This window comes from Elgaria multicarinata, chromosome 4 (genome assembly GCF_023053635.1).
Source record: "Elgaria multicarinata webbii isolate HBS135686 ecotype San Diego chromosome 4, rElgMul1.1.pri, whole genome shotgun sequence".
NCBI classification, from domain to species: Eukaryota; Metazoa; Chordata; class Lepidosauria; order Squamata; family Anguidae; genus Elgaria; species Elgaria multicarinata.
In genome coordinates, this window is record NC_086174.1 from 96,170,639 (window position 1) to 96,314,817 (window position 144,179).

Here is a 144,179-nt window from a genome sequence, read left to right on the forward strand (position 1 = left end):
AAAATTACAAATTTAAAACACCAAGTTAAAATTTATTTATAGACTGTTAAAATACTGGGAGAATAAAAAGGTCTTCACCTGGCGTCTAAAAGCATATAATGTAGGTGCCAAGTGAACTTCCTTAGGGAGCTCATTCCACAGCCAGGGTGCCACAGCAGAGAAGGCCCTCCACCTGGTAGCCACCTGCCTCACTTCCTTTGGCAGGGGCTCACGGAGAAGGACCCCTGAGGATGACCTTAGGGTCTGGGCAGGTACATATGGGAGGAGGCTTGATTTCAAAATAAAATAAAATTCCACAGGGAAAAGAAAACGAGAGCTTCAATTAACAAACTGTAACATCCTTAACTCACTAATTTTATTGACATACACACATATATTCCAGAGATCTCCATTTTCCTTCTTCCCCGTGGTTAATGTTATGTTTCTTCCAATTACTAAGATTGAATTTGGAGCTAGGCAGCCTCCTACCGTCCACATCTGCTTTCATTTTCCAAGCAGTTGGTGGAAGTCATGCATCACCAACGTTTTGTTTGTGTTCCTTGCTAGGTTATCTCATCTTGGAAACCATTATATGGACTAATAGGAGCAGAAAGGAGGTGAACACCCTTCAGCTTTCCAGCAGGAATTCTACATTTTTTTTGTCAGTTCTACAAATTGCACCATTACAATGCATATGCTAGCTTGGTAGGCACCAAAAAATGGATAAATAGGGAAAAGTAACTATAAACTTCAGATTGGCCATTTTTTTTCAGATCACCATTGCAAGCAAAGTGGCTGACCATATAGCAATACCTCCTGCTGCTTTCCCTGTTCATGGCCATCTAGTTTTGTGCCTGTAAGTTTCAGATACAGTATATAATAATAATAATAATAATAATAATAATAATAATAATAATGATGTAGGAGCTAGATTATTTCCACCACTTGGAACTAAATGCTTTCCTTTCAATAACATTGGAGAACTTTTTGGAGCACTGGATGATAACCTGCTGCCAAATAATGGAATACCTTTGGAGCACAACTATAAATACAGAGTGAAATGAGTTAAACAGTTATTTCCTTGTCTAAGGAATTCTGGAAATTGGAGTTTAAGGCAAAGAGAGCTTGAGCCCTATTTTTTTTTTTTTTAGAAATCCCCCCCCCCTTACAAAATGGGAAGAAGTCATAGCTGTTAAAATAGCATAAAACCAATATAAATCTGGAGGGTAGACAGGCTTCTTGACTTCTTCTCAATTTGTAATTTACCTGAATAAGAACTCCTCCCTACACCCTTATTTGACTTATGCCACAGTGGCAGATCTCTCATTCTTTTCTTCCTCCTCCCTGGCATATCTCTCTATTCTTCCATTCCCTAGAAATTAGAAGGATGCTCTAGTAGCAAATTGGTGTCGGAAGCCTGAAGCTCGAGGACATGCTTTCTTCCCAGGGTGCTCATAATAAGGATATCAGATACATGGGAATACAACATACCTCAAGGTCTGTAGTGCCATCCAGTGTAGGTTGTACTCAGGGATAGGCAAATCATTCTATTTCCAGTCATAATCTTCTTTAAAAGCCAACAACCCTTATTTAAATATGTGCTTAAATGCATGTGTTAATGTATGTTATTTCCTTCAGAATACACATTTCTAAACATTTTTTCTTTCAAAGTACACATTTTTCAAGGCTATTTTGTTATGTTTAAAATGTTGAGAACTGCATCACAGCATTTGGAAAAGTACAAATTCTGATGAATTACAGTTGTTCCAACCTGCATATAACTTCAAGTCAGGTCAGGTCATGCTCCTCCGGAATCTTTACTGGTAATTGCCAGGCCTGGCGCTACCATAGAGGCAACTCAGGCGGTGGCCTAGAGCGCCAAGCAAACGAGGGCGCCGAACGGCGCACCTGGAAGCTGCTCTCCTAGAGTGGCTTCCAAGCACGCTGTTCCAAAGCCACTGCCCTGGCCGCCCCCCAACCCCAGCGTCCTGGCTTCAAAGCCAGTGCCCGGCTGGAAGCCGCTCCTGGCTTCGAAGCCAGGATGCTGGGGTTGGAGGCGGAGGCTTCAGAACGGTGCGCCAGGAAGCCATTTCGGGGTGAGCTGCTTCGAAGCCTCCATCCCAACCCCTAACCTCAGCATTCTGGCTTCAAAGCCGGGAGCAGACGGGTGCGCATGGGGTGGCGGGGCGTAGGCTTCTGAACACGCCTGCCTAGGGCGCAATATAGTCTGGCGCCGGCCCTGGTAATTGCTAGCCAGATCTGAATTAAGTTTGGGGGGGGGTGACATCATTTTCTGCAACAGTTTGTTCCAAGATATTAGCAAAACAAAAATATTCCATTTGAATTTTTGAACTGGAATATTGGGCCTCCAAAAACCAGTAAAAGATATCCAAAACTAAATTCATCTGCAGCAGGTTTTGAAAATGAATTTTATTTCAGTTTCTGCATTTCTTGTTCCATTTGGAAGAAAACCAACAAAGCTCTTAATAAAAAAAGACGTGTTTTCTATCTAAAACAGTAGTATTTACCATTTTCTAGATGGTAACAATCCATAACAAAAGAAAATATTGTACCACAACTGGATCAAAGATTCTCCAGTTTTGATTTTGGGTCAGAAACCTGCAATTTTGGTGGGTAATATTTTTTCCTAAAAAGTCAGTGTCTTTCCCCCGCAATTCTTTTCCATGTTATTAGTTTCCCAGGCCACCACCACCTCCTCTTCCTCCTGTCCTCAGTTAGAAGGTATCATCCATTGAAAAGACAATACCATAGTAGTACATAGCCAATCTCATTTGGCTATGAGGTTATGGCCTTAGCTAGACCTAAGGTTTATCCTGGGATCGTCCCAGGATCATCCCTGTTCATGTAAATGACACACAGGGGATCCCGGGAGCAGGCAGGGACGACCCTGGGACGATCCCGGGATAGACCTTAGGTCTAGCTAAGGCCTGTATCACTGAGGACAACTGCAAATGAATGGAGTGAAGGAATTAGAAACTTTTTTTAAAAAATGTACCAAATGATCAAAGAAAAATGGTGGCACTTTTAGTACTGCCCAAAGAGTAGCTTTGGCTCAGGTCCAGATTCTAACATAATTTGCTCCATATTCCTTTTGCATTCAGCACTACCACATTGCAGTGAAATGTGGGAAATAAAAGTAAATAAAAATATATTTTGTTTCCTTTTTGTTTTCAAAACAAACTGAGATTTCCACCCCAGTAAATTATAGCTCACAGAGTAGCAATCCACGTTTAATTCTCTAAACAAGCCTAACATTTCTTCTCTTTATGAGTCTCTAGGAATAGTACTATAATGGAATGAATAAGTCCCTTGATATTGTGTTTGCTAGAGCACATTTTCGCTTACTGCTGTAAGTGAAAGGAAAAATATCAGAGGCTATCATATATCTCCTCTGTTCTACTGCACAGCTTACCCATAAACTAACCCAGCTTGATTCCTAGCACACAAGTCATACAGAACACTTCTATAAACTCTGAAACAAATAGACATAACTGGCTGTTTGATGGGGATGGGGAATTGTTTAGATAATGGAATGAAATGATAAAGAAAAAGCTAGAAATATCAGTGTTTTATAACGATGTATTTTCATAGAGATGTAGATAGTATTAAGATGCATTAAGTAATTACAGCAGTTGATGGTTCCATATTTTTTAAATAAAGCTGGCATCACTGCTATTGTTGCCATTTATTTATTATAATCACTGCACTAAGACTTCAAAGCCTGAGTTACAAGCAAGAAAGCTATCGCGTTAAGCTTTATAGACATACTAGCAAGATGGCCCAGCGAGGCCCAGCACACACATACACACAGGGAGAAGGAAAATGAACTTTCCAGCACACACAGAGAAAGAAAGAAAAGAAAGAATAAACCAATGCTATGAAGGTAATATCAGCATCTGCCTAGCTGCAGAATTTGTTAGCTGCTAAGCACTCCTATTCGCTCAGTAGAGAACATGTCAAAGAGTTTGAATCTATCCTCAAGCACCTTTGGGCTTTACATGCAAGATCCAAAGAAGGCTGAGTCAGATTGAGTTGATTCTTACCCAAACTCAAAACAGTGCAGATTCCCCAGGTTTTCACCATGTGTATGTACTCTATGAATTGCCCCCCAGTATTGTCAGAAGATCCTGCAGCGAAGCTAATGGAGTTTGACTGCTCAAACGCTTTGGAAGACAGCTGCAAAAGCTGTGTTGGAAACCAGAATCATCCACATTTACAAAATGGTTCCTGAATAACCTGTGGAGCATTTGGGCTCTTTTGTGTTTTGGAAGTCTACATTTTATGAGGTCATTTACAGACATAATCATGAGCAAATGTGACTTCTTTTATAGCCAAGGCAAATGAAGCATACCTTCAATTAGAAACTTCTGAAAATACACTGTGATAGCCTACTGAGAATGGAATTGCTTTTCTTTACAGCTATACACCCACCCATCTTAGAAGCTCGAGGTTTCAGATAAGTGCTGCAAGTAGCTCTCTTCATGAGCATCTTTGTTTGCCACACATACAGTGAGCTTCAATGATCACCTTTTCAATAACACAGTGAATCCCATGATTCCCAAGATACTTCTGCGCTAATCAGTCCATTCAATCTAGCTGTACACCTGATTCATATAATCTGCATGTATGTGTTTTAAATGTGTATACATTTATTTATTTATTTTTAAAAAACATATATACAAACTTATTTCAGTCCAAGTTGATATGAGACTTGTACTGTACGCTATCCTCTGGAACATCTACTGGGCTTTTCATAACAAAGCCAAAATGTGAAACAGCACATTCTCAAGCTCTTCTTTTTCTGGCTTTGTCAGCTACTTCATTCACAAAATAGTTTTATGTTAGATATCAATAAGCTAGGGGAAATGACCAATAAGCAAATAATAGAGAACATCAAGAAATAGCCTCTCCCAAGTATTGGTAAAAAGATCTGATGTTTTGTAAAATGATTATTTTTATATACTTTTTGTTGTGATTGTTGTGTGCTGATTGTTATTTTATTGTATTTTATTTGTTTCATAATGTTGCATGCTGTTGTGGAATCAAAGTTGGTTAGTGGTACAGAAATTTTATAGAAATTCTAGAAGTCAATAGGTGAACCATTGCTGAAGGAGAGTATCTGGGCATGTCTACACCAGTCTTTATCCCGTGAATTGTCCCTGTGTGTCCACATGATGCACAGTGGATCCTGGGAGCAGGTAGGGATGATCCCTCCATTTCCCCAGGTTATCTGCAGACACTTTTTTCCTGGCTTTTCTTGCGGTCCTGGGACAATCCTAAGGACTGTGGGTGGTGTGGGCACCCATCCTGGTTTCTTCCCTCCCTGCCTGCTAAAGTGATTTCCCAATGTGTAAATATGTGTTCTCATAGTCCTTAAAGTGCTAGAAGTTTAACTGAAAACAACCTGAGAACTACTACAACGGAATTCCTACTATCCATGGCTCAGTTTCAGAAGTCCCTTTTGCCTTTGGCCAGGTAGGGAATAATAAAACTCCTGTTAACAACCAGAGAAAGTCAAACATAATCAATTAAATCACACACACATTAAGGCCTTTGCTAGACAAGGGGTTAGCCCGGTGCGAGGCCCGGGCTCATCCCTGTGCTTCCAGATAATGCACAGGGGATCCTGGGCTCAGGCAGGGGTTAAACCTCCCTGGCCCTGGGGTAACCAGCACCGCTTGTGGCCCGGAATTTCCTGTGGTCTCGGGCTGAGCCCGAGACCATGGGCGTATAGCCCATTCTGTTGCTTTTCCCGGCTACCGCATTTACTCGCTAGTATACGGGAAATGTGGCGGACGGCATGCAATGCTCTGCAGGAGTGCTGCAGCCATCAGGGCAGGGGTGGAGGAATCGGAGCCAGGGGGATGAGGGGAATTGGAGATTGTGGGCAGGGGGAATGGGGATAGCGGGCGGGGGGAAACAGAGATTGCAGGCGGGGGGGAGATGGAGCCAGGAGGAGATGGGTGAAAATGGAGCCATGGGGAGAGAGGGGAAATCAGAGCCAGAGCAGGGGGACATCGGAGCCAGGGGGAACCCTTTTTGAAAGGAACCCTTTTTTTTAAAAAAAAAAAAAAACAACCCTTACCTTTATCATTGGTGCGCTCCTGCGCACATGGCCCTTTAAAACTAAAAAAAAAAAAAAATGGCGGGCGCAAGGGGTCCTTCCTGCAGCCTGTCACGTCTTACGTGTAGACAGGGGCGATGGCCTGCGCTACTTGTAGCACGGTCTCGCCCCTCGTTCTGCATGGATTCCAAGGTAGGTCTAGCAAAGCCCTACGTTAGTAGCCTGAACTGAGCTATCTTTCCACTAGCCTCATTGAAGAGTGAACTTTGGGTAGATATGAAAGTTTAATAACTGAGCCAATATTGGCTGTTTCCCCTTTTCCTCAGCAAGCACTGGAACATTCAGTAGTTGATGGTGCCTCCGAGCAGCTGCTTTTATGTTTATTCCACACATCTCCAGGAGATATGTTTTCATAAAGGTTTATTTCATCGTTTTATTTTAAATGTGTTGGATAGGCAAAAAGAAGCCTCTGCACTCCAGCAGAAAATAAATTAAGCTTTCCAAGAGCACTTTTACCTGGAGATTTGTTTTATTTTATTATAATAGATACCAGTGGAGGAGGCAACTCTACTGAGGCATGTTTTCATCTGAAATCAGGAGCAAATGGTGATAACTTGTAGTTTACCTATGCTAGAAAGATGGGGAAAAAGATAAAGTCCTTAGCTAGACCTAAGGATCATCCCAGGGTCATCCCTGTTCATGTAAATGACACACAGGGGATCCTGGGAGCAGGCAGGAACAACCCTGGGACAATCCTTGGATAAACCTTAGGTTTAGCTAAGGCCTCAGATCGCTGGAATGCAAGCCTTGTTTAAAACCAGATGGTTGCCTACACTCTAACCAAATACAGTCCATTCAAAAGTATTGTCTGATCTACTTGGTGTCTTTCAAGGTACTATGAAGACTTTTGAAAGCTGCATCCTTGTCTCTCCAACATTAATACAGAAATGGTGGCTTTTTCTCATTTTTGCAAACTTTTCTATTGTCATCACTGTATTACAAAAAGGCCTGCACAATGTTGTCATAAAGATTCAGGGGTATTCTTTTGTTTCCACTAAGAACAGAATCGGCCTCTTGTGGGTGAAATTACACTGTTTATTTAGTGTAAAACACAATAGAATCCTAAAGCCACTAACTAGTCAGCCATTTGAACAACAAGAACAAGAACAATGTAAAAATGAACAAAAAGACATAGCTGCTAGAAACAGCTTCAAATTAGGGATGTGCTCCGCTTCTAATCGGACCGGCGAATTAGAAGCAGAGCGGGGGGCTTCACCTGCCCTTAAGGCGGAGGCGAAGAGGATTGGGGGGCCGGCGGAGCGTGGCGAAGAGGATCGAGGTGAAGGCGGATCCTTCGCCTCGATCCGGAGCTCTGCCGGAAAGGTAAGTGGGGTTTACCGGGCCCTGCCGCTGTCGCTGTCGCCCATGTGGCTACAGCGGCAGGGCCCGGTAACCCCCGCCCTCCTCTCCCTTACCTGCCTCCGTCCGTGGTCTGTCGGCGTCTTCAATTGAGGCCGCGGTTGAACCGTGGGCTCAATTGAAGACGCCGACGGACCGCGGACGGAGGCAGGTAAGGCCCCCCTCCCCCTTGGTCCCATGGCGGCAGGGCCCGGTAACCCCCCCGCCCTCCTCTCCCGGCCTTACCTGGCGCCACTCCCCTCCACTGCGGAGCTCCGATTTGGAGCCGGAGCTCCGCGGCGAAGAGGAGTGGAGTATGGGCGGAGCGGCGCAGAGCGTAGCGGGCCGATCCGAAATTTTCGGATCGGCCCGCGGGGCGGAGCGGGGGGTGGTCCGTGCACACCCCTACTTCAAATAATGTCTGTTTTTGGCCCTGGGAAGCTGGAGCTAGTATGAACAGAAACGTAAAGAGCAGGGGCAGTGCGTGCAGCCCTGTTGCTCTACACATTTTGGGAAATGCCTGCATAAGGCTCAAGTTAAGGAAATAATTATTAAAACCAAAAGTAAAAAACATTTGCTATAGATTAACAAAAATTACAAAAAGAAAAGTACATTGCAATAGTCCATATACAACATGTTTTAAAAATAAACCAAACAATATAATATGCATACTGTGTGTGTGTGTATTCAGAGAAAAGTATGTCAAAAACTGTACATGTGAATATGTCGTGGTCACTGTGCAATAGGCTTTCCTCATCAGTACAGAAAACAATACATATACATAACCTCTTCAACTAGCATGTTTTGGGAATAATCTGGTGAACTACGTTTTATTCACATTTTGAACCACAGAACGATTTTCATGGCTTCAAGCATAGCATCAAGTAAGAGCCGGCCCTGTTGGCTGCCATCATTTCCCCTTTCCCTTTTTGCTGCTCTTTTAATGAACCCCCATCCCCCAACTTCTTTCTCCTTCATAGAAGGGAAAGGGATGACTTAGTGAACTTCACAAAGCAACATAGACAATCAATTTCAGCTCCAAGTTGATGTCAATAAGGGCAAATGAAGTTCATTCTGAATGAGAGCAGTGCTTCTTTAATAGGTGAAGCATTGTTTTCTCCTTTTGAGACAAGCACTGAAACATTGCTAAAGGGAGTACAGTCCTTTTTGATGCCAATGAAAATGTTCTCAGCTATCGATCCACTCCCGTTTTAGCTTGGCCCTAGACTATAGTGCTTTAAAAAATGAATTTTAAAACAAGTTTGATTATTACTTCAACTACCTTTTGAGGACAACATGTCTGGTAATATCTGGACGCTTATCATAATATTTGCATACAAAATGACGTTATTGTCAGGCTTAAGTCTAGATACTGAGGTGCAGTGAAGGAATGGATAGACATAGGGCATGTCTACACCTAGGGAAGGACGGGAGAGTATCTCGTGATATGCTGACCGTGAGGTCCTCCTCCTGAATTCACACGTGGCATGCGATGTCTGGGAAGGAAGCAGGATGTTATGGCTGCCTTTTTGGGAGGGGGGAGCAGCAGGGCCAGTCGCACAAGAGCGAGGCCCTGCTCCATTGAAAAATAAGAAAAAACAAAAACCTTTCCCCCGAAATCAAACCCCCTCTCTGCCATCCCAGGGGTTGCAAAATTGCTGCACCCCTCCTCTGATGGGCACAGAGCCGTGCCATGTGGCTCCATGCCCATTTCTGATGCTGCGCTTACTCATGAGTAAGAGGGCACCAGGTGGGCCAGGCACCCACACCTTCCGTGGCCTCAGGACAGTCCCGCGACTGTAGGATCCTTCGGGTAACCTGGCCACAGCCACAAGTCATTCAGGGCATTGACTGTTAATGCCAGCACTTTGAATCAGGCCTGAACATATGACTGCCAGGCAGTGCATATGGAAAAGTATTAGCATAATATGATCACATTGGCCTGTCCCAGTTAACGTTCTTGTTGCTCTGTTTCAGGCAGAATGAAGTTTCCAGACATTGTTCAATAGCAGGCCCATGGAGTAATCCTGATGAGAGGACACCAGAGCATGTATAACTGTAGTTACTAGCTAGGCTATCTCTGATGAAATAAAGGTGTAGTTGGTATGTCAGCCTAAGCTGATAAAGGGTGCTCCATGTCACCGAGTCCATCTGTGCCTCTGTTGTCAATGCTGGATCTATGAGTGTCCCTAAACTATGAATCTGATCCTTTAGGGAGAGTGCAACCCCCTCCACAACAGGCTGAATATTTATTTATTTTATTATTTATTTATTGCATTTCTATACCACCCAGTAGCCGAAGCTCTCTGGGTGGTTCACTTTGCTGGGCAGAAGAACCGCCCATTAAGAATACTTCCATCTTATCTGGATTAAGTATCAGTTTCTTGGCCCTCATCCAGTCCAACAGTATAAATCCCGATGGATCCCCATAGCATAGCTGCCAATGTACAGAGAAATAACGCTATCGCCACCTTCTGGATTTAGCCATCCAAGCAGGAACAGACATACTGCAATAAAGTGCCTCCAACTCCCAACCCAGACAACCTATCCAAAAAGATTCTATGGTTGATGGTATTGAGACGAGGTCCAAGAGAAGCAACAGAGGCACACTCTCCCTGTCCCTCCCTTGGCAAAGGTTATCCCACAGGGTGACCAGTTTACATTCCCAAACTGGGCCTGAAGACTGAAAAGGTGAGAAACTGAAAGAAACCAAAATTGACAGATTTGTCCATTTCTAGTCACAACGCAAGGGAGTAGTCAGGAAAAGCAAGCTGGCAAAGTTCTCACATTCAAGACAAGTTGCTCAGATGATAAATTGCCTTGGCTACAAGATGTTTACAGGTTTAGAGTAGGTACAGTAACTTGTGACATTCCAGATGTTTTTGCTTACTACTCCCATGATCCCTCAGGTTCGCTACATAAGTTAGGGCTGATCAGAATAGGCAAAAACATCTGGATGCTCACAAGTTGCCCAGCCCAGCCAAGAGCATTTCCATTGGTTTGGAGAGTCAGCTTGCAGTATTTAAGCTGAGAGGTCAGTTGACTTTTTCAGGCTGTAATTTTTCAGGCTGTTTCCTAAGTTCTAGTCTGCTTGGCCTCCTAAGGATCCAGAGTAAGAGATAAGGAGCTGGAGCTCATCATCTTGGAAGTATAAACTTTAGATGGCCATTGCTATGGTATTAAATATATGTTTGTGTGAAGGTTCTCAAGTTAGGTTTCATGCTGGATTGCCGTAGGCAGGACTAGTTTATAAATTGGCTGGAAAGCTCTCACAGTTGTGAGAGTTCTCACCAGTGTTTTGAGTCCTTAGGCATGTTTTACTCAAAGGAGCGTGGAGACTCATATAGAGCAATTCCTTCTGTCCATTTCTGAGTCTCAGAAGTCCCTTTTGCTTTTGGCAAACAAGGTTTGAAACCATAACAACGGATGAACAACATTTAGTGTTACAATAAGATTTTGTTGAAATACTTAAAGCTGGTCAAAGTGGTTCGCTAGTCTGGTTAAGAAAATATTCTGCTCAATTCTTCCTATTTAGCATTGAAGGCATAATTGTACAAGATGGAAGTTACTTCAGAGTTATAATATAGGAATGTTTAAGCTCTCATCAAATTTAACTGTAGGCCCTTTCTACACCATGCCGGTGTAGATGGAGGGAGGAGGGAGGATCTCGCGATATTCTGATTGTGAGATCTTCCCCTTAGTCCACATGCGGGTGCAACATCCCAGGAGGAAGGAGGGTGTTGTGCCTGCCATTTTTTAAAAAGGAGATGAGCGCACATGCGCTCCAATTAAAACTAAAACGTAAGATTTTGTGTGTGTGTGTGTGTTTTTAAAAAAGTCCCACCCCCACTCCTCCCACCCCCGATTCCTCCCAGCCTGGTTCCTTCCCTCTACTAATCCCCACTACTTGTGGGGAGGAGGGAAGAAGCCAGTACAGGCGGCCACATGTCCTGCGGTCTCCGGATAATCCCGAGACTGCGAGAAGAAGCAAGTTTTCCCAGGGAGTACTTATCCCTTCCGGGAATCCCTGTGTGTCATTTGGATGCACAGGGACTCAGTCGTGACCAGCCCAGATTTTTGAAAATGGCCCAAGGCTACCTGTAATTTCAATTTGTCTTACTTGGTGATTATTGGGAGGGGAGAAACTTTCCCCTGACTACCACAATCTTCTTTTGTTGTTTCTTTATGCATGATGGTGAGAAGGACAAACATGCAAATAGAGGCTGTATCATGGAGATGGAACTGCTGGCTACATTGTGCTTTCCTTCCATTATGTAGCTCCTTAGACCAGGGTATCTTTGTTGCTGACATCACGGGACATAGCAGGTGCATACCCGGGTGAGAACTGTTGTGCTTGTTGGCTCTAAGCATGTTTAAAGGGCTAGAGGCTAGACCTCTCTTCAGTGTGCTGTCAGGTTTCCTGTATTAATTTAGTGCTCTGTATAAAATTTGCTATGAGTTATGGGGATGACATCAGGATCTATTCATTTTTGCTAGAGTTTAACTAAGCTGAATGTCCTAGATTTTTTTCTTGCTTTGCTCAATCATGCTGAGACACTCTGTTTTATGTCAGGCAGGGCCTGTGGTGTAGATGTGGTAAACAGAATGGGGGCATCCATGAAATTCAAAGGACAGGGCAGAGAGGCTTTCTATGAATGACTCCTACATGGAAAGGATAATACCCACCCAGGCACATAAATACACACAATGGGGATGCGTTAGACATCAGCCATCAACCTTGTCTTGTATTTTGAACCATTCAGTTACTACAGCCTGCAACTGAGCCACAGATCTGGGTTCTATTGTTCTTGAATTGTTTGGCCAAGTAATGCTCATTAATAAGGTCGTCACACCACTGCTTTGTGAGGCTGCTTCCCTACTATCTTGCTTCTACTGTAGTTATAGCTCTTGTGGACAATTGGAGTTGCTAAGTTGTCCACAGCACCCAGGATGAAGAACTTGCAATGCTTTTGTATAAGAACTCCATCAGACCGGTGGGGAGGGGGAGAATCATAGCAATTCTCTGCCCCCACTTTTGTTCCTTGATACTTCCTCTTTTAGAAGAGGAAGTAAACGTGCACGTGGCCCATTCAGTCGGCTGTTCTGATCACGTTGCTTCTCCTGCACACAGCAGGAGATAGCAGCAACTTCCATTTTTGAAAATATATCAGACTTTCTGGGTGGTTTTTTGTGGCATGAGGAAGACCAAAAGTGGAGGGAGATGCATGGGAGACAGACAACGTCGTGAGAGGGACCTGCGAAAATCTGTGAGTGCAGAGCAACTTGTATGCAGTAAAATACTCATCTGATGGAAGTCTAAGTCTGCCTTACCAGGCCTTGGAGTTGCACATGAGTCCCCAGCTGAGATTCAGTCCTTTTCCCCTATCAATGATACTTATACGGACTGTTCTTTCCTCGATGCTAAAAGTAGTAGGGAAATAGCAATCTGCATGAAGATCACTGGGGAGATGGGATGCCTGTCTTAACAGCCCTGCATTGGAGCCACAAGGCCTTGGGCTCCTGCATTTGCGCTCCTTCCTGGCATCTGCATGGGAAGGAGCACGAGTGTGGAGTTCCTGCTGCTGCTGCCACCGCCCCTGTGCCTAGCACTGGGGAGGGGGGAGGAAAGGTGCAGCCAGATGGGGAAGAAGACAGGGACATGCGGGGCCCAAACTGGCTCTCCTCCCTCTGACTGCCCCATTCCTCTCCCACCCACCCCGTTTTTAAAAATATTTTTCAATCTACAAATGTGAAGCTTCACATTTACAGATTGAAAATAAAATAATAGTAAATGTGGTGGGGAGAGGAACGGGGAAGGAAGAGAGGGACGTCCATTTTTCGTTTTTTATCTCCAGTTTGTGTGTGTGTGTGTTTCCTTTACTTTGGAGGAGGCGCTGTGCCTGTACATGGGTGCCTACACCTCCTCACATCCCTGTTTTTTTGTTTTTGTTTTGCTTTACTTTGGAGGAGGCACAGCACCTGTGCATGGGCCACCCGCACCTCCTCACATCTCTGTTTGGATTTCCCCCTTTACTTTGGAGGAGGTGCTGAGCCCATGCACAGGGCACCTGCACCTCCCTGCATTCCCATTTGTTTGTTTGTTTACTTTTTGGGGGCTTCTCCCCATGCTGGAGAAGCACAGAGGTGGGCCAGCAGTCATTCAGCCTACTGGCTCAGCCCCTTACCCGTCTGGGCAGATGGTGACCTATCAGGGTTCACAATCTGCCCAGACATGCCTCCAAAGCAGCTCCAAGAGAGAAAAAAGTCACTGTCAGTGCCCAACTTTTTAAAAGCAGAGCTTTGGGGGTTTGCCCCTGGATGGCCTCAGGATGGAGGCTACGTCATATAGATGACCTGCTGCCACTCTGGATCCACCGTGGGACAAATCCTACATCAAGACAAGCCCAGAGAGACTTAAACCTCTTCCTCCCCACCAGGTATCTCAAGGCAGTTGTTGTTTCCCTGCTGCTATTAACAGCAGGAAAACTAGAGACCTGTTACCCATTCCCAGCTGGTGGCTGAGCAGCTGGGCATTGGAGAAAAGTTGACATGGCACCCTGCAGTTTTGTGGGCCACATCTGCCACCTGGGTTGCCCATATGTGCATATAGCTTCGACTATTGGGCGGTATAGACATGCAATAAATAAATATAGGATTGCAGCCTTGATGTGCTTTAGCATGACAAATTATTTGTGCTTGTGACAAAGGTTTCGGACGTACAGTACCATTTGCTGGATGCATACTTCAATTACAAAAAGATTGCTAGTTACATACTGCATGCTTGTTGTGTGAATTAGTCACCCATGTTCACAAAGCTGATGTTGCTTACTACAGAAATGGCTTTTTCTTTTCTGTTTAGAATCAAAGGTATCGGGTTTACTGTAGCTACCCACATAAATTACAACTGCATCTGGAGAAACACAAAAATAGTAAAATTGTGCTAGTTCTTTTCATTTTACTTCCCTAGTTGCATTTCCATTTACTCTTAATGGCCTCTAAAAAAAAAAAGTCCACATGACATGATTTAAAATGCTGTACTTAGGAGATTTATATTCTAGTAACGTCAAAGGAAAGGAAACCGTAAGCAAGTTTTCCACATATTTGGTTTCCAGGTGTTTATTCTACAGAAACCTAGCAACCCTAGAATATCCTAGGGCTACCACCATTACAAACAACAAAAAGAAAAAAACTCAACAAAACAAAAACCCTGCCTGTCTATATGCTAACTTAGATCGATATGTGAATATCCCAATTTTCTAGCAAGTAAGCCTAATAGCTAACTCCAGCAGTTGAGGACTTGTACTGTAGCAAACTAAGGACTGTGCCTGTGTGCTGATCTCCATGGATAATGTTTGCTATATTAACTAGGGGTGTGCACGGACCCCCCGCTCCGCTTCACTTGCAGATCCGCCATTTTCCGGATCGGGCCGCTCCGCCCCGCCCCCGCTCCGCCCACTTCCGCTCCGCTCCGCCCGGAGCTCCGGATCCGGATCCGGAGCTCCGTTTCCCCCCCCCATAGGCTTGCATTGAAAGCTAAAAAATTATACAACTTTTTTTCTGTTCAAGTTAGAAACCTCATGTTTGGCACCCTGACACCTCATGGGGATATACACACGCATGCCAAGTTTCAAAGCAATCCCATCATCCCCTGATTTTTGGCGAATTTTTGAAAATCGGGCACCCCACACACAACATCCCTGCGAGGTGGGCAGGGGAGGAGGGAGGGAAGGCAGGCAGGCATGCAGCTGGCATTTCTGGGGGCATAAGGAAGTGAGCCAAGGATAAGCCAGTAATGCATATAAAATGGAATAAATCAATCAATAAACAAAGGAGGGGTGGAATTAAAAGCAGCAGTGTTGCTCAATAAACAACAAGAAGAACTTTTTTTAAAAGGCTATATCTGTCTTTTACCAGCAATAGGGGGACGTGCCCGGGGGAGGGGGAAGTAGCTGCCAGTTCAAGACACTGACAGCCACAGCTCCGAGAAGAAGTAAAACGCTCACTTCGACTCAGAACAGGCATTGCTCCACCACTGAAAAGTGACCATTCACTTCAACTCATGATAGGCATTGCTCCACCGTTTTACTCTCTTTGGAAGGCTCTATGGCCTTCCAGTGCAGGAGAGAGTGGGGGCACGTCCACGATGAGATGCCCTAGGGGAGCTCATCCCCTTGCACCACATCGATTCAGTTGTTCACCAAGGTTAGGGTGGGGAGCAGTGCTGTGTTTCTATCTCTTATTCTTGGCTTAGTATATGATTTCAGGTTGTGTTTGTGCATTTGGTGGGGCTACTGTGTTAAAAAACACGGGGAAAAGCCCGTTCAGATGAAGAAAGAGAAGTTTCCCAGAATCCCAAGTTACCTGTTTTGCCTATGCCCTCCTCCAACTTTGGGATCATCATGACCGGGAGCTGACTCTGCCCCTCAGCCCTTTGAAAAAGGTATTTTTCCCGCCGATTTTTTAAAAACTTCTAGCCCGCGACCCGTACGATGCAGAAAGTTGAGAGTGGTCTCAAAATGACCCCCATCCACGACTCTCTGTGCACAAGAATTTTCAGAATGATAGCTTAACCCCCCCCCAGTTATCCCCGATTCTTTCCCTCAATGCAATCCTATGGGCGAAAAGCCGAAAACGCAGTTTGAGCCGCGCGGTTGACCCGATTTTCACAAAAACATTGCACGTGAACCACAGCACGCAGAAAGTTGAGAGTAGTCTCAAAATGACCCCCATCCACGACTCTCTGTGCACAAGAATTTTCAGAACGATAGCTTAAACCCCCCCCAGTTATCCCCGATTCTTTCCCTCAATGCAATCCTATGGGCGGAAAGCCTAAACGCAGTTTGAGCCGCGCGGTTGACCCGATTTTCAAAAAAATATAGCACGCGACACGGACAACGCAGAGAGGTGAGAGTGGTCTCAAAATGACCCCCATCCACGACTCTCTGAGCACAAGAATTTCCAGAGCGATAGCTTCAAAAACAACGTAGTTATGCGCGATTATTTGCCGCAATGCAATCCTATGGCGAAATGTTTTCAAGATGGCGACCGGAGCGCTCCGCCTGAACTCGGAGCTCCGAAAAATGGTCGCTTCTCTTCGCCTTGCTTCTAGGGGGTCCACGGTCCGCTCCTACTCTGCCTCTGGGTAAGGCGGAGCAGGCCAATCCGCTACTGCTTCTACGCTCCTAGTCGGAGCGGAGCACATCCCTAATATTAACATCTTTCAGTTCCCCCCACTTTTGAGAGTGGCTTGGGGTAGCAAGTTTGGGGGTGGGGAGTGTTGAAAGCAGGATTTTCCTGTATATTTCCTGACCCCTTTCCCATTCACATATGCAAGCATGACACTCACTATAGTGACATGATTGGAAGCAATTGGGTTTGTATTATAAATATATGATATTGGAACCTGTCTGCCTTTGATTGTGATATGACTTACTTACTCAAGTCATTGGTATGTCTTCTGATAGCATCCCCTTCAAGGGTGAAGTTTTTATATAATGTACCTTGTCTGTGTTCTTTGCTTTTGGAACTCTTTATTCTTGACATAGTTTCTTGTTTAAGTTAACAGTAGAACTGGATGTTCTAGCATTTTTAGACTTATTATCTATGGTTTTGTGCAATGAAGAAACCTGCAAGACCACTTGGATATAAGAAAAGAGGATCAGGAGATACTACAAACCCACCCAAATCTGCATCAGTATTATCTGGAGAGATTGGATTAATTTTCTTGAATGTAGTCTGACTCTGTTACGGTGGTTCCTGGACCACATTTTGCTACCTTTATTGTCTCCAGCAAAGGCCAAACTAGACATTACTTTAAATACATGTTCACTGAGTCCTCCTTCAACATCCATCCCTGTGTAACTGTTCTTTTACTTGTCCTCCTTCTTATATCTTAATTAGTTTTCCTTTTTCATGTTTAACTGATTTGTGTGTGTGTGTGTGTGTGTGTGTGTGTGAGAGAGAGAGAGAGAGAGAGAGAGAGAGAGTCCAGTTTTACTATAGAGTTCAAATTACATTATATCCCCCCTCTTCTATCCTTCTGATTATCATCCAGTGACTGATAGAACATGCTGTTCTCATTAAGTCTGCTTACAATGGCAGTACCCTTAAAACCAGTGTGGTGTAGTGGCTAAAGTGATGGACTGGGAGTTGGGAGATCCGGGTTGTAGTCCCCACTCGGCCATGGAAACCCACTGGGCTCCTGTCTATATGACAATGGGATTGCTTCTCATTAAATATAAACCCAAATTTTCATTGATTCAAATCTAGCTAAAGAGCATCACACTGCAGCAGCAGCAGCAGTTATAAATGTGCACATGCGCATGATGCTATGATGGTACAATGCTATGAAGGAGAGATGATAAAAGCTATACATTTTATATGCGGAGCTCTGCATATTCATATACAGACAAACCGGGAGCAGGGGGGCAGGGAAGGAACGAGGCAACAGAATCAGAGAATTCAAACTACAACGGCGCACGAACAAATGAGGCAGCCGATAGGTGGGAAATTGGGAAATTGGTCAATCACGTTGTCCTACCCTCAATGCGCTGCCTACATGTCAAAATGCAATTTAACTCCCCCAAAGACACATAACCATAACACGGTGCAAACTCGAACGTGATCTAAAAATCATGGTAAATCGCAAATGCGAATATGCACATTATTGTGTTACGAACCCAGTGCTACGGCAAATGGATGGCTGTGACATGTGTCCTGAAATGTGAATATGCACATTTAGGTCGGGGTAAACAAGCCGTTTAGACAAGCCCTGGGTGACTTTGGACCAGTCACAGATTCTCAGCCGAACCCACCTTACAGGGGTGTTGTTGTGAGGATAAAATGGAGAGGAGGAGGATTATGTACACCACCTTGGGTTCCTTGGAGGAAAAATGGTGGAATATAAATGTAATAAATAAATAAATAATAAAAAAGAACATTTTCTATGTCAGTTGTTTCAGTAACATAAGATTTAGTTAGACTCAAAGGATGAAGGGAAACCATTTGGGGATTGGGAGGCCTGACTAGGACAAGTGTAAATGGACCCGCTGTAACAAACATGCAGAGGTGGGAAGTCCCAGCATGACTCAGCATGTAGCTGGGGCTGCAATATAAGAAATCACACAATTAAGAAAAGATACAAGAGCATGACTTTGAAAACAAATTCAAAGTAACATCTAGTTTTGCTCCAAGTTTCCATCACATTCTGCAACAGGAACGCCCATATGCCTCACATCAGACCAGATCTTAGACAGACTAGGGTATAATCTGAACTCTAATAGAGTTAAAAGTGGATACCCAAACTATAGTATCCATATTCAAAATACTATTCCCAACTTCAGAAAGACTTGAATGTCTTCAGAAACCTTTTTATTTGGGCAGCTCGGGGGATTCCACATGTCGTACTGAGGGCGCTTCCATGCGCCCCCAGTGCGCACCCAAAGCGATCGTGTAGCTTGCCTGGAAGAGACGAGGAAGAGGCGTCCTTGCCGCCGCCACCCACCCACCTCCTCGTTGGCCGAGTCGGAGAGCTCGGCGGAAGAAGGCAGGGAAGCTCTCCACCCCGCCTTCTTCGGCCAAGCTCTCCGACCCGGCCGGCGAGGAGGTAGGTGGGTGGTGGCGGCGGCAGCAAGGACGCCTCTTCCTCGTCTCTTCGAACAGGCAAGCTACACGATCGCTTTGGGGGCGCACTGGGGGCGCATGGAAGCGCCCTCAGTACGACGTGTGGAATCCCCCCATATCAGGATTCAGACTGTCTGGATAGAAAAGGAGCAGCAGTTTTTGTCTTTCACAATTAAAAAGGGGAGGATCAAAACCAGTAGTATTTCCAGCTTTCAAGATCCTTGAAATCCAAATTTTGAACAGAACAAGGCTTTTCAGTGGAAGGATATTTGAACTAAGTCGGTCTTTTCTAACAAGAGATTCTGCACAGCAGAATGAGATCCTAGAACAGATTCCAAACAAACCATTTGTGTTTCAGCTGGGGAGAAAATCTTCTTATATGTTAAACTGAAGAATGCAAAGAGGGAAGGAAAGAGGGGAATAATAGAATTTAAACTTTACAAATTGCCTCTCAGTAATGTATACTTAAGGGTGCAATCCTGTGCATGTATAGATGGGAAAAAGTCCTTCAACTCCCAGCATTCCCCAGCCAGCCTGGGGCTGGGACTTGTTGGGAGTTGTAAGACTTCTTTCTGTCTAAACATGCATAGGATTGCACCCTAGGTATATTATACAGAAATGCTATGCTTCCCCCCACCCACCCGCATAAGGTGCCTTCTCTTATCATCCAACCAAACCACACTGAAAGTGACAATGTTGAAAGTAAGATGAACATGTAAGTAGCAACAACTGCCATTGCCATAGCAGCTTCCCCAACAGTGTCCTTCAGCAACTCTTCTGGGAATGACATGGAAAGCATTATGCAGCAGTGTTACCGGTATATGGGTAACAACATCTAATCCTCTCTTTTCCCCGTTCCCATGGATCATGGTATGTAACAGAGGGAGCCCTTCCCTCAGAGATTTCTATGGTTTTGACACTGTAAGCCAGTGCTTCATGTTGTTTGTTCGGAGGTTGACATCCATCACCGTGAACACCCCTAGATGACATCCATCACCGTGGACACCCCTAGTTGACATCCATCACCGTGGACACCCCTAGTTGACATCCATCACCGTGGACACCCCTAGTTGACATCCATCACCGTGGACACCCCTAGTTGACATCCATCACTGTGAACACCCCTAGTTGACATCCATCACCGTGAACACCCCTAGTTGACATCCATCACCGTGAACACCACCACTTCATGGGTGGGTGAGTGCCTCTGCCCCATCCTAACCCTCTCCAAGCAGAGGATGTGGGGGTTAGGATTGCACTGTTGTATATTAATTAGATACTTCATTATTCTGGGTTGTGTCTTGCATAACAGGCACTCTAATATTTATTTTAATGAAAGATTTCTATAATACAGAGTACTAAAAATAAGAAGAAAAGATTTAAATACCATGAAAGTAATAAGGGCATTTGCATTGAGCAAACCGTTTTCTAAATGAATGGCTATCTAAATGGAAAAGGCCAAACATCAACATTGAGTCCCATCACACCAGTGTTTTATTGCACTGTCATCCTGCCTTGTTTATCATTTTGTCCCACGAACTCATACATCGTCATCCCTGTCCTGCAGTGATCGCTCCTCTTCCTTTCCCATCTTTTTCTAGAGCAGGGGAAGTGTGATTTATTTTTTCCATGCAAAATAAAAGCGCCCTTCCATCCCCATATATTGCTGTCCTCACGCTATGTCGCTTTTATTTTGGATGGTCCTGCTGCCAAAAGAGGAGGGTGGGCAGTTCTCCTCCAGCTTGCTGAGTCTGATGGTCAAATGAACAGACTTGTGCTGAGCCAGTCAAACAGACTTTTGCTGCTCCAACCCCACCTTCATTGCCTGCAGAAACAGTGCCCAGCCGATTAAACATTGCATCGGTAAAATGCTAGACAACAAAACCAGAGCGAAGGGGGAAAGGCAACCACGTCTATCATCCAACAAGAACCAATGAACCGGAGGGGAAAAGAGAAGGGTTGGGGTGGGTGAAATAGCAGGAGAGAAAACAACAACGGCAATCATGAAAGGGAGCAGCACATGCTGTGCTATTGAAACGGAGGTCAAAATCGTGGAAGCATACCAGGAAAAAAAGTAGGTGTGATGGAGCTCATTGTTATCATGTAGGGATTTTTCAGTATAGGGAATCACACACATAGCAAGCATTTGTGCACACAGTTCCTCCTGTAGATACAGCATAACTGCATGGAGGTTTGGTTCTAAGCGTGTCTGGCCTTAGCTGAGTCAGGGTAACAGTACTTCAGTGATATTGTCTATTTCATCCAAAGATAGATTGTGCCTCTCACTAGATTTAAAATGAGCACCACTCATGTTAAAGTTGTAGGCAAGGATACAGAATAATCTAATCCTTAGGTTACGCTTCAAAATTGTTTGCTCTTGGATCATGGCTTTTCTTTGATGCCAGGTAAGAGCACGTATCTGCCTTTTAGTAATAAATTGATTTAAAACTCTAAAAGCTTTTGGGCATCCATCTATCGTAAACATAAATCCATTACGTCAAAACGTGGGCCTTTCATTAAAAGCGACTTTATATTAACAGGACCGTAGGAAAGTGCTGTAAACCAAATGCTGGACATTCTTGTCAGTATAAATGAATAGAAAGGTCTCTTCCCTCCCCCCCCCTTTTTTTTTCATTGCTGAGATTCTGCTATCTTCAGGGGGCTCTCTAGCCATTGTGAAAATTGCTATCATTAATTCTTAACCAGCTTGCTTTCATAAAAATATATAAACTTTTAGGGTTTCCCAAGGCAAACTAACTCCCAGGCAGTATTTAAAATGACACATGATTTGTGATTTTTCTCTCAAACTTTTCCTCCCTGCTTCAGAATTGCTAGCATTTTTTATCATCATTAATTATTGGTGTCGAATAATCTCTTTGATAAAACAAGCTACAGGCTTTACCATCTAAATCCCTGATGTCTAAATTATTAATAGCATGTAGACAATATTCAATGGGCAATCAAGAAGTAAACCTCCAGAGATGTGCAAATTTTGTCATCATCATTTCATTCTGCATCCCCAATTACACAACCACTGCAAAACAAAAATCCATCTTGTCTGTTACAAATGTTATTTCAGTCGTTTCTATTAAAGCACTTAAAATGACACACACTTTGGAGTTGTGTTCATTGGAGCAAAGTAAGAAGATCATAAGTTTAACCTACAGAGAGTTAGCTGAGGTTGTTCATCATTAAACTTGAATGTCAGTTCGGTTGAGTATATAGGAAAACAGGAAATTAACTGAGAAAATTCTCTTCTTGCAGAGACTCGGCCATTCCTGATAAATGTCATGAGGATTTCCTGCATGTTGTCTGGGATATAAATAACAGGTACACAACTCAAAGCAAGTTGGAACAGTTTCGTTTAAAGAGCACAACTGACCGTTATAATGGATAGCGGGAGACGTGACTGCATTGTTGTCGTTTGAGTGGAGTCAAAGCTTTATCGTTTGAGCACTGCTTGAAATATGCTGTTGCGGTAAATTGTCCTCTGGGTCTGGAACATTTGCTTTCATTTATATTAATTGTTTTAAAAATAAAAATGCTAGGGCATTGAAGTTGACATGTTATGGCAAAGACTGAATTGCTTGTTTTTCCTCCTAAACCTTCTCCTCATCTCTCATTCTCTCTTACTGTCAATGATGTTACACTTACTCCAGTCAAGGAAGCTCGTAGTCTTGGTTTTATATTTGATTCCTCGCTCTCCTTTATTCCTCATATTGAGGCAGTAGCTAAATCCTGTCGTTTTTTCCCGTATAATATTGCTAGGATTCGATCATTTTTGTCTGTCTCTTCTGCCAAGACTCTTGTTCATGCATTGGTTATTTCTCGGTTGGACTACTGCAACCTTCTTCTCACTGGCCTTCCTTCTTCTCACATCAGTCCGTTGGTTTCTGTTCACCACTCTGCTGCTAAGATCATCTTCTTGGCTCGCCGCTCTGACCATGTTACTCCACTTCTGAAATCTCTTCATTGGCTTCCAAATCACTTCAGAATCCAATATAAACTTCTCCTGTTGACCTACAAAGCTTTTCACTGTCTAGCTCCTTCCTATCTCTCCTCTCTCATCTCACACTATTGCCCCGCTCGTGCTCTTCGCTCCTCTGATGCCATGTTTCTCGCCTGCCCAAGTGTCTCTACTTCCCTTGCTCGGCTTCATCCATTTTCTTCTGCTGCCCCTTATGCCTGGAACGCTCTTCCAGAACATTTGAGAACTACAAGTTCAACCGCAGCTTTTAAAGCTCAGCTAAAAACTTTTCTTTTTCCTAAAGCTTTTAAAACTTGATTTTGTTCTGACTTTATACTGTTAGTTTTACCCTACCCAGTGCCTGTTTACCCTACCCTGTGCCTGTTTGCATTCTCTTCCCCTCCTTATTGTTTTATTATGATTTTATTAGAATGTAAGCCTATGCGGCAGGGTCTTGCTATTTACTGTTTTACTCTGTACAGCACCATGTACATTGATGGTGCTATATAAATAATTATTATTATTAATAATAATAATAATAATAATAATAATAATGTATTTGAATGTGTTTAAGTGAATTTGTAGATATGCTTCTCTTGCTATTCTTTCTTGGGTTCATTGAATTTATATACTGCTCTTCACAATACCTCACAGAGTGGTTTACAAATAAAGTACAAAACATGTACTAATAAAACAATACTATTCAAATCTTACTCTATACATTGTGCCTTACTAGTTCTAATTAGTCATGCTACGTAATGGTTTTGTCACAGGTGTGTGTGGGGAAATCACATGCCCCCAAGCCTCAAGGTTTTGCTATTCAAGGTCTTTCACCTTTAGCACTTCCTTACACAAATATCTGAGGAGTCAGAATTGTGGGACTGCACAGAAGCAGTTCCTACATTGTCCAGTGAGTCTCAAGTAAGAACATGAGAGAATGTGAAGGTTTGAGGCCTACAGAGGCAAAGTAAAAGGTCAGACCTTAAAGGCCTGGGGGTTTTCTGTTGGGAGGGGGTATCTCTGTGAAGAGTAGTTTCATTATCCCAGTTAATATTCAATTCCCTGGTTAAGTTTCATTTCATCAAGGCTGAAACAGTACTTTCTGTCTTGGGGGAAGAGGGTATAAAAAGAAAGGAGAAAGCCAGCCAGAGAGAGCAGGAAAAGGGCTTTAAGGCTTTAAAGATTAAAACTATCACTTCAAAGGCAGGATCTACACTACTGCTTTAAAATGATTTATAATAGTAGTGATTACTGTTGGGGCCCAGGACACACACCATATTCAGTTTTCAAACAATTTTCAAAGTGTTGTATCCTGCTTGGTGTAGATCTGGCCAAATTTGGCCCATATATGGACTGGAAGCCACTGCAGTTGAAAAAGCACAGACATAATATTAAGATACCAATTAACACATTGAAGGTGTGATCCTTTCCTATCCATATAATTGTTTCTACACATAGAAATGAATGGACAGAGATAATGCTATTGACCATTAAGGTAAACTTTCCAAGAGTTGAGTTTGCTTGATCAAAACACACTGCTGTAAGGAAGCTCATGTGAAGGTATTTAAAATAACCATAGAAAACCAAGACCAAAGCAAGCTCTTTGGAATTCCTCTAATTAAGGTTGCCAGTGACACTGCAGACCATCACAGGAATTTACCCAGTTACAATCTGCGTGAATTTCAGTGGGAAATTACCAAATCCACTATGGCATTGGAAGAATGGGAGCATAGGAAATAGGATGACCACTTATGCATCACAAAAAAGAGGGCAAAAGGGTACAGATTTACATGCATGTGCTGATTTGGAAATAATTACTTTAAATAGAAATACATCTCACCATAGTGGGAAAGACAGTGACTAGATGATGTTGTATGTCTGCTCAATCTGATAATTTGATGGTCAGATTGATGGCCTCATGGTTCTTTTACTTTAAGCCAGATTTGGACTGGGCCGCCATTTGAATAGTGGATGCTTTCCAACAGAGGACTGTCCTCTGACAGCCCTTCAAGCACAGGGGCTATTCTCTTAAAGAAAGACACAATGCCACCATACGTAACATGGCCAAACTGTCCAGTCCTATTTCTAGTGGAACAATTTTAAATCAAATGCAGTTTCCAAATCTTTATTAAAAGCAGAACAATGGATAACACATTGTAACATCTAAATGACAGGTTATCAGAACATGGGTAATTGTGGCCAAGCTATCCCCATCTAGGTAAGGTTGCAGCTGTCATATCAGCTAATGCTGATAAAAGGTGCTTCAAGCCACAGAGGTCACTTAATCCTATAATGATAGTGCTTAATCAGTCAGTACCTCCAGGCTGTGAATCTGCTCCTTTAGGAGGAGTGCAATACTAACTAGAACAAACTAAACACCATTCACCTAGGTAAATGAACAATACTTCTATCTTGTCTGGACTGAGTCTCAGTTTGTTTGACTTATCCTGTCCATTGTTGTGCTCAGAACAGCCACTTCTATCTGATAAAAATCAGAGATAAAGATCAGTGTCATTTGCATAGTGGGTGTCACCTCAGACCAAATATCCAGATTGCAGAAAGAAAAGAAACCTGCAAAGACCCAAAACATGTGTGCCAAGAGGTTGAGCAGTAGTCTCCCAGCACCACCTTCTGGAAATGGCCATCCAAGTAGGAGCAGAATCACTGTCAATCACTGCCTTCCACATCCAACCCCAGGCAGTGCCTCCCACACTCAAGCTCACCCAGAAGGATACCATTGTCAGTGTATCAACATCCACTGAGAGGTTCAGGAAACTCAACAGGTGTTTTGGAATCAACATGTCCTTTGGAAAAGGCCATCTGACAAGAACCAAAGCATTTTCTGCCATAAAAAAAACCAGCCTAAAACCTAACTAAAAAAGATCTAGTTAATAAGTTTCAACCAATGACTGGTTGAAGTGATCCAGTCAACAAAGTGACTGGATCACTTCAAAGCAAAGTGAGAGCCTCCAGCCTCATGAGATATTCAGACATTCTTAGGAAATGAAGATGGTGGGCAGCCATAAAGATTCTCTACATTAGAAAAAAAAACCCACATCCTTACCATCTTGGATTGTTTCGTGTTCAAATGTTCTCCTTCAGACAGTGATAAACAGTGACCATGTGATTTTTAACTGAAAAGGGAATGTCATTGAAGAGAATTGGCTGCGTTGAAACAGTGCCATCTAGTGGTGGAATTAAAAGATAAATAAATACTAGATTATCTCTGTGTTATAAAAACACAGGATTACTGGGGGAAAGGGAGGGAGACGTCCTGTCTATTTACATCATGAAATCGACCTGCAAACTTCTGTGAGTAGCCAGTCATGAGCATGCTATAAATTGCCTGTTTAGAGAAGCTCATGGGCTGATGCTTTCCTCAGCAGCACATCCAGCCACCAAAAAAGAGAAAGTAAAAAAGAAAAAGGGACTTCTGTCTAGTAAACTGGGGTGGGGAAGCAAAGAGAGTAGGGGGGAGGGTTAGGGTGAGCAGTGGGGGGGCTAGGAAAGCCAGTGATAAGCCAGCTTGTGGGGTGGGTTCATGGAATCCAGCAGGAAACCAGTGATGGCTGTGCTTGTAAACCTGATGGGTGCAGCCTGTATGTGTGTGAGGCGGCAGTGCTTAGGAGGGAATTCTGGAGGGATACTGAACAAGAGTGAAAGAGTGAACAAGAGTGGAAGCTTTTCATGTGCTTCCAGGAACATACATGTGTGTATGCACGATAGATACATGGGCTACTTCTGTATGTGTGTATGTGAGTGTGAGTGTGTGTTTGAGAGAGAGAGAGAGAGAGAGAGAGAGAGAGAGAGAGAGAGAGAGAGACTATTGGTGATAGGCCATAGGAGAGAAAAGGAGATAAGGGGGAAAGAATTGACTGATAGAGTGATGGGGAGAGAAAAACTGTTTGCTTTCTTTGAAATCAGTTTCTGTGGGCACTGGAAACTGTGGGTTCAAATGAATTGTTTCTGCCTTGTATTCAGTCTTCTTTGCAGGTTACAACTTGCATGTTCTTTGTGACTAGCCAAAGGACACACAACAGCCATTGTGATAGTGCACATGACAGTTTCTCAAATTGCCAAATGTGCCCACAGGCCCCAAAAGATTGCTTACTCCGGCTGTCATCTAATATGGATAGATTCCTGCCACTAATAATCAATCATGTTATAACGCCCTGAAACATTCTAACCAGAGTTGGAAGTATGAACCAATCTGTTCCACTTCTGAGCATTCATGCAGCCCCTGCCATTGTGCGAATAATCTCTTCAGCAGAACAACTGTCCCATGCAGAGGCTGAAATAGAGCACTAATACAGGAATTCCTTTAGTGGCCACCATACCAGCCCTGGGGGGAGATAATGGTCACCTTTTGCTATTGTTGCGGTTGGGTCTCTATCATTTGGATCCTATAAGAAGCAGTAAGGAATAAACCATAGTCAGCTGGCTGGGGACTGCTATTTAATGTCTTACTGGTGCAAAGAAGAGGTTTATAACCTGTTTTATGTTTCTCCTAATGCTTATTTTGAGGCAATTAGCTGCAGCAGCCCTACTGCTGAGATACAACTATATGACTCGACAGGAACATACTACATTCATAGTTTATTTGAAGAGGGAACTCTCAGAACAGTTCTATCAACAACATCTAAACATAAAGCATGGTTTAGCCTTAGAAAATATATTATCGTCCCCATCCCAGCCCTGCATATACGTGATCAGGTTTAAATTGGTTTATACTAAGAAAGTAAAAGGTGATGGGCAAAGACAGCTTGACAAATGCTGTAATAAAATTTAAGTCGACACTTAGAATAATAGAGAAAGCACACATGCAATACAATTGGAGTTTATAAAAAACGATACCATAATAAGCTATTTCCCAGATCTCCTGCCCACTAAAACCATACTGATATTTTAATGGAGAGATAGATGTGGTATACCACATCAACAAGTATTATAGAACACAAAACCCTGGAGTAGCATCATAGATTAAAATGCAAGGCAGATGATGATGATGATGATGATGATGAGCACAAAGAGATAATAGTTTTTGGGAATTTGGAGCCTTCCCGCCCATTCTAGCCACATGAGTCAAAGTAAAAGGCAAAGCATCTGGCATACCAGATGGTTTATATTTGAGAAATCAACCAAACAAGCAAAAATCACAAAGACTAAAAATTGCAAGACTTTCCACACTGCTGAGCACTCATATTTATCCTACACTTAGTCTCTTGATTACATTTTGGTAATGATTAAGAGAGTGTTCACACTGTGTTCTTCAAAAGGAAAATAACAGAAGACATTCTTATTCCCTTTCATTCATAAATGCAACAGGTTCTTTCACCCTTCCAACAGAATTGGGGCATGAGGCCAAACAACATGCCTCCCCCGCATAAAACGGTGTTACAGAGCAATCCTGTGGCCCCCATACAGCATCTTGAATCCCCGTCGCCAGAGACAGAGATTGAACTGTAGAGGAGACACCAGCATGGAATTCTCACCCCATCCTAAGCCACTCCCAGCCTCAGCAGAAAGCTCTGTGGTGGCAGCTGTACCAAAGGTTGGTGTCATGACCTCAGGGAGGAATGGGGGGAAAGGGTTTCAGTGGGAGGGGTTAGGGTCTAACTAGATAAAAAACAAAAACTGCCACACTCATACCATGGAAGAAATCAATTTTATTTGTAGAACAGAGCCACAGTATGGATCAAAACTCCAGTTAAAAATGAAAATGTGTGTCTTGGATGAAGAAACTTACCGAAGAACGACTGAGTTTATCAGTGCTCGAAGATTGATATTCATCCACAGAATGTAAAACAGTGGTTGCAAGCACCCTCAGAAAGCAGACGTTTCAAGGACTTCAAGAAACAGACAGTTTCTAGTCAGCACAGGGTAATGGTGGCCTGATTTTCTAAAATTATTTAAGATAAGCCCCAGTTGCAAATTCCCATCACATAGTTCTTTTACAAAATGTTACCGGAGAGACGCATCTAGCAATTCAGAGTCATTTTATTGAACTATTTTATTTACTTATTATTAATTTCTTTAGTCAAAATATGTCTTCATTTTCCATGTGGTGATACCCATGTTGACTAGGAACATAAGAACATAAGAAACTGCCTCATACTGCATGAGATCCTCGGACCATCTATCCCATTATTGTCGACACTCTCCAGGGTTCCAGACAGGAGTATTTCCAGCCCTACCTGGAGATGTCAAGGATTGAACCTGGGGCCTACTGCATGCCAAACATATATTCTACCACTGAGCCACAGCCCCTCCCTTAACAAATCAGCCCCTCCATCAACAAATAAATTAAAATAGCAGTATCAATACAATCAAAGGACTTCTTGCCCCACCTCCAAATAATCTTTATTAGATTTTCAAAGTAATCAAAACAACTCATATAAAGTAATATAACCCAATATTAACGTATAACAGTAAACATGCATCAGAATATCTTAGTATAAGTGCAGTTTGTCCTATTCACATCAGCCAAGAGCAATCAGAAATAGCAGATACCAAAAAAAGTAACGAGATAAATGCAAAAACACCTGCCAGAAGAGGGTGCCAGATTGATCCTCTGAGGCAGAGTATTGAACAGCCTGGGCACTGATACAGACAGGCTGTCACACATACATTTCTGTCAACCATTCATAAATTCCACTACATGTGGAATATGCAAGGAAGATTTTTGACTGATCTTAAAGAATGGACACGTACTGGGGGAGATGTTTTGGGCTTTTAAACTGTACCTTGAAGTGAGCCCATAAACAGAACAGTAGCCAGTGAACTTGAACAGTAGAGTCACATAATCTAGTGGATTTAGTGTGGTCAAAACAAGTAGCAGGAGCATTGTGAATATTTTTGAAGGGCAGACCCATGTACAGCAATACGAATGAAGAGGTATTTAAGATATGAGTCATCATGTGGCTTTCTCATCTAGCTCTCTCTAGGAAGGGGTGTCATGGTATATCAGCTTAAGATGAAGAAAGACACTATTCATAGCCACCACCTGCATATCCAGGAGCAGCCCAAACTGATTTCTTAGGGAAATGCAAACCCATCCAAACCAGGTAAAAACCATGACTCCAAGATTGTCTTGTTTACTGACCAGGAGCACTTTTGTTTTGTCTGGATTATGTTTCAATTTATTGGCCAACGTTCAGTCTTCCACTTATCTTGGATCATAGTTCAGAGTGCCTTCCTGAAAGCAGATTGGCGGGGAAATGTTTGGTGTCATTAGCATACTGACAGCACCTAATCTGAACTCTCCAGGTGATCTCTCTTAGCTGTTTTGTGTAGATATTAAATAATATGTGAAATAAAATGGAATCTTGAAGGCCATTGTAAGCTTATTGCTATGGAGACATTGCCCAATGGTGTTCTCAAATCCCATATCAGAAAGGTGGTCCAGAAGGATGTCATGATTGATTGTATAAGAAGCTACTGAGAGGTCCGACATGTGTTTCTTATGCAAGCCACTTGTATAAGAATGTCCAGGAAAGAACTATCCAACAGGGGGAAAATATTCGTGCATTGCAGAAATTCATACACACTTTAATTTAAAACAACAACAACACTCTTTGTAGTAAGTTGGCTGTCTCAGAAAATCAAGGCACTTGAGTTTGTTTCTTGAGATGAGTTTTTTAAAAAACATTTTTAATTGGTCATCTCAGCTTTAGATCATGTTCTGCTTGTTTTCATTGCAGCCTGTCCACAGGTAATTTCAACAATTCAGTGTTGACATCACTCTGGTCTTTGCTTCCACCATCTTCTTGTTAGCTCCCACATTCAATCAGATCAATAGAGACCTGTCTAGCAAGCTGTCAAACCAAACAGTGATGATGAAATAGATTTCATTTACTAGTCTTGTGTCAAAATCTCTTTTGCAAGACCAGCTAAGTAAATTTTTAATGACACACGAAACCCAGACTGCTTTTATATAGACCTCCATCATTCTGCTGCTTAATAATTAGATCATTTAGAAATACATCTTGAAGACTGAAATTTGCTATGACCTTAAATTAAATGAAGTAGACATTTCATGTTCTAGGCAAACCAATGCCCAGCATACTACCCTAGGTTTACATGTAACAACTATGTGTTAAATGACACATACTTAGTCAGGGCTGTGCCGCAGTGCATGAGTGCACAGTCTCCAATCCACTCACCACCTCCATTTTGCATCTTGTTTATCAAACAACCCAGAAACATCCCCTTCCTGGGTTATTTGATGTGTCATCCAAACACAGAACTCTGCATTGTTGCGGGTCAAACAACCCAGAGTTTTAACCCAACTAAAAAACATAGGTTCAAATTCTGGGTTTTTTGTCCCTCATCAATCAAAGCTCCAGGTTTGGATATTGCTCTGAACAACCCGGACACAGGACATTTCTGGGTTGTTTGCTAAACAGGAAGCAAAACAGAAGTGGTGAGTAGTTGTGAAACAATATGGTTCTAAGGCAGCTTGCTCTCTCACTCCTCACTAACCATGTGTTAGCCCATAAATTTTTGTAACTGCTGAACTGGTTCAGTGTGTTCCTACACATCTCTGTTGGAGCAAATGGGACTTTGGGGGAGTATCCTGATTGGTCTACTTTGGTGGATATAGAGTACTACTGTTGAGGTTCTTCCAGTATTGCCAGCGAGATGTATTGGATATCTCTAGTCTATTGTACACATGCAGCAGAAGGGGGTGAGAATGATGTCTTGACACAGCAGAATGGACTGCACCAGTTCCATGATCTGCTTGTGATATCCCAGTCAGAATGCCTTTAGTTCTCTGCCTTGAGGGAACACTGGGCTGCAAGCTTTTTTAGAGACAGTAGTATGTTAAAATTGTGTTTGATTTGAAGAATCTAAATGCCCCTGAGCACTTACTCATGACCAAGATGCAACTTGGCAGGAAGCAGGATAGGAAACATACAAAGGCTGAAAACTGCAAAAACAGAATGCACATGTTGGGGTCTGCTGCAAAGTGAAAAGGGGTTTTAGGCAAAACAAGGCAAGGAAGTTATGTGGGGAAACAGTGAACAGAGATTAATTAGACAATGGCTATATAGTTCTGACAGCCGACAGAAAGCTCTGGCGTGGGCTGGTCCATGAAGTCACGAAGAGTCGAAAACGACAGAACGAATAAACAACAAATATAGTTCTTGAGCTTAGGGCTGCTTAGGCATGGTGCTGCCAAAGGCCCCCACACCCTCCTCCTCCTCCTCCTCCTCCTCCTCCTCCCTGATTCACCACCACCTGATTTGTCTCAGCACTGCCACCATCAGCTCCCTTCAACCAGTGTGACTTCGTCTGCCACTACCAATCCTCTCCTTTTTTGGTAGGTTCTAAGTGGCCAACCTAACTACAGCTCTTCATATTGTCAGTTTTTCTTCTGCAAAATGTGGGGCAGTCCTGGTGAGAGGAGGAGTTGTGGCACCAGATGGGACCACACTGCAGAGGTAACAAGAGAAGGTTGTTACAAGGATAAATCAATGAAAGACAGAGAGCTTCAACACACCAGAGTTTTATCGCACTCTTGTCATGCCTGGTTTGTGGTTTTGCAATGCAGCACTCACATGATGTCATCACTGTCCTGCACTCATCTCACTTCTTCTCTTCCCTTTTCCATCATATTTTGGACCAGGGGAAGTCTGGTTTATTTCCTCCATGTGGGATTAAAGTGGCCTTCCACCCCGATGTTTTGCCGTTCTCTGAGTTTTTCTTTTGTTGGGGGCCTGTGCTTTGAACGAGTGCTTACTGATGAAAGAGGAGCGTGGGGCAGTTCCCTTCCTCAAGCACACCATGTCAAACGAACTGAGCCAGTCGAATGGGCTTTTGCTGTTCCCATCCTCTTTGCCTGAAGAAACGGCACCCAGCCAATTAAACGCTGAATTGGTAAAATGCTAGACAACAAAGACAAAGTGGTGCAGGAGGGGAAGAAGATGGATGCTCCCACATCCATCACCCAACAAGAACCAATGAAGTGGAGGGAGAACGGAAGAAGAAAGAGTGGGGTGGGTGCAATAACAATCATGAAAGGGACCAGCATTTGCTGCGCTAAAGAAACAGAGGTCAAAATTGTGGGTGCGTACCAGGAAAAAAAAGTAGGTGTGATGGAGCTCTAAGAAAAAGAAGTATTGCTGCCTAACATACAGAAAGTTCAACGCATCTTGCAGCCAGATAACTAAGAGTATGTGAAACTATATTCTGGAGATTACAAACTGAAATACAAGAAAAGATGTCTGACTAGAAACACAGTATTTGTGAATTGATCTACCTTTTGCAGTTACTTTCTTTGTCTGTTTATAGACAGGACTATCCCAGGATTTCTAGGGTCAAATAAACTTTTAAAATGGAATCCCAATTTCAGTGAAGGTGTGTGTGTGTGTGTGTGTGTGTGTGTGTGTGTGTGTGAGAGAGAGAGAGAGAGAGAGAGAGAGAGAGAGAGAGAGAGAGAGAGAGAGAGAGAGAGAGATGTGGAATCTTTTACAGATAACAGCAGTAGTTTAATTTTTTTAGATCAAATACGTATCAGTGAGAATGAAATGCTGATACTCTAACATCAATGAGATTATTGCCATTCACTCCAGCAATATGGTAGTTGTGGGGCAAAGGGAAATATTTTATTTTAGAAACCTTTCCTCCTACTTTTGTTAAGCATAGGGACAATAAAATTCTAGACTCCCAGGTGCTAAATGGGGGAGGGGGTCATTGCATTCCATTCCTGCCAACATAGACACATTTATTTGTATGCTTTTAAGATCTTATAACACTACTACATTCAGTTTTGAAGTCTGTAGCATCAAAAATTAAAATTGCATTAATTATCTCTAATTGGATCAAAATTAATCAATCTCCTTGGTGAGAGCATTATGCTGTGCATGCTCACATTCTAAAACTAAACCATCAAAATCAATTTTCAATTGAGAAGATGCAAGACAAAGAAGATGAGTCTTCTCTGTGAGTCTGTTTCTATTCTTAGATGTCATAATTGAAACATTAGTTTCAAATGTGTAAGTGATTTCAAAATAGGAAGGGATATTCAAGGACCAGTTTCTTAGTAATGGGAATTATTCATGCAAAAGCAGTTTCCAAAATGTGATGCCTCTCCCCTGTGAAGCACTTAAAAGAGGAGCACCTATAAGAATTTGGGATTGTGATGCATTGATGCATTTTAGTGGGTTACTAAATATTTATCTTCTCAAAATGTCAGGATCCTAGAATTTCAATAAATACATTTAGCTTAGAACTTCAAAATATCCTGGTAGATTGATTTGAACAACTTTATCCATTTGCTTAACCCCATCATGATGATCAGCAAGATTAAGCCAAAATTAAGTATATTTTAAAATCTAAGTGGGTGAACTAAACATTTGTATAAATATCTCATCTTGAAATCAATGAGACACAAAAATGCTTTACTTTGGCTGGGTAACATCTACTAATAATCATCATGATCAGAGGGACTTTTTATTAATCATTCTGATTCTGATGAGAGTATCTATTTTATATCATTATGTTTGCAAAATTAAGGCATATGTTCATTTCACAATGGAAAATTCAATTATCTCTATTGCCTATGAGAATATTTTAGCTCTTCTGTAATAAAGGAAAACATACACAATTAAAATGCATAAGCACAACATGGGAACAATCTAATAAATCTAATAAACTGGCAGTGATATAATCCCCAGCATGACATGCGGTTGCATAGTATAGTGAAGTATATAGTTTTCAGCTTCTTGAAGGCTCGATGAGTTTATTTTGTACAAAACATCCAATTTAACAACAGTTGTATACTTGTTTGCAGGTGATGTGCACTATTGTCAGTTTAAAGGCAAGTTCACTTAACACATTTTGTGGTACAAAAACACGCTGATGAGACCCCTGAGTACCTTTTTTTTAAAAGAGAAGCGTTGAATCAACTGCTGAGCGATGAGATCAAAAGAGCTTCCATATCTCGAAACATTTCCAGTGCCAGACTCTAGTGGACCTTTGGCATAGTGCTGCCAGTAGGTTGCCAACGCCTCCCACAAAAGCCTCTGCCCAACACAGCCAAACCCCTGCCTGCCTGCCTGCCTGCCTGCCTACAAACCCCATGCTAAAGCCTTCACCCCTGACCACTACCAAAACTCCCTGCCTGCCTGCCTACTGTCAGAGCCCTCCACCCACTGCCAAAGTCCCCACCTACCTATCCACCCACTATGCCAGCCAGCCCTCCTTCTGTTGTTTTTAACCTAGTAAGGGAGTGGGGACAGCAGCTCCTTCTTCTACTGCTGCTCTGCTTCCTCACTTGACTGTCTCTATTAGCAAAAGCATGCATGGAGCCCTGCAAGCCCCATGTGTGATTGTAAAAGGATTGAGTAGCAGCGATTTGGAGCAATCAGATGCTACCTATGGGCTTTCCATGGCCATATACACTCTTCCAGAACATTTGAGAACTACAAGTTCAACCGCAGCTTTTAAAGCTCAGCTAAAAACTTTTCTTTTTCCTAAAGCTTTTAAAACTTGATTTTGTTCTGACTTTATACTGTTAGTTTTACCCTACCCAGTGCCTGTTTACCCTACCCTGTGCCTGTTTGCTTTCTCTTCCCCTCCTAATTGTTTTATCATGGTTTTATTAGAATGTAAGCCTATGCGACAGGGTCTCACTATTTACTGTTTTACTCTGTACAGCACCATGTACACTGATGGTGCTATATAAATAATAATAATAATAATAATAATAATAATAATAATAATAATAATAATAATATACCACCAAAGGCAACATCTGATTGGTTCAGATTGCTCATACTCAAAATGTCAGTTGTTGTTGTAACTGCTGCTGCTGCTGCTGTTATTAAAGGGCCCTGTGGGACCTGCTGGCTCAGCCGGGCTCCTTTTACTACAGGGCTGGCTAGAAGGGCACAGAGGAGGGTGGTGGCTGTTTAGGTAGGTTCAGAGACAAGGATGGGCCTGGCCATCTGAACTCGTGGCCCCTTGGCAGCTGCACAACCATGCCACCCCCTCAGTCTGGGCTTCTCCTGAAATATTTCTTTTTGCATTTTTCATGCAACATTAACATTATTTTCTTAATAATACCCACATATTAAATTAAGATCATGAATTGGCTTTCAATATTATAAAATCAATATATTTACTATCTTAATTTTAATAATGGGTATAATTAAGAAAATGATCACGTGTGCTGATTTTTCCATTTCAGAAATGTTTGTGTCAATCAGCAGAAGTTGCTGCTTCTCCAGTGTAACATCAACACCAATTTCTGATCAGGGCATCTGTGTGTCTGAGTGTGTATATTTAATTATGCTGATATGGCATGGCCTGAGCTCTTTTTGTATCTATCAACAATTTTTGCTTGCTATATACTGAGTAAAGCTCAGAGGAGCTTTGGGGAGGGGATTGTGAATGTAAGTATTTTTGATGTATTTATTGCCTACAAGGTGAAGAGCATTGATTGTTGGGAATAACTGTGGTGAATAGGAAGTACATTTAAGAATATTATTGTCAGATCTGCCCCTCAAAAGGAGCTGCACCTGACTGCAGATGTTGATGCACTATTTAGCCAACTATGCTTAAGAATGTATTTGTGATTCAATATTGATTAAGATAGCAAAAAGACACATACCTGCATTTGCAGATGCGTGTTCTGAACATTTGTGGAAAGATGAATACATCTATATCAATTGTGAACCGCCCAGAGAGCTCTGGCTATTGGGCGGTATAGAAATGTAATAAATAAAAAAATAAAATAAATAAATAGAAGGTTCTCATCAACGTGTTCATTTGTGACTCCATGTGCAATCAGTTGTGAAAAGATGATCTGATCTTAGTACATGGGTTGCATGGTGTTTCACTTCATAGCACATTTAGTGCATTAATGACATAATGACAAAGATTAATGACAAACCATAAATGACATAAATTCATATGGTTGTACAAATTACAGGGAAACACGGGAGTGTTTCCCTATGTTAGAGGCGATCAGTGAAAAGAGCATTCCACCATGTTAAGGCCAAAATTGGGGTGGGTCATTCTGACGTTCATAAAATGGAAAATGTTTCACCAATCTTTCTGAAACAGAGACCTGCCAGAAAGAAATGCTGGTTTTACATACCCTGCGCGTTTCAAGAAGGTTTGTGAAATATTGAGGGCAGGATGGCAGTTCAAAGTACCAAAATGGGGAAAACCTCTGGCTCAAAATGGCTCTTTTCTATTTCCGGGTGGTGATGATTTTTTTGCTCACTAAAAGCTCCGAATTGGGACCCTTTTCCTTCAAACCACTGGTGGGATCTTGTCCCCCTGTCCTTCTAGTTGATGGAATGGCTTTTCTTTTTTCAAAATTCGCTTCCATTGTTTTTTAATGAACATTTCTTTGCCTCATTAAAGCGAATAGAGACTCATAACTCCTAAATGGAACATGCTCAGTAGCATCGCTCTCCCCCTCCCTCCTGTCTCAAATAGATTGGAATGTTGGAAATAAGATGGCTGCCTGGCTGAAATAAGATGGCTGCCTGGCTCATTTAGGAGCCATTTCCTTCTGCAGATAAGCCAAGGCCCTGTGGAGGCCAGGGAGGGAGAGAAAAACTATCTGCCTTGCTTGGAAGGAGGCCCTTCCCTGGCCTCCAAGGAAAAAGAAAACCTGGCTGGCTCAGGTAGGGGTTTGATTGACTTTGTTGTGTGTCTGTGATTGTGAAGAGGGAGGGGTGTGCGTGTGTGTGTTTGAAGTCCTGTTGCACCATTCTTAATTCAAAGTAAAGAATATATGGCAAACTTTCCTTTGGGGTGGCAGTTCCTCACCCAAGCCTCTTAAAGTTTAAACTTTATGGAAAGAAATATTTTGAAACTAGGAATGAAAGGAGGTTAACCCTGGCCTATCTGCCATTAGTTTAAACTTCTTCAGGTACTGTGTGTTTCTTTAAAAGGTGCTGAACTACATTTTATGCTTTCCTTTATAGATTTTGTGTGTGTGTGTGTGTGTGTGTGTGTGTATTTTGAATTTGAACACAGTTAATCTCTGGTGTGAAGGAAGGTTTTGGTGTGAAGGAAGGTGAATAGTTTTGGTTGTACATAGAAAATATTTTCCTTTCTCTGTGTACCTGCTTCTTATAAGCTAAATCTGCTGCTTTATGTTTGTATGAAAGGAAAATGTTTTCTAAAATGTACATCCATGAATCTTATACCCAAAACATTACTTCACACCAGAAAAATGGTTAAGGGACCTAGTTTTTGCTACAACCTGGCACCCTCCAGTTGCTGTAGACTTAGATTCACAGAATCACAGAATTCAATGCCCCTCAGTAGTTGCAGTAGTCCAGGACATATAGTCCTCCTCATCCTCCTCTTCATTTTATCCTCACAATGACCCTGTGAGGTAGTGTAGGCTGAGGGAAAGCCGGGAGGGGGGGGCATAAGGAATTACATTTATATACCGCCCCATAGCCTGGGTGTATTTATTTATTACATTGATATACCGCCCCATAGCCAAAGCTCTGCAATAAATACCTAAATGTGTTAACAATGATCTCCAGTAATTGACATAGCAAGAAAATACGAGCAAGGAAGCAACATTTGGTGATGCCTTTCATCTGGAAGTTATGTGATATGTGGGTTATCAAGCAGTTATATGAAAAATGCTAGATACTCTGATCCTTGGTTTAAGTGGATTCTTTAATGTCAATATAGTAAAAATTATAAATTTTAGTGTAATTTAGTGTCATAATTTAAATTTTTTAAATAATGTAAATTGGGAAATTATTTATAAAAATATTTTTTTCTCCCCTGTGTGAGTTCTTTGATGTCTACTCAAGGTCCCACTACAGCTGAAGCTTTCACCACATCTCATACATTTATATGGCTTCTTTCCTGTGTGGTCATCCATTACACAAAGCCATGAAATTCAATAAACAAAAAACCTATGGTATACAAAACAATGTTAAAGGCTCTACAGTTTTCAACCAAACTCCAAAAAACACGGAAATTGGGAGTTAAGGCTCACGGGCCTATAACGCCACATCCTTCCTAAGGAGGCAGAAAGTGCCAGTAAAATTCTCATTCTCCCAAAGCAGATATAAACCATGAAGACAGGATGGAGAATAGGATATGCAGAGGTGACTGTGGGGTTGTGGAAAACTGATGACGAACAACTTAGGGCAACCTACTAATCTTTTTTTGTTTATTTATTGATTTATTACATTTCTATACCGCCCAATAGCCGGAGCTCTCTGGGAGGTTTAGAGCAGCCCTTACCCAACCTGGTGCCCTCCAAAGGTGTTGGACTACAACTCCCATCATTGCAAGTCAGTATGTCCCATGGACAGGAATGCTGCGACTTGTACTCTCAAACATGTGGTGAGGTGACTGTGGGGTTCTGGAAAACTGTTCAGGGAATGCTGTTCTAGAGCAAGGGCAGGCAAAATGTAGATCTCTAGATGTTTTGGCATTCAACTCATAGAAGTCTCTGTCAGCATGGACAGTGATCAAGAATGCTGCAAATGCTGTGACCGCAGACAATTTTTCTTACGTGTTCAGCAGTGTGAGATCAAAGGCAGAGCTACCACCTAATAGATTCATGTGTAAGGAAGGATTATTTTAAAAACTATTGATGAAAATGATTTTTGTCTTCACCATAACATGGAAGTTGCAGCGCAGCACATCTGGAGAGTACCAGGCTGGAGAAGGATGGTTTATACTTGGATCCTATACATGTCTTCTCAGAAGCCAGTGCCACTGATTTTACTAGGGCTTCCCCCCAAGTGGTATAGGATTGCAAACTAAACTCATCTGAAAGGAGTTCAAGACACCCAAACTAATCATTTTCTGTTCCTCTGTCACTCTGATGGAATCCTGTATTGTGGTGGGATTGTGGGGAGTGAATAGTATATTTTGTATGAACACATTTTAAGAAAAAACATTGGTTCTTTGAAGGGCAGAGTATTTACCAAATGCAGAAAGTGCCAGCCCTTGCTCTGGTTCTACATCTCCAACAAATAGTGCCTCTTCTGTTATCAATTGTGCTGCTCTATGCGAGATGTGTGTGAGAAATTTTTTTTGCGCAGCCCCTGTATTTGGTAAGGATATAGAACAGCGTTCCCTATCCTGCTGTCCCAGCTTTCCTGACCATGGGACATACTGACTTCCAATGATGGGAGTTGTAGTCCAATATCTTTGGAGGGCACCAGGTTGGGGAAGGGCTGCTCTAAACAAAAAAAGAGAAGTAGGTGGCCCTAAGTTGTTCGTCATCAGTTTTCCACAACCCCATAGTCACCTCTGCATATCCTATTCTCCATCCTGTCCTCATGGTTTATATCTGCTTTGGGAGAATGAGAATTTCACTGGCACTTTCTGCCTCCTTAGAGAGGATGTGGCGTTATAGGCCTGTGAGCCTTAACTCCCAATTTCCGTGTTTTTTGGAGTTTGGTTGAAAACTGTAGAGCCTTTAACGTTGTTTCGTAAACCATAGGTTTTTTGTTTATTGAATATAGTCTATAATCTATAAACAAATATAGATTATAGCCTACCAGTGAATTACAATATAATCCTATACCTGTGTACACAAAAACTAATTTTAGGGGGCTTACTAATTTTAAACTTGGGTAAATGAGTTTAAAATTACACTAATGTCTCTAGATACAACTAAATACACAGGAAGAAAAGATTAGCTTTAGTTTCCTAAACAATAAGGAACAGCCTACTTTTGATATTTTTCTTCACTTGTCACATAGCATATAGAACAATTCTCCTGTTGAATAGTAGCATGATTTCCACTGATGCCTCTCTCTAGTGATTGTATTATACCAAAGGAATGTATTTCATTTCATGGTTCTGTTCCCTTAACAGTAATAGTATACTCTCTGCTGTGGCACCCTGGCTGTGGAATGAGCTCCCTAAGGAGGTTTGCCTGTTACCTACACTATACTCTTTTAGATACCAGGTGAAGATGTTTTATTCTCGAAGCATTTTAACAGTTTATAAACTTAATTTTAACTTTGCTGTTTTAAATTTGTATCTTAAATTTGTATTTCTGCACTGCTGCTGTTTTTATCCTGGTTGTGGTTTTATGTTGTATTTTATATCATGCTTTTATACTGTTTGTTTTATACTTTGAATGGTTTTAATTTTTGTGAACTGCCCAGAGAGCTTTGGCTATTGGGCAGTATAAAATGCAATAAATAAATAAATAAATAAATAAATAAATAAATAAATAAATGTTTAGAATTACTTTCATGAATGAGCTGCTACAACATATGTGATGGACTGCCCAGTACGACTTAACCACAGGAGAATGATAGGAAAAGTTACAACCTTGAGATTTTCCCCCTTTCTCAACAATATCTGCATCACAACCTGATACAGAAGTACTGTTATATAAATATCTGCATATTTATATGCAGTTTTGTGTGTGTGTGCCCAAGGTGCAACAATTTGCAAAAGCTGCACCTGCTTTTGCAGATAAGTATGCTGAATATGTGAATTGTGTGTTTCATATTCGTAACAAATTGTGCTGATATACACGCCCACTTTAGTTTAGTTTAACAAAAGCCATACTAGCTATGCCAGCTGACCAATTTTAGAGCCCCATCACATGTTATAGCCCGCTGTCGCTATGCGTTGTATGCAAAGGACTCAGATGGTGCCGTCCATGTCCTACTGTGATTGCGGTTCTTTCCCCCCTTTTAGCAATGTTTTTTGGGGCACAGAAAGTCTGGTTCTTCCAGTATTGTGAAAGCACACTGCTTCATCCATCATTTTCAATCCAATGTTCTGTGGGCGTGTTTTCAAGGGGCAGTATTCCTGACGAAAGTGTGTCCAAGGGACAGTATTGATGATGAAGGAGTGGGGTGTGCCTTTTCTCCAACTGGACTGGGCTGGCTGCATGGTTTCTCTCCCCTCCCCTTTCCTTCTCTCTCCATCTCTCCCTCACTCTGTGTCTCTTTCTCTACCTCTTGCTGCCCAAAAGCCTCCAGCGAGCGAGTGAGAGATTCACATGGACGTGTCAGTTAAGTGCCCTTTACTTCATATATATATATATATATATATATATATATATATAATTTTTATTAATAATTTCACATCTTAAAATACAACCACATAATACAATTAACACATAAAAAACCCCCATAAATTGCTTATAATTCCAGATTATACTGTGAACCGCCCAGAGAGCTCCGGCTATTGGGTGGTATAGAAATGTAATAAATAAATAAATAAATAAAATAAATACTTATCTAATTTTACATAATCACATACATATCATAAATGCACCCCACCACCCTTCGGGATCTATTCCTGCTTCCAAAATCTCATTGTTTCTTCTGGTGGTGGTTTTCCACCCCCCTTAGAGAATACATATTCTAGGAACTGTTTCCAAATTCCCTCAAATTCATTTACATTTGTTATACCTTTTCTTAACCTTATATTACATGTCAATTTATCATTAATAGCTATATCCCATATTTCCTTATACCACTCTTCTATATGATAGTTTCCCTGCACCTTCCAGTTCCTAGATATGATTAACCTTACTGCTGTCAACAAATTTGTTATCAGTTCTTTAGTCTCTTTATTACACTTTAAATTACCATATAGTGATAGTAATGCCACTGTAGGTATCTCTTCAATCTCTATTCCCACAATTTTTTTTATCTCAATAAACACCATTTTCCACAATTTTTGCACAAATTCGCATTCCCACCACATATGCAAATACGTTCCTTTCCCTCCACATCCTCTCCAACAATTTGCTGAATTCGTCTTATTTATTCTGTTTAATCTCACCGCAGTCAGATACCACCTCCATACAATTTTATAATAATTTTCTTTTATTCTCACAGACATATTTCTCAACACTCTTTGTCTCCATATTCCCTCCCAACTCTGCTGCCCTATCTGCATCCTCAGATCAGTTTCCCATACCATCTTCCCCATTTCCCCTATCTCTCCCTTTTCAACCAATATTCTATATATTTCACTTGTTAAGCCTTTTATCCTTTTATTTTCTCCTTTCTCAATTTCTTTCCTTAAACTCAAATCTTCAAATTTCGTCATTTTACTACACTCCCCATTATCTCTTACCCATTTTTTTGTCCATTGCTCTAACTGCCGATAATTTAACCAAGTTAAATTCTCCCCCTTAAACACCTCTTCTAATTTCCTACCAGTGTTAGTTTTTCTCAACCAATCTTTTAACCTCATTATTTTTTTCTCTATTAAAATTTTACTCAATCTCTCTTTTAGATTCCCAGGAAAATTCCTTAACATTATCACAGGTGTTAATGGAGATATACTTGAAAATAACTCCTTTTTATGTAATCGCCAAATTTCCCAATGCTTTTTCAAAAGAGGGTTTTCTATTTCTTCCCCCCTCTTTTTACTATCCTCTCTAAAAAATATATTTTCCAATTGCCAATCTCTATCTTTTCTTACCCCATCCTCCAACCAACCTAATTCCCCTACTCCTATAATACCTTCTACTATGTGTCTTAACCTATTGGCTGTATAATATGCCTTAATATTGGGGATTCCCAGTCCTCCTTTCTTCTGTGCTAAGTACCACCACTTTTTATTTATTCTCACTTTATTTATTTATTTATTTATTTATTTATTACATTTTTATAAATAAATAAATAAATAAATAAATAAAGTGAGAATAAATAAAAAGTGGTGGTACTTAGCACAGAAGAAAGGAGGACTGGGAATCCCCAATATTAAGGCATATTATACAGCCAATAGGTTAAGACACATAGTAGAAGGTATTATACCTTTCCTACCTCCATTACTTCTCCATTACTTTCCTACTCCATTACTCAGAAGTAAAGTGCCCTTTACTTCTGAGTAAACACAGCGTGGGTTGGGCTGCAGCTCGAGCCATGCTTGCTTAGGAGTAGAAGCACCCCTACTGGGGGGGCACTGCCAGACAAGCTCTTCCCACTTTAGGCAGCCCGCCTTGCACATGACCCAGCCAGGGATCCTCCACTACCACCCACTGTGCCTTCTTCCCAATCCTTTTTAATAAAAGGGGGGCTCCAAGTCGCCCTCAATCCAGGGCACTGATGCGGCTTTCTTCCAAGTAAGCACATGCAGGATCACAGCTGGGATCCCCCTCCCATGAAGAAAGCTGTCCCTTCCTTCCCACCTTCCCTCAGCTCAGTGTCCAAAGGGGGAGGGGGGTTCGAGCCCATTGAAATGAACAGGATGCAACTGTGAATAAGCGCACCCACACACCTGCATGACAAGGGGAACACTATGCAACCTCCAATGGCAGCTGATAGGAGTTTTAGTAGATTAATCAATTAAACTATGGATTATTGCATGTGGGTTATAAGCAGTCCCTCTGGAGCAAGAAGAGGTTCCATTGAACTCTGTTATTACTCCTGAGTAGATATTTTCACCTTAAAAGAAATATGGAAAATGCACACTCCTTGCCAGCAGCACACTTACTTTTAAAGATAAAATTGGCACAGTGATAGCTCTTAAGGAGGGCTTTAGCCATGCCAAGGTTGAATCAGATTGGGTCATACCTTGATTTTAAGGGATTTTTAAAATGGAAATTAAACAAATTCTTACATCTGCGTAAGTTTTAAAGATAGAGACCAACATTGGCACAGTGATAGCTCTTAAGGAGAGCTATCTGAATCAAAATGGGTCATCCCTTGATTTTTTAATGATTTTTTAAAATTTCCCCCCTTAAACCCTTTTCCTGGTAGTGTACAAGTTTGAAGGATCAATCTTCCATGGCTTTGATTATGTGAAGCTGTGCATCTTCAAGTTCATAAACTACAGGTCTGCTGGTTCCCTTACTCAAAAGTAAATCCTATTGATTTCAACTGCATTTACATCCCAGTCATACTAAAATCACATATAGGCTTACCTTTGAGTAAGTGAAAAAACAAGCCTAAGGCAGGGGCGGAATCAAGGATAATCTTGCAAAATATTGTTTCTATAGAAAAGGGTTTAATGAAGGTGCCTATGCGTTTCGGACAAAAAACGTCCTTCCTCAGGGTTTATTCAACAAGGTTTTTGCAGTTGTCTGCTCAATGAAATCATAGGCCTATGATTTCATTGAGCAGACAACTGCAAAAACCATATTGAATAAGCCCTGAGGAAGGACGTATTTTGTCCGAAACGCGTAGGCACCTTCATTAAACCCTTTTCTATATAAACAATTTTTTGCAAGATTATCCTTGGTTCCATTCCTGCCTTCGGCTTGTTTTCTCACTCCCTCATGGGGTTTCCCTTCTCTCCCTTACCTTTGAGTAAACCACATTGAACAGAGAGATACTTACTTCTGAGCAAACACATATAGAACTGATGTTTAATAATGTGGTCACTCAGAAGCTTTCTTTTTTAAGTCTTAAAACAGCAAACTGGAAAGAAGTGCTCTGCAACCCCATGCTTACTTCTGAGGTCTTACTTCTGTCCAACTACCACCAACCAATGAACTGTAGGGGGAGGTACAAAGGAGATCTGCATCTCAATGGAAGAACAGTGATAGGCTGGTGCACAGGAGAAGAGAGGTGTAAAGATGAATTAAATGTAAAAGCACAAAGGTATAAGTTGCTCAGGCTTTCGCTTGCTATGGAAACGAGGGTGGATAATTCGAGGGTAAACCAGGGCAAACGTGTAGGCGTAATGGAGCTCTTAGAAATGGTTGATCAACTCCAAACTCTAGAAATGCATGATAAAAAGAGGTGAAACTAGGAACTTGATTTAAACTTGATTTAGCTCATGCTGTGAACTCATTTCTTACTTAGAAGTCACAATAAATCAGCAAAGATCTCAACCATATGTTTAACACTGGATGTAGTGCTTAAATTGACCTTTATACTCTGCTCTTAAGCTATGACTGAGAATTTCTACAGTGTCACCATGACCTTAACTTTTTTTAACCTTTGCTTGGGCCATTCAGTATGGTCCAAATTAATCTGGTCCATTTGATCCAAATGAAAATTTGTTCCAGGTCACTGCTGTATTTTCAAATGGCACTTTAAAAGCAGCATGAATATTCTAATCTTTAAATTGAATATAGAGAAGAATTGAAAATGTAATTGTCTCTTAAATTTTAATCATTGCCTTTTGACTATACCCAGCATGGTAGGAAATGCAGCTAAATATGAAAGTACAATTTGTACTGCCTGTTAAAACTGGCCTTTAGTTTACAATTGATGTAGCTGGTGAGAGACTGTCTCAGTTTATTCACAAGGTGCTTCATTCTTTTACCTGCAATAACAGATGAAGAGACGTTCAGCTCATTATTACTAGGGGTGTGCACGGACCCCCCGCTCCGCTTCACTTGCAGATCCGCCATTTTTCGGAGCGGGTCGCTCCGCCCCGCCCCCGCTCCGCCCACTTCCGCTCCGCTCCGCTCGGAGCTCCGGATCGGATCCGGAGCTCCGTTTTTGCCCCCCCATAGGCTTGCATTGAAAGCTAAAAAAGTAAACAACTTTTTTTCCGTTGAAGTTAGAAACCTCACGTTTGGCACCATGACACCTCATGGGCGTATACACACACACGCCAAGTTTCAAGGCAATCCCATCATCCCCTGATTTTTGGCGAATTTTTGAAAATCGGGCACCCCATTCACACCCCTTGGGATAGCTCCGTCAATTTGCATGTTACAAACCTCAAACTCGGCACCAGGGCAGCTTATCCATGTGTCCACATGCACGCCAAGTTGCAAGCAAATCCCATCATCCCCTGATTTTTGGCGCGGCTCTACCCTCTAACGCACCTCCCATAACCCTAATTCACACCCCTTTAGATAGCTCCGTCAATTTGCACGTTAGAAACCTCAAACTCAGCACCATGATAGCTTATCCACGTGTCCACATGCACGCCAAGTTTCAAGGCAATCCCATCATCCCCTGATTTTTGGGGAATTTATGAAAATCGGGCACCCCATTCACACCCCTTGGGATAGCTCCGTCAATTTGCATGTTAGAAACCTCAAACTCGGCACCAGGAGAGCTTATCCATGTGTCCACATGCACGCCAAGTTGCAAGCAAATCCCATCATCCCCTGATTTTTGGCATGGCTTAACTCACCCCAAATTGTCCCATTCTACAACTACGTCAATTTGCACGTTAGAAACCTCAAACTCAGCACCATGATAGCTTATCCACGTGTCCACATGCACGCCAAGTTTCAAGGCAATCCCATCATCCCCTGATTTTTGGGGAATTTATGAAAATCGGGCACCCCATTCACACCCCTTGGGATAGCTCCGTCAATTTGCATGTTAGAAACCTCAAACTCGGCACCAGGAGAGCTTATCCATGTGTCCACATGCACGCCAAGTTGCAAGCAAATCCCATCATCCCCTGATTTTTGGCGCGGCTTAAACTTTTTAACTCACCCCAAATCAAGTCCCATTCTACAACTACGTCAATTTGCACGTTAGAAACCTATCCTTTGGTCCCATGACAGCTTACCCATGTGTCCCCATGGACACCAAGTTTCAAGGCAATCCCATCATCCCCTGATGTTAGGGGAACTTTTGAAATTTGAACACTCCAGTATGTCAGGGATTTAAAGTTGCAATTGCAGACAGCTCAATGGGGCCAGTTCCAAGGCAATCCCAACATGCCACGAGATAACCCTAAATCTTCTGGCACATTTGAAAAAGGGATTATTGAATTTGATAAAGTCTAAGTGAGCGCAGGAAGGACTTCTCCCCTGAGTCAAAGCAAGACACATACACCATCGCTGCAAGGCGGGAAGGGGAGAATTATTATTATTATTATTATTTATTTATATAGCACCATCAATGGAAAGCAGGCAGGCAGCATGCATTGTAGTGCCGCAAGGATGGCTTGAGCACTAACGCATAGCAAACCAACCCATAAGTGGGCGCAAAGTGAGGCAAAGATGGCTGGTTGTTTCTTTCTAAGCCAGCAGTTACGCCTTGAGGGGCACAGAGGAGGACGATTGGGAGCAAACCAGGCACCAGGCGGGCAGAGAGGCAGGCAGAGTAGGCGAGGAGTCAGTCCTGGCAGATGCCCCACCACAGCAGCACCCCGGGGGAGGCGGGCAGGCAGGCAGGCAGGCTGCGGGCATTTCTGGGGGCACAAGGAAGTGATGGCTGGTTTCTAAGCCAGCATTGCAGTTAGTCACGCATTGCAAACGCAAACCATCCCAGCGAGTCGGTCACCGAGGAGGACAGGCTAGCAGAGGGGCAGGCAGAGTGACATGTCATAGATCTAGTATTGGGGAGGAGTCAGTCCCGGCAGATGCCCCAACACAGTAGCACCCTGGGTGGGCATTGGAAAACGCCATCTTGTGGGTCAATACTTCCCCCACCCCATGTCCTGCAGGGTTGCCTGCCTAACCCTTGTGGGGATGGGAGATGGAGAGCTTAGAGTGGCAGTGCCAGCAGCAGCCTTCGGCTTTCCCCTGGAACCAGTCGCCTTGCCCGCCTCTTTCCCCAGCAAGATCGCCTGGTGCTGCCTATGAAGATGCATCTTCATGCTGCTGGTTCCATAATGCCCTGTCGATGAACCCCTGCTTAGGCTGAGTTTGCAGTGGCGACAGACAGCAAAGCGGGGATCCGCTCCCAACTCAAAGTGGTCCCACACGATGCTTGTCTTTCGTTTCTGTGGTGACACCACCAATTGCCCGCCTGAGCTCTCTGGTGTTGCCACAGAAACAGGGGTGTGGGATGAGACTGGGGAGAGAGCCTCGGCCTGCTGCTGCTCCTCCTCAGCCCCCACATCCTGGAGGCCCACCGCCTCCTCCTCCTCCCCCCCCTCCACTGTGCTGAGGACCTCGTCTAGGTCCATCAGCGGGCTCGTGGGCTGAAAGGAGAATGAAGGAGTTGGGGATACTCCTCCTCCTCTAATGGCACTGCTGCCACGTGCCTCTTGCAAACGGGCACTTTTCCCATTCCCACCCTCAAAAAGAGAACGCCGGGCACAAGTTGCAGAAGAGAGTGGCTCTGCCTGCTGCTTGTCCTGCTTCTGTTTTGGAGCAGTCAGCCAAGGAGTTGCCCGTTTGAGTTTCACAGGAGGAGAGGAAGCCCTGCTGGCAGACTGAGCCTTGCTGCTTTCAGCACGCCTGCTTTCTCTTTTCATGATGACTAACAAAATATTAATACTACTAATACTATGTATAAGGTACTACTAAGAATATGTATAAGAAGAATATAATATGTTTAAATGTAGGGAAATGGGACAAGAACAATAAAATATACTACTACTAATATGTATGAGAATATACTACTAAGAATATCTACAAGAATATAATAATATGTTTTAGAATATTACTAATAAATGTAGGGAAATGGGACAAGAAATGGGACAACCACTACTATAAGAAGAACAAAATATGAATACTACTACTAATATGTATGAGAATGTATACTAATAGACTACTAAGACTATGTCAAAGAATATAATAATAATATGTTTAAGAATAGGGAAATGGTGTGCGTATGCTTTCCCCAAAATGCTCAATCTGTGGCTGCCTGTTGAACTTGACAAAAGCAGCCCACTCCGTCGAAGTTACACAGAGAAGAAAAAGAGAATCCAATTTTTTTGGTATATTTGGTATATAGAAGATAGAAGGAAACACAATCAGGATTTAAGAGAGGGGAGGGGGAAAAAGAACCAACCACTACTATAAGAAGAACAAAATATGAATACTAATATAATATGTATGAGAATATATACTAATGGACTATGTGAAAGAATATAATAAAATATGTTTAAGAATATAAATGTAGGGAAATGGGACAAAAAGTGTGTGTATGCTTTCAAAAGAAAGCTTTCACAAAAGCAGAACAGTCAGGCTTTAATACAGGGAAGGGGGGGGCAACCAACCCAACCACACACTCCAAAATTCAAAAATAAAGTTTATATTAAATCAAAGTAAGGGGAAAACACAGGGCAAACTAAGCTACAAGTCAGAAAGAAGCAAACAAACACACACACGCGCCAAACTAAACCTATATTAAATTAATCTATCTCCAAAGCAGGAGCACTAGCTAAGTAAGTGTTCCCTCCACGAACGCCAACCCACAAAGAGACACAAAACAGAAAGTTCTCAGGGTGGGTCTGCCTTAGTCCCCCCTCCAACGCTGGGATTGGAGGAGGATGCTTTCTGAGGAGATGAATTCTCATCAGGATTGGGAGTTGAATGTGCCTGTCATCGCTTCCAAAAAAATAATAATAATAAAAAAAAAAAACCCAAACCCCGATTTTTAAAAAAATATTGCACGTGAACCACAGCACGCAGAAAGTTGAGAGTGGTCTCAAAATGACCCCCATCCACGACTCTCTGTGCACAAGAATTTTCAGAACGATAGCTTAAACCCCCCCCCAGTTATCCCCGATTCTTTCCCTCAATGCAATCCTATGGGCGAAAAGCCGAAACGCCGTTTGAGCCCTGCGGTTAACCCGATTTTTAAAAAAATATTGCACGTGAACCACAGCACGCAGAAAGTTGAGAGTGGTCTCAAAATGACCCCCATCCACGACTCTCTGTGCACAAGAATTTTCAGAACGATAGCTTAAACCCCCCCCCCAGTTATCCCCGATTCTTTCCCTCAATGCAATCCTATGGGCGAAAAGCCGAAACGCAGTTTGAGCCCCGCGGTTGACCCGATTTTTAAAAAAATATTGCACGTGAACCACAGCACGCAGAGAGGTGAGAGTGGTCTCAAAATGACCCCCATCCACGACTCTCTGTGCACAAGAATTTCCAGAACGATAGCTTCAAAAACAACGTAGTTATGCGCGATTATTTGCCGCAATGCAATCCTATGGCGAAATGTTTTCAAGATGGCGACCGGAGCGCTCCGACTGAACTCGGAGCTCCGAAAAATGGTCGCTTCTCTTCGCCTTGCTTCTAGGGGGTCCGCGGTCCGCTCCTACTCCGCCTCTGGGTAAGGCGGAGCAGGCCAATCCGCTACTGCTTCTACGCTCCTAATCGGAGCGGAGCACATCCCTAATTATTACCGTAATCAGTCACTGTAGCAGTCAAAACTAAAATGAAACTCCATTTGAATAGATACATATTTTCATTCACTGTAGGTGGCCCCAATTAACAATACAATTTATTTTCAGATCCTATAGGTAGGTATACCTAACTTAGCAAACACGGTGCTTCTGTCAATGTACCCACAGTGGTACTCTTTTTTATTTGATTTATTATATTCTTAACCCAACCTTCCCCCAAGGAGTTTAAGTCAATATGCATTGGTTTTTGTATTTTAGAATCAGAGAAGCCCAGGCCAGGGAGCTTTGAAAGGATCATCTGCTGGCTGGAGAGGACTGTGAAGGCAGCACCTTAAGGACTCTATGCCTGAGGGAATGAAGAAGAGAAGAAGACCAAGCCAGGTGACTCATGAATCATAGAATCATAGAATAGCAGAGTTGGAAGGGGCCTACAAGGCCATCGAGTCCAACCCCCTGCTCAATGCAGGAATCCACCCTAAAGCATCCCTGACAGATGGTTGTCCAGCTGCCTCTTGAATGCCTCTAGTGTGGGAGAGCCCACAACCTCCCTAGGTAACTGATTCCACCGTCGCACTGCTCTAACAGTCAGGAAGTTTTTCCTGATGTCCAGCCGGAATCTGGCTTCCTTTAACTTGAGCCCGTTATTCCGTGTCCTGCACTCTGGGAGGATCGAGAAGAGATCCTGGCCCTCCTCTGTGTGACAACCTTTTAAGTATTTGAAGAGTGCTATCATGTCTCCCCTCAATCTTCTCTTCTCCAGGCTAAACATGCCCAGTTCTTTCAGTCTCTCTTCATAGGGCTTTGTTTCTAGACCCCTGATCATCCTGGTTGCCCTCTTCTGAACACGCTCCAGCTTGTCTGCATCCTTCTTGAATTGTGGAGCCCAGAACTGGACACAATACTCTAGATGAGGCCTAACCAGGGCCGAATAGAGAGGAACCAGTACCTCACGTGATTTGGAAGCTATACTTCTATTAATGCAGCCCAAAATAGTATTTGCCTTTCTGGCAGCCATATGGCACTGTTGGCTCATATTCAGCTTGCGATCTACAACAATTCCAAGATCTTTCTCGTTTGTAGTATTGCTGAGCCAAGTGTCCCCCATCTTGTAACTGTGCATTTGGTTTCTATTCCCTAAATGCAGAACTTGGCATTTATTCCTATTAAATTTCATTCTGTTGTTTTCAGCCCAGCACTCTAGCCTATCAAGATCACTTTGAAGTTTGTTTCTGTCTTCCAGGGTATTAGCTATCCCACCCAATTTTGTGTCATCTGCAAATTTGATCAGCGTTCCCTGCACCTCCTCGTCCAAATCATTAATAAAAATGTTATTAGCTCATGAAGAAACCTTAGACTGGCCTGAGAGAACCTTGTTCTGTTTTTGTTTTATTTGTAACATTGGTTTGTTTTAGTCTTTTAAAATGGTAAAGACACCCAATAAGCTCTTTTTGTTCAATATCAATTTGAATTAGGCATACTATATCCTAAAGTGCAATTCTGCCATGCCTGGTACAGCCTTGGCATGGGGAAACCTTTGCTGGCAGGGGAGACAGAAGAGACGTGCCTGCCAGCCATTGGATGAGCACAGTATGGTGCCACCCACCAGGCTGGGAGGGGTCTAAATGTATATAAAAGAGAACTTACCCCTCCCAACCTCCTATTTTTTTGTGCAGCTCCCTCCCTCCCTCCCTGTAGGCAGTGTGAGCTTGCTGGTTGCCATTAGGGGGCCAAGTAGGAACTTTTTACTCATGTTCTGAATTGTTCATGAGGGTTTTTTTGCTGACTCCACACTGCAAGACAGCTAGGGAGTATTAAATAGGTTGATTAGTTGATTCACAATTTTGTCACATTTGTTTATAGGTGGGAACAGGCATTCTAGAGTGGGATTAGGATTGGTGAGCTTTCACAGGCACTTTTAGGGTGACTATGGCCTAGCTGAGAGATAAGGCTTACCTTTGAGGCCAACTCTTCTCACCCACTCTGAGCCCTGCGGCCTGAGTTGGGGGTGACACTGGAAGGTGTACCTACACCACAAGGGGTAGGTCTGTGTTGAATAAATCGCTGCTTTACAGCTGCCATTTGTGTAAAAGGCCGAGCTGCCACTTTTACGCAAAATGGTGACTCAGTGAGGAAGCAGGCAACTGTATGCTTGCTCAGCTCAGTGCACAGAGAATCAAACAAATGTGGAGATCCATGGACTGGCATCTTGGGGAAGGAGGTGAACTGGTGAGAAATCACATTGCTTCAAGCCCCAGCTGGATGCCTGAGCCAGTCCTACTTATCACAGCAAATAGTTTTACTAGGCCTCTTTAGTCTCAGGCCTTAGCTAGACCTAAGGTTTATCCTGGGATCCTCCCAGGGTCATCCCTGCCTGTTCCCGGGATCCCCTGTGTGTCATTTAGATGCACAGGGATGACTCCGGAATGATCCCAGGATAAACCTTAGGTCTAGCTAAGGCCTCAGTGTTTTGTGGGGAGGGATGCTGAAGTAATATATTGCAGGACTGATCCTCCTGCTATTATTATTATTATTATTATTATTATTATTATTATTATTATTATTATTATAGAAAAAGCATGTTGTTTTCTCTAATGTTGTTAGGTACATAAGAAATGTTCTGGGTACCAGCTCTGCATTCCATCCTGATAGGAACATCAGAAGAGCCCTGCTGGATCAGACCAAGGTTCCACCTAGTCCAGCACTCTGTTCACGCAATGGCCAACTAGCTGTCAACCAGTGATCCACAAGCAGGCAATGGTGCAAGAACACCCTCCCACCCATGTTCCCCAGCAACTGGTGTATATAGGCTTACTGCCTCTGATACTGGAGGTTGCATATAGCCATCGGGATATGGTTCCATTCTGCCTCAGGAGTTCCTTAAACTTATGCCACTGGGGAAAGTGGCATAAGTCAAAGAACTGTTAATACTCAGATTCTTTTACCAATTAAAAAAATTCCACAAGCAACATTAAGAAATATTTGGTAAGTGGAGCCTCATTAAAATTGACCTTTGATCACCTCGGATGTTCTCCATTTGTACAGCACAGGGACATGAAAGCTTGCTTTGACATCACAGATAGTCAGCTATGGCTGCATTGTCCTGAAGTCTTTTCTTTTTTTTCTTCTTTTCTTTGTATCATCTGAGTCCATGAAGAAACCTGCTAATAAAGAGAACTACAATAGGGGGTGAATAGACACTAGTCATCTATAATTTAAAGATCAAAAGACAAGCAACCAACAGCATACTCTCTGTCAAGTTCTCCAGCTGTTGACTGCTGATGCCCAACATGATTACTAGATCAGAGGCAAGAATCAAACACATAAACCAAAAGGCAACTTTTGTCCTACTATTAGAAGAACAGCCATGTTGTATTCTTACAGCAACCACAAGATTAAAGCAGGAATCATAAAAAGTTAGAGCATTCTGGCATATGAAATTGTATATTAGCAATAACAGGTGGAGCATTTATGTGTTGCAGGCATTTTGCAGGCAAAACCAAAATGGTTTTTTTTTTAATGTATATATTACATTTTCTCTTTGTAAAGTGACCAGGTGACAAAAGCATCCATTCAAAGATCTACCACTAGAGCTGAAGAATGAAATCTGGGTAACAACCTAATGAGCAACTTCAAGTATAAATGCATGTTCTGGTCATGGCAAAGAGGAGAAATGTCTAGATACTTTAAATGACTGTGCCCTAGAACCATTGGTCCTGGACTCGATTAGAGAGGGGTTGATACTGGACTTAATCCTAAATGACACCAAGGACCTAGTGTAAGATTTCAAATCGATTAGAAATTATGACCACAGTGCTTTCAAATTTAATTTAGATTCTGTTGTTGTTGTTGTTGTTGTTGTTGTTGTTATTATTATTATTATTATTAAAAAACCACCAGTCTTAGACTAGAATTAAGGCTATCTCATGCAGCTAGGCTGCCTACTGTTACCCAGAGGACCTTCTCTTCTGTTGCTCCCAGACTGTGGAATGGCCTGCCAGGAGAGATTCACCAACTTAGCAGTCTTTCTGAATTTAAAAAAGCTATAAAGACTGATCTCTTCTGGCAGTCCTACCCAGTCAAATTTTAAAATGTCTGGCTGTTATTTTAATAATGTATTAGTTTCATATGGTTTTAATCAGTTTTATGTATTTTATAGCATCTTTGTATTTGGTGTTGTTCACTGCCTTGATCCAGAGGGAGAGGAGAGTAAGAAATAGGATGATGATGATTGATGCAGGCTCAAAGGTCCACAAGGCCAGGAAATTGGAAGTAATGATGTTGTGTAATGTCACACCTTGTGCTTGCTTCCAACTTACCCTCCATTCACCCACACTTCATCTTGGTCTTTAGATAGTGTCCAAATTCAGATGGAGAGGACTGGCTACCTGGGATCAGCAAAGGTGGGCTATACAGTAGGAGCGAGAATGAGAATGATGTTGTACATGGTGCTTGTAGCCGTGCTGTCACTGGCAAATGTCATCCAATTCTACCCCCCCCCCAAAAAAAGTTATTGACTGTTCTATTCCTCCCCTCCAAAAGTCCATAGCACACAAACCTGCACACTATTTATCTGAGATTTGGCAGATATAACCCCTCATGAGGAACAACCAATTCTGACAAAAAGAACAAAACATATAGATATTTGTTGATTTCAATAATAGCCAATGTGAGGCATAAAGATTTATGTTTCTGTACTGAGATTTACATTTGAATCCAGAGTCAAAGACGGCAGCCTCTGAATTGGTCTGACCCAAACTGAGCTGTTTTCCAAATCACTGAATCAGGGTCTGAACTGAATCTTGTAGTCAATCCATGCACACCCTAATGCAGAATATTGGGATTTTAGTTGATCAATAGTCCAGGGGCTGGAGAAGCTCCACAAACATTTTTTTTAAAAGGAAGTACAAGTTTTACCTTGGTATTCCTGGTGCTCATTTATTTATTTATTTATTACATTTCTATACCGCCCAATAGCCGGAGCTCTCTGGGCGGTTCACAAAAATTAAAACCATTCAAAATATAAAACAACAGTATAAAACCATAATATAAAATACAATATAAAAGCTCAACCAGATAAAAACAAAACAGCAGCAATGCAAAATTACAAATTTAAAACCATGATATTTAAAATTTATAGATTGTTAAAATATAGGGAGAATAAAAAGGTCTTCACCTGGCGTCTAAAAGCATATAATGTAGGTGCCAAGCGAACCTCTTTAGGGAGCTCATTCATGCAGAAGTGGCTTGGCAAGAATATAAGTTCAGCTTTTAAATTTTAATAATACTATGGCAATTTTGTCATTCTTAGTTTGTAAATTTTATGGATCTCCTTTGAATTTTCAAGCAAGAGAATCAGTATTACTGACACTTATTAGAGGCTTTGATCATCAGCTAACCAAGTCAATGTCTAACTCTCAATTAAGGAATCTTATGTTTGAAAAAGACTGAAACTCATATGTTAACTATTCGTTCCTCTACATTTTTCTAGATTGTACCTGTGTATTATGTTGGATCATCAGAAACCTGATTATTTGGACTTTATTACATTTTGTTTCACTTAGGAATGCTTTTACAGTATTAAGAATTAATGTTATGCCCCCATGCTTTTCTAGAAGCCCATTATAAGAAAATTGCTGCTGGAACATCACAGTTTTGTTTTTTTATATAAAATTGTGATTGAGCATATTGTTCAATATGTTAGCCAGTGTCCTCTTTATAATGATTCATGTGGAAAATATCTGTATGAGTTTAGGCTTAGGAAAAGTAATGTCACACCTAGCGAATTTGTATGTTTCTTGCTGTGTTATAATGGAAAAAAAAATTGTGTCCATATTTGTTCTTGGATCTAGGAAACTCAGGGTACAAACTTAGGCATGTTTAGATAGAAAAACGTTCTACAACTCCCAGTCTTCCTCAGCCACTTGTAGGGCTTTTTCAATCTAAATATGCACAGGACTGTGCCCTAAATTAATTTTGTTGCTCAGATTTGAATATTATTTGGTTTTGTTATGGCTTATAGCTAAGCAATAAAACTATACTATTATTTGAAAGAGAAAAGGCTCCTTTCAGAAGATGGAAGGAGAACAATGATTGAGAACAATGGTTTTGAGGAGCAGATTGCTAAAACATTAAGATCACAAATTAAATGTGACTGAAATACAAGCAGGAAACAAGCTACAGACCACTAGATGATGAGAGTTAAAGGAGTTCTAAAGGAGATTGCAGATAAGCTGAATTACTTCTTGGTGTCTGTTTTTTGGCAGGCAAAGAACACAATGAACAGGCACTGTTGTGACATTGTCACTTGTTTTGCTTTATGTGATTGAAGCGCTTCCCTGTTGTTGGTATTATTTTGGGGGAGATGCCCATTCCTGAACTGATATTTTCAGAAAGGAAAACTGAGGAAAATAGTGGAGACAAGAGATGAAGTTCTAGATCAGGAGTGAGCAACACATGGCTTGCTAGGCATATGTGGCCCCCTGGCCTTGAGGCCAGCCAGTGCCACAGCCGTGACACTGCCAAAATCCAAGCTTAAATTGAAAACAATCTAAAATTCTCCCACTGGAAACCCCTCACCCCACTCAGCGTCTTCCAAATATGGAGATATTCAATTTATCAGAGAGCTTCGGCTATTGGGCGGTATAAAAATGTAATAAATAAATAAATAAATAAATAATTCACACCCCCACACCCACACCCACACCATTGATGCCTGAAAAACAGTCAGATAGTTACGGAGATGTTAGAAGCTCTGATTGGGCATGTCTCTGCTCTGAAATTAATCGATGGATTTGGAAGTGGCCAATTTCCACTCTGGAAGATTGAATGATCTGCGGAGTTTCGTGGTTACCCGATAATTCTGGGGTGGACTGCATACCCCTAGTATAGAATCCATTTGTTTAAAAAAGGTATTAAGAATGTGCAAAGCTGTCTAAACTCTCACAAAACCCAATTTTTTAAAAAAAGTCTAGACATACAAAATATTTTTTTATTTTTCTGAATATAAATATACAGTACAAATGTCCTTGAAAATACATAATAAAAGGAAATTGCTTCATAAAGTTAATCTTTTGCTTCTCTGATAATTAAAAGGGCATGCATGCAAGATGATGAAGAAAAAATGGAGTTGATCAGCCAGTTTCATTTCTTTTTCAAGATGCTTAGAGTTCACTTCTAAAATGGTAAGACTGAGACTTTTTGGTCTCTAATCAGAGGTGAATAGTTTTTTAAAATGCAAATTTCACAATCATCTTGTAACTTGAGGAAAGAAAAATCAAAGGGTTTTCAAGATCATTAAAATGTCGTTCTCTTCTTTTTGCCCAGTAGGAAAAATACAATTTTCTGAATTTAAAGAGCTTGAAAAGGATTTTCTTCTTTCTCCAGAAGCTGATCAAACTTTGTGTAACCTTCCAAACAGAAATACTAATTGTATTTCTTTTTCTAAATGTACTTTTGTTAGCTATTAGCTATATAATTTACAGGAATGTAAATATTTTGGGTGGCTCTCATCTATCCCCAGAATCCAGCTACTTTTCTATTTAAAATGAACAAAACTCCATTGTGTACTGCCACCAACATCAATTTTCAGTCTGCCACTTCTGCTTTTTTAGTAATATAAGTGGGACTGAATCCAATATAAAAAGTTGTGGATTAAGGCTTGCCTGGATTATTTGGATTATTTGGAAACAATTCCTGCCATCTCCTTATTATGCTATTTGGTTGACCCAGTGTACATAAAGGACAATAATAGGCCTGCATTGTGGACTGAAGCTGGGAGCCTAATTCATTTACAAATAACTAGCAAAGTGGGACTGGGTGATCAAGTCTACAACCTGATACAGTATCCATGTCATGGGGAGACCTGCCTTGCAGAACCCTTTACTCTAATAAAGTTGATATCCTTTAGGAATCAGAAGGAACCACATACAGAAGCTTCCTCAATGGAAATCAGATAATATATTTTGGTCTCTCATTCCCTCTCTCCTTTTCCCATTCCAATAGTAGAAATTCAGTTCCTTCTACCACCACAATTTGCTGAAAGTCATTGGACTGTAAGTGGTTTATCATAACATAGGCCAGATATACACCAAGCAGGATATAACACTTTGAAAGTGGTTTGAAAACGATATATGGAATATGTCATGAGTCCCAACAGTTGTCAATTCCATTATAAACCATTATAAAGCAGTAGTGTAGATCCTGCCCCAATCTCACCATTGTTCCATTGAATGATGATGATGAAATATAAAGGCTGAGGTCTTCCTGCTTCTGAATGTGCCCAAATTAAACAATCTTCTCCAGTCATGTTCTACATGTCTGTAATTCTGTCATTCCACTGCTTGAGATTTCCCAGTGTGGACAGAAAAAGTACTGGAGAGAAAAGTAATAGACTGTGGTTTGAGAACTTGGCAACTGCTAAGCTAGATGGTACATGTCAGGCATCAAATTTGTCCAAGTAAAAGTGTAATCAGTTCATGATTCCCAGAGGGTTCAACATCTGTTGCAAGCACAGTCTCTCACTTTGTCTTTATTGCTGGTTTGAGACAATGAGAACAAGCCTACTTACCATGCAGATGCAATGCATAGTTACAAGTTCCCAGAAGATCTTCAGCTTCCATTAATGCATTTAAATAACAATAGCAATTACAATATGATATAATATAATAAAATCCATAGGTAGATAACTTAAGAAAAATAAGATAATATTGATAAACTTTCGTTCATTCATTCATTATAAGAATCTACCAATTGGTTCCCCATGAACACAGTTCGTAGAGAAAACTCAAATCTAATGAAATTGTTAACTTAACTAAAGTTGTACAGAGACTTTTACATGTTATTTTGTTTAATATAACAGCTAGAGACTTTCTTTCTGAGCAATAACTAAACTTTGACTGGGTTACTTTTAACTGTAGGTGTATTCCCTTAATCATTTGTTTACAGGGTGTATGTTACTGGCATATTCTAGTTCTTTGGCCTGCATCTGTGTGTATAGGGGTATACAGATACTTTTTTGTGCTCATATTCATTTTGTTACAATTTGCAATTAATTATATTTGTTAAATTATACTTAACATTTTATATAAAAAATAAAACTTCATAATACATTGTTATAGAAGATTCTTTCTCATTCTTAAAAAAAAGCTTTATAGACATAATTTTCCAACTTTGAATTATAGCAAAAATTGTTGCTATTCCAATGAAGTATGTGTCATGAGAATTGGTCAACAGGAAGGCAGTCAAAAAGGGTTGACTTGGAATTTTATATATAAGATATTCTGCCTTTCCATACTAGCTGCCTAAAGTAGTCAACACTTTAGGCAGCTAGTAAAATCACAACTAGAGTCATGGGAAGACCATTAAACAATGAAGCAGGGCAACAAATAAACAGCCCAATAGGTCAAAAGTCTGCCCAAATAGAAAAGTCTTCATATATCAGTAGAAGGCTTCCAGAGAAGAGGGCAGATGGGACAATCGCAGAGGGACAAACTCTATGTTACTTTCTATGTATTTCTGGCCTTGAGAGGGTGATCCAGTTCAGCACCCTAGCTTGTGGGGGGTAGGGGAGCTTTAACCCTTTGTCCCACTGCTGCAGTCCCAATCCAAAGCAGCCCATGCCTGCAATTTGCATTGCTTAAAAAAAGGATCCATGAAAAAAATTAATCCGTATTCTGACAATGCAAAGAGTTGAGGGGGTGGATTGATTTGGTACTGCAGCAGAAGATGAAACCCTCCATCCCCATGCTAGTGTCCCAATAGTCTCTCTGGCCTAATCTACACCAAGCAGGTTATTGCACTATGAAAGTGGTATATAAAAGAGAGCCAGTGTGGTGTAGTGGCTAGAGTGTTGGACTGGAAGTCGGGAGACCTGGGTTCTAGTCTCCACTTGGCCATAGAAACCCAGTGGGTGACTTTGGGCCAGTCACAGACTCTCAGCCCAACCTAATTCATAGGGTTGTTGTTGTGAGGATAAAATGGAGAGGAGGAAAAGGATTATGTATGTTGCCTTGGGTTCCTTGGAGGAAAAAAAGTAAGGAAATAAATGCAATTATATAACCGTATTTCTTCGATTCTGAGATGCCATCAATTGTAAGATGCACACTAATTTCAGTACCACCAACAGAAAAAAAGCTTTGATTCTAAGAAATAATAAACGCACCCGTGATTGTAAGACGCACCCCATTTTTAGAGATGTTTATATGGGGAAAAAGTGTGTCTTAAAATCGAAAAAATACGATGGCAGGAGCCAAACTACTGCTTTATTGTGGTATTGAAGTGCACTGACAACTGTTGGGGCCCATTGACACATACCATATACCGCAGTACAATATCCTGCTTGGTGTAGATTAGGCCTTTCTCTCTCTTTCTCTCTCTCTTACACACACACAATATGCAAATAAACCTTAACTGTGTAGCAAAGATAATGCATAGTTCAGCCCTCTCCCATGTCCCTACTAATGCACCTCAGATGTTGGTGCAATGCCATCCTGCCTCCCCCATGATCCAAACATCTCTCCCAGCCTTCACCAACCTGTCTCACTTATCCTTTTTGTGCATAGCCTGGCAACTTACTTGGCTTCTGAGATACACTGAATGATTGCAGGCTGTCAAAGTAACACACCACTCACTGATAAATAAGAGAGCCAGATAGAGTAGCACAGATGCCTATAAGAACCCTAAAATACCAACAGAAGAAGCAACAGACACAAAGATCATGCACAAAGCCAATGAAGATATATCAATCTAAGAGCATGATAATGCATGTATGAAGAAACACAGCAAGATTGCTTAGTAAGAACAAAAATATATCCTTGAATGGTGTTCTAAGGTGTAGTGAGGAGCAAAAACAAATTTCTGTTTGGCTTTGTAGACGAAAATCTGTGTAGACTACTATGATAGCTTGCCCAGCTACAATAAAAGGATACTAATTTCACTGTCAGCAGCAATACATCCTTTCATTATTTAGATAAATGCACTTCTGTGCAGTATGTCCAACTCAATAATGCTATGAACCTAAAAAGATGAAAAACTGGAACCTCTTCAAAAACATAAAAGTAATAAGATACAGCAGACGTACAATCCTTGTGACTGAGGAGCTTTGAGATGACTTCTAGCTGAAATGTGAGCAAATAGGCTGTGTGAAATCTGGGTTAAAAGTCTAAAAATTCATAAACTTGCAAATGAGAATAGCACTAGTATGTGAATTAATAGGGGAAAATGAAAAGCCTATTCTAATTATCACCTCCCTATTCTAATCGTCTCTGGCTGCCTCATTTTAATCACTCCCTATTTTTAAAATCTATCTTTTGATCATCTAAGCAATATTTTTTGCCCTCTGATTACTTTCTCTTTCCTCTTCCTCTGCAGGCAGTCTAACAATTTCACCAACTAATTCCCTGTGTTTTTTTTTATTCAGATAATATATAGCATATTTTTTCCTCCTTCTCTTTCATCGTCACATATAGGCTCTTCCATTGTTCTTCTTCCATGTAACCCTTATCTTCCATAGCCCAAGGCAAGCGTCATAGTCAACATGCCACCTCTAATCTGCTTTTTCATTTTTAGCTGTTATTTGCTTAGTCATCTTGCATGTTCTTTTCTTTTTAAAAAATTGAGTCTGTACATTGACACAATTTTGCTCTTGCTTAAGCTGCAACAACATCAGGTTGCAAACAGCGATATGATGAATGCAATGCAAAGCAAAATTACTGCAAAGCCATGAAATAATTTGGAATAGCTGCTTTTTCCAAAGTCTTTTTAGAGCTGTGCACAAATGGCCTGTTGAAATTTTCCACTCTATTTGTGGTCAGAGAAATTGGGAGGGGGCAATTTCACTGAGGGGTTCATCGGACGAGAGTTTTATTGCATGCTCGCTACTTCCCACTCATGGTTTTTCGCACGTCCATTAGATGACAACGTCCACTTCCTGCTCCTTCTTGCCTTCTCTCCATCACAAAATAGATCCCCCAAAATCCAACTTTTGTTGGGGAAACTGAATGTGCCCCCCCCCCCCAAATGATCAGGGATGACAAGCACAAGAACCAGAACCTAACCCATGAGAATTTATCCATGCAATTTATCTATGCAATTGACTCGTATAGGAACACAGGAATCTGCCTCGTACCAGTCATACTATTTGTCCATTAACCCAGCTCATGGGTAGGCAACCTAATGCCCTCTCAATCTTTTGAATTACAACTTCCATTAGCTCCAGACAGCATATCCAATGGTCAGGGATGACAAGAGTTATTCAAAAGATCTGGAGGACACCAGGGCCTCATCCACACCAGCCATTTATTCCAGAATAGTATCGAGGTCATTCCTACCGTGCCACATGATGCACAGCTGTTCCCGCAGTGATATAGGGATGGCCCCTCAGTTTCCCCAGGATATCGCTGACAGCTTTTGTCCCATTTTTTCATCCTGTCTTGCAAAAATCCCGAGGTGCATGGCTGGTGTGCACTCCCCTTGTGAAGCTGTTCCTGTTATTTGCAAGTAGCTGGGCTCAGCAAACAGACAACCAGCTGTTCGGAGCAAGCCCATGAGTATCAGGGGTGAGGGGGAGAGCATTATTGACACATTCTGGATGGTTCTCAGGGTCTTTCAGCACTGAGTGTGTGTGTTTTAAAAATGTTCATCTTCACACAGGATCGCAACTCTGCTCTTGTGCAAGAGTCAGGAGTCGTAAAATAATAATAATAATCACCCTGGACTGGCTTTCCTTAAATTGTGGGCAAACTCAATGGTGTGTACCCTGTGAGGGACTATCACTAAAGCAGAAAACTTTGTGATCATCCCTCCTCCCTCTCAAAAGGGCTCTAGGTGTAGATGAGCCCCAGACTGCCTATCTCTGATCTAGCTCAATATTTCTTACTCTGGCTGTCAGCAACTCTATCACCACCATCACCAACCACTTGAACTTTTTAATTGGATATGTCAGGGATCGATCAGGACTTCCTGCATCCTAAGTATGTGCTCTTCCACTGTCCTACGGCCCTTTCCACGTATCCACGCACATATTGTGATCATCTGGCATAGCAGTATGTGTGCTTGGTAAAGCCACAGCAGACTGAAATGTGTTTGGATTTCTATGAATCTGACCTGCAGATGATGCAATGGACCAGCATTTACCAAATTGTGCAGATTCTGTGGACTTGCATATCAGGTGTTGTTGTTTTTTTAAATTTGGGGAAGGAATTTGCACAAATGCACACTTCCATTAATGCACATTAGCACTAACGTGCACTTATGCAAGTGGAACAAAAAGAAACTACAGTTCTGCCAATGAGTAGATGACAGAATGAAAGACCTGAGAATCCACAAAACAGAGGTGGAACAAATTTAACAAATCCGTACATCCCTAGATAGGACCAGAGCTGGTATATCAATTTAGCTACAGTATGTGTGAAGTGGGTACAACATACCTTCAAACCTAAGGTCTTCATTGTCTAACACAATATGTAGTATCACCATTTTCTCTGTATTTCAGCTTAATCAACGTGCAAAACCCTTAAGTTTTCCTTGACAAATGTACTCTTCCATACAACTATGTGGCATCATTATTCACAGGAAAGTACAAGAGAACATTTCTTGCTTTAAAAGAACATATCCATGTAAAATTGAGAAGATGGTGTATCACACAAATCCCCTTTATTTTTTTCTGCAAAAAATGTAATAGCCTATTACATGAGATTTATGAAATTATAATCACTCAAAAGAAACTCTTCATCATGATACATCGATGCTTTTACTGCTGCTGAATAAAGACTAATGTTTTAATGCTGATGAAATAATCCATCTATAATTCATTCTTGCACCGAATATCTGTAGTTGTTGTCATTAGTCTTATTCAAGCATGGCAATAATTAAAGATGGGTCAAATCGCTCAAAAATAATGTGAATGCGGATTAACAAGGGTGATGCTGACAAGTACAAGCCTTTTTTATTTTTTATTTGACACATTAGATGTGACACTACAGTTCATCCTTTTTTTCTTTTTTGAAGAAGTACATGAGATTAGGCAATAAGGTTTAATTTTGATTAGAGGCTGAAGTGACCTGACTTCTTTTGAATCATGGAAACCAGCAATGGTGACTGATTCCTCGTGTGGCTCTTGGCAAGTATAAGCAAAATGTGATGCAAAAATAAAGCTTGCCCAACAAACAAAAACCGAAAAGCACACCCCAAAGGAATGTTAGTCTTTTAAAGTTAGGACTGTGCCATTATAGCTCCAAAAGTAACTATAGTGAAATGTTCAGTGTTTTCCCCTAAAATGATAAGTGCTAGAGCATAGGCCTTTTGTGAAGCCACACCGCAATATTTAGCATTTAATGTTTGTATATGACATAAAGTGTTCAAAGTGTGTCAAATACACAAACGTCTTTACAATCATCTCTAGAGGATAACAAGGGGGACCTGCAACAAAACGTTGCAGTGTGGAATACTCCTGTTCAGAGTTCCAGCCAGCCAGTCATGCTGTCTTCCAGGTTGCTTCAATTAACCTCCCCTCCTATTTTCTGTGCACCCCCAGCCCCTGGAGTCAGTCAGTATTCTGGGGACCCAAAGCATGTTCAATACATATTTGTCTGTTTTGCCCCTTTCCTATATTTTTTAATAAAACTTCCTCCCTTTCTTTACTACTGCAAACTTTGGGATTCCTCTGAGTCTTTGATACCTCCCTGTTATCCACACTATGGCCACAGCTAGACCTAAGGTTTATCCTGGGATCATCCAGGGTTCACCCCTGCCTGAGCACTGGATCCCCTGTGTATCACCTAGATGAACAGGTTTGACCCCTGGACGATCCAGGGATAAACCTTAGGTCTAGCTATGGCCTCAGAGAATGGGCGTCTTGCCCACACTTTCAGCCCATCTCTCTTCACATTGCAGTGTGCAGCTATCAAACCACGAGGCCTCTAATTAAACATCATTTCCTATTTTGTTCAAAATGAGAAACTGGTTGCCAGCTTTGGAAGAACCGCAGTCTAACTTTATTTATTTATTTTATTTATTTTATTTATTTAAGGATTTTTATGTCGCCATTCAGCCAAAAAAGGCTCTCATGGCGGCTTACAAAAGTATTTCTTGACAGTCCCTGCCCACAGGCTTACAATCTAAAAGACATGACACAAAAGGAAAGGGGATTGACTTTGATTTAAGATCCTAACTTGTTCCAAAGCTTTTTCCCAGTTCAGTTGAAATGGAAAACTATACTTAATTTGAGACTTCCTATTTTAATCTTGGCTTTTGCAAGGTGTGTGTGTGTGTATGTGTATGTATGCATGTCTTTGTGCACAAAAGGCTTATGTGTATCTTGGCTTAATAAACTGACATATAATTTTTCAAACTAGGCCATTATTATGCATTCTATAATAATACCTCTAGAAAAGTGGGCTGTGAGGAGATGGATATTGTTTAATGCCTCTAATGTTTCAAAAGAAAAATGTAAGAGGCGTTAAAATAGATACCGTTCTCCTCAAGACCATCTTCTATCTTCTGGGGTTTATTATTATACTATCTGCATTTTTATGCATTCACATGATTCAAATGGGGAAGAAAGCTATTCTTAAGAAGGAGTTTCCCATGAGGGGGCTTTGCAAAGCAATATTTAAAAATAGATCTTAATCTGCTGAAAAATTTCATTCAGAAAGGGTGTGATGCTATGCATGTTTATACAGAAAAAGTCCTACAGCTCCCAGCATTCCCCAGCGAACAGTGCTAGCTGGCGAATGCTGGGAATTATACAACTTTTTTTTCTGCCTATACATGCATAGGATTGTGCACTAAGTTAGGGAAGAGGGCTGGTTATTGGATAAACCCATGGAAGATAGTGGTGATATTGTTACTTGCAGGTTGAATCTATGCGTGTTCACTAGGGGGGATCTACACTACTGCTTTTAAAGCGCTTTAAAGCACTTTGAAAATGTTTTGAAAACTGTATATGCAGTGTGTCCTGGGCTCCAACAGTTGTCAAAACTGTTATAAAGTGCTTTAAAGCACTTTAAAGCAGTAGTGTAGATTCCCCCCAACAGGCAAGCCCCACTAAATTCAGTGGGACTTGTCCCCATGTAAAAGTGCATTGGATCATCACAACCTAAGCATACATGCATGCACAGGTCCTTGGGAATAATAAGCCATATCAAGCATACTGGTCTTTATTGAATATGGATAGAATGAGACAGCAACTTTCACGAAAGCACAAAGTTGATGGTAACTGGCCCACTACTTTTATTTCTCATGATATCCTTGTGTGGATCCACCCTTTTCCCTTTCCATCCCTACTAAGTACTAACATTTTGGCTCCTCCAAACCACATCATCCATATCTGGAATTACTTATTTGCCTCCTTCATCAGGTTACTTCTTTCACTCTCCAGTTAAGACTTATTTAGTGGAATACATAAAACTACATAAAGAAGGCGATCCTCTCTTTTATTGTAGCCTTTTGGATTTGATTCCTAATTTCATTCCCAATAAGTTTCTAATTGATTTTGAAGAAGTTACACAATTATAGCTGGTAAACGGAGTCAATTCATCAAGCCCCAACAGGCTCTCATTTATTATTTTGAGACTGAGAAAAGAGGCACCTGGAGTGAGAACAAAGCATCTTTTATTAAGCCACATAAGCAACAAATGTCAAACAGTAGCACAGGCTGTAAAGACATTCCCAAAGCAATAGAAGTTACAATTACAGATGCAGTAAATCAAAAGCAAGGACCAAGCAGCAGATAAAGGATAAACAAGAGTCCAAAACATAAGCAAAAAGATGAGGCTCTCTTAGAGAATGGGGATAGCTGAACCATGGATGTGCACAAGGGGTATGCTGTGTGTGCCCAGGCACACCCTAATGTCTCAACCAATAAGCAATGCATTGTGGGGGACATTGAGTAGGGATCCAGAGGGGAATCCAGATGCAGCAGGATCCAGCTGCCCTCTAGCTGCTCCACTGGTGCCACCCCCGGCAGTGTGTCACTGCTTCTAGCAGTGGGAGCAAAGAGGAATCACTCTGCTGGGAGCTTCTCTGCTGGGAGCCTTGCTTGAAAGAGGCCAGGAGGAGGGCCGGCAATGTCTATTATCACCTTATAAGCCTGTCCTCTGGCCAGTGTCACTACAAAGCCCCACCGATGCTGGTGCTTCAGGAGTGTTTCCTTATCACTCCCATCCCCGGAACCTGCAACGGCCCTCCTACAGTCGGGCAAGCTGAACGTGGAGAAGGGCATCAGTGTCTATAGTGTTTAATAAATAAATGAATAAAAATAATGTCCTTTATGACTGAGCATTCAATAAATGTTCACTTTTTAAAAAAGTTAACTAGTCAGCAATATTTGAGGCAGGGTATTTATGAACAACCAGGTGGGATCTCACCTCAGATATGAGATGGTCTGTCATTATTATTATAATTATTATTATTATTGAAATAGTTAGTGAAAGCTATCAGAAAGGTGCTCTTTTCTGTGTGGCCTACATACTCTCCAGAATTATTTCATTTAGCCAATTTAGCAATGAGGTTATAAAGCACTTTTTTGTTATAATTATTAAAACAACCCTGCAAAGTGGGTCAGTTTTATTATCCCCATGTTGCCGTTAGAGGGGGACGGGCTAGCTACAGCTGGGAAAAATGTTTTTCCAAGCAGAGCAATCCTATGGTCCCAGAGAGAGCATCCCAGGGACCATCAGATATTTCAGATTCTCCCTCCTACAACGTCGTAAGGGGGAATCACACATCGGATCTCTACCCCATCCACATGCAGGTGCCATGGAAAGAGCTCTGGCAGCTGCTTCCTTTGACTGCAATAATGACCTGAAATGAACTTGTTGATGTAAAAAATGGGGCCACCCTGGAGAGTGAGGAAGGTATGGGAGAAGAGAGTCCGGCAGCCACAGAATCCTATGGCTTCTCCATCACTGTCCACTGCCAGTATGTGAGCAAGATGGACTCAGGCCTGTCTAGTTGAACTTATTTTTTTTGAGGAGGAACAGAAGGTGTTCAATCCTGCCTGGGTCTTCAAACCAAGGCATGAGGTTCGAGTCCCCAGTCTATCAGGAGGGAGCGCAATCCACAGGATTGTATTGTAAGACTACTTAGCAATTCCAAAGCTAGGACTTGAAGCAGGCACACACCGAGTCTCTCAGTCTCTCAGCTGCTGTGCTAATAAAATTCTAGCTCTCATCTTCATAAATACTCTTCCAGTCTGTTAAAGTGAGTTACCACTCAACCAATGAATTGTGGAGACCTGTATTTTGAATGTGGGAGATGCATATTTATTTATTTATTTATTTATTTATTTATTTATTTATTTCTGCCCCACTTTTTTTTTTTACTCCAAAGTGTACTAAACAGGCATCTCACAACCACAGTGACATTTCTCTGTAATTTTATTCACAGATTCACTCCAACGTTTGTGTGAGTGTACGAACATACAAAGTTAATCAATAGGCTTCAACATATCTAGATAAAACCCTGAGTAGACAGCTGTCTCGAACCATTGCCAAGACTCTTTTTGATTTATATTCCTTTGAGAGAGGCAATTGCTCCAAATAAGGAATATTGAAGTGAAGAAACTTAATATCTGACCTTTTGTTTAGCACTATCTAGCTTTCCTGATTTAATTTTTTTCTTATACATACTTTTGCCTCAGGTATGATTGCTGATCTTTGAGGCAAAGAATTTATCCTACAAAGTTTTCATAAAGCTTCACTTGTTCTTGTTGCCATCAGTTCTAAACAAATCCATGATAGCAACTGACTACACTTTAAACAGGTAAGTGGAAATGCTGCCCCCTCCCCAACAAGAAAGTTGTCTGGCCAGTGTTACCACAGAGCCCCACCAATGCTGGCGGCTTGAGGAGTGTTTCCTTATCCCCCCACCCCTGAATCTGCAACGGCCCTCCTGCAGTCAGGCAAGCTGAATGCGGAGAAGGGCATCAGTGTCTACAGTGTTTAATAAATAAATGAATAAAAATAATGTCCTTTCTGACTGAACATTCAATAAATATTTGCTTTAATCAATATCTGAGTTAAAACCATGCCATTCACGGGGTGAAAAAACCCTGAACATGGGAAGAGTAAGTGAGGAATAAAACTAAAAGGATAATATTTATATGTAAAACTCTTATACTCCAGTCCAGGAAGTGGTGAAAATAACAAAAGGCTGTGCTCACAATGCTATATTTTCAAAGAACACAGGGTGTATACAGATATCATTTACCAAGTGGTAATTTACACAGTACGCATGCAAGCAAATGGAAAGCTGTTCTTCTGAAACAGCCTGCCAAATTCTGAGGAAAATATTATCACATGTCTATACCTAATTAGTAATCTGGAGAAGCAGGGAGTAGTACAATCCCATCACTTGGAAGGACTTTAAAGGCAGCTGGCATCTCACGTGGCTACATGAACAATCATGGTAAAAGTTACTACTGAGTAAACGGATGGCTGTAGTATCTGTATGATTCATCCAAACAGCTTGTGTATTGCAAGTTTGTTACTCAGGAGGTAGAAATGCTGATGAAGGACTGGCTTGTCGCATGGGTGTCTGCTCATAGGGGCAAGGGGTGCAACTCTCCCCGCAACTCTCCCCCAACTCTCTGGATTTCAGTCATGACATAATTCTGAGAGCAGCAACAGTGGCTGCTCAGGCTGCGTTTGCCCCTGTCTTTCTCTACTTTCACCTTCCAGCCACGTGGACAAGGCTCAGGAAAGGAAAGGTGGTAAGTAAATTAAACATGGGAGTGGGGAGTTGCCCTTGACCAATGACATGGGAGCACCTGCCTCTTAAGGGAAAGAGGTGGTAGCACACAGCGGCACAACTGCACGAATTCTGAAAGTGGCAACAGTGCCTTGTGCTGCACATGCCTGCCCTGTTTATCTCTACTCTCCAGTTTCCCACAACACTGGTGCCTGAGGCCCAACCAGGGGAAGTCAGTAAATTACCAGAGCTGCTAGCACTGATTACCAGAGGAGAGGATAAACAGTTGAGATTGGTACCAGTGAGCAATTGGGATTGGTACCAGTGAGCAATTGGGATTGGTACCAGTGACATATGATGTAGAATCCCTTGTTAAGGCCCATAAGCAGTCAAAATAACTATTTTTTTTCCATCCTAGTTCTGAGAAAAGAAAATTACCAGTTAATGAATGACCAAACATTGAGTGCAGGCCAGCTGAATAGATTTTTATTTATTTTATTTATTTATTTATTACATTTTTATGCCGCCCAATAGCCGAAGCTCTCTGGACTGGTCATTGGACTGGTCATTGGGCCCTCATTGTATAATGAAGCCCCTGGTGAGAGATGTTACTGAGAATTTCCTCTCCTTTCCAGCACAATAATCCTACAATTCTTCATTTGATTATTGCTGCTGCTTGATTTTTCAAGTCAATCCAAGACATGTCTACTCAGAGGTACATTCTATTGCATACAGTGAGTCTCACTTCCATGCACTTATTTGAAGGGGTGCATGGATTTTGTTGTAGTTGTCTCTGGAAGTGCTGTGTATTTAGGGACCATGGCTTTTTGTGAGGGAAGGGTTTAAGCTTCCTTCCCCCCCTCCCCCACAATTTCTTCTTTTAAATATCCCATGTATTTGATTTTTAATGATTTTTTATTCCTTGAGTCCCTATCTGACTTCATAGTGCAAAGGAGCCACTTATGGAACTTTAGAGCTGGAAGAGAGGGGGGGAATGGTGCAGGAGAAGAGCCTCATTGCACTGGGAAAGCGGGTGGGAAGGAGGAACATTTCGAGGAAAGTTTTCCCCTCCTTTGCCCACTCCACTCTGGCAATCCAGTCTGACCGGGAATCCACAATATGGGTTTATACTGCTCGGGCTATTATTAGCTATGATGGGTTTTAATGTTGATAACTGGGGAGGAAGATGTAGTGTAGGGAGAGGTTTCGGGCAGGGGAGTCCTGTCTTGAAAGAAAAGCATTATCATTTATTTATTTATTTATTTATAAAAAACCCTTTAAAATTTGAGGAAGCACTTGAGCACCAAACAGTGCTCTTCTATTTTGCTATGGCTAGGACATGTAGTTTTGTCAAGATATAGGAGGTAGCCACTTGTTTTTTTGACTGCCTGGGGTTAGTTGTAGTTAAGGGAGATTCCCCGCTCCCCCCTCCCCCACCAAGTGCTGAAAGCAAAGGGAAAGCTAATCTACCTTCTGCATCATTTCCATCCCATAGAAATAAAGCTTCCACCCACACTCTTTCTTTAGTAAAAGTCTGTAATCTAATGCTTGTATGCAGGATCCTCCTCATTAAGAATGGGACGCTTCTGTTGGTTTAGAATGCAATGCAAATTATCACATTTGAAAGATGAGAGAGACTGACTGATAGAATGACACCCACTGAACTTCATGGTTGAGCTGAGATTTGATCCAACTCTCAGCATTGCACCATCCTCACTCTCAATAAGTACTGCAGAAAATTTTGACTCTTCCATTTTCAGCATTTCATGGGGTGTGGGGTGGGAAATGAAAACTCAGGTGGAAGAGGCTGGGAGAGGTGAGATTTTTTTCCTTGGGGAGGGAGACAGGGTTCCCACATACCTTTTTAAATGTAGCCAGTTGTTGAGAGTTTTTACTTCTTTTTATTTTTATTTTTAAAATACCCCCGACATTTTCAGGAGCCCAGGAGTTCTTCCTGAATGCTTATTGGAGAAGGAGAGGTCACATGGTCTCCAATAGGCGTTCACTAAGAACTGCTGGGCTCCTCCAAATGCTGAGGGTAGGGGGGTGTTTTTTGTAAGATTAAAAAAAAGAAAAAATGCCCCTCGGCAATTGACTACACTTTAAAAAGGTAAGTGGAAATGCTGCCCGCTCCCCAATGAGAAAGTTCTCTGAATTTCCCCCCTCCCCATGAAAGAGTCAAAACAACCACCACCAATGCCTCTTTTGCAGGGAGAAAGTCCCCCAAAATAGGGAGCAGGATTTGGCTCAGCACTACTCTCAATAAGATATGACTAAACAGGTGGTTTACCTCATGTTTTGGTTAAGTTTGCTTGGCAGTCTGCAAATTCAACTTTTGTTTGCAAAGAGCTTTTAATTTCCTAAATATTATAAATGTTGACTTTAGAATTAAAGGGGCAGTTGCAGACTTGTTTTTTCATGTGTGCACCACTTTCTTTTTCTACCAGTGTGTCACAGACTGTAATGCTTTAATCAGTCATGCCATCACCCTCTCTAAAAGAGTCAGTCAATACTCAGACCTGCACCAACTGTGTTTTCCTGCAGTGCTGTCCTTAGGTGTGCAGAGAAACTGCAATTAAATCAAATGGCTTGGCTCAAAGGCCCTGTGAAGAAAGGCTAAGAACAAGGGTGGGAATTCCCAGGAACGGAAGCAGATCGTTATATAACTCTAAGAAGTGTGATTTAATCAGAATTAATAACAGCTTCTCAATGGGCTTCTGGCAGTCTTTTGTAAGAACTTTATAAAGTTGGAACTTTCCGCTTTGAACTTCCATACATGCTGATAGGCTCACTAGTTATAATAAGGGAAGAATCCATCAGGAAAGAGGAACTGTCAAAAATCAGAAGACCAACTTCAACCATAGAATAAGAGGCATTCTACTGTAATACAGAGAAAAGAAATGAGTATGGAAGTTTGCCTTGAGTTTATTTTACCCATTTATTGTTATGTTTTCTAACTTACTATAAGGCATGCTTCCCAATTTCCCTAATTATCACTATTTCGGAATCAAGGCTATAATATTCCTATGGCAAACAAGGTCACGGGTCTCTCAAAATAGCACAACATGGCCAGATCTACACCTTGTGTTAAATCATTATGATTGCATCATGGTAACACTACATCCCTCTTGTGCATTTATATCTCATAGGACACTCAGTATTGCGGTATTTTGGATAATGTGAAATAAAAAGCAGGAAATCACTATGAAAGCGGTATATGGAATGTGTCATGTGTCCCAACAGTTATCAGTACCATTCCCAATGAAAAGATGGCTTGCATGACTATGGCTGCAATCCTAGAGATGCATACTTGAGAATGAGTCCCATTGAATTCAGTGGGGCTTCCTTCTGAGTAGACATAGTGTTTTATATGTAGTGACCATATGGATAGGAGGACAGGGCTCCTGTATCTGTAACAGTTGTGTTGAATTTCAGCAGTTGTCATTTGTATGCATGCAGCACCTGGTGAAATTCCCTTTTCATCACAACAGTTAAAGCTGCAGGAGCCCTGCCCTCTTTTACTAAAGTGACCAGATACAAAAGAGGGCAGGGCTCCCGCAGCTTTAACTGTTGTGATGAAGAAGGAATTTCACCAGGTGCTGCATGCATACAAATGACACCTGCTAAAATTCCCTTTTTAGTACAACTGTTAAAGATACAGGAGCCCTGTCCTCCTTTCCATATGGTAGCCATATATGAAGCACTATGTCTACTCAGAAGCAAGCTCCACTGAATTCAATGGGACTCATTCCCAAGTATGCATCTCTAGGATTGCAGCCATAGTCATGCAAGTCATCTTTTCATTTTGAGTTGTATTTTGTTCTGGATATGGGTGGTCTGTCTAAGAGCTAGTTCTGAGAATTACACTAGCAGCATGGTAACTATTTCATCAGCAATCCTTTCTACCTCACCAGGGTAACATGAGAAGTCTGCGGCAATGTGGGAGGAACCAACACCACCAGCATCAACCCTACAGAAATGGGGGTGTGGGAGAAGCCACAGCATTGCCCCCTCTCACGTGGCTTGGGATTACTCATGTTAACTTGGCAGCATAGGCAGTAATGGTGTTTCAGTAGCCCCCTCATAGCTATAATAAGAATACTGGGCCTAACATACAGCAGGGAAGCTTCTGTTTCAGTTGCAAAAAGAACCAAAATGTACATGACAAATTCACATGTTTTCTGTTATGTACATAGCAGCCAAGAGGAAACTTGACCACCCTTAGAACCAGGACTTAGGGGGTGAAGAGAAAATGTTTTCACTCTTTCTCTCCCTGCCCAATCCCAACAAAGCCACTGCCTCTGCATTTCAAGAGGAGCTCCGCTTGGCGCCATTCCTTGACTTGTGCTTTTAATTTCTAGGTACACAGTCTTCTTATTTTTCCCTGAATAGTCCATGTACCAAGCCAAGCAAACAGTGGAAATTGGAATATATAGCTTTAACGTGCTAAATTTTGGAATGATGTGTCTTGCTGCAATGATGGAAAAACAGAACAGTTAGGATTTAGCAAGGGTTATTATTATCAATATCAAAAGTCTGAAGGCAGGATGAAGTCTAAACACAGCAGGGTCCAGAAAAGAGCAATGCAGTCAGGGGAAATACAAGGCAGGCAAATGGGCACTGCTAAACAGACACTGCTCCAGCACTTTGTATCTAGAACTGAAGGCTTTTTAGCCTGAGCCTTCAGAGCCTCACCCAGAGCACAGCAGCAAGCCATCAGTGCCACCCGAAGGATGGGCTACTTGAGTCTTGCTCATGAGTATCTGTCTACACATGAGGAGTCCTTATTCCTCAGGCATGGAGTTCTTTGTCTGCTGGCTAACCAAGCCTGCTCCTTTAGGTCCCTGCATTTCCTAGGGCTAGGTGACCACTCAGCCTCCACCTCTGATTCAGAGAAGGGGCTATCCACATCTTGAGCGGAAGAGCTGATTGATATCCACTTCAAGGGCCCAAGGTGTCCTTCACCTGCCCCAAGTCCCCACAATACAACAAGTGCAACTGCAGAATATTAACATGTCCTTAGTGACAAATAAGGAGCTATAAGAAAGAATTATTAGTCTCCAGGCTTCGAAAACAAACTATAATTCGTCGTAATTTGTCATTCCATATCCACATTTGATCCCCTGGATATCCCCTCTTCAAACCTTTAAAAAACATTGTATTGCATTGTTGTGATATGTACATGCCCCTTATAATTCCAATAACTGTTATGACCGATGTCTTAAAAAAATAAAAATAAAAGAGCCACAACCCGCAACACACTTTCTTTAGAAAGCTAAAGATATTGTCCCCTTTAACTGAAAGATCAAGCAACACAAGAAGAAGTCACATTAAGGGAAGATTAAAAGTGATCCTAGCAACAGAGAGAGTTTAGAAGATTAAAAGCTAAATAGAAGCTGATAACAAGATAAAAAGAAAACCGCAAAGAGACATCAAAATAGGACAACAAAGATAGAAAGAAAAACACAGGCAAGGATTAATGGAAACTAGTGTAAAAGAGTCCTTTTCAGTCCACATGAGTGGAGTGGGAAAGAATTGGGGGATGCCAGCTAATAACCAAAAAGAAGGATCAAAGGAAACTATAGTAGGTGTATAGAAGACATGAAAGAGAAAAGCGGCAACTAAGACCTCTCAAAAAAGGAACCCTCATTTTCAAACGATCATAGCAAATTATATACATATGCCATCAAATGAGCATAAAATAATTACTCTGTAATTTAGAATGCATGCTCCTTAGCAGTTATGTGCCTTGGGACATGTAGTGTAAATTACAGTTTTCACAACAGAGTGTCATTAAAGCTATCAAAGACTAACTAGTTTATTGTAGCATACGTTTTTCACTGGCAGCCCACAACTGCATCGGGTGCATGAATTGGCCTGAGACGTTGCTAGGTCACAGGCGTTGAAATACATTGAAGGATCAGTCATATAAGGTGAACAGCAATACATTTCCTGGAAGCAATTGGCTGAGATGTGGTGACACAATAAACATTCATGCAGATTTGAATAGAACTCATCTTCTGCGACATAAGTGAATGATCAGTGGGGTGGAATTCCTCACACAAACCTAGGAGCTGGGGATGAAGCTGTGAGCTGAGAAGCTTAACTGGAGGTGGCTTGAAAGAGGTAGGAAAATTAAGGATGGAACTTTATATTGTATGAAAAATGGGGGGGGGAGCATCTTTGTATTGATTCGCCCACCTGCGTAAAGTGTAGTGCAACTTTCTGCAGGTCTGGACATCATTAAGTGTTTCTGTGCACTGGAACAGCAGCCAGAAAAGTGGAGGCCAGGCAGTGTAAGACATCAGGACACAAATTAAGCTGCACTACAAATTACAGAATAGGAAGGAGAAAGTTGTCATGGAGCTGACCTTATGATGAAAGGCCAGTTCAATCACATCTCTCCCCCCCCTCCCCTGTTTTTCCTTCTGTAATGGAAAGAAGAGGAGACTTTCTTGCCAGGTAGGAATGGGGAGGATTTCCTATTAGGAACCAGGCTAAGACAAAGACATCTGGTTTATGGCTGGGCCAAAATTCCCAGTTTCCCCAAAAATATAATCCCTTGTGAAAACAGGGTCTGATTTTCTATTGATTTCTTGGTGGGGGAATTTTACTGAAATTTACAGAGATGGGTTTCCACCTATGTTACTTAACCTCACAAAGCTGCTGGAGGCTTTCCATTTTTTCACTGTTATAAAACATTTTTTTGTAAAGGCCCTGCTACTCACATTGGTGCAAAGCACTCTCCACAGCCTCCTGCTGGCAGCACTTCCTAGAATGGTCTGGGATTAATGCAATACAATAGCATTTGCTTTTTTGCAGCCACATCACACTGTTGGCTCATATTCAACTTGTGATTGACAACAATTCCAAGATCCTTCTCCCTTTGCTTTTTTTTTTTTAGTCTAGAAAGCAAGAGAAAAAAATAAAAAACCAAAGTCAACAATCTAAATTTAAGTAAGGCAAACCTCTCCCTCAACATTTCAGAGACATTTCTGACACATACACACCCCACACACAATCACTTGGGCAAGGGTTCATTTCAACCCACCCACTCAATGAATGGTTAAGAAAATAAAAATTACAAATTGGCCCAGGCTTATTCTGGTCTGTATGGAAGCATTTGTAGAGTGGAATCAAGGCCAGCTGTTTTCCATGGGCTTAGTGAAGGCTAGTATGCTCCCAGAATGCACTATGTTTATTTCAAAGTTTAAGGCCCAGCAATACGGCTCCCTCTGCTTCAGAGAGACAATAGAGCTCATAGGGGCCTCTCTACATGCCCAGAGAGGATTGAGGAATCTATTCTGGATGTTGTAATCTACTCTGGAGATAGGGCAATGCAGAATGACTAATTCTTCATTTGGCTGAAACTTTAAGCAGTTCAACTCATGCCTAGGGTTTACCTCCATGTGACGTAATAATAATTTAAAAAGTGGTATTATGTTGCTTTTCCTTGAAGCTGGATAATGAGAACCAGCTGACACACAATTGTGTTTAAGGATAAGGATTTCCAGAGGGCATGATATCTGGGCAGGTTTCATATCAACATTTTACATTATTAGTTATTTAATCTGGATGTTGAAATAGATACAATTGAAATGGCATAAGAACTAGGAAAGAATCCCCACCACTACCATTGAAAAAAAGAAAGGATGTAGCATTGAGAAGAATATTAAGAATGACATCTGAATTTGAATTCAAAAACAATAATGATGGAAAACTGAGATAATGGCAGGATCCACACTACTGTTTTCAAATGGTTTATAACAGTAACGACAACTGTTGAGGCCCAGGACACACTCCACATAGAGTTTTCAAACTGTTTTTAAAGTGTCACATCCTGCTTGGCGTAGATCTGGCCCCAGTCAGTCAGTGGTCACAAGAGAAGACCGATGAATCCCAAAAAGCTTCATTACTTACTTGGTGGTTGTAAATAGCCCAGGTTCTTAAACAGATTGGATTTTAGTGACAAGAATGCACATTTGCACTTAGTCAAGTACAAACATGATTTATGCTTCATTATACATTAGAGCAGGATTTATATTAGCACTTTCAACAATGTTTTTACACATTACACCATCAATTACAAATATTAATTCTCACTTTCTCCTGGTAGAGCTGAATAACGCTAAAAATATTCCTCAGGAAATCCGAACTGTGTGTGCACTCTGCTGGTAGGACTGTACATGCCCCCAACTTGCTGGGGGATGAAGGCTGGATGGTGGTGGTGGGCTCTCCTGGAATGTTCATAGTAATCCTATCGTATACCCTAATCTTGTTTATCACCGTTCTTCAATCCACGTTTGGAACATTTGTGTTAGCAAACAAATGCAGTTTGTAGCAATAGTTCAAATGTCCACTTAGCCATGAACAAGAAGTTGCCCAGAAGAAGGCTATAAAATGTCTACCACACGTAGAGTGGTCATGTGAATTGGCCCTTATTTCTAAATTCTTTAAATACAATGTTTATTTAAGAACTAATCAGTGTTGTTAAATCTAGAAGGGAAAGGATTACAAATCACTTCTTAAGCATTTCTACAGGATTATTATATTCTTATGTAAATTAGACGCAAATACCAAAGAACAATGCAATAACTATAAAGTGTGTGTGTGGTGTTGGGGTATTAGACCAATTCCTTTAACAGGAGACCTGCCCTCAGAATCATTAAGTGGTGTTTGGGAACTTTAACTTTTCTTAGTAAGAACTTCTTAAAAAGTTTAATTTTGTCCTTAAAGCTGAAGGCCACTGCTCACAATAATGTTTTTAGAAGTATACCAAATGCTCTTGGAATTGTAGGTAGAAGAATGTGTGTTGAGGTTCATGTTCCATGCCCAAATGTCCCACGGTTCAACTTTCATATAAAGTAGAACCTGGAATCGTAGGCCAGGAAGGCATAGAAAGTTTATAGAGAGATGACACCTTCAGAAAGACTAAACGAGGGGTTATGAATTCAATTGTAATATGTTGTTCCAAATTAACTGTATTTATACTCTGTCAGAGCATGCTCTATACAGCAGTCATGAGTCACTACATGAGACTTTCAAAGCCCATGCCTCATGGGTGTCTATTTCTACTTATTCAGCTAAATGTGCCTCTCCCAGAAGCAGAGGATTTGTTACAGAGGGGCATCCTCCCAAGAGACCCATGTTCAATAGATTTCATGTGACAAAATCATCTCTAAGAACAGAAGGAGCTATATTTCTGACAGCTATTTCCACCCCCCACCCCCACCCCCACCCCCCCAGTTTTCTATTGCCTTAGGGATGTGTAAGAAATCCATTGTAGGTAGTTGTTTTCAAAAATCAGGATTTATCCAGTTCATACTTTCCAGAACATGGACACAAATGCAATCTGCAGTCAGTGTCCATATATTTCTGAGCTTGCAGTGTGATTCGTGGACCATAAATAATGCTTTTGACAGCATATGTACATTTGAAAAATATGCCTGAAACTTTTGAAAAATGTGCACAAACACACTTAAATTAATGAGAGAAGAATGCATATATTTCAAAGATGCACACAGTTGATGCATACATCTGGGAAAGCATGTATGGAAATACACACACATTTTCATGCAAGTCTGATATGGACAGGAGATGAAACAATCAGCCACTTGTGGGAAACCCACAAGTAGGACATAAATACAATAGCAATCTCCCACTCTTGCTCCCCAACAACTGGTACCCAGAGGCATACTGCCTCTAATAATGGCGATAGGATATAGCCATTATAATTAGTAGCCACTGATAGCCTTCTCTTCCATTCTCTATTTGGAATTTGGAGAACATCAATGAACTTGAGTTTTGCATATACATGCATCCCTATATAGTCCTTCGCTTTCATTTAAGCTATATTTTACCACTTATCTACTCTTGGGACACAAATGATATAACAAAGGATATATTGGTTCATATGCTACAAATGCAATAAATAGAGTGCTTGCTAATATGGGTAACATACGGATATACTTGTGATGGGTTGGCGATTAGCTACCACATCTTTTCCCATATACATTCTTGTGAATGCTAGATGATGCGAGCAACTTCATTGATTCCTGAATATATAGTCTAATACTAAAATCTACAGATATAACTGGACGTATATTTAAAAGCACACACGAGCATGGGCATTTTTAGCAGTCTAGTCCATGAATGATGCACATGCTGTGTAAGGTGACTTTTTATCTAAGTAAGAGAAGAAAAGCTAGCAATGCCTCTCTCCAGTGTAACAGAAAATCAATGTGTTTATTAATACCAATTTCTTGAAGCTCAGTGGGATATCTAAGTCCTGCTCAAGTTTTAAAATGTACAATCAAGTGAAGGGACATAGAAGGAGGATGACAGATTGTGCCCTGAACAAACAAACTAATGAATAAAAAGCAGCAGCAGAAAAGGGCCTTTTCAAGCGGCATGGTACCTGAATCCGCCTCTAGAAGAATACATTCCAGAACAAAGGAAGGACAGCTATGTACTATGAGTATAGTAGTTATTTTATGGCTCACAGTTTGTTTGTTTTAGTAACATACACAAATTTAGAACAGTCTCCAATGTGGCACTACTGCTAATAAATTACATTGTGGTATCATAAACTACCTCTAGTGCAGTGTCAATAGCACTTGCTAGCATGCTGGATTTCCCTAGAAAACCCCCTTGCATGAGAACTATTAGCATTGTGCTAGTGCAACATAATTTATATTACTAGTAGTGTCATAATGGGAAAGTTATTGTAGAAAACAGGGCTTCCTTCAGAAACATTTATGCAAGGGCGTTTATGTAAGGAGATTTCCACTCATGCAATAGGACTTTCTTTTTCACTCTCCCCCTGCAGCATTCCCTGTGGGGAGAGTGGGGTGAGGAATCCATTCCAACAGTAATGTCCATTTCATTGATGGCAAAATATCTTGGATATACTGACTTTTTGAGAACTGGGATTAGTTTCCACCAGGTGCAGGGCGTTTTCTGTTGTTGATCCGATGGTGTATTTGGTCAGATCTATCCCAACTAGGATATGAAACTTTGAAAATGTTTTGAAAACTGTATATGGAGTGCATCCTGGGCCCCAAGAGTTGTCACTACTGTTATAAACCATTTTAAAACAGTAGTGTAGATCCTAAAACTATTTTATGTTGTTTTATTGTTTGTGAACTGCCTTGAGAATACTGGAGACAAGCATATAATATATATGCCAGGCTGTTTTTGTTTGCCTGTTAGAAGAGGGAAATCTAATCCTATCCACATTTAGGCTAGATCTACACTTCCTGTGATATTGAGGGTGGGGGTGGGGAGTGAAACTATTACCATTCCATTTCAGCCAAGATGGTGACGTGATCAAGCATTTCAGCACTATTTATATCTCTTGTCTTGAGAGCAAAATAAATAAAAATAAATGTTAAATACTCATTCTATGGCTACCAGTATATATTTCCTCAATTCTTTGAGCCAGAGAAGTATCTATTACCCCCATGTGGCCAGACTATCTCTCTCTCTCACACACACACAAACAGTATAAGCTATCATGGTTATCTTGGATATTTGTTTCAAATAATAAAGAAACTTACTTTGATGCAGTTATTGGGCATGTCAACACTGGGGAGGGAAGGGGGGAGGATCTCACGATATGCTGATCATGAGATCCCCCCTTTGTCCACACGTGGTGTGCGATGTCCAGGGAGGAAGGAGGACGTTGCGCCTGCCATTTTTTTTTTTTTTACTGATGAGCACATGAGCACTCTAACAAAAAGGTCAGTTAAAAAAACCATGCTCCTGCTGCCCCGCCCCCCAATGGGCATGGAACGCCGGAAGACCTCCGTGCCCTGTGGCCAGCTCCTGGCTCCTCACATTTACTCGCGAGGAACCAGGACGAAACTGGGACAGCTCCCACACCTCCCAAGGTCTTGGGATGATCCTGAGACCACAGGATAAATCAGGTTAAAAGCTGTCCCAGTTATCCTGGGGAAATAGAGGGATCTTCTCTCCCTGTCCCCGGGATCCCCTGTGCATTATGTGGATGCACAGGGATGATCCCGGGGTGATTCCGGGGATAAGGCATGGTCTAGATTTGCCCATTATTACTTGGTGATTTCTCTTCTTGAGAAACTGCTTTTATTCTTGAATGCCTTCATTCAGTACGAAGTTTGGAATAAGTGGGAAAGCCAACACCATTTGCTTTTGCTAAAAAGGGATAGAAATTGTCCAAAGACTTATAGTTATAAATTTCCTTCTCTCACATTAAACCTCTGTAAATCATCTGTATATCAATGCTCTGATGCATAAATCTGTGCCACAAGCTTCTACCTGTAGATAAGGTGAGGGTGACAGGTGGCCATCCAGAAGTTGTTGGACCACAACTTCCATCATCTAACCCTTTGGGCCTGTAACGGGATGGTGGGAGTTGGAGTCCATCAGCAACTGGAAATCAACAGGTTTAGATTGGGTAATATTTGAACAAAGGGACAAAACAGACATTATTTTAAATCCGTATCTGGAAGCTATGTCTTCTTTCCATTTTTACTTTACAGTAGGTGTGAGACTCTGGATCAGGGCCCTAGCATAGGAAGTAGGGAAACATTTAAGATCAGTCACCCTGCACCTACTGTAGAGCAAAAAGAAAAAAAAAAGAAAAGAAAAAAGTCATAGCTGCTAGATACAGATTCAAAGTATTTTTTTATTTGGCCCTAAGGTGCTGTGGGAAAGTGAAGAAATTGCGTTTAGTGCCCACATATGTCAGCTCACCTGTATTATCTAACAGATAGTTAGTACTATGAGCTCTAGCTATATCAGTGCAATGTAGAGCTTCAAACAAGAAAATGCTTCCCAGACAACCTCCCCTTAATGGCTGATCAGTGCTAAAAGCACCAACCATCAAGTACTGGTGGAGGAAAACGCTGCTTTGAATGAAAATCTCTACAAAATGGCATAAAAAAGTACTCCTATCACCAGAGATGTAGAACCATGTAGACCAGCCATGAAAGTTTGGGGAGGCAATCTGAGCATATGTGGTAGTCTTTCACTATGACCAGCCACACGAGTTTTGATTCAAGGAGAAACCTGCCCCTTTGATATCTTGCTGGCTGGTGGTCTCAGTTCTCCCTTTCATTAACAGTTGGGTACTTTCTTTGGCCATGTGTAATTATATCCTTGTGTTTAGAATTGGCCTGGGATCTAGGGATAGAAAGGAATGTTTTTCAAGGGACTTTTTCCTCAGGAAACTTCCACAATTACAAAGTTCATGCAAACTTCTATGAGGATGGGGGTGTACCACAGCACAGCATATCCAATATAAGCTCAAAGAAAAATGTCTAAAAATAATTCATTTCATAGTTCAAGACTTGCAGGGCAATTCTAAAGAATACCTAGGAATGGCTGCTTTTGAGAAACAAACAATTGGTTAGGTAAGTATACTTTAATTTCCATATTAACTCATGTGGAAGTATCTTCAAATGATGACAGAATGACACGACAACATCCTGTGTTTGTATACACACGAATCTGTGTTTTTATAGAATGTTTGTACTATATTCCAACAGAATTGTATTCTCATCATTCTGAGATGTTTCCACATGACTTAGTACAATAAAAAGAGTATATTTACAAAATGGGATTCATAGGTCAGCTGATCTAATTATCACTGCAAAATACAAATCCCATTGCTCCTTTACTGCATCACTTGATGTAAGGATCTCAGTATTCTAATAGTATGCTGGAGAATTCTGACCTTTGAATATCAAAAAAGCTGTCAGTCATAGATGAGTTCTTCTCAGCCACACAAAACTCAAGTAGCCTTGTGAATTACCAGACAATAAAATCAACACAATATTATTGTTACTAGCTTGGGGGTGGGGGTGGGGAGTTTTCAGAAAACAGTCCTAATTCTTAGGAAAAATTATTGAGCTCCATCACACCTACTCCCCCCACCCCAGGTTTTCCTCTGAGATTTCTAGCTCCGTTTCAATAGCACGTCAGGCTAATGGCCCCTTTCACGTGAGTTTGTGGTATTGTGCTATACCGATGAAACTTCCCTTTTGCTTGTTTGCTCTTCCACTCCACCCCGTTCCTTCTCCTTCTGCCTCCAGTTTATTGGTTGTAACACTTTGATGGGCGTGGGCGCCTTCTCCCACCTTGCTCTGGCTTTGTTTTCTGGTGATTTACCAACACAGTGCTGGAAGAGGAGAACCATCCCAGCCTCCCCTTTCATCAGCAAGCTCTCCCTTCAAAGCACACATCCCCAACAAAGGAAATAGTGAGAGGACGGCACTACACGGGGGCTGAAGGGCACTTTAATTCCATTTAGGGGAAATAATCCAGACTTTCCCCGCGCAAGGAAAGCATGAAAAAGGAAGGGGAAGTGTTGGGGTGTCTGCAGGACAGGCACAATATCCTCTGAGTGCCATGCTGCAATACTGCAAACCAGGCATGACGAGAATGTGATAAAATGCGATGGAGCTTCAAAAACCCTCCTTTTGGGCGGGGGGGTGATGCTGTTGCAAGTGGTGGCAGCAGCAACTATATTGGCAACTTGATCCCATATGTACCTGCCCGGACCCTAAGGTCATCCTTAGGGTCATTCTCTGCGAGCTCCTGCCAAAGGAAGTGAGGCAGGTGGCTACCAGGAGGAGGTGCTGTGGCACCCCGGCTGTGGACTGAGCTCCCTAAGGAGGTTCGCTTGGCACCTACATTATATGCTTTTAGACACCAGGTGAAGACCTTTTTATTCTCCCAGCATTTTAACAGTCTATAAATAAATTTTAACTTGGTGTTTTAAATTCATAATTTTGCATTGCTGCTGCTTTTATCTGGTTGAGCTTTTATATTGTATTTTATATTATGGTTTTATATTGTTGTTTTATACTTTGAATGTTTTTAATTTTTGTGAACCGCCCAGAGAGCTCCGGCTATTGGGCGGTATAGAAATGTAATAAATAAATAAATAAATAAATTTAGCATCTTCCAGAATGTCCCAGGCCTAGTTTCTCTCTTGGGATAGTGTGATAGCAGCCATCACAAAAAATGGTGGAGTATGTTCAGGAAAAAAAATAATCTGCCAAGTGGCCTTCTTGGGTTGGGGGCAAGAAAAATATCTCTCTCAGAAAAATGTTGTCAAGGAAATTTTGGCTCAGCCCTAGAAAATACCTGGCTGTGGTGAATATTCTTAGAGGGCAAGTATGAAGAAGCCAATTTAGGATCTCAGTGAGTCTATACACAAAATACCCACTTTTCTTTATTTGTAAAGTGATTCAGGTCACTGTAGGTTTGAGGATGATTTACTGTGTTTTGCAATGTCTTGCAGAAGCCATATTTTAAAGAGTTCCGTTTTTTAAGCAGTTATATTGGATCTCTTTTGATATGAGAAATTGGAAAGCATTCTTGACACTTCAATTTCATCACAAATTTATATCAAGAACGTGGTTAGACTTTGACCAAGTGTAGACAGTATCTCAAAATGAAAGGATCATTCAGATCTAAAGTGCCACCTGTGTTGTCATAAGAAAAATAATAAAGATGTGCAGGTACAGTTTGTACCATCAGTAGCCCTACAGTAAAAAGCTAAAACCTACCTGAAGTGTCTTTTCCAACATAACACACAAGTCAAGAATAGAAAATATAAGTTACTATTATACTATACAGGGACTCTTAATCCTGTATGGTTAGGAGGAAATGAATGGAAGGCAATAGATTTACGGGGGAAAGGAAGAACATTGATAAAGTCATGGTCAGGGAAAAGACCTGTATAGCTTAGAAATTTAACTTTTGAACCTCTTGGGAGGAGATTTTCTTTGGGAGAAAAAGCAGATATGAAGAAAGGATTACCTGCAACTATAAAGATACTTACCCTTTACTCTTCTAGACAGCTGCTTTCTTATGGATAAGAATTTCCTACCGGTGTCACTGGAAGCTGTTCTGATGTTTAGTGCCATTATAAACATCCATCCATGAAACTTAGTCCAAATGGTTTTTGCACATGGGAACTTTCTTCAGAAGCATGCAGATTTAATATACGAGTACGACTCACTCACAGGATGATTAAATGGGACTGTGAGCCTTTCATCTTTTTTGAATACTTTCCCCCTAAAATTCAGCAAGGAGCAAACTCCCATACAACTCCCTTCCATCTATGCTGGGCTTACATAAAACTCTATGCTAGTACCAGTTTGGGGAATGAACTGATTGCTTAAATTGAATTCCCACTGCCCCAATAAATGTATTTCTTACCTGCCTCTCCATTTTGATCGAGGCGGGGAACAACAATAAGCGATAAAATACATAAAACTGAATTAAAACATAATATACATTGTTAAAAACATCCTTTGTGCAATAAATCTGGGTCAGCATGAAGCACAACCATTCTGGGTTTATCATTTGGACTTCATGCTCACGTCAATGAGCATTTATGTATTTTGGGAGTATTTGCATTATAACAATCTTCTGAACCTCATAGCTTTTGTGCTAAGGAGTATAACTTCAAACCATTGAACTTCTATTCTGACATGAATACTACAACCCAGATGCGGTATGCTGTGATAGGGAAAATGCAAATCCCACTAAATGCACATTCACATCACAATATACCTTTTGAATGCCAGTGCAGGTCTCAAAACATTAGAAAAGAGGCCTTCCATAGTTGCCATTCCCAGTATAACAGTATGTTTAAAGCACATGTTGCCTTTATTAGAAAATAGGTGGTTATGGGTAACCCTCTGATAGAATTGTGTAATGCTTCACACATATTCAAAGTTTGCTATTATTAATTAGTTTTGAATATAAATGGTATGTAGGAATCATCTGTAAACATTGTCAGCACATTTGAAAATATGAAAAGTAAGGCTCTATTAATATCACTTTTAGAGAGCTACTGACATGCCTTCAGCATAAATAATAACCTTCTTTAAATAACTTGACTTTTTAAAAAAGCTCAGTTTAAATTAGGGTGAGCAAAAAGCAGCAGTGAGTCAATTTTAAAGATGATACTTTCATTAATTGAACTGTTTTTAAACTAAGAGATAAACATAAGAAGGGCATGTAACTGAAATTCTGAAATAGCATAAGTTTTAAAAAAGTTCAGAACTAAGGCATAAGAATAGGGTTGGAATGGATTTACTACCAAAAAATAAAATATCAAGAGTCACTTTTTTTTTTTAATGTCAAGTATTCTCCATCTAATTCCCGGAAGTTAGAATATTCTTCAAATATTCCGTTTTGTTTTGTGTGTGTGTGTGTTTTAAACACCTCTTATGCAATGATATTTTATTTCAATGTTTCATATGTATTCAATGACATTAGTATTTGTAACAAATAATTATAGGAACTGCTGGCCTGATGATGAATCCAGTAGACAATGGAGTAGCCACAGATGAGGACGCAAGGTGGGCTTGTTCTACAGTGCAAACCTGGCAATGTGTGGGTAGTCACCGTTGGGTTCTGCCCACACATACATAAACAAAGCATAGTGATTTTATATGGACGTAATGCTAAACTATGGTTTAGGTGGCAAAAATGGCACTGTCTCCATCTCAGGTCTGTATGCTCCTTGTCCTGTGGATGAGAGGACGGGTTTGGAATCTTTTGCTTCCATAGTTTACTAACTACAGCAGAAATGGGCAACTTGTGGCCATGCAGGTAGTGCTGAACTGCAACTCCCATCAGCCCTAGCCAGCATAGCCCATGGTGAGAGATGATGGGAGTTGCAGTGCACTATCATCTGGAGGCCACAACTTGCTGCCCTTTGAAGTTTAGCTTAGCCTTATGTCTAAACCCAGATAAACTACAGTTAGTTTTAACTATGTTTTACTAAAACAAGTCAACTTCAAACTATAGTTTATGAAGTCTTGTTTTGGTAAACCATAGTTAGGAATAATCACAGCGAAGTTAATAACAAACAAAGGAGCTATATCCAAGCAATGTGGGTAACCATCTAGCAACACAGAAAAATGTTCTAAAGGGCGTGATACTTGTATGTAATAGATTGACACCTGTCAATTGGCTTGATTGCACCCTCAACCAAACCATGCCAGGCAGTGGTTGAAGCAGCCCCAGTATGAAATGAGTGCATGCTAAACTCCTTGGGGTTGAAAACTAGAACTAATGCTTCAGAATGCAAAAGGCCCCAGAACTGGAAAAAGAAAAGTGGGGAACCGATTTGATCGCAGCATCATCATCATCCAATCCCTTGACCTTGCAGGTCACTAAAAGCACACTGAGCATAAAGACAATAGAGGGCTCAGCCAAGGCCACTGAAATACTCCTGCCCAGCTGATCTGTTTTGGAAATGGCAGAATGAAACCCTAGTATAGTTCCACAATTCTGCTATAACACACCGCCGCCTAGCAGTTGTGTAATGGAACATATAGACAGGCAGAGAAAGAAAAACCCCAGGAAAAAACATGTGAAAAGGAGCCAATCTGAATCTCACAAAGAATCCAGAAGCAGAAACCTCAGTAAAGTGGTAGATTAGAAGCCTTATGTAGAAGGCTCCTATAACATATCTGGGTTTAAACAATCTATAGTTTCAAAGCAATCAAATAGTTTAGCTTTATATTTTAATAAAACTAAACCCAAACCAATCTTTCAATGGAAGCAATATTTTATAGCATTCTTTCACTTCAGACACTCAATCCCTAAGATTCAACCCAACAGAACACTTTTTCACTATTGTAAATGATGTTTTGATGCTTAGGCTGCAATCCAACTTACCTGAATTCAATGGGGCTTCCTTCTGCATAACAATGTATAGAACTGGACTATTAGTCTTACATACATTCGGTTTCAATCAAAACCATTACGACAAGTTCAAAAAGGATCTCTATGCTGCTTTCATGAGAAACAATTTGAGTAGACATCATAATGAATTATTATAGGTGATTAAATTTCTGTGGGTTAATGAAAATGTAATGCCATTACACCCACAGTTTAAGCAGGCTATAGATAACCTTTGTGAAGTGTCAATTTAGAAATTCAAATTAGTTCTTTGATTTTTCATTACTGATGTCCTTGTTCATTGTTCAATATACCAAACATTGTTCAATAGTTTCCAGAAATAGGACTCTGATTTTGTAGACTAATGAGTGATTCGTTTTTTTAAAAAAATGTTATTTTGTCAAGAACAGTGAAAGGTCAGAGCACTCCACTAAGCAGCCCTGAAAGGACAAATTTGGGTGCCATCCATTAACTATTTCCTCTATATGAATGCTAGAAATGTATGTTGGGAATATGAAAACATTCAGAGGCTTGCAACAGTTGCTCCAATCCAGAAATCTTTGCCCTCTGCATTAAGTTTTTAATGTGTTGCAGTGCACAATTAACAGGATGGTGAGAATTGTCAAGTGACCGAGAAAAAAATGGTTTGATCTGCTTTCTTGTGAAATTCACAGCAGCTTGGTCTGAAGATCAAGCTCCTCCTAAAGGCACAGGAGCAGAGACCAGAAAAAACATAGCAACCTATGGAGTATGCCTGCGGACACCAATTGCCAGAGAACCTACTTGCGGAAATGCCCCAGGCAACTGGTTGGTCACGGTGTGAACAGAATGCTGGACTAGATGAACCCTTGGTCTCATCCAACATGACTCTTCGTATGTTCTTAAATTTAGTGCATACATGCCAAACAGATAGTTGGGGTTGCCAAAACTAACATAATCACTCAATGAAGAATGATAAAACAGTGGTTGGGGGATTTTTCACTTCACACTTCACTCATGAATACTTCTCCTTCTGTTAGCAAACTACTAACAATGTGCTTGGGGCACATTATGTTGAATTTCTTGCCTCTTTATTTATTTATTTAGTTTCATTTACTCTCCACTCTTCTACAAGTTTCCACGATGGTTAAGAATACTTATCAGGGGTGTGATCTGCTCCGATTAGGAGCGTAGAAGCAGTAGCGGATTGGCCTGCTCCGCCTTACCCAGAGGCGGAGTAGGAGCGGACCGCGGACCCCCTAGAAGCAAGGCGAAGAGAAGCGCCCATTTTTCGGAGCTCCTAGTTCAGGCGGAGCGCTCCGGTCGCCATCTTGAAAACATTTCACCATAGGATTGCATTGCGGCAAATAATCGGCATAACTAGGTTGTTTTTGAAGCTATCGTTCTAGAAATTCTTGTGCTCAGAGAGTCGTGGATGGGGGTCATTTTGAGACCACTCTCACCTCTCTGCGTTGTCTGGGTCGCGTGCTATATTTTTGTGAAAATCGGGTCAACCGCGCGGCTCAAACGGCGTTTTCGGCTTTTCGCCCATAGGATTGCATTGAGGGAAAGAATCGGGGATAACTGGGGGGGGTTAAGCTATCATTCTGAAAATTCTTGTGCACAGAGAGTCGTGGATGGGGGTCATTTTGAGACCACTCTCACCTCTCTGCGTTGTCTGGGTCGCGTGCTATATTTTTGTGAAAATCGGGTCAACCGCGCGGCTCAAACGGAGTTTTCGGCTTTTTGCCCATAGGATTGCATTGAGGGAAAGAATCGGGGATAACTGGGGGGGGGGTTTAAGCTATCGTTCTGAAAATTCTTGTGCACAGAGAGTCGTGGATGGGGGTCATTTTGAGACTACTCTCAACTTTCTGCGTCGTACGGGTCGCGCGCTAGAAGTTTTTAAAAAATCGGCGGGAAAAATACCTTTTTCAAAGGGCTGAGGGGCAGAGTCAGCTCCCGGTCATGATGATCCCAAAGTTGGAGGAGGGCATAGGCAAAACAGGTAACTTGGGATTCTGGGAAACTTCTCTTTCTTCATCTGAACGGGCTTTTCCCCGTGTTTTTTAAAACAGTAGCCCCACCAAATGCACAAACACAACCTGAAATCATATACTAAGCCAAGAATAAGAGATAGAAACACAGCACTGCTCCCCACCCTAACCTTGGTGAACAACTGAATCGATGTGGTGCAAGGGGATGAGCTCCCCTAGGGCATCTCATCGTGGACGTGCCCCCACTCTCTCCTGCACTGGAAGGCCATTAGAGCCTTCCAAAGAGAGTAAAACGGTGGAGCAATGCCTATCATGAGTTGAAGTGAATGGTCACTTTTCAGTGGTAGAGCAATGCCTGTTATGAGTTGAAGTGAGCGTTTTACTTCTTCTCAGAGCTGTTGGTGGCTGTCTTGAACTGGCAGCTACTTCCCCCTCCCCCGGGCACGTCCCCCTATTGCTGGTAAAAGACAGATATAGCCTTTTTTAAAAAATTCTTCTTGCTGTTTATTGAGCAACACTGCTGCTTTTAATTCCACCCCTCCTTTGTTTATTGATTGATTTATTCCATTTTATATGCATTACTGGCTTATCCTTGGCTCACTTCCTTATGCCCCCAGAAATGCCAGCTGCATGCCTGCCTGCCTTCCCTCCCTCCTCCCCTGCCCACCTCGCAGGGATGTTGTGTGTGGGGTGCCTGATTTTCAAAAATTCGCCAAAAATCAGGGGATGATGGGATTGCTTTGAAACTTGGCGTGCGTGTGTATATCCCCATGAGGTGTCATGGTGCCAAACATGAGGTTTCTAACTTGAACAGAAAAAAAGTTGTATAATTTTTTAGCTTTCAATGCAAGCCTATGGGGGGGAAACGGAGCTCCGGATCCAGATCCGGAGCTCCGAGCGGAGCAGAGCGGAAGTGGGCGGGGCGGGGGCGGGGCGGAGCGGCCCGATCCGGAAAATGGCGGATCTGCAAGTGAAGCGGAGCGGGGGGTCCGTGCACACCCCTAATACTTATAGTAATTATACTATAGCCACATTAGTCAGCTGCACACACACCTCCACCCCCACTGAACATAAAGGCATGTGAAACCTTGAAGCCTAATAAATGTAGTACAGCATAAGCCCCTGACAATTTCACCAAATTTCTCCCGTCCCTCTCCAATTTGGGGGTGGGATTTCTTTTCTCCCCTCCCCATATGAACGGCCAAGAGAAAATGGGCTGGAAGTATCAAATATATACACAGTGTTAATATAAAGTCCATAATATTTACAAGAAATCAAATTACACATGGCAGTTTATTTTCCACCATTAAGAATACAATGCTTAAATTGTTTTGCAATTAGCATACACCTTGAAAACATATTAGAAATACACTGGAGATCATATATCATAAATAATCAATAACCTCAACAGAATTAACAAAGAACATAATAAACATTAAAATCCAATACATATGCAAGGTCATTACAGAAAGTTCAGAAACAATATTTTCCAATTACCCACGAGTCTACAGTGGATTATTTATTTCACTTACTTTGAGACTTTTCATTTGTTTATTACTATTGATGCACATGCAAATGACAAAAACATACAGTGTTGCCTCTGGCAGGGATGAGCGAGAAACGAGGACAGGGTAGACCCTATTTATTGATCTTGAAGCAAAAACTAATTTCCATGAGTCCGTAATTTTATCAATACGGGGAACAAAAAACATGTGAGTGGGTGTGCCTCCATAACTCAGAGAAGTCACAAAAGGGAATAGAAAAGATAATCTCAGAACTGCTTTGGCTGCAACAACATTTTATAAATAAATTATTCATATTAAAAAGAAGGTTTTAAATAAGCATATTTAAGCATATTTTGCAACAAAGCCTAGAGGAAATGTCAATCATAAGAGACTCTTGCCAAAATATTGGCAAGGAAAATAGGTTTGCCATTTTGCATATAGAACGATCCCATTTGCTGAGAACTATAAAACATGTAGGATGTGTTAATACATATGAATACATCAGAGGAATTATGTAAGTCAATAATGGCTGCCTTCACTCAACACAGCAGTCAATGGTGGGTTAATAGTCAACTCCACGGTTGATTATCAAGGGGATACTCCCCACACAGCATGATTATAATCAACCGTGATTTGGATTAAGGCCAGCATCAAGTTAACTATTAGTCAATGGTGTGTCTGATTGACACATCCCCCTTTCCTCTCAGTCCTCCCGCCGCTATCCCATCAACCTTTATGAGTTCTACTAGCTGAACTAGAATAGCTGCTGCCGGTTTTGTCACTTTTGTCTCAGGACCCTGTAGTCGCCGAAAATAACCAACTATATGTGATGAAATAGTCAATGGTGCCCAACACGCAACACAATAATCAAAGGTTGTTCAAGTAATCAACTCTGCACAGCATTGGTAACTTGCATTGGTTAAGTCGGCTGAATAACCAACCGTGGTGTGAAAAAGTCCTGACAGCTGATACAATAACCAACCATGGACTATTTAACGCACCATTGGTTATTGTGTTGTTCGAACCCAATCAATATGAAATCAGAGTGCACCTTTGATTAAAAATTTTAAAAAATCATTAAGAAATGCATCCAACAGTTCTCCCTGCTCAGATTAATGTAGTCTAACACAGGGGAGCAGAATGTCAGGCTCAGGAGCCAAAACCAGCCTTCCTGAAAACCCATTTCAGGCCTCCTCTGGCCCACCCCTTTCCCCTCAACCACTGACTGGTGGTTTCTTGGTGTTTCTGCAGTTTGGCTAAGGTGTTGGACTAGGAGTCGGGAGATCTGGGTTCTAGTCCCCACTCAGCCATAGAAACCCACTGGGTGACTTTGGGCCAGTCACATACTCTCAGCCCAACTTACCTCACAGGGTTGTTGTTGTGAGGATAACATGGAGAGGAGGAGGGTTATGTACGCTGCCTTGGGTTCCTTGGAGTCAAAATGGCAGGATATAAATGTAATAAAGAAAGAAAAGGCCTCTCCTATGGCGTAGTTACTGGCAGTCAGTGCTTTTAGTGAAAATATACCAGCATGTTTGTATTTTGGCCCTGCCCCTTTTGCCATTGGCTGTGCCCACTGCAGGTTCTGCATCCCAATCTAACATAATGTAAATTCCTACAAATGCAATTGGTCGATAGATTTTAAAAAGTTGGGTTACGTGTTGTCTTTTCTACACTGCGACAGGAAAATGCCTTACTTCCATGCCAGGCACAGCCTGGGCAGGCTATTGCGGTTAGGGGTGGGAGACAAGGTGAGGAGGCATGCCATTGGTGGCCTCCCTGTGGCACCACTGGTAAGAGGAGAAGGAATAGGAGCCTATTTATGGGCTCTCACCCCTCCCCTACACACACTTCAAAGTGTGGCTCCCTCCCTCCCTCCCTCCCTGTAGGCAGTGTGGGCTCACTGGACATCCTTCAGGGGATTGAGTAGAAATTATTTGCTCATAATCTTTCATTGGTTATGAGTTTTTTTCACCTACTTCACACTGTAAGACAGTCATGGAGAAATAATACGTTTGATTTGACATTGTTAACAATTCAGTCACATTTGCTGATAGGCAGGTATGCATGGGCATCTTGAGTGGATTAGGGTTGGTGAGCATTCAGAGGCACTGTTGCAGTGATGGGTAATGCCTGAGGCTCCCCAGCTGCAAGTTTTATGGCCAGCTGGCAGAGATAAGAGTTACCTTTGAGGCCAACCTTCCTCACCCACTCAGAGCTTTACAGTGGAAGGGGAGTGACATGGAAGGCCTCCCTACCCCAAAAGGGGAAGCCTGGGAGATGGCAAACGTTGAGGCACCACTCTCATGCCATAAATGTCTCGCCCGATCAAACCACGGCATGAGGCCGGATTAGAGAAGATGCCCGCTTAGGATTTCCTTTTTTTGCAGATCTATTAATAAAAGTGGCCCTGTTTAATTCCCAATTTTGTATCCGCCTCATTATTTCCCACACTCCACATTCCTGCAAATAGATGTTGGTAAGCTAGTAAATAAAAAAAGAATAAAAGTATTCAGATCACAGTGTAGGTAGGACTGTGAATTTTTTTTAATAACTGTTGATTGCCCACTTGGAATGATCCTGTTACTCCTTCAGAGTATTGAAACATATAAGCGTATATAAAGTAGTGGTTGCTTATATCCTAATCCTTCACCTCTTATCTTCCCAGTAATAAACCAAAGTGCCATTTCTCCCATTTATTTCTCAGTCATGAGAAACAGAAAATATCAGAACAATTTCTGGAAGGAGATATGGTTAGAGGGAGGGGAATCCACCAATATAAAATGTTATTAATTAACAGAAGGATTTCATGCTCCAAAGCATATGAAATTAATTTGTTTCATATATAAGCTAGTGGATTTGTGATAAGGAATGATTAATTGGCTGACGGTTGCCAACTGGAGAAACCCGAGCACAATTATCATCAGTGGTAGGGCCAGCCCAACCCAATAGGCAGTTTAAGTTGTTGCATAAAATAAAACTCCAGCAAAGGAGATTGTTACCTTGTCGTGGTGCTGGAGCTTGAGCACCTCAAGGATGCCATGAGCTAAACCGTGAAGGGACACCCAAGACGGGAAGGTCATGGTAGAGAGGTCAGACTAAATACGATCCCTGGGGAAGGTAATGGCAACCCACCCCAGTATTCTTGCCATGAAAACTAAATGGATCAGTACAACCAGAGATATGTCGATATACCATCGGAAGATGGGACCCCCAGGTCGGAAGATGGTCAAAATGCTACTGGGGAGGAACAGAGGATGAGGTCAACTAGCCCCAGATGTGATGACGCAGCTAGCTCAAAGCCGAAAGGATGGCTAGCGGCTGACGGTGCTGGTGGTGAACGACGAATCCGATGTTCTAAAGATCAACATACCATAGGAACCTGGAATGTAAGATCTATGAGCCAGGGCAAATTGGATGTGGTTATTGGTGAGATGTCAAAACTGAAGTACTTTGGCCACATAATGAGAAGACAGGATACCCTGGAGAAGAGGCTGATGCTAGGGAAAGTGGAAGGCAAAAGGAAGAGGGGCCGACCAAGGGCAAGATGGATGGATGATATTCTGGAGGTGACAGACTTGACCTTGGGGGAGCTGGGGGTGGCAACGGCTGACAGAAAGCTCTGGCGTGGGCTGGTCCATGAAGTCACGAAGAGTCGGAAACAACTGAACGAATAAACAATAAAATAAAAGCTGCTACACAGTTTAAGCAACTTGGGACAACAGGCTCTAAGGTTTGGTGGCAATTCTCCACACTAGCCCCAGTCTTACTTTTCCTGCTTGCCATTTGTTTTGTCTCACTCCATACAAATTTGACATGGAATACCTTTGAGAAGAAAGCACACTGCCTGCGCTCCTCAGGAGGGCCAACGTCAAGGGTCGGCATGGTCGGGCCCCTGCCAATGGCCCACACCCCAGAAGGGCCCCCTGGAACTGCTCCTCCTCTTGATCAGTGCAACCTGTTTGTTCACCTGCCTCTTACTCTGGCCCAGGCAATGGTGGAGAGGTGGAAGAGGGGGAGGAGCAAATGCCACTGCCACTGCCTCTCTGCCTGTCAAGCAATGAAGGGGTAGCAATAATGAGAAAGAGAAGGGCAAGGAGCAATATCTGATGGAGAGACTGGCAGTGAGAAGACAGACCCACTGAGGGTGAGGGACTGTGACAAACTTGCAATGCTTACCATCTTGTATCTGTATTAATGTGTGTGTATTACTGATAGAACCCAGGTAACTTAGGGTTAATTGTATAATAAAGAGTAAATGAAAGGTTGGAGGGGCATGTGTCTCTGTGTGGCTGCATTCAGACAACACTTTAGTCAATGGTGGGTTAATAGTCAACTCACAGTTGGTTATTTTGTGGGTACTCCCCACACAACATGTTCCTACACAACTCTGGAGTGGTTAGGGCTGGCACTGAGTGGAGTAATAGTCAACCCGAAGTTTGACTAACACAGTCCCTGCCCCTCTCCCCACCCTCCATACAACCTCAGTCCTCTCAGTGCTATCCCAGCAGGCTCTGTGAGGTGTGCTGGCTGTAGCAGAGCAGCTGGTGCAGTTTTGGCCACTCTTACCTGGGAACTCTATAGCCAACCAAAATAGTCCACTCAACCCTGCAAGATAGTCCACTGAGCCTGACAGACAAACATTTGTGCAGATAGTCAACTCTACAGCCCGTTGGTTATCTCAGTTGGTTATTTTGGGGAAATAGTCAATCGTGGGGTAGGTTTTGCCTGACAGACAACACAATAACTAACCATTGACCATTCAACTGATGGTTGACTACTTAAACCACCATTGGTTATCATGTTGTCTGAACCATGTGTGTGTGGAGACTGAATTTATAAAAGGCAGGAGCAGACAGTAAGTCAGTTAGTAAAGGGACTTAGGATTGAGGAAGCTACCTCTACTTAATGGAAGTTAGAAGGGGTAGAGTAGGGATGGTAAGTCCAAAACCTGAGTAATTCATTTTATGATATAACATACCTTGTATTAAACAAACTAATTTCTTTGTTTTTAAAATATAAAATCTGCACTATCAATAGTGCACATATAACCTGGGTACTTCTCCTGTGTGGGCAAAGAGAACCAATTGGGCATATTGTGTGTGTCTTATACCTGTTGAAAATAGGGACTGAAGCTTGTGGGTCAGTGAGGACAGTTGACCCAAAGTGGAAGCAGATAGACTTGAGGACAGGTGGTGTCACAGGGACCGTTGAAGGTGTCTTGCCTAAGAACCTTCAAAAATGCGAAATCAGCGCTGCTGCCCAAATACAAATGATATGCTGGGAGATTAGGGGGCTGCCTTCACGGCACTGAGTTGACACCCCCTCCCTCTTCAACCCTGCACTTTTCCTCTCCCAGAGTGGTGTTGGGTAATCCCAATGCTGAGAAAGGAGTGCGGGGTTTCTGGGCAGCCATCTGGGTCCCAGGGCCGTCCCCGCCTGCTTCATGGTGGTCACCTTCCACTAGGCTCTGCCCCCAGGTTTACCCCGGATTGGCCATGGAGCGATGTTACACAGTGGAAGCCTTGTGTTGATATTGCTCCCTTTGAAAATGTACATATTGCAGCATCACAGAGAAGCCCCACGTTTGTTGTCTCTCTCTCTAGTAGATAAATCAAAGGAAGGATATTATTGATGAGTTGATGAGTTGATTAACTAGTTGTTGTCTCTCTCTCTAGTAGATAAATCAAAGGAAGGATATTATTGATGAGTTGATTCAGTGATGGCTGTTCCCATTGCGACTGGGATGGCAGAGGGAAGGGAGGCCAATGACAGCTAGAGCAAAAGCTAATGGCAGATAGAGCCAGCTAATTCTGGTTTTGTCCCCCTCGTCATCTTCCCTTGCAATGACACTAAGAACATTTAAGCACTGTAGTATACAATTCCTTCCGAAATACCATTATATCAAGATATACGGCACTGCATTTTGTTAGGTCTCATTCAAGGCCACAAAATATGACAAAAGATTATGTGTTAAGAAGGAAAACAATAATTCTGATGCCACACTAGCGGGGTAAATGTGCTTGCCTTCACATGTTCTTGCTGTGGTTTTTCAATAGGGGGGTCATAGATGTCAGGAAAACTAATTAGTGAGAGGCTATTACAGGTTACAGCAAAAATAGCTTTCCTTTAATCTCCTGCAAATGCTCAATATGCAGTCACAGTCAGAGCTGAGTGAATAGCATAAAAAATGATAGCAAGTAAAAAAATGATTGAAAGGAAGGCTTGCCTTCCAATTCTGGCCGTCTCGTGTTTTGAGCTAATTGGCGTGATGATAATAAACATTATTAGTCATATTGTCCTTATTGTATCACTGCTCCTAGCACCAATGTGTTTGATGATTAATGCAAAAGCAGATAAATTTAAAATTGTGAAAGACATCCATTCATCATGGGTGATTTCACCTAAATATACCAGAAACTGAAGTTAACAATGTAACCATGTCATTGGAGATTTATTATCCAAGCTTGCAAATTGCTAGATCGTTCTTTTTATTTCAAAAGATTAAGGCTATTAAATACCTCCCAGAAAGGTGAAAGGTTTTTATCAGATTGGATGGACCCACAGAAGCAATTTTAAAGGGTACCATTTCTCATTATTGAAGAAAGCTAAAGAAATTTGTCCCCTCAACATCATATATATATGCAACACCTTGACATTTTATGAGAAATTGGACCACTTCCTAAAGCCGATTAAAAATAGTACCAAAGGAATTACAGAGATTAGCACACATTTTTATTGTCAGTCATGATTTGAATATGTTTGGGGGTGGGGAGAGAGGATTCCTTACACTGATGTAACCCTGAGGCTTTCAACAGGACTCCACTAGTCTAAGGATTTTGAGCTACCTTTCAAGTATTTCTGTCTACAAAATATACATTTTCCAATGACATTTCCACAGAAATAAAGTTTTTTACACAGCTCTCTCACCCTCCAAGCTCCATGTTAATTTTGTTTAGATTTAGTTAGATCAGAGAGGACTAATGGATCACTTTGCCAATTCACAGGGATATCATCCAAACTGATAACATGTCCTGCTCATGGTTAGTATATGCAAGTGGTCACCAAACTTTTTAGATTGATTGGAACATTTTAAATTTTAAGAGTGATGCCATCGGACCACCTTCCCTTTTCATAAAATAGCTGCCATGGTGGTATGGGCAGTAAAAGCAACACAAAACAGACCGGAACCCACCCACCCACTTCATTTTCTAGAAGGAAAACTGGTGAGACTAAAAGAAAAATAACTTGCCCAAGAACCTAAGTATAAGGCAGAGGTGGGGTGTGAGCTCCAAAACACAAAGCCATTCCTTTGAACCCAAATAAAGATGGCATTGTAGAGAAGCACTTTGCTCTGCCATGTGGTTGTGTCCCAGATAGATAGATAGATAGATAGATAGATGATAGATGTAGATAGATCTTAAGTAATACAATAAAAACCAGGAAGGGCAGGGAACTGGGTGTGCATCAAGAGGTGTCCATGAGCATATTGATGTCTGTGGGTATGTCATGCCTCTGCTGGAGGAATCCACTTCAGAGAAGGAGCTAGAACTCCTAGGGACAAACAACATTGAGTAGCAGCCTATGCCAGAAGACCAGGAGGAGCTTGGACCCTAGGGGGAGATGACAACGCATCTCCCAGCAAAGAAGGAGGGGAACTCTGCCTCTGAGACAGATCCCCAAGGCCCTCATGAGTGCCAAAGGAAGGCTTCTCGTGAATAATGAGGAGGGCCCTCCTTCTGGAAGCCTCTAATGTGCTGCAGCTGAGTCCTGGGTAAGGTTGCTGCTTGCTGGAGCAGCACTTTATGTCACCTCCCAGTACCTTGAAACCTCCAATCCAATCGGAGAGGCGGGTAAGAAATAAATAATAATAATAATAATAATAATAATAATAATAATAATAATAATAATAATTTCCCCTTGGACTGATTTTGTGATGCTGACTCCTGATAAGATCCTGCTTTTGGACTGCCATTCCCCCTCTTGACTATCAATACTGTGCTTTGATCTTTGCTTGCTTAATGACTTTGAAATGGTTTGCCCAATTTCTCTGCCCACAATGGGGTGGAGAATTTTGACAGGCCTATTTGCACACAGCTCTATGTGAAAGAACCTGCCAACACTTGCTCATTAGTTGCCAGGTAATACATTCCTATTCTGCCCAGAAGCGCCCGGCTCATCCTACCTAAAGAGGTAGGGAGGCTAGGAGCCAGAATGAAAAGAGGACAAGGGATATGTGTTACAGGCTCATATAGTAGTTGTGGCCACACCCTGTACAACAGCATCCTCAGTGTGCAGATGTACACCAAACCAATGGTGCTCCACCCATCTGCTATTCTGGTTGCAAATTCATCCCCGCACCAAGGTGATGCCAGCACAGGGGAATGCCTTTCTAATTAAAGCTAACATTTCAGAACTCCCCCCACGCCAACCCAGTTTGGGATTGAAACCAAATAAAAATATATTTAAAAAACAAACAAAAAAAACAGCATTTGAGAATTTGTAAAACACTCTGAACTCAGTGACCCTTTTCAGTAGCTACCAAGGCAAGTATTAAAGCATACAATTATAGCAAAAGCATGCATGAACAATTGCAGCATCCCATTTGGGGAAAAGTATTTTTCCTGTGACTTGGGGTTAAACGCTGTAATATATTTTATAAAATAGATTCAAGATAGATCATGTTACATAGAAGTGCCAAATATTAAGAGAACCTTTTGTCTTTCTAAGTGTTTTTTCTATCTCAAAGGACCCATCAAAATGTCAGAAACAGCCAAATGTGAAGTCATTTTTCAGAATAAACAGCTGAATAAGATCTGCTTGATCATAAAGCTGTACAAGTAATTGTTCATATTTTTGGCACTCTGAACATTTTGATTGTCCAGACAGTGACAGAAACAATTTTCATTTCCATAAGAATAAGTAGTCTTTATTCAGCAGCTCAGACAATATAAAGTATTCCCATGGCAACATGCAGAAGGCCACTTGTTAAACTCATATTCAGTGCCATGATGACCTTCAGCACTGCTGTTTTTCATATGTACAGTGATCTGCACTATGAAAATTCCAGCTTTAAACATTCACAGTAGTGTATTTCCCCACTTGTTTTAAAGGTGCTGGATACATTTATGAAAGGTTTTGTGATCCTCAATCAGATGTTTTTAGGGGTCAATTCCCACCTGCTCTTTGACATTGTGCAGATGTGTTTTCTTTGCATAAATGGGCATAATCATTGAAGAACTGGGTACACGTCTAAGGCATTTTGAGAGGCAGCAGGTGTATTATTAGAGCAGAAGTAGGCAACTGGCACCCTTCAGATGTTTTGGACTACAGCTCCCATCAGCCCCAGGGTGCCCAATGATATTGATAAGGGGTTCTGGGAGTGATAGTGGAAAAAAGAATCTGGAGGGCAGCAGATTGTCTACATCAGAATAAGAGTGTTTGACTAGGCCCAGTTTCAAATCCTCACTTAGCCATGAAACTTACAGTATGGTGTTCTGCTAACCATGCTTGGCTTATTCATGCTTGGCTTCAAATGATTGGGGACACGTTGATTCGAAAGAGGGAATGAAAGCTTCCACCTCCTATGTTTTTCCTGAAACCTCCCCACAAAACACACATGCATACACCTTGCAAGGAGGTTGTTTTTTAATAAATAAATAAATAAATAAATAAATCCCCATTGGAAACAATGCAGTCATTTTTATTTTTATTTTCAAGATGAAAATAGGAGGAGGGGGAATCCCCCCTCCTGAATTGTAATGGTTTTGATCTGAATTGGGGCCATGGGTGCTTACACTAGTAAGTAAGCAAACTATGCATCGCTCTGATATATGTGAGTACTAGAATCTTTAGTTTGGGCATACATTTTAGGAGAGGCATTTTGACCTGTTTGGATGGGGAACCACCAAATGATTGGCAGTTGGGAAAATATGGGTGGGGGCAGGGGAAGAGGGCATGGCCATCTGGGGAACCCTGGAGGCCCACTCTGAGACTCTCGATGGGCCAAATTTGGCCCCTGAGCCTGTGGTTCTGCACCTTTGGCCTAAAGGTACATTACTGAGAAGCTGACACATGCAGTACTACGGTTCACCAGAAGAGGGCTACACACAGATGTAACAGCTCCTGACACTCAGAGCGTCATCACACAGTGGAAAATCACATTTGCTTACCATCGCTTCTCCGCCCGCACATTTATCCCTCATCACTTCCTCTTTTGAAAGTGGAAGTAAACAACCTGCATGTGGCCCATTTAGTGGACTGTTTGGATCCCGCTGCTTCTCCTGCATAAAGCAGGAGAAAGCGGCAACTTCCATCCTTAAAAGTAAGTTGGACTTACTGGGGTATTTTTTTGTCATGTGAAGAAGGCAAGAAGGGACAGGAGGCATGTGGGTGGCAGATGTCATCATGAGAGGGACTTGTGAAAATCTGTGAGTGCCCAGCAACGAGCGTGCAATAAAATGCTCGTCTGATGGTGCTCTCAGACACGATGAGCCTTGTGAGGAGGCAGCACATGTTCATATCAGCTCTGTAATAACTTTAAATGATCACCAACTTTAATTTTAATTTCATGCCCACCTGCATTTTTATCACACTCAAGACTGCTGTGTATATGAAGAGTTAAGCCAGATCATGATAGATTTGTGTCTGAAAAGGTTATAAGGTTATCTATCTATCTATCTATCTATCTATCTATCTATCTATCTCTATCCATCCATCCATCTACACAACACACACACACACACCACAAAACTCAAGCTAAGAACATTTGGAAACAAGTTATTGCTTTTCAATTTAAAGCTCACCTCACTGATAACAGGTTTCAATGCATTCTACCTGGATCCTCAGTCTTCATCCTGCTAAAACTGCAGTGGTTAAAATTGGTAGCAATCAACCTTACCTCTCACTTTTAGATTATTGTTAGCCATAATTGCATTTGATTTTGGCTCTCCCAGCAGCATTAATCATAACTGACCCTAAGTCCTTCAAGTTACCTTGTATAATTTCCTGTTGACCTCTAACACAGTATTCTCTAATTCAAAACTTTCAGTTCCAGTAGATCAACCAGAATTGCAGTGGAGACCGAGTCTCAATCTTTTCCCAAATTCCAGCAATTCACAATGCCTTAGAGTTACAGAACAGATATTTGCGATTATACAGCTACCAGGGGGATTTGGAGAAAGAAAAAAAAGCGGTATTTGGGTTACAGTTATGCTTTCAATATGGTATGAAAAATACAATGCTGGCAACAAAGCCTAGAGTAAACTGGTTGAGATTTTCTGCTCTGGCTTGGAAAATCCAACCAGTTTTAGTAGGCCCAATGGTAAAACCTATTCCTCTGTGTCAGTCTTATCTAATGAACAGTAAAACAGCAACACTGGTGTATGTTTCTAATAGGCACTATCTCACAAAATCTGTATACCTGGGTACTCCAAGTGGTGCCCATGGGCACCAATGTGCCTGCAGATACTTCTCTTAGGATTTGCCAGGTCTCCTGCCATCTTATTATTATTATTATTATTATTATTATTTATTTATTTATTTATATAGCACCATCAATGTACATGGTGCTGTACAGAGTAAAACAGTAAATAGCAAGACCCTGCCGCATAGGCTTACAATCTAATAAAATCATAGTAAAACAATAAGGAGGGGAAGAGAATGCAAACAGGTACAGGGTAGGGTAAGGAGGCACAGGGTAGGGTAAAACTAACAGTAGAAAGTAACAGTAGAAGTCTGCACAACATCAAGTGTTAAAAGCTTTAGGAAAAAGAAAAGTTTTTAGTTGAGCTTTAAAAGCTGCGGTTGAACTTGTAGTTCTCAAATGTTCTGGAAGAGCGTTCCAGGCGTAAGGGGCAGCAGACGAAAATGGACGAAGCCGAGCAAGGGAAGTAGAGACCCTTGGGCAGGCGAGAAACATGGCATCAGAGGAGCGAAGAGCACGAGCGGGGCAATAGTGTGAGATGAGAGAGGAGAGATAGGAAGGAGCTAGACCGTGAAAAGCTTTGAAGGTTAACAGGAGAAGTTTATATTGGATTCTGAAGTGAATTGGAAGCCAATGAAGAGATTTCAGAAGCGGAGTAACATGGTCGGAGCGGCGAGCCAAGAAGATGATCTTTGCGGCAGAGTGGTGAACAGAAACCAACGGACTGATGTGAGAAGAAGGAAGGCCAGAGAGAAGAAGGTTGCAGTAGTCCAACCGTGAAATAACCAGTGCATGAACAAGCATCTTGGCAGAAGAGACAGACAAAAATGATCGAATCCTGGCAATATTATACAGGAAAAATCGACAAGATTTAGCTACTGCCTCAATATGAGGAATAAAGGAGAGCGAGGAGTCGAATATAAAGTCAAGGCTACGAGCTTCCTTGACCGGAGTAAGTGTAACATCATTGACAGTAAGAGAGAATGAGAGATGAGGAGAAGGTTTAGGAGGAAAAACAAGCAATTCAGTCTTTGCCATGTTAAGTTTCAAGCGACGATGAAGCAACCAAGCTGAGATATCTGAAAGACATGCCGAGATACAATCGTGAACATCAGGAGAAAGTTCCGGAGATGACAGATATAGTTGTGTATCATCGGCGTACAGATGATATTGGAGGCCATGAGATTGAATAAGCTTGCCCAAGGGCAACATGTATAAGGAAAACAACAACGGGCCAAGCACCGAGCCTTGCGGAACCCCTACTGAAAGGGGAAAGGAGGAAGACGAGCTGCCATTAGTCAACACGCTGAAAGAGCGACCCGCTAGATAGGAGGCAAACCAGTTATAGACAGAGCCACAAAATCCAAGGTCATGAAGGGAATCTAAGAGAAGATCATGATCAACCGTGTCAAAGGCTGCAGTTAGATCAAGGAGAATAAGAACGGAATAATGGCCTTTAGACTTGGCAGAAAGGAGATCATTGGTGATCTTAGTAAGGGCTGTTTCGGTGGAATGCAGAGGATGGAATCCTGATTGAAATTAGGGATGTGCTCCGCTCCGATTAGGAGCGTAGAAGCAGTAGCGGATTGGCCTGCTCCGCCTTACCCAGAGGCGGAGTAGGAGCGGACCGCGGACCCCCTAGAAGCAAGGCGAAGAGAAGCGACCATTTTTCGGAGCTCCGAGTTCAGTCGGAGCGCTCTGGTCGCCATCTTGAAAACATTTCGCCATAGGATTGCATTGCGGCAAATAATCATGCATAACTACGTTGTTTTTGAAGCTATCGTTCTGGAAATTCTTGTGCACAGAGAGTCGTGGATGGGGGTCATTTTGAGACCACTCTCACCTCTCTGCGTGCTGTGGTTCACGTGCAATATTTTTTAAAAAATCGGGTCAACCGCGCGGCTCAAACTGCGTTTCGGCTTTTCGCCCATAGGATTGCATTGAGGGAAAGAATCGGGGATAACCTCACGTTTGGCACCATGACACCTCATGGATGTATACACACGCACGCCAAGTTTCAAGGCAATCCCATCATCCCCTGATTTTTGGGGAATTTATGAAAATCGGGCACCCCATTCAGACCCCTTGGGATAGCTCCGTCAATTTGCATGTTAGAAACCTCAAACTCGGCACCATGAAAGCTTATCCATGTGTCCACATGGACGCCCAGACTCAAGGCAGTCCCATCATCCCCTGATTTTTGGCGGGGCTCTAACCTCTAACGCAGTACCCATAACCCTAAGTCACACCCCTTTCGATAGCTCCATCAATTTGCACGTTAGAAACCTCAAACTCGGCACCATGATAGCTTATCCACGTGTCCACATGGACGCCAAGTTTCAAGGAAATCCCATCATCCCCTGATTTTTGGGGAATTTTTGAAAATCAGGCACCCCATTCAGACCCCTTTTGATAGCTCCGTCAATTTGCACGTTAGAAACCTCAAACTCGCCACCATGAAAGCTTATCCAGGGATACATACGCCGCACACCGAGACTCAAGGCAGTCCCATCATCCCCTGTTTTTTGGCGGGGCTTAAACCTGCAGACATCTCAATGGGGCCATTTCAAAGGAAATCCCAACATGCCATGAATTGGGGAGTATGAATCTTCTTCCACACTTGAAAAATGGATTTGGAACTTCCAAAACTCCAAGTGAGCACAGGAAGGACTTCTCCCCTGAGTCAAAGCCACACACACACAACATCCCTGCGAGGTGGGCAGGGGAGGAGGGAGGGAAGGCAGGCAGGCAGGCAGCAGACATTTCTGGAGGCATAAGGAAGTGAGCCAAGGATAAGCCAGTAATGCATATAAAATGGAATAAATAAATAAATAAACAAACAAAGGAGGGGTGGAATTAAAAGCAGCAGTGTTGCTGAATAAACAACAAGAAGAACTTTTAAAAAAAGGCGATATCTGTCTTTTACCAGCAATAGGGGGACGTGCCCAGGGGAGGGGGAAGCAGCAGCTGCCAATTTGACTGGTCAACCAGTCTTTTAAGAAGCAAGGCTGTCAGTTCAACTCATGAAAGCCATTGCTTCACCGCAACAGCTCTGAAAAGTGGAACTCTCACTTCAACTCATGATAGGCATTGCTCCACCGGGTTACTCTCTTTGGAAGGCTCTGATGGCCTTCCAAGTACAGGAGAGAGTGGGGGCACGTCCACAATGAGATGCCCTTGGGGAGCTCATCCCCTTGCACCACATCTTTTCAGTTGTTCCCCAAAGTTAGGGTGGGTAGCAGTGCTCTCTTATTATTGGCTTAGTATATGATTTCAGGTTGTGTTTGTGCATTTGGTGGGACTACTGTTTTAAAAAACACTGGGAAAAGTCCGTTCAGATTAAGAAAGAGAAGTTTCCCAGAATCCCAAGTTACCCATTTTGCCTATCCCCTCCTCCAACTTTGGGATCATGTGATCATGACCGGGAGTTGACTCTGCCCCTCAGCAATCGAAAAGGTAATCTTTTTCCCGCCTTTACCCTACTTTTAAAAAAATTCTAGCATGCGACCCGCACCACACAGAGAGCTGAGAGTAGTCTCAAAATGACCCCCATCCACGACTCTCTGAGCACAAGAATTTTCAGAATGATAGCTTAAAAAACAACCCAGTTATCCCCAATTCTTTTCTGCAATGCAATCCTATGGGTGAAAACCGCCGTTTGACCCGCGCTGTCCCTGTTTGTAATGTTCGTTTACCCGATTTTTTAAAAAAATAGCACGCTACCCACACAACGCAGAGAGGTGAGAGTAGTCTCAAAATGACCCCCATCCACGACTGTCTAAGCACAAGAATTTTCAGAACGATAGCTTTAAAAACAACTCAGTTATCTATGGGCGAAATGTTTCAAGATGGCGATCGGAGCGGTCCGCCTGAAAGAGGAGCTCCGAAAAATAGGCGCTTCTCTTCGCCTTGCTTCTAGGGGTCCGCGGTCCGCTTCTACTCCGCCTCTGGGCAAGGCGGAGCAGGCCAATTCGCTCCTGCTTCTGCGCTTCTAATCGGAGCGGAGCACATGCCTAAATAAAACCATGATTTAGTTTCAATTCAGATCAGTCTAGTATGGCATAAATACACTGATCACATACTGTCTCCTTAAGCATTAATGAGCAAACTCATAGCATTCCCCATTTCATTGATGGGCTTAGCATTAATAGAAAATAATACACTCAAAAATCCATACATAAATGTTATTTATTATGCCAAATTAGAATTCACAATCAGAAGATAAATGGTTTCATATGCCAAAAGGCTTATGTATAGCTACTAGGGATGTGCTCCGCTCCGATTAGGAGCGTAGAAGCAGTAGCGGATTGGCCTGCTCCGCCTTACCCAGAGGCGGAGTAGGAGCGGACCGCGGACCCCCTAGAAGCAAGGCGAAGAGAAGCGACCATTTTTCGGAGCTCCGAGTTCAGTCGGAGCGCTCCGGTCGCCATCTTGAAAACATTTCGCCATAGGATTGCATTGCGGCAAATAATTGCGCATAACTACGTTGTTTTTGAAGCTATCGTTCTGGAAATTCTTGTGCACAGAGAGTCGTGGATGGGGGTCATTTTGAGACCACTCTCACCTCTCTGCGTGCTGTGGTTCACGTGCAATATTTTTTTAAAAATCGGGTCAACCGCGCGGCTCAAACTGCGTTTCGGCTTTTCGCCCATAGGATTGCATTGAGGGAAAGAATCGGGGATAACTGGGGGGGGGGGTTAAGCTATCGTTCTGAAAATTCTTGTGCACAGAGAGTCGTGGATGGGGGTCATTTTGAGACCACTCTCAACTTTCTGCGTGCTGTGGTTCACGTGCAATATTTTGTTAAAAATCGGGTCAACCGCGCGGCTCAAACTGCGTTTCGGCTTTTCGCCCATAGGATTGCATTGAGGGAAAGAATCGGGGATAACTGGGGGGGGGGGTTTAAGCTATCGTTCTGAAAATTCTTGTGCACAGAGAGTCGTGGATGGGGGTCATTTTGAGACCACTCTCAACTTTCTGCGTGCTGTGGTTCACGTGCAATATTTTTTTAAAAATCGGGGTTTGGGTTTTTTTTATTTATTTATTTATTTATTTGGAAGCGATGACAGGCACATTCAACTCCCAATCCTGATGAGAATTGATCTCCTCAGAAAGCATCCTCCTCCAATCCCAGCGTTGGAGGGGGGACTAAGGCAGACCCACCCTGAGAACTTTCTGTTTTGTGTCTCTTTGTGGGTTGGCGTTCGTGGAGGGAACACTTACTTAGCTAGTGCTCCTGCTTTGGACTTTGGAGATAGATTAGGATAGGTTTAGTTTGGCGCGTGTGTGTGTTTGTTTGCTTCTTTCTGACTTGTAGCTTAGTTTGCCCTGTGTTTTCCCCTTACTTTGATTTAATATAAACTTTATTTTTGAATTTTGGAGTGTGTGGTTGGGTTGGTTGCCCCCCCCCTTCCCTGTATTAAAGCCTGACTGTTCTGCTTTTGTGAAAGCTTTCTTTTGAAAGCATACACACACTTTTTGTCCCATTTCCCTACATTTATATTCTTAAACATATTTTATTATATTCTTTCACATAGTCCATTAGTATATATTCTCATACATATTATATTAGTATTCATATTTTGTTCTTCTTATAGTAGTGGTTGGTTCTTTTTCCCCCTCCCCTCTCTTAAATCCTGATTGTGTTTCCTTCTATCTTCTATATACCAAATATACCAAAAAAATTGGATTCTCTTTTTCTTCTCTGTGTAACTTCGACGGAGTGGGCTGCTTTTGTCAAGTTCAACAGGCAGCCACAGATTGAGCATTTTGGGGAAAGCATACGCACACCATTTCCCTATTCTTAAACATATTATTATTATATTCTTTGACATAGTCTTAGTAGTCTATTAGTATACATTCTCATACATATTAGTAGTAGTATTCATATTTTGTTCTTCTTATAGTAGTGGTTGTCCCATTTCTTGTCCCATTTCCCTACATTTATTAGTAATATTCTAAAACATATTATTATATTCTTGTAGATATTCTTAGTAGTATATATATATATATATATATATATATATATATATATTAGTATATTCTTATACATATTAGTAGTAGTATATTTTATTGTTCTTGTCCCATTTCCCTACATTTAAACATATTATATTCTTCTTATACATATTCTTAGTAGTACCTTATACATAGTATTAGTAGTATTAATATTTTGTTAGTCATCATGAAAAGAGGAAGCAGGCGTGCTGAAAGCAGCAAGGCTCAGTCTGCCAGCAGGGCTTCCTCTCCTCCTGTGAAACTCAAACGGGCAACTCCTTGGCTGACTGCTCCAAAACAGAAGCAGGACAAGCAGCAGGCAGAGCCACTCTCTTCTGCAACTTGTGCCCGGCGTTCTCTTTTTGAGGGTGGGAATGGGAAAAGTGCCCGTTTGCAAGAGGCACGTGGCAGCAGTGCCATTAGAGGAGGAGGAGTATCCCCAACTCCTTCATTCTCCTTTCAGCCCACGAGCCCGCTGATGGACCTAGACGAGGTCCTCAGCACAGTGGAGGGGGGGGGAGGAGGAGGAGGCGGTGGGCCTCCAGGATGTGGGGGCTGAGGAGGAGCAGCAGCAGGCCGAGGCTCTCTCCCCAGTCTCATCCCACACCCCTGTTTCTGTGGCAACACCAGAGAGCTCAGGCGGGCAATTGGTGGTGTCACCACGGAAACGAAAGACAAGCATCGTGTGGGACCACTTTGAGTTGGGAGCGGATCCCCGCTTTGCTGTCTGTCGCCACTGCAAACTCAGCCTAAGCAGGGGTTCATCGACAGGGCATTATGGAACCAGCAGCATGAAGATGCATCTTCATAGGCAGCACCAGGCGATCTTGCTGGGGAAAGAGGCGGGCAAGGCGACTGGTTCCAGGGGAAAGCCGAAGGCTGCTGCTGGCACTGCCACTCTAAGCTCTCCATCTCCCATCCCCACAAGGGTTAGGCAGGCAACCCTGCAGGACATGGGGTGGGGGAAGTATTGACCCACAAGATGGCGTTTTACAATGCCCACCCAGGGTGCTACTGTGTTGGGGCATCTGCCGGGACTGACTCCTCCCCAATACTAGATCTATGACATGTCACTCTGCCTGCCCCTCTGCTAGCCTGTCCTCCTCGGTGACCGACTCGCTGGGATGGTTTGCGTTTGCAATGCGTGACTAACTGCAATGCTGGCTTAGAAACCAGCCATCACTTCCTTGTGCCCCCAGAAATGCCCGCAGCCTGCCTGCCTGCCTGCCCGCCTCCCCCGGGGTGCTGCTGTGGTGGGGCATCTGCCAGGACTGACTCCTCGCCTACTCTGCCTGCCTCTCTGCCCGCCTGGTGCCTGGTTTGCTCCCAATCGTCCTCCTCTGTGCCCCTCAAGGCGTAACTGCTGGCTTAGAAAGAAACAACCAGCCATCTTTGCCTCACTTTGCGCCCACTTATGGGTTGGTTTGCTATGCGTTAGTGCTCAAGCCATCCTTGCGGCACTACAATGCATGCTGCCTGCCTGCTTTCCCTCCCTTCTCCCCTTCCCGCCTTGCAGCGATGGTGTATGTGTCTTGCTTTGACTAAGGGGAGAAGTCCTTCCTGCGCTCACTTAGACTTTATCAAATTCAATAATCCCTTTTTCAAATGTGCCAGAAGATTTAGGGTTATCTCGTGGCATGTTGGGATTGCCTTGGAACTGGCCCCATTGAGCTGTCTGCAATTGCAACTTTAAATCCCTGACGTACTGGAGTGTTCAAATTTCAAAAGTTCCCCTAACATCAGGGGATGATGGGATTGCCTTGAAACTTGGTGTCCATGGGGACACATGGGTAAGCTGTCATGGGACCAAAGGATAGGTTTCTAACGTGCAAATTGACGTAGTTGTAGAATGGGACTTGATTTGGGGTGAGTTAAAAAGTTTAAGCCGCGCCAAAAATCAGGGGATGATGGGATTTGCTTGCAACTTGGCGTGCATGTGGACACATGGATAAGCTCTCATGGTGCCGAGTTTGAGGTTTCTAACATGCAAATTGACGGAGCTATCCCAAGGGGTGTGAATGGGGTGCCCGATTTTCATAAATTCCCCAAAAATCAGGGGATGATGGGATTGCCTTGAAACATGGCGTGCATGTGGACACGTGGATAAGCTATCATGGTGCTGAGTTTGAGGTTTCTAACGTGCAAATTGACGGAGCTATCTAAAGGGGTGTGAATTAGGGTTATGGGAGGTGCGTTAGAGGGTAGAGCCGCGCCAAAAATCAGGGGATGATGGGATTTGCTTGCAACTTGGCGTGCATGTGGACACATGGATAAGCTGCCCTGGTGCCGAGTTTGAGGTTTGTAACATGCAAATTGACGGAGCTATCCCAAGGGGTGTGAATGGGTGCCCGATTTTCAAAAATTCGCCAAAAATCAGGGGATGATGGGATTGCCTTGAAACTTGGCGTGTGTGTGTATACGCCCATGAGGTGTCATGGTGCCAAACGTGAGGTTTCTAACTTCAACGGAAAAAAAGTTGTTTACTTTTTTAGCTTTCAATGCAACCCTATGGGGGGGCAAAAACGGAGCTCCGGATCCGGATCCGGAGCTCCGAGCGGAGCGGAGCGGAAGTGGGCGGAGCGGGGGCGGGGCGGAGCGACCCGCTCCGAAAAATGGCGGATCTGCAAGTGAAGCGGAGCGGGGGGTCCGTGCACACCCCTAATTGAAATGGATCCAAAGCAGAGTTACTAGAAAGAAAGTCAAGACAGCGAGAGTAGACTGCACGCTCCAGGATCTTTGAAACAAACGGCAACAAAGAGACAGGTCGGTAGTTAGACAGAGATAGCCTATCAAGAGTAGGTTTCTTGAGAATGGGGGAGACTGTAGCATGTTTAAAAGCAGAAGGAAATGAACCAGAGGACAGAGAAAGATTAATAATATGTAGCAAGGAAGGGAGGATAGCAGGAATAAGATTAATAAAGACGCGAGAAGGAATCGGATCACGAGAACAAGTGGAAGGCTTCGAAGAGCGCAGTATTGTAGACAGTTCATCCGCTGAGACCGAAGGAAATGCAGAGAAATTTGCAGGAGGAGCTGACAGATGAGGAACAGGAACTGGAAGAGGAGCAGAGCTGGCCAGATCAGAGCGGATAGTTTGGATTTTAGCATTGAAAAAAGAGGCAAAGTTATTAGCAGACAGAGAGGCGGGGAGAGATGGCGGATTAGGCTTCAGAAGAGAATTGAAGGACGCAAAGAGCCGCTGAGGATGCCTAGCATTTGACTGGATCAGCGTTGAGTAGTACTGCTGTTTGGCCAGTGAGATGGCAGAAGAGAAAGAGGAGAGTACAAATTTGTAATGGACAAAGTCTGCCCGGTCCCTGGTCTTACGCCAAAGGCGTTCAGCTGCCTGGGAACAAGAGCGAAGGTAGCGGAGGGAAGAGGTGAGCCACGGTTGGGGTTGAGAAGGGCGAACTATCCGTGTTGTAGATGGAGCAAGATTATCAAGAGTTGAAGATAAGGAGGAATTAAAGAAGGAGACAGCTGAGTCCAAGGAGACAGCCGAACAGACAGAAGGAAGGGAGGAGGCTAGAGACTGGGAAAAAGCCTCATAATTGATAGATTGCAAGTTACGACAAGAGCGAGAAGCGGGACGTGAAGGAGGAGGATTATGAGTAATATTGAAAGAAACTAGGTGATGATCTGACAACGGAAAGTGAGCAGTAGAAAAGTCCAACACAGAAATCTTGTGATTTCTATTTTATTTCTATTATTATTATTATTATTATTATTATTATTATTATTATTATTATTAAAAATGTTTTACTGGGAGGCTGGCATGCTGCAAAGCGATGTACTGCCCTCTAGCCCAATTTGTATTTAGATTGAAAAGAGTGGTTTTGTGTTTGGGGACTTAGACCCCCACCTCTGCCTTGTTCTTAAGTACTTGAACAAGTTTCTTTCCTTTAAGTCTCACCAGTTTGCATTCTGGGAAATGAAAGTTTTGTTACCTGTTACTACCACTAGGGTAGCCATTTTATGGATGGGGAAGGTGACCCATGGCAGGAATTTTGAGAGAGCACCCGTGGAACTCTCTCAAAATTCCTAGGGTGACCATATGAAAACAGGGCTCCTGTATTTTTAACAGTTGCATAGAAAAGGGAATTTCAGCAGGTATCATTTGTAAATATAGAGAACCTGGTGAAATTCTCTCTTCATCACCACAGTTAAAGCTGCAGGAGCTATACTAGAGTGAGCAGATTTAAAAGAGGGCAGGGCGCCTGCAGCTTTAACTGTTGTGATGAAGAGGAAATTTCACCAGTTTCCCCATATATACAAATGACACCTGCAGAAAGTTCCTTTTCAATACAACTGTTAAAGATACAGGAGCCCTGTCCTCCTTTTCATATGGTCAGCCTAAAATTTCCCAATGTGCCCACCAACCCCAAAATGTTGGGGACTCCTGCTGTAAGTCTGGCAAGATTCCCAAAAGCTGGGCAAACAGCTTTGTTTGAGTCTATTTAACAGGGATTCAAAGAAAAAGAAACATTTCCGGAATAAGCAGGACCACCTTTTCAGTTTCACTAGCAGAGATATGGGGTAGTATCCAACGTTAGTTCTTCATTGAGTAGACCGATTCAAATGAATGACTAACTTAAGTTTTATTCATTTCGGTGGGTCTACTCTACATGGAACTAACATTGGAGACTACTTGCAAGCTGGCCTCTAGATATGTTCCTTTCTGGATTTCTTTAAAATTATAATTGTACAGTTGTTCAAAGCTAACTTGGTGTTTTGAATTATTTGATGAACTGTGGTCATGCCATCTTGTTTCATATATAGGTCTCTGTATATTATACCATGGTCAACTACAATACATCCATGGCTGGTATCTGAAAATGATCACTTTAGGGTGACCCTATGAAAAGGAGGACAGACCTCCTGTATCTTTAACAGTTTTATAGAAAAGGAATTTCAGCAGGTGTCATTTATATACGCACAGCACCTGGTGAAATTCCCTCTTCATCACAACAGTTAAAGCTGCAGGAACCCTGTCCTCTTTGTATCTGGTCGCTCTAGTATAGCTCCTGCAGCTGTAACTGTTGTGATAAAGTAGGAATTTCACCAGTGCTGCATGCATACAAATAACACCTGCTGCAACCCTCTTTTCGATACAATTGTGGTTTTTTTTATTTCTTTGGCAAAATATAAGAGAAAAAACATTGTGAAAAAGGGGAAAAACATACATTAAATATGTAGGATTATCAACAATTTCCATCATGTGTACCATTCATAAAAAAGGAGGAGGGGAGTTATACAATGGTTTCAAGAAAAGCAGACCAGATATCTGTGTATTTATCCACTTGCTAGTTCATTTATTTTTTTTATTTTTTTATTAATTACATTTCTATACCACCCAATAGCCGGAGCTAGTTGCATCTATATAGTGCCCATTCAAAAGTTGATAATGTTATTAATGTTATTCTCAATCCATTGCATTATGGGAGGTGTGGATTTGTCCTTCCAATGTGATAGTATAAGTCTTTTTGATGTCATAAGGGCTCTGAAGATCCATCTGCACTGACCATGTATTAACTTCCAAGAAGCCAGTAGGTAATTTTGGAGGACATGCACATTATTCCATCTTATAGATTGTTTAAATACAAAGTTCATCCTTATTATTACCTCCAGGAGCCCTATCCTCCTTTTCCTATGGTCACCCTAGTAATGGTGAACAAAAGGGGTACATTTGGTGCTTCTATGAAAAAGAGCATGATTGTTGTGAGAATGGATGATGTTACTGCAGTACACATTATCAGACCTTTGGGGTGTTTGTTTGTTTGTTTGTTGTGATGAAATCAAATGCCACTTTAAGACCAATGAAGGAGTAAGACACTCTCTTTAAAGTTGATAGACAATACAGGTCATGTTTTGCAATAACTTCTGCTTGAACCAGTTAAAAAGTTGGACACACAAGGCTTATTCTTCAGTAAAATTCCCAATATAATTTCAGAAAGTGTGTCTGTTTGCACACATAGGCACATACACACCAAGCAAAGAAAGCCCTTCCTCACCCTAGGATAAGTGATCAGTAGCCTGTGTCTGGATAAAATACATTTGCTGGGTTAAAATTTCTCCTGGGACCTTATTACTTTTTGTGCAGTGATGACAGGCTCACCTTCTAGAGCAGAAATGAGTATACGGCTAATCAATATGGATTCGGAGAAATCCAAAGAAATGGGGGAATAAGAACAATTTCAACGTAACGAGTACCTATAAAGAACATACTGGACTATTCCAGCTGTTTCCTTTTGCTGCTATGTTTTAAGTACTGAATCTTCAAGCCAGCAGAGAGAGATCTCTTTCTAGTTAGAATTTCATATTGGTTCTACAGTGCCCTTGCATTCTTTAGAAATACAGTAAGAGTATGCCTATGTGAACAGGAACAAGAATAAATACATTATCTTGAAAAATATATGTACATATTTACAGCTGGTTCCTTTGCCTGAATTGTAGTAGGTACCTGGTTTTGAGATTTCTTCAGATTCTCTTGTAACTGTAACCAATTGGCACCAAATAATATGACTTTAACAATGAAGATTTCACTTTTTCGGAAGAACATTATTGATTGATTGATTTGTTACACCACCAATAGCTGAAGCTCTCACAAAACAAACCATAAAACACAAACAAATCATTAATCATAATATAAAACACCTATATAAAACCAGAGTAAAACCAAAGTAAAAGCTAGCATCACTGTAAAACTAAGAAACCTGGGGAAATTACCAATTCAAATAAACTTTGAAAAAAACACAACATAGGTGTCAAGTGAATGTCTCTGGGAAGGGCATACTACAACTGGGATGCCACCATTGAAAAGACCCTCTCCTTAGTGGTCACCTGGCCCACCTCCTTTGTAGGGTGGGGGACCTGGAGAAGGCCCTCTGAAAAACTGCTGTTGATATAGATACTGGAGCCAGGCTAATATAACACCGATGATATTTCCTCCAAAATACTTTGCTCTGTTCACCATATTTGGGGGCTGAATGACACTGTAGAAAATCAGAAAATCCTGAGGTAGACATTGTTTGTATATTATCAGGGATCTGTTGTTTCTTCATCTTCTCATTGACAGAATTAGATATTTAGGGATGTATAAGATTTTTGCGCAAGTGCAAATTTACGCAAACCTTTGTTTGCAAATCCACAAAATCTACACTACACCATAGTTCTTCAAAGTCTGGGGTCATGAGATGCTTTTCACTGGGCCTCTTTCCCCCTTCTCTACTTCAATCGGGGCCTTGAGCCTAAGTGCAGGAGCGGCAGAGAAAAAAGCGCATCATCAATCTGGTGCCTTTTCCAGAGCACCACTGCTCCTCCACAGGCTGAGCTGAGTCACTCACCATAACTCACCTTATTGCACCTCTGGCTGTGTAGAGGAGGAGCAACAACAGGGAAAGGTGCATGTGCTCACCTCAGGTTGCCTGAGTCCCGTGTTCCGTGAAGGGGTTTGGTGAGCTTGGCTGGTTGTGGTCGGACCTTTAGGGTAAGCACTGGAATCCTATGCATGTTTACTTGGGCATAAATCCCATTGTCTGCAGTAAGGCTTGCTTCCAGGTAAATGTGCGGGGAGAAGCAGGCATTTAACATTCTCCCATTGAAACCAATGCAATCACAGAACACTGCATGTTTGGTCAGGCACAAAATCACAATACAGAAGGCAGCAGTTGGGAAAACCAAAACAAGATAATGCTAACCAGCACACAACAGCTAGAAAATCTAAATAATATCAGAAAAACTGGGGTAAACAGTCTTTTTATATAACATCATAATTATAATTATAATGCGCAACATCACATATCAAGTGTAAGTGTACATGTGTATATGATACTAGAATATACATGAGCAGAATGTACATTTACAAAAACTGAATAAGTTGTTTACAGTAACAGAACAAAGTTATTTACAATGACTGAGCAAACTACAGGCCTCTGGTTTCTTTTAACCTGTTTCGCAGATGCTTCATCAGCGTATAGCAACTGATTACACCATCACAATGCTTATGCCATGGGGAGGACTTATTTGAATTTGTTCCTCAGTTCCAAAAAAACCTTTTGCCCTCCAAAAAAGGATTGGCTGAGATCCTTGGCTGGAAAATGCAGAGCTTCACGAGTCGTGAGTTCTTGAATGGCATAAGCATTGTGATGGTATAATCAGTGTTTTGTTTTTAAAGATGGATTAAAAGGGTTCTAGTTTGTGATGGAAAAACAAGCAGAAGGAGGGGGAGGCGCATGGGAAGTGGACATCATTGTCTAAAGGACGCACAAACATCCGTAAGCGGGCAGTAGCGAACATGCAATAAAATACTCATCTGATGGCGCTCTTTAACCTCTGAACTATTCTTGAGTGCTAATTGGGGAGGAGTTAGAAGAACTCACTGATAGTATTGGACAGGTGATTGAACTACCTGAATAGGTTAGATTCTTCTGTAAAGATACAGTAACACTTAAGCTCACAGTGAATAAAGCCTAGTTTTCGTATCTGCCAAATAATTGTTATTTTTCTTACATTCTCATACATTCTGAATGAATATTATATTTGGTTCAAATTTAAAATACATCTCCTTGTCTATATGTCGCATCCCTGTAGCCTAACCCAGCTACTTTGTTATGGGGGAGTAAAGGATTGTACCAGAAATGGTTGGTGGCAACAGAAGATAAGGATAGCAAAGTGGCTGGTTTCAGGGAAACATCTCACATTTGGGATATCATTATATAGAATAACTCATCCTTCACATGTGGAGGTAAGTGTGGCATGATCCTCTATATCAGGTAGTGGAGAGAGATTCATGTATGTTGAATTTCATGGTGGGATCTTAGGATGATGATCTGTGACAGACATCAAGAGCTCAAAACAGGAAGAGGCCTTCTGGTAGGCCTAATTCTTGATTTTATAGAGTAATCTTGCACTTGCATATGACATGCTTGGATTATGTGTAACAATTCTCACCCTATATATTTTTTTTACTTATTCATTTGAAATATTTTTATTAGGGGTGTGCACGGACCCCCCGCTCCGCTTCACTTGCAGATCCGCCATTTTCCGGATTGGGCCGCTCCGCCCCGCCCCCGCTCCGCCCACTTCCGCTCCGCTCCGCCCAGAGCTCCGGATCCGGATCCGGAGCTCCGTTTCCCCCCCCCATAGGCTTGCATTGAAAGCTAAAAAATTATACAACTTTTTTTCTGTTCAAGTTAGAAACCTCATGTTTGGCACCATGACACCTCATGGGGATATACACACGCACGCCAAGTTTCAAAGCAATCCCATCATCCCCTGATTTTTGGGGAATTTTTGAAAATCGGGCACCCCACACACAACATCCCTGCGAGGTGGGCAGGGGAGGAGGGAGGGAAGGCAGGCAGGCATGCAGCTGGCATTTCTGGGGGCATAAGGAAGTGAGCCAAGGATAAGCCAGTAATGCATATAAAATGGAATAAATCAATCAATAAACAAAGGAGGGGTGGAATTAAAAGAAGCAGTGTTGCTCAATAAACAGCAAGAAGAATTTATTTAAAAAAGGCTATATCTGTCTTTTACCAGCAATAGGGGGACGTGCCCGGGGGAGGGGGAAGTAGCTGCCAGTTCAAGACAGCCACCAACAGCTCTGAGAAGAAGTAAAACGCTCACTTCAACTCATAACAGACATTGCTCTACCACTGAAAAGTGACCATTCACTTCAACTCATGATAGGCATTGCTCCACCGTTTTACTCTCTTTGGAAGGCTCTAATGGCCTTCCAGTGCAGGAGAGAGTGGGGGCACGTCCACGATGAGATGCCCTAGGGGAGCTCATCCCCTTGCACCACATCGATTCAGTTGTTCACCAAGGTTAGGGTGGGGAGCAGTGCTGTGTTTCTATCTCTTATTCTTGGCTTAGTATATGATTTCAGGTTGTGTTTGTGCATTTGGTGGGGCTACTGTTTTAAAAAACACGGGGAAAAGCCCGTTCAGATGAAGAAAGAGAAGTTTCCCAGAATCCCAAGTTACCTGTTTTGCCTATGCCCTCCTCCAACTTTGGGATCATCATGACCGGGAGCTGACTCTGCCCCTCAGCCCTTTGAAAAAGGTATTTTTCCCGCCGATTTTTTAAAAACTTCTAGCCCGCGACCCGTACGATGCAGAAAGTTGAGAGTGGTCTCAAAATGACCCCCATCCATGACTTTCTGTGCACAAGAATTTTCAGAATGATAGCTTAAACCCCCCCCCAGTTATCCCCGATTCTTTCCCTCAATGCAATCCTATGGGCGAAAAGCCGAAAACGCAGTTTGAGCCACGCGGTTGACCCGATTTTCACAAAAATATAGCCCGCGACCCAGACAACGCAGAGAGGTGAGAGTGGTCTCAAAATGACCCCCATCCACGACTCTCTGTGCACAAGAATTTTCAGAACGATAGCTTAAACCCCCCCCCAGTTATCCCCGATTCTTTCCCTCAATGCAATCCTATGGGCGAAAAGCCGAAAACGCAGTTTGAGCCGCGCGGTTGACCCGATTTTCACAAAAATATAGCCCGCGACCCAGACAACGCAGAGAGGTGAGAGTGGTCTCAAAATGACCCCCATCCACGACTCTCTGTGCACAAGAATTTTCAGAATGATAGCTTCAAAAACAACGTAGTTATGCGCGATTATTTGCCGCAATGCAATCCTATGGTGAAATGTTTTCAAGATGGCGACCGGAGCGCTCCGCCTGAACTCGGAGCTCCGAAAAATGGGCGCTTCTCTTCGCCTTGCTTCTAGGGGGTCCGCGGTCCGTTCCTACTCCGCCTCTGGGTAAGGCGGAGCAGGCCAATCCGCTACTGCTTCTACGCTCCTAATCGGAGCGGAGCACATCCCTAATTTTTATATCATGCCTCATTCCATTTGAGATTCCAGGGTGGTGTATAACCAATCATAATATAATAACAACTTTCAATAAAATCATTAAAATGCTACAATTACAAACAAGTTAAAATACCTGGGTGAATAGGATTATTATTTTTTGGGCCTGGTGCTGAAAATAATGTGATGTAGGTGGCAGCTGAGCCTCTTTATGGAAAGCATTCCATATCCATGGAGCCACTGGCAAGAAGGCCCTTTCTTTTGGTATTCAATAATGTATCAGTAATATCATGGCATGGCATGGCATGGCAGGGAGTATCCTGATAGTTCTTACAATATAAACTTTGGGCTCAGAGAATAAAATGAGAACATATGGACAACTGAGAACAAATAGGAAGAAATAAAGCTGATATTTGGTTCCTCAAACTTCCCCGTATTGGAAAAAGTAAATGCACTTGCATGCCGGAGGGGGTTGATCAATTCAATGAATTAGATATATGGATGCTTGAACTTTAAACTTTGGAAAATTTGTTATCGCAAACAATAAAAACATTTGAAAATGTAAGTGCAGTTTGTTTAATTTGGGCAAAATGATTAATCATATAAAGTTCCTAGGTGGGTTCAGCTATGGATATATTTACCTCTCTAATTATGGCCATAGCTAGACCTAAGGTTTATCCCTGGATCGTCCAGGGGTCAAACCTGTTCATCTAGATGACACACAGGGGATCCAGTGCTCAGGCAGAGGCGAACCGTGGATGATCTCAGGATAAACCTTAGGTCTAGCTGTGGCCTTTGTTTACATTTCCAATTTCCTTGTGAACTATAATTCTCAGGTTTCAGGATGTGCTGCAGAAAATTAGTTACCTAATTTAGACCTACTAAAACTATTTTGAAATTGTGGTAATGCACTTTGAATTGTGTGAACATAAGCTGGAGTTAGATGTAACCTATTCCATCCAACCAACCACCCCTCAATGAATTATTGGCACTATAGAGGACCATTTAAATAATTGACCCTGATTCAGAGCTCCACATGCTCTGAACTAGCCAAGATACAAAATTATGCCTGAATAAAAGCTGATTATGGAATGGGATGTATGAGAAATTAGTTTCAATATGTTTTTGATCAGGATTTACCCAGTTCGAGAACTGAACGCTGATCCGAACTCAATCTGAGGTCAAAGTCCATATATTTCCAAGCTTGCAATGTGATTCCCTACCCCAAAATGCACTCAACAGCATGCATAAATTTTGAAAGAATGCATTCTTTTGAAAATGCACACAAACATGCTTTGGCCAGTGGGAGAAGAATGCATACGTTTAAAAGATGTGTACAACTGATGTTTACATTTGTAAAAATAGGCACAAAAATGCGCCAAAAAATTCATGCAAAAAACAAAACAAAAACAAAAGACCATGATCTGATATGGACATGAGGTAGAACAAACTTTGAGTTAGAATTTGGGTATGCACATCTCTAATAAAGAGGGCTGCTGTGTATGGTTGTGTCCAAACAAGAATGAGAGAAATTCCAGTCATGCAATGAGCTGTCCTGTCCATCCTTCCCATTGTAGTCCTGTTCAAAGGACCCCCATCAACAACACTACTGAGTCATAAAAGTGTGAGGGCTAAAACATACATTCCTTTAAATATATGTCTAGCAGTTATGTCTTTTTATTTTTACTCTAGAGTAGGCGCACGGGGCCTAATCTGGATCTTAAAAGCCCCATACACCCCATACTAGGGTCCTGACCAAGATTGGGACCCCTGCACCTTCTCTAGAGTAATTTAAAAACAAAAAAATGTAGTTACTATACTCACATTTAAAGTTTTGGCCCAGAGATGTGGCGTAACAGGTTGAATTGGGAGAGAGTTGGCAAATATCAGGGGGCACATTGGAGGAACAGCAGTTCCTTTCTACTTGTATAGGGCGCTGCTGAAGCCAAGCCAATATTTCTTTTCATCGTAGGTGCTGGATTCCAAAGAGGCCCATGTTCCAATGTGCAGATCAGGTGAGTTCCCTCAGAATGAGATCCTACCAATTCCTTGAGAGTTCCTAGTCTCGGGATCTTGGCTACACCTAGAGGCCTTTTGAGAGGGGGTAGGAATGATTGGGAAGTATTATACTTCCAGGATCATCCCTCAGGGGCCAGATGCCAGTGAGTTTTCCCAGAAGTAAAGAGGGCCACTCTGGGGCAAAGTTGTTGTGTTGTTGTTTTTTAGAAGTGGAGACAGTTGCGGAACAGCAATCCTGCATGAAGGTATGATTTCTTTTTAAAAAACAAACACGCAGTGCTGGAAGATGCTGAGACCCATCCAGGAGGCAGTGAAAATTAGGGCTGTGCTCCACTTCGACAGCAGAGCAGCCTGATTCGCCTCTGACAAAGGCAGAGATGAATCAGATCGGGGGGGGGGGGGGCTGCGGATCGAGGCAAAGCGGTCTGCCTCGATCCGGAGCTCCGGACGCAGGTAAGTGGGGGGAGGGGGACTAACTTGGCACCAGCACCACCACAGTCCGTGCGGCAATGGCAATGGAGCCAGGTAAGTGGGCAGGGGGGGAGGGCAGCTTACCTGCCTCTGTCGCAGGCTTCAACTGAGGGCCAGGCCTCAAAGCGGAAGTAGGCCGCGGCCTTCTCTTCCAGCTTCAACCAGGGCCTCAATTGAAGCCTGCGATGGAACACGACAGACACAGGTAAGGGGGTGGGGGGTTGGCTTACCTGGCGCTGCTGGTGCCGTCCATGCAGCAATGGCAGTGGAGCCAGGTAAGGGAGCGGGGGGGAGGAAAGCTTACCTGCCGTGATCTTCTCTTCCGGCTTCAAACGGGGCCTCAATTGAAGCCTGCGATGGACCATGATGGAGGCAGGTAAGGGGGCAGGGGGATTGGCTTACCTGGCACCAGCACCGTCCATGTGTTGATGGCGGACCCGGATCTCACTCCACGGGGACGGGCAGATTGGCCCGAAGCGGTTCGGGCCCGATCCAGAAGTTCTGGATCTGGCCACGAAGTGGTTGGGGGGGGTCCGTGCACAGCCCTAGTGAAAATGCCCCCCCTCACTCCTGATACCCATGGGCCCTCCCCCTGCAATGCTGCTTGTCTATTCACTGAGCCCCACTACTCATGGGGAACAGTGAAGACTTTAGGACGGGGTGGGGGTGGGGCACATCGCCTGGGAGATGGAAAAAATCATAATAACTACAGTGCCTGATATCCCGGGATATCAGCTGTGTGTCATGTGACCCCTAAGGGACAACCTTGATATTCTCCCGGGATAAATAGCAGGTGTAGATTAGGCCCAAATTGCCCTTCATATCAAGACATCAAGCAGGGAAGTAACTGATTGTTGTTCCATTGATGATCTGGAGACACTTGACATATTAGATACATTGAGAGAAGAATTGTAATAAGCATGCACTTCTGCAAATTCTGCAAAAGGTATTTATTCTGTTTAGGCATGCAAACAAGAAGCAGTCTTTCTTGGTATTGTGAGTGATTTAATATGTCTTTAGATTTTTTGTTTTGTTTTAAAGAACAAACATTCATAGGGAGTTGCAAATAGCTTTGAGGAAGAAGAAAAGGAGAAGAATGTTTTTCAACATTATCATTGTAATGATAGTATGTGTTAGCAGCAGGTGGCTTTTTTTAAAGGTATAATGGTGGCAGCAAGAGCAAATCATCAGAAGATAATTGTCTCCATTTCAGAGTGCTGATCTCAAAGCTGTCTTTCTTTTAAGGGACGCTTTGCAAGCGATTAGATTGCCAGATACAGAAATAATGGAAATGCAGATGCATGATGGCAGAATATTTAGTGTGAATTAAAAAAATGCTTACATGTTATTTCATGTGCTCTGCAAGAAAATAAAGATTATACAAAGGGGGTGGAATTGAAATGTTAAAGATTGCTACTAAGGTAATATAGCTTAATAAAGATTATAATAAAGTTTATACAAAGGGAGCGGAATGAAAATGTTAAAGATTGCTACTAAGGTAATATAGCTTATAAATACAGCTCTCGCTGGACCTTCACAATGGCTAAAATTTATAAATTTATTCTAAAATACAAGATAATTTGCACTTATAAAATTAATCTTAGCTCCCTAATGAATAGGTATAAGCCTGGCTTGTTATAGGGATTTAATAGAGCCTAAAAGTTGCCTGGAATTTTTCTATTTTGATTGGATATTTTTATTTATACTGTAGTGCACCTTCGTACAAACAGATGCACAAAATAAGCTTTAAAAAGTTTGTCTTTGATATCTAAGAAAACGCTTTAAAAATATAATTCTGCTTTGTTCATTCCAAAACATATATACATAAAAAATATGAGCTAAAGCTTCATTTTCAACCTGCAATGCAGCTCTTGTCTCTGCACTGCAGTTCTTTGTTAGCTGTAGACTCTTTGAACTTGAAGAAGAATTAAAACAAAATGTACCACAGAACTAATATTTTCTCAAAGGAAGTCAGAGGTGTAAATTGTTTCCATGGTGTGATAAATGACAGGGAAACATCCCCCACCCACCCACACACACCACAATAATTTCCCTTCTAGTAACGGTACATTTGGGAAATGGTTCAATAACATTTTTGACAGAATGCATATATTGAATTATATTGTCATGGAGTTTAATGTGGAGATTATATTGATTATATTTACACAGCATTCAGAAATCTTAAAAATCAGAATATACATGATTAAGACTGCAATCCTATCACTTACCTGGGAGTAAGTCCCACTGAACTCAGTGGAGCTTACTTCTGAGTAGGGATGCTAGAGAAATGGAATTGGGATTTCTAAGAATCTAGACTCTTCTGCAGACTGGCCTCCCCATGCTGTGCAGAGTCCTCCAACTTCCGGATATATACTCGAAACTGACCTAAATTCATTCACAGAAAAATATGCAAGTTTCTGCTGAGACATACAGGGCTGAGCGAATTCACCTTTGCCTGCCACGGCAGACGCTGGTCTCGTTGCCGCCATAGTCTGCCCGCACGCACCAGGCAAGGCAAGCCTGTTCTGAAGTTGTGCGCTCCACCTCTCTGTCTCAGTGGTGGCTGCCGTTAACACAGTGGGGGAAGTGTGTAATTTCTGAAGCCTCCAGAAATCTCACAGTTTCCCCACTCTGTCAATGTGGCTGTAAAGACCCCATTAATGCAAAGGTAAAGGCAGCTGCTGAGCGCTCACAGGTGCCTCGTGACCTCTCTAGCACACAACTTCACTCATCCCCGAGTGCCCCCGACTGGGTCCAGAGGTGCAGGTGCAGGGGGGTCTGTTGGACTCCCAGACTCCCACTTAGGACATCCCTAGAGACATATGCCGTGCTGGAAAATATATGCAGAGAAAAGTTGCATGAAATATACTACATGTTACATACTAAGACATTATATGGAAATTGTCTGGAATGTTCTTATGAAATCATTTGTATATTATTCCGCATAAGAGCCAGTGTGGTGTAGTGGCTAAAGTGTCAGAATGGGAGTCGGGTGATCCAGGTTCTAGTCCCCACTCAGCCATGGAAGCTCACTGGGTGACTTTGGGCAAGTCACAGACTCTCAGCCTCACAGGGTGGTTGTTGTGAGGATAAAATGGAGAGGAGGAGGAGGATTATGTATGCTGCCTTGGGTTCCTTGTAGGAAAAAAGGCAGGATATAAATGCAATAATAAAGAAAATAATACAATAAAATAATGGAGAAAATATCGAATCCATCTGTGAATAGACACTGCATAATCCACGAAACTCAGGCGGGATGGATTTCACAAACTTTGAGATCCCTACTTCTGAGTGAACATGTATATAATTGCATTGTAAATGTACTGAGAAGTGCAACAATGTATGTAACTGCCTATACCAGGGATGCATGATCACTACCTTGTGGACTTATTCTGGTCCATGGAGGTTCTGCAATTCCCCTGCTATGCTTACTCACCCTGTGGAGGAAACTCCACTGTCATCTCCTACCTCAGGTGCAAGTGGCGAGTGGTCACTGCTGGGAGGAATGGTCACTCTTTCCAGCATTAGCCAAGTCCTTTCATGCAGTGCGCACTCTCTCCATGAAGCTGATGCACAAAGCCAAGGACTTGCCCGGACCTAGGAGGAGTGGCTCCTCCTCCCAGCACTGGCTGAGTCCCTTGTGCCATGCTGAGAAAGTCACAGGATGCCATGCCCCTCTTACAAGGGAGAAAGCCAAAATGTGTGGGGATGGGGAAACCATGATTTTATGATATGTACACAAGCCTTAGTGAGCTTTGGGCTGACATGTTCTCTCCTTTTCCTTTCTCCCATTTCACATGCCTGGGGAACTCCCACTTCATATGAACGAACCACAGGTAGTTAGATAAAGAAGAGCAGGAGTTTTGTGCAAGGGCAGCCTTACAATTGCAGGACAGGGAGTCGTTCCCTCTCTCCCCACCCACATGTTTTTTTGGCCAATTCAAATGAAATTGCCGTATTTCATAATGGTATCCATAGGTAAGTAATTTGCAAAATTTCAGGCAGATAGGTTCAGGGATTACAGAGTTATCACAAATGAAAACAGCTTAAGGCTTTGTTTGAATTCTCTGTTCTCTGCTGCCATAGGCACACAATTAGGAAATGCTTTGAAAACGCAGGAGCTGCTCTCCCTTCCCCATGGCTGTTGTTTCGTCTTTATGGAGAATTTAAAGCGAGAACTTTAACTATTTTTAACATCATCCAAGGCCATAGCTAGATGGGGCTTTATCCCGGGGTGATCCCCAGGATCATCCCTGTGCGTTCACATGATGCACAGGAGATCCTGGGATCAGGGAAGGATGATCCCTCCCTTGCCCCGGGATATGGCCTTACACTTTAAGCCTGCTTTTTCCGCAGTCTCGGGATGACCCCGAGACCATGGAAAGTGTGGCCCACTGTCACGGTTTGTCACGGCTCCTCCCAGTTACTCGCGAGGAGCTGGGACTTGTGCTTGGGGTGCAGAGCACTGCGCCCATCGGGGGTGGGGTGGGGGAGCTGGAAAATTTATAAAAAATAAAAAATTTATGTTTTGTGCACGAGCTCTTGTGCGCTGCTTTCTCTTTAAAAAATAAAACAAAATGGCGGGTGTGATGTCCTCTCCCTCTGAGGTCATCACGCGCCATGTGTAAACAGAGGGGGAGATCTTGCGATAAAAATATCATGAGATCTTCACCCCTCCATCGCGTTAGACCGGTAGTTCAAGCTGAAGCCCAAATCTCTGAGCAGGGCCTGGGGATTTGGGAGCAACCCAATTTGCTTCCAAAAAAAGCTCTGTTTCACCTCTGATGAAGCCCAAATCACTCTGAAGTAGTCCATTTTGGTTCTGGATTAGTTGGAAGTGGATGCACACCTCAAATACTTTTCTGCAGTTTTCTAGTGACTTTTCTGAACCATATGGAATGCATTCAGATTCACTGTTTAAAATGAAAAGGTCATGAAAATTATCATGCTTAAACCATCCATATAAATAACTACGTTGAAAGTGAATTAACTAGAATGATTTGCTTGAAAGGCTCCAGAAGCCTTTATAATTGCTGAAAACTTTTTCAATTATTTACAACTGCACATTTTCTTACATGCCACAATGCACAATTCTCCAGTGCCTTTCCAAACTGTGCTTTTCAAATTCCTTTCCCTTCCCTCTTCTGATTAGTCTATAATGTCAGAACCAATTTCTAGGCTTCATAAAACTGAAAAGAACATGGCAGAATCATTTGGGTAACTTTTGATATTGCTTAGTACATAACCCTATTCAGGCCTTCTAAACCTGAATAGGGTAAACACATAGTCCTTCAGCCCTGTGCCTCTCCCTCATTACATTTCATCACCCCTACTCATGGATGGTGGCTTTGTGAAGAGGAGAGCCTCCTGTATCCATTAACACCCCCCACCGAGAGTTCAGAACTCTGATTTTTCAGCATACTGGATCATGTGGAAAGCCTCCATGAAGGAGGTTCTCCGCTTCACAGTGTTCCCCCTATGAGTGGAGGGCAATGAAATATGATGAGGAAAAGGGGCGGGGTTTGAGTGCTCCCTCTCCTTGTGCATTTATCCTAGTCAGGTTTAGAAGGCCTTAATAGGGACCATGTAGCACCACCAGGTGGAGAACTGTTGAAATGGCCTAATGGTTGTTTCCACACAGTGAGCCATTGCAATACTTCACTATGAGATCAATTACTATGGAACCATGGGAGAAAAAAGGCTCAGGCCATAGCTAGACCTCAGGTTTATCCCTGGATCGTCCAGGGGTCAAAGCTGTTCATCTAGGTGACACACAGGGGATCCAGTGCTCAGGCAGTGGTGAACCCTGGATGATCCCAGGATAAACTTTAGGTCTAGCTGTGGCCTCAGTCTCTTTGATAAACTGCAACCCGCCATGTTGATTACATTTAACGCGACATCCACTGCATTCCTGTTTTCTGTGAGATGGCTGAAATCACACCATCATAAGTTAAAGTTATACAAAAAAGAAAAGAAAGGGGGGAAGATATGAGTTCTTAATATGGAACAACATCAGAATTAGGAAATAACTTGGAAATATTTCTGCCTCTAATCTCTTCAAAACAGGAGTATGCAATGGGAAAATCAGGGCCCCGTTTGAGTTTCTGTATGTTACCACATTCCTCATCTGCATGTGTATCCATGCACAGATGTACCTGAATGATATGCATTCAGGTTTTTAACCAAGAATCATAATGTGCCATTGCAGGGATTAGGAAAATGAATGTGGAGAAGGATTAACGCAGGGGGTATTGAATCCTCTTTCAGCCTAAGGGCCAAATTTAATTTTGGAGAAGCTCTCATAGAATCAAAGAATAGTAGAGTTGGAAGGGGCCTATAAGGCTATCAAGTCCAACTCCCTGCTCAATGCAGGAATCCACCTTAAAGCATCCCTAACAGATGGTTGGCCAGCTGCCTCTTGAATGCCTCTAGTGTGGGAGAGCCCACAACCTCCCTAGGTAACTGGTTCCATTGTCATACTGCTCTAACAGCCAGAATTTGGCTTCCTCTAACTTGAGCCCATTACTCCATGTACTGCACTCTGGAATGACTGAGAAGAGATCCTGGCTCTCCTCCGTGTGACAACATTTTAAGGTTCTGATGGCTACATTTCAGTGGAAGGGGCTAAAGGCAAAATGAGAGAAGCCCAAAGTTTTAAAAATGGCAGCATATTTTAGCTAAAGCCTCTTATTACCAGTAACTAAACTTTAGGGGAGGCCTTTTAGAACCTATGTGTAGTGGGGGGGAGCTGCACAAAAGCTGAGAAACCTCCAAATAATAAAAGGAAAGTGGGTGGTCAAGGAAAAGAAGATGGGGGCAGGGAAGAGGGCATGGGCATCTGGGGAACCCTAGAGGTCTAGGGCCTGAAGTTCTGTATCCCTGGTTTAGAAAGGTTAGGGTACTGGAATATGTCATGTATTGCAAAAATAGATAAAATAATGGGAAGGCAATATGGGGTCAGAAAGATATGCAAGGAGTCCAATTAGATGGAGGAAAAAGACTGAAATGTAAATAAAACCTTGGCCTGAGGCATCACATGTATTCATTTGAGACGCAAGATAGGAGGTAGAATTGGAAGAGGGAATCTGGGTATTACCTGTCCCAAGTGAATAGGAGTAGGTATTCCTATATTATAGGAATAATGATGGACAAGATCAAAACTGGGGATGTAGAGAGGAGAGTTATGATAATATTTCTTATGTACTAGTAGAATTACCAGAAGCAATACTTTTCTTTGGCCATAAATCAAATATACTAAAATATCAATACAGAATAAAATCCAAAACCAGTAGAGTTTGAATAATTACCATATATATATATAGATCTCTAGGTAACAATCAATGACATGAGAATGAAAATACATTTTACATTTTTTTATTTTTTTATTTTTTTACTGGATCCATGGCTGTATGTTGTGCCACCTCCATATTATAGTACTCCAATAGGAAATCAATTTTTGCAAATTGGACCAATATTCTTGATCTGTATTTAAAGAGGAAAGATATTTTCTTTGTGTATTTTCATTAATAAGTAAACAAGTAATGTGGCATGTCCTATGGGACTCCCTCATCATGATGCAAAGACATCAATATGGGATTTTCCTATATTTCTAATCAAGGACTTCAGAAGGAATTGGTTGTGGTCTCAATAAGGAAATGGTTTTCTTAGTGATATACTCAGAGTTTCCAAATAAGAGGTGTTAAGAACATAAGAAGGCCCATGCTGGGTCAAGGCAAAGATCTATCCAGTTCAGCATTCTGTTCACACAGTGGCTAACCATCTGCTGAAATAAGACTAATAAGCAGGACATGAGTGCAACAGCACTCTCCCACCAATGTTCTCCAGGAACTGGGCCACGTCTACACAGCGTTCCGAAGGCGCCCCGAAGCCCCTTGAGGGCGCCCCGAAAACGCTCGTGTAGTACGTACCTCAATCGTCCCCAGAAGAGGAGGAGGAGGAGGCGTGCTTCGGTGGCACAGACTGTGGGCGGGCTGCTCCAGGCTCCGTTTCCCTTTAGCCAGCAGGCCCTGCGAGAGCTCCCAGCAGCGGGGCTGGGTCGTGGGAGGGAAGAGGGCGGACGGGCGAGGAAAGGGGATGGTGCCTCCCATGCCCCCGGGACCGCACAGGGGCCTCCGCCACCGCCCCTTTCCTCGCTTGTCGGCTCTCTTCCCTCCCACGACCCAGCCCCGCTGCTGGGAGCTCTCACAGGGCCTGCTGGCTAAAGGGAAACGGAGCCAGGAGCAGCGCCGCCGAAGCACGCCTCCTCCTCCGCCTCTTCTGGGGACAATTAAGGTACGTACTACACGAGCCTTTTCGGGGCGCCCTCAAGGGGCTTCGGGGCGCCTTCGGAACGCTGTGTAGATGTCCCCCTGGTGTAACATAGGCATATAGCTATCAGGGCTAGTAGTCACTGATGGCCTTCTCTTCCATGAATGTGTCCAATCCCCTTTTAAAGCTGTCCAAATTGGTGGCCATCACTACATCTTGTGCTGAACCTCTTTCAGCCCAAGGACCAAATTCAATTCTAGGGGAGCTGGAGAGGGTAGGGCTGAAAGCAGAAGAGCCCAAGGCAAAAGGAATAGGGTTAAAAATACAGAAAAACACCAGAATATTTTAACTTAAAGCTCTTCCTGCCAGTAACTAAGCCTCAGGAGAGGCATTTCAACCATTCAGAATGGGGGAGGGGACACAAAAGTTGGGAAACCCTCAAATGATTGGTGCTTGGGGAAAGGGGTGGGGCTAGAGGGCCGGATTTGGCCCATGAGCCTGAGGTTTAACACCCCTGTTTTAAAATGGGGTTGCTCCTTTAAATATTAACCTTTCTCTTTCCTAGTTATTCATTAAAAATAATAAATTAAGCCATATTAACTGGTGGATATATATACTGGGCTGAAATTTTTGCTATGGATTTTTTCGACCATTCTTGGGGAGGGAGGAGCAAAAAGAATTTCCTTAGAATTTTTTTAGCAAACCATGGAGAATTTCGGAGAAATTCTTGTTTATTTTAACAAGTTGGGGTGCTTTACTGCTGGAGTCTTCAGAGTGTTTGGGATCCAGTGTCAGTTCACTCTCCTGGGAGTAAGTGCCATTAAACTCAGTGGGGCTTGCTTCTGAGTAGGCTTGCACAGGAGGGCACTGGAAGTTGGCTAAGGGCGGAAGCCTCTTCACCTCCCCACCTCCAATCTTCACAGCATTTGTTTGGACCTTCTCACCCTTGGCACCCTGTCCCCCATCTGAAGTTGACTTCCATGAGAAAAAAGGGGGAATAGAATGGTTTATTCTGCCCATCCTCACCCCATTGTCCTGTTTCAAAGGGTGTTTTTTTTTTCTTTTAAAGAGTTGCTTAAAGAGACAGCTCCTCTTTAAGGCATAGTAAGGCAGTTTGTTCCACCTCCTTTTAGAAAGCCTTTAGGAGGAAGTGTGTATGCCGGCAATGGAGGCTTGATTAGGATTGCTGGTAAAAAGGCTTAAAACACAGACACACACACACACACACACACACACACACACACACTTCGTCCATGTTTCAACAGCTCCTAATCAGGATTAAATCATCATCAGTGCCTCTCTCTGCGAAAGTTAAAAACAAAATTCTTCCCACCCCCACAAAATAGGGAGGAAAACAGCTGTCTCTTTCTCAGGAGGCAAAATGTTTCACAAAAATGGGCGTGTGCGTTTTCAGAATAGCAGTACTGTATTTCTGACCAGACAATACAGTATAAGAAAGAATAACATATTGTAACAAGTACAGTTGACATGCTACATTATTATTATTATTATTATTATTATTATTATTATTAGCCAGTGTACATTCTATAAGACGGGTGGGTAAGATGTGAGTCATGGCTCATATATGCCTCCCATGATCGCTTCTGCTTCTTATCAAATGTTGTTAGCAAAAAATGAACCAAAGAGAATTCTCACCCATCGCTATAGGTTTTTTTTTATCCGTTTCCCCAGGAAGTGATACAAAGTTCACAATTAACTAGACACTTCACAAAATCTCAACTAATATGAAATTCATACTTATTAACCTTCCAGCCTCGTCCACCACATACCAGCTAATGCTTGATATTATTCCGTGTTTTCGACAGTGCACAAATAGCCACAATTTATATATTTTGGATATAAGATTTGTTCATACCCTCCTCTTTGAACCACTTATTAACACACTGTTAAAAACATATTGTAGATCCACTTCTCTGTCCTGTAGCCTTGTTCTGTGAATTGTTAATTGCTCAGAACTCATTCTCAAATTAACTGTACTTTACCTCTGGATCACAGTATGGTAAAGGGCCTGCCCTATAGCAAATTAACTCCAAACACATGGCACTAAAAGATTAATACCTTTGAATTTTCACTATCTTGTGGAAATGCTTAAAAGGAGAAAAATAACTTCATTATTCTGCCTCTCTGCCTAGGTAGTGGAAGAGATATGAGCAAAGAAAAATGGATATCCTCCAGAAGAGAGTAAATTGATTGATTTAGCAATGTATTCCCAGTAATTCTGAACATAGGCCCAAATTATTTTGATAGCAGAAGCATAAATAACCTTCAGCAGCACTGAAAACTGCAGTTTACCATGTGATTTAATTTACACCTGCTGTACCTACCAAGTGCTTTAGGCCCAAAGATTTATTTAATCTGATACAACAGTAACATTCATTACCAATTACATTCAGTGTATCCTTCCAGAAATGAGTGTCATTTAAAGAAACCCAACAAGCTTGAAAATATTTCTCATGTTTGATGGATTTCATATGCTTAATGCTGCACAATTTCAAAATAGCATTGCTTGTTTTAAAATTATACAAAACAAACACAATGTTGGAGTGGCACAATGTGTTACTAATTGCATATGCAAGAATTTTGTATGGCAATCCTATGCAATTATACAATATATTTGAGTAACCAAACAAGAAAAGGGTATGTGCAATGTATGTGTCCATAACATGCTTTATTTCCATGTTCTTTATATATCCAAACCAATAAAATTAACTGATATAGAATAGCAGAGTTGGAAGGGGCCTACAAGGCCATCGAGTCCAACCCCCTGCTCAATGCAGGAATCCACCCGTATGGAGCATTTGCCGACTTCCTAAATCTAGAAAAGCTGCCCAGCAGCTAGACGATCAGGAACAGAGCTTGTCATCTATTCATGCAACAGAAAGATGGAGCAAGGGCCTTCTCCATCCTTCCCATAGACAGATTTCAGTGTTACTGATGTTCTTCTGCTCAGTGCTTCACACAGGCATCCCCACATTCTGTAGGGGTTTTCTAAGAACTGGGAACTCTGCCCACACAACAGTTATTTCCATATTTAGTTTATCAAGAAGCTAAGGATATGCTCACGGAAGAAGCCCCTTATTGAATCAGGGCAGTGATACAATATTTTAGAAACTACTGACAAATTCCTTCCTTCTTTCCTTCCTTCCTTCCTTCCTTCCTTTACTTATACATCTGTATTTTAAATCTTTGCATTGCTGCTAGGTTTTATTCTGGTTGAACATTTATATTGTGGTGTTAAGCTTCCATATTTTTTTTTTATTTTTTTTGCTGTACCTTGTGGTTTTAATTTTTGTGAACTGCCTAGAGAGCTTCAGCTATTGGGCAGAATAAAAATGAAATCAATAAATATATAAAATCATAGACTGCTTTCCAGCTGGACAACTGTCAGGGATGCTGTAAGGTGGATTCCTGCATTGAGCAGGGGGTTGGACTCGATGGCCTTATAGGTCCCTTCCAACTCTACTATTCTATGATTCTATGTTTTGTTTTTGTTTTTAAAACATATTTAATGGCAGAAACTCTCATGTAGAAATAGTGAGGCTACTAGAAATATTCCTTATATGTGTCTGGATGAGAAACTTTGTGAACAAATAGAAGCTTCATGCGTGGTTTTACCTTGATTCAACAACAATCACACAATTGGTGGTAGTACAAATCAATTGTGGAGAAAAATGAAAAAAAATGGGGGGAACGGAAGTGGGGTGGTTTTGAAGAAACTGGGATGGGTTCAAAGTGGGATAAGAAAGGGAAGTAGGATCATTACTTCTGAAAAGAAATAGGATTGGTTATCGGTCTGCTTGAAAAGTGTGATGGCACCCCACCAAATTCCACCTAACTTTGTGCGCAGTCTGTATGTGTGAACGTCTAATGAGATTAAAATGAGCTTTTGATGTGTAATAGCTAGTATTGGCAATCTTGTGCAAGCGCACATGTTCATCAGTCTGCCTGTCCATTATGTAGCCCCATAGATGCCTCCTTCCCCTCTTGTCAATATCCTTGTCAGTTTCATTCTAGCCACACACTATGGCCACAGCTAGACCTAAGGTTTATCCTGGAATCATCCAGGGTTCACCCCTGCCTGAGCACTGGATCCCCTGTGTGTCACCTAGATGAACAGGTTTGACCCCTGGATGATCCAAGGATAAACCTTAGGTCTAGCTATGGCCTATGTCATTTAGCTCAGAAGAGCCATATTCTGTCAATTTCCCCGCTCCCACCTGCTTTGCTTGGGAAGTGTCTAAGTGAAGGATTCCCTCCTCAAAAACGCTCAAAATATTTCTGGAACTCAGGGGTGGGGGAGAAATGCTGTGGAATCCCATCAGGCTTAATTGGACTGGACTTCCCAGTGTCACAGATCCCTAATAATAATCAGAATAGGTAATAGAGGAATGACAAATATTTAAATTAAATAACTGGATATGAATCATGCAATCAGTTCAAGTCAGTTTCATGGAGTAAGTTGGATATTTTATGTATTTTTTCATACAAATTTCATACAATTTTTTCACAGAGTAAGTTGGATATTTTACACCTGTAGTCATGGCATGCTGCCTATCTGTAGATATGTGTATCAGCCCATCTTGCTGATCAACTCTTCAACTCACTCAGTAGTTTCTAAATAACGTAGCCATTTGATCTCTCTCTCTCCCTCCCCCACCTCTCTCTCTCTCTCTCTGTGTGTATATGTGTAGATTATTCCCAGGTGCATTTTAATGCTGACTGAACTTTTGCCAGCTTTGCATGTGGTTTCGCCAGAGAAAGGTTAATTAAATCAATGCCTCCTGCATAATAGAATAATATATATTTCCATGTGGCATATAGTAATAACAAACCACTTGTAGTCTGGAATGTTATGAGGAGGTGGTCTTTTACCCTCATACATATTGATTTTCTTATTCCAGCAAGGTCAGCATCAACTTATTCTTTTTTCTGCATACAGAACTGAAGCAGATATTTATCTAAAATACTTACGGTTACTCTTATGTCATTAGGAAACAAATTATGGGTTACATTAGTGTGTTTTTAATAACCTAGCTAGCACTTGTCATTGATTTTTTTTAACCTTTGATTTAAAAAAGCACATTGTCAGGGATTGGGAGAGCAATATTTAAAGAACCCAAAAGGTGGTAGAAATTCTACATCCATCATAGCAGAATGCTAGATAAGGTTACCTGATTTCCTTAAGTTGCTTTGAAAAATCTGCACAGTTTGATAAATATTATCCATAGATTAAATGCACTATAGGTGCATAACTTAGAAAATAAAGGGAAGTATCCAGTATGAGCAACAGAGACGTGGAGCTTGTGGGGGCAATCCAAAATTAGTGGGAATGCTCATTTCTGGAATGGGGCAGGATGGTGCAGCGCTCTTAAGCTCTGACTACCCTATTCCAGAAACAATTGCTCCTGCTCCTGGAAGTGCTAAATCTCCTTTGTGTAAATGGGAGGCCCCTTGCAGAATGGAATAAGCAGAGCTGGCTGCTTGTGAAATGGAAGCAGCGGTGGACCCCACTTGCATGAATGGTCACCACTAGTTACTGCCCATTATTTTGATTTTAGTACAACAAACAAACGCCAGTCAAGATTCCCATGCTCAGCCACATTTTTTCTGAAATTACCCCCTCCTGCCCTCAACAATAATTCTACCATTAGGGGAAGGGGAAGCTAGCATCGTATATACTCTGATGGGGACTAAGCTGGTAATGGCTGACAAGGAAACGGATCTTGGTTGTAGTAGCTATCTCCGTGAAAATGTTAATGTAGTGTATGGCAGCTCCGAAAAAGGGGAATTCCTTGTTGGGGTACATTAGGAAACGGACTTCCATAGAATTTGTTGCTATAGAATATCATGATGGCAACCAGTTGAGATGGTTTTAAAACATGATTAGACAAACTCATAGGAGGATGAAGCTGTATCAGTGGCTGGCTACAAGTATATGGCCATATACTACCTCCAGGCTCAAAGGCAGAAATGCCTCTGAATACAAATTGCAGCGGAAAAAAAATATTGCTCTCATATCCTGTTTGTGGACTTTCCAGAGGCATTTGAAAACATATCTTTTTAGACAAGCTTTCCCTGGACTATATCTTATTCTGGTTTTATATGATTTTTTTTTAAATGTTTTAAATCTTGACTCTTGTATATTATGTTTTTAGTTGTAAACTGCCCAGAGAGCCTCAGCTACTGGGCAGTATAAAAATGTAATAAATAAATAAATAAATAAATAAATAAAATTTGTTCAACCACCATGCTCAGCAGGATGTTGGATTAGATAGGATTTTGGTCTCATCCAGCAGGGATCTTCTGTTTAAAAACAAACAAACAAGAAACTCTTTTAAATATTTGAATATTTTGCTGGTGTTTCTTCAAATAGTAGGAACTTGGGATGAAACAGTATATAGAGTTATTTCAAACATTAGTCCTACTTAGAGTAGATCCATTGAAATGAATGGGACTTAAGTTTGAACAATTTTGGATAGAATCCTTTGGTCAGAAACCAATTGGGGCTTTCCATGAGCTCTACCAGTTCTGATCCATGCATGGCCAGGTCCGCAAGAACCCCTCCTACAAGATAACACTCTGAGGGAAAGCCCTGGAATGAGTGGAAATGCTCATTTCTGGAATAGACAGTGCTCCAGTGACTGCTTCCCTTTCTTGAAATGAGAATTCCTGCTCATTTGGGGGTTTTCTCCCAGAAGTGGTAAATCACATCACACAAGGGATAGGGCTGCTTGTGGACTTGAGCTGTCCACGCACAGAAGGTCCCAATTGGATACTGCCCATCCTTAGGAAAAATATTGTCTTCACATCTGGTATAGTGACATCAATCACTAAATGCTCTGATACAAAATAGTTTGTATGTTCTCAAAAGTTCATACTATAGAGAAAATTAGTGCCATCCGTTGAAAAGCAGGTAATAGAGAAGTGTTTGGCTTATTCATGCTTTACCTCAAACTTTGCTAATGCCAAAGTATTTTTCTTCTTCTTCTGACAATTTTTGGTGAAAATTCAAGATAAGTTATAGGTAATCATTCACTCATTCATTCCTGTCCATTATCACATAACAGAAAGATTAAAAAGAAAAGAATGTGCCATTTCAAAAAACAAAGCTAGCACACACCACTTATTTTTCAATGGCATAATAGTTGTTTCAATTTCTTCACTTGCATTGTGACCACTTTACACATCTTTTAAAGTTATTTTTCCCTAGAAATGCATTTACCCACTGTGAAAGCTATGACAGATAATGTCGTTAACACATTAGAGATTCAGAAGGCCTTTCATTATAAACTGTGCTGTCATTTTTTTGTCATTTTAATAAGTGAAGGACACCATTTAACTGAACAATATATAGAAAGTCTGTGGTAAAATAAATAAATAAATAGAAATCATTTCCCTATGTTTTCCCCATAATTCCTAGTGTCATTGGTTGTAACCCACTGCACAACCTGTAGCCCAAAATGAGCCAAATGTGGACCTACATGCCAGCACCGTGTGTGCTTGATAAATCTGGTTTTGCTGCTTGGCGAAGTCTGCAAACGCAGTGTTGTTGTCAATTGTACACCAGCTGCAGGACATGGAGGGTGTTGCATTCAGTTTGGTGGACCAGAAGTTATGCAGTCCTGTTTTTCAGGTCAAATGTGTATGATAAACTCTGAAGTATCTACTTGCCTCTCTTTGGGAAGAGACAGATATATACCATATAGAGTTTGATGTGCCGTGTACATATTGTCAGTTCAACTGTTGAGACAAGCTGACAGCATACCTGAAAAAAACACTGTGAATCTCTTTTGTATATTTATTTCTATCCTTCCCTTTGATATAACTAGCATGCCGTTTTGATTTGACTGATAACAAAAGCCACCAACTGGACAGAAAGTTGTCTAAGAATGTTCTTTTCACTTTTTCTTTCACATCCAGGTTAAACAGAGATGCATCATGCTTTTCAGTTCCATTGCATTTGTGCTACCCTTCCTCTGCTGCTTCAAGTTTATTTACTGTTCATTTTCTTTTCCTATTTCAAATCATTATCTGAAAAGAGTTGCCTATCCAAAACACCTTTCCAGAGGTGTTTACAGAATTACATATGCAAAAAAGACAGTTCTAGGGATTTTCAAGACAGAGAGGAAAGGGTAAAACAGATGAGTGTATAGTCTCCTCTCCCCCGCCACAGTTGGTTATAAAGATCAAGAGCCAAACTACATATTGCACTAAATCTCCCCCCCCCCATTTCCATATTCTGCACCCCGCCCTGGCAGGGGTGTTAACAAAAAGGGGGAATGTTCATTGTTCTCAATGGAGACTTTTTTCCTTTTGCTAAATCCCATGTGTGTTGGGGGGATTTGGGAGATTTAATCCTCCTTTCCTGGAGTGTAGTAGTCCCGATCCAAATTGGGGGATGCACATGCTAACACCAAAGTAAAAAAAAAGATAACCCTGAGCTACATACTTAGCAGTAGTTTGGCTTTACGGTGTTTAGTTAAAGGTTCCATGAAAGACAGAACCAGCAATAGGAATCAGTTCCACCAGGCACTTACTGAAGCTTATGCTCCAGGAGGAGCCTGATGTTGACTCCAGTCATTTTCCTCACTGCCATTGCCCACTTGCCTGCTCTCTTCAGGTAAACAAAACTCAATGAGAACATAGAGAGAAATACTAGCCACTGCTAACCTTAAGGCAGCCACTTCTGAATTCCTCCAAAAGACAACAGCTGATTTGCATAAATATTTGTATATGATCATTTATTTGTAGAGATGTAACATTAGAAATTATTATTATATTTTAAATAGAAAGACAGAACATCTTACCAGCTGTGGCCAGGTGACTTGTTGTCAGGTACAGGGTTCAGCAAGGCATTGCAAGTTGTAAGTAGATTTAATTAGAACTGGTTTGGCGTGTCGGAGTCTGAGCGGGCTTATCCCTGTCAGGGTTCTCAGGGCAAGTATAGAAGGGAGTGGTTCTGTCCTCCTCCCTCCCTTGGCCTTGGGGCTGTAAGACTTCTGTGGGAAATTGACAGAGTGCTTAGAAAGGTGGGGGTCCTTTTTTAAGGAGTCACTCAGATTGTGGAATTATCTTGGTGGGCTGAGCAGTGCCGCCCTGTTTGGACACAGGCATGATTTACAGGCCACAGCCCCTGTTTGTCAAGTGGTTTTGGACAGGCCCACACCTCTCTTTATAATCTGGAATAAGGTGAAAACAGTATATGGAATGTATCATGTGTCCAAACAGATGTTAGTGCACCTCAATACCGTTATAAAACAGTAGTGTAGATCCTGCCTTATTTACTTCAAGGAAAGTGAGTATAGGATTGCAGCCTAACCCACACTGATTCCCCAATAATAACTTTTTGAAACACTAGTTTCTGGTAGTTGGCTAATTAATAGCTCCACCATTGACTGGGGCAATGATGCACTTGCCTGCAAAGAGAAAAATATTCATGGAAGAGTGGTGCAGGCCATGGACCTGAAGAGACCGAAACACATGTTGCCATTCGACTAAGAGCAAGTACTCTGAATTATAGTCCACTGAGAACTTTCTACCCTTCCAGAGTGGGCATGCAATTTTACTGCCTGGAAGTTCTTGAATCCTTCCCTCTGTTGAGTTTATTTATGTGCATGTACCTCTGAATATAATGGGCAGAGTAATTTCATACATTAAGGCATCTGGCATCCCATTGGGCAAGTAATACTTTTTATCAATGCCTCTCCCTTGTTTGTGTATGAGTGCACTTGTCACTGAGAAGTAATTAGATGCACTGCCCCAAACAGGTCACTCTTTGGCATTATTTACCATGATTATAATATTCCCCGAGGAAGAAGGCGGGGAAAAAATGAATTTTAGACTTGGAAGATATCTGATTAAAAATCAGTGAACGTAATCTAATTATAGGGAACATTTTATAATTAGCAAATTACACTCATTCTGCATGTTGCTTGCTTTATTAATTATGGTAAGTGATTGGGGGAGGGGGAATTTAGCTTGAATCATGCGTTCGGTGCTGAGCATATGAGCAATCTTAACAGAAGTCAGTGATAACACCAGCAAAACATGAAGCAAAATGGGCATGGGTCCAGGAGGAGGTAAGCCATTTTGTATCAATGTCTTTTATTTGCTTTGTTAAAAGCTGGCTTTTTCGGCAAATGAATGGTATGTAGTACCTGATATTAGATTATTTATTTTTATTTCTTTGTTTGACACCTATTATGGCAGCGATAAGCCAAGCTTTTAGAGACTTGTGGTACTTTTTTTGTTTTTGTCTGATCCTGCTGTTTGTTTGTTTTTCCTTTGCTTGAAGACACAAACATTTCATGTGACCTGATTATCATTTCTATAGCAACCAACTGATATGGGGGGGAAATGGAATGTTTTAACTTCAAATAGGGAATAAGCGGCAGGATCTGATTGATTCTTAGGTTGGTTCTGTTCTGAAAGTGTGACGCTTAACAACACCTTGTAGGAGCTCTGTAGGGTGAGCTGTTACAGGGAAGCAGTTCATGAAAAACTTTAACCCCACCTTTTTTTGGCTATTGTTTCGGACAGGGATGCAAACTGGAATTCAGATTAAGGACACTCTGATTTGCCTTTTGATACACCATCACAGAGCCAAATCTGTTTTTCTATTAGTGTAACCCCATGTCGCCATGGGTACTAGTAATCCTGCTCCTTTCCTGCTTGTTTGCCCCTCAGTCTCCTTACCACAGAGGGGCTCATGAATAATGAAAATGTGGCTCATGCATAGAGAATCCCCCCTTCGAAATTTGTATGTGGCACAGCCCCACTCTCTCCCTCACACACCCAATTGGCTACCTCTGTCCCCTTCTCCCACCCCATTGGTGATGACAGCCTAACCATGCAGCTACACCAGGAGCATATCTTCATGCCACACTGATTGGCCAAGCAAGGCTGTCTGTCATCCTGCTGGCAGACGGGCTGCCCTGCCTGTTTGGTACAGAGGAAATTAATTGCTATTAAACCTCGAGCTTTGAATGTTTTTGAACTTTCAAAATTTTCTGCATGTCTACACTGCTCAAGCTTCAATTCAAAATAAAATCATTCTGGTGGATCTCTAGTAACAAGCCTTACACTACTGTATTCTTATATAAGGTGCTGTGTCATCAGAGCTGTCACTTGCATAGTCTGCATCATCTTCCAGGTCCTGCAGATCATTGCATATTTCTCACCCCTGCATTTTGACACTGTACTTGTGGAGCTGTACATGGAGAACTGAAGAAAGCTGCCTTATTCTGAATCAGATCATTGGTCCATCTAGTGCAGTATTGTTAACACTGACTGGAAGCAGCTCTCCACAATTTCAGGGAGGAATTTTTCCAGCTATACCTGGAGATACTGGAGATCAAACCTTGGACCATTTGTAAGCTGCAGCACACCACAGGTGTGCACCAACTAAAAGATTTGGTTTGGACCACGCTTTGGCCAGTTGGATCTGAATCAGAAGCTCACTTCAGGAAATTGGAAGCATTTTCCCTCCCCATTGATTATCACTGGGAAATCATCAAATGGCTTTTCTTCTGCTTCTTCAGAATTGGATGAAATGTACAGGCATTGTAGCCCTTCAGAAAGCATTAAGCCCTCCAATTTTCAGACAAACTTTTGTGCAAATAGCTTTTAAAGTTAGATAGTTTTTGTTTGTTTTTTAAGGGAACTGCTGATGGCTTGGCAGTTTTCAAAAAAAGAATTCACCCTTCCCCTCTATGTTTATTTGTGGGAGATTTGCATGATAATTACACACACACCACAGAGTCGCCCCTAGGGAAGAAAACTGCAAAATTTAAGAAGGATAGCTTCAGTGGGTTTTGTGTTAAACACCTCTAAGTTGATTTTGGGAGAGAATTAAAAACGGATTTGCTTTCCCACACTATGGTTTCCTGGGTGTGTTTTTTCTAGAGAAATAAAAGACAGTTCTTACTCTGAGGAGGATTCCTCCAGTGGGGGCATGGCATCTGGCATGGCTAATGGAGGACTCCCTCCCTCTCCTGGGGCAGCATCGAGTAATCCTGATGCCAAAGAGGGAGCGTGGGGTTTACGGGTAGCCATCCAGATACCGGAACCTCCCCCGTCCCTTCCTGGACAAAGGCAACCAATTGCCCGGTCACCTTCCACCAGGCACTGGTGAATTGGCCCTGGAGTGATTTCAGATGGAGGAAGCACCATATTAAAGTTGCTCCATTTGAAAAATGTCAGGGTAAATCCCCAAATTTTTCAAACCACAGCATTGCGGGAAAGCCCTGCGGTGGCTGCAAAACTGCACCTGCATCATCTAACTGACACAACACAGATCCACAGCCACCACAGGGTT